At 43.5% G+C, this 124,342-nt stretch overlaps 4 protein-coding genes, 1 long non-coding RNA gene and 1 pseudogene across 9 annotated transcripts; 3 read left to right on the forward strand and 3 right to left on the reverse strand.

Moving 5' to 3' along the window:
• Window positions 1–2,730: 2,730 nt before the first annotated feature.
• Window positions 2,731–14,623, reverse strand: os9 (OS9 endoplasmic reticulum lectin). Of its 3 annotated transcripts, none has more exons than XM_036983662.1 (15): window positions 14,372–14,623; window positions 13,766–13,948; window positions 13,185–13,248; window positions 12,844–12,920; window positions 9,136–9,234; window positions 8,757–8,958; window positions 7,128–7,265; window positions 6,904–6,998; window positions 6,768–6,822; window positions 6,567–6,658; window positions 6,248–6,448; window positions 5,840–6,047; window positions 5,299–5,466; window positions 4,533–4,642; window positions 2,731–4,278 (listed from the first exon to the last, which is right to left on the reverse strand). In XM_036983662.1, exons 1-15 carry the CDS (start codon window positions 14,519–14,521, stop codon window positions 4,138–4,140), a joined length of 1,983 nt encoding a protein of 660 aa, XP_036839557.1. In that variant the 5' UTR covers window positions 14,522–14,623; the 3' UTR covers window positions 2,731–4,137. The 3 variants fall into 3 exon arrangements, with proteins under 3 accessions (XP_036839557.1, XP_021465607.2, XP_021465608.2); XM_021609932.2 differs by having other exon boundaries at window positions 6,904–7,004; XM_021609933.2 differs by lacking the exon at window positions 5,299–5,466 and having other exon boundaries at window positions 6,904–7,004.
• Window positions 14,624–24,201: 9,578 nt separating this feature from the next.
• Window positions 24,202–43,794, forward strand: b4galnt1b (beta-1,4-N-acetyl-galactosaminyl transferase 1b). Of its 3 annotated transcripts, none has more exons than XM_021609936.2 (12): window positions 24,202–24,412; window positions 33,621–33,713; window positions 33,950–34,222; window positions 34,368–34,544; window positions 34,859–34,965; window positions 37,049–37,086; window positions 37,194–37,374; window positions 37,513–37,605; window positions 37,743–37,930; window positions 38,152–38,292; window positions 40,893–41,130; window positions 41,665–43,794. In XM_021609936.2, the coding sequence occupies exons 3-12, from the start codon at window positions 34,008–34,010 to the stop codon at window positions 41,880–41,882; spliced, it is 1,596 nt and encodes a 531-aa protein (XP_021465611.1). In that variant the 5' UTR covers window positions 24,202–24,412; window positions 33,621–33,713; window positions 33,950–34,007; the 3' UTR covers window positions 41,883–43,794. The 3 variants fall into 3 exon arrangements, with proteins under 3 accessions (XP_021465611.1, XP_021465610.1, XP_021465609.1); XM_021609935.2 differs by having other exon boundaries at window positions 33,953–34,222; XM_021609934.2 differs by having other exon boundaries at window positions 34,000–34,222.
• On the reverse strand, window positions 37,840–39,554 carry LOC110528115. Its single transcript, XR_002474194.2, has 3 exons — window positions 38,818–39,554; window positions 38,470–38,524; window positions 37,840–38,289 (listed from the first exon to the last, which is right to left on the reverse strand). It is a non-coding gene; the product is annotated as an uncharacterized LOC110528115 (long non-coding RNA).
• On the forward strand, window positions 43,492–51,921 carry LOC110527130 (annotated as a pseudogene).
• A 2,181-nt stretch (window positions 51,922–54,102) lies between these two features.
• On the reverse strand, window positions 54,103–97,668 carry LOC110528116 (rho guanine nucleotide exchange factor 25). Its single transcript, XM_021609937.2, has 16 exons — window positions 97,234–97,668; window positions 67,704–68,044; window positions 67,383–67,484; window positions 63,254–63,381; window positions 62,811–62,877; window positions 62,479–62,582; window positions 61,982–62,051; window positions 60,852–60,941; window positions 60,299–60,391; window positions 59,793–59,843; window positions 59,497–59,574; window positions 59,045–59,236; window positions 58,781–58,961; window positions 57,761–57,963; window positions 57,412–57,543; window positions 54,103–55,463 (listed from the first exon to the last, which is right to left on the reverse strand). The coding sequence occupies exons 1-16, from the start codon at window positions 97,325–97,327 to the stop codon at window positions 55,347–55,349; spliced, it is 2,043 nt and encodes a 680-aa protein (XP_021465612.1). The 5' UTR covers window positions 97,328–97,668; the 3' UTR covers window positions 54,103–55,346.
• A 14,825-nt stretch (window positions 97,669–112,493) lies between these two features.
• LOC110528984 (ankyrin repeat domain-containing protein 33B) lies at window positions 112,494–118,864 on the forward strand. The gene is made up of 4 exons (XM_036984437.1): window positions 112,494–112,772; window positions 113,075–113,132; window positions 116,924–117,064; window positions 118,041–118,864. Exons 1-4 carry the CDS (start codon window positions 112,494–112,496, stop codon window positions 118,862–118,864), a joined length of 1,302 nt encoding a protein of 433 aa, XP_036840332.1.
• Window positions 118,865–124,342: the final 5,478 nt, after the last annotated feature.

Here is a 124,342-nt window from a genome sequence, read left to right on the forward strand (position 1 = left end):
ATTTCGAAAACAAAACGTTTATTATTTCAGTGAAATACTGAACCATTCCGTATTTTATCGAATGGGTGGCAACCCTGAGTCTAAATATTGCTGTTACATTGCACAACTTTCTATGTTATGTCATAATTATGTAAAATTCTGGAAAATTAGTTCGCAACGAGCCAGGCAGCCCAAACTGTTGAATATACTGGAGCAATGTACACAAGAGAAGTGACACAATGTCCCTAGTTAATTTTGCCTGCTAACATGAATTTATTTTAATCAAACTTTGTAACACAATAAAATGTGATGATATCCAAGGAATACTTTTGAATACTTTTGCAAGGCACTGTAGCTAAACACATACAGTACATGGCTGAACTAACGTTAACGAAGTGTGGCAGGGTCAGACTGTTGGCTGGAAACAAATTACATTGTAGGCCCTGAAAAACCACCAAAATCTCTGGTGGAGATATCAAAAGGGAACTGGGTGGGCAGGCTAGCTCGCACTTACCATTACTTGAATTCCATTGCGGAAAAATCACTCTTTGATCCAACTGTGGCGCGTGTTGGACTAAGATTAACTATAATTTAAACATTTGCTCACGAGTTAAACACAATTTCGTCAAAACAAATACGAAATTCCACTTGGCGTTAAACTAGTGAGAGAAGTGAAGTATTTTATTCTCTTTCCTTTGAGCATTCTTCAGTTTACTGAATAGCTATGTTGTCGCTAGCCGCCTCATCTCACATTATCAATTTTAGACAGCCAGCTGACGTTAGCATGGATGAGAAATGAGACATCAATTCCAATTGTCAGCCTAAAACAATACCGATTATCCGGTGTCTTTCACTGGTGCGTAAAGTCCGTTCATTTATTACTGTCAATAGGAAATTGAACTACTTTAGCCACAGGTTAAACGTTGATGTTAAAAGCCTCTTTATGGGTGGGTGGTCTGCACAATGAGGTACTGGAAACGTCAACATCAAGGGTGTATTCATTACGGAACCCGTTTAAGAACCAAACAGAAGCAAAGAGAGCAAAACTAGTTTCTATTGGACAAATTCGGGTAGCTCCCGCCCCCTTTCGTTTGCTTCCGTTTAAGAAACGTTTTGCAACAGAATAGGCGGAATAAATACACTCCAGTTTCTGATAATATAAATTATATTATAACGTACAGGCCCACAAAATGTATCGGAATCCCTTGATTGGTTAATCCTTTGCGGTTTCTTGCCTTTAGTCCCCGCCCTCTATTTCTATTCGACACGCAACAGGCACAACCATCATTGAGTGGCACCAGAGCATTGTACAGTCATTGACGTAAGGCAAACGTTTTAACCAAGTAGCTACTGTACTAGAAAATATGATCCTTATAAAAGCTTCATTACTTCAAAAAAATGTTGATGAAAGTGTGAGGGTGTTATGGGGTTGTTAACAGAAAAAGCAGTCGTTTCCTTCATATAGGCCAATCACCTAAAAATTGAAACCATGAATTCCTCAAAATATCAATAATCACTGTGGCATTTCTTGCCCATGTTATTTTAATGGTCTTATTTTAAATCAGCTAGGTATGAGTACGCAGATTTTGCAAGGCAGCTCAAAATTACTTTTAGGGAGGGTGTCCATCTAGTGTAGTGTAATAACTTACAATGTATCAACATTGGATCTATTTGACCTCTTCACCCTATAATATCTCTCAGGGAAGTGTGCTTATAATGGTTTTAACTTCATATAAAAATGATCCCCTCACATGTTCAAGCCAAACTATTTATATATTTTGATGAGCTACAATTACACGATCACGACATGCAGGTTAAAATATCAAAATAAACTCTGAACCAATTATATTAATTTGGGGACAGGTCGAAAAAGCATTAAACATGGCGATTTAGCTAGCAATTGCTAGCTAATTTGTCCTATTTAGCTAGCTTGCTGTTCCTAGCTAATTTGTCCTGGGATATAAACATTGAGTTGTTATTTTACCTGAAATGCACAAGATCCTCTACCTTGACAATTAATCCACTCATAAAACGATCAACCGAATCGTTTCTAGTCATCTCTCCACCTTCCAGGCCTTTTCCTTCTCTTGACTTTATGAGATTGGCAATTTTAATAAATTAGGTGCATTACCGCCACTGACCTCGTTCGTCTTTCAGTCCCTGCTGAGTACCTGCTTCTAACAACCAATGAGGAGATGGGAGAGGCAGGACTTGCAGCGTGATCTGCGTCAGAAATAGAACTGACTTCTATTTTAGCCCTTGGCAAAGCAGACGCGCGTTGGCACAATAATTGAATAACATAGATTTCTACATTTATTTTTGCAACGCACCCGCATCAGCCTGTGACACCTTCGACATCTCTGAAAAAAACTTTGCGCAAAACAATGCCGAGTTCAACTAGGAAACGCTGACATTTCCGAATCGCTAACTGGTTGTAGTTATACATGTACTGCATTCATTCTGTTAGCAAGTCAGAAACGTCTGTTTTCTAACCAGTTTCCTATGTTGTCCTATGCCAAGGTTGTAACTTTAAAATGGAGTTGTTGATAAGAACAGCTGCCCTATGAGCACAATGTTGAAAAGATAACCTTTTTGGCTGAACAAATTTTACAAGGCAGCTCAAAATTACTTTTAGGGAGGGTGTCCATTTCTCTCACTAGATGAGCTCCAATACTTATTTCAGAGAAATTACATTTGATTATCCTTTGGTTCTAAATGCCATTAGAGCTAAATATAATCTTGAACTTCAAATAACGGTTTTGAACATTCAAATTTTATAAATGTCAAGTTTCCAGAAACATTTCTCATCTTTTAAAACACTACAAAATCCATATGAAGTATGATTGCTTCAACAAGCATGTCAATTCCACAATGACGAAGTTAACTTGGTAATGTAATTAAAGAGGAAAAGCTATACTAAATGACACTCATTCTGATTTAAACTGTGGTTCAACCTCTAAACCACAACATTAGCTTAAGAGGCTGGTACTCAGACTAACATTCCACCCCTTGTCATTGCCAAAGAGACTGTTTAATATGTGCTGGATTTATAGCGGAGTTGCTCTGTGGCTGCCGGAATTAACATATTTACCTTGACAACATGTGGAACATCGGAAATAGAACGATAATTTATAACAAAGTTTTAAAAAACATTTAGCTGTTAGCAAGTTGAATTAAGACATTTTGTGGATGGAATTGCAGTATGTATTTAGTTTGAGAATTTAGACGTGTGCTACTGTAGAAACTTTCGACAGATTGGTTTCATCTGGACAAACAAAAAAAAGCAACCGGATACCAACATGCTCTGTGGAGAAAAAAAGTGACAAAAATTCCGATCGAATCAGGATCTGCTCGAGCTCATTAACAATAGAATGTTAATTGAAGATAGCAGAAAGGCCAGCCTCTTTGGCACATGACATGGTGTACAGAGAGTGGAGACACTGGTACCCAGCCTACAACAGCATATGTGTCTCAATCTTTTTCAGGATTCCAAACCTGCATTCTTTTTAAACATTGCAGAATAAAAAAATAAAAAATAAAAGATCAATTGAACAAAACACTCATTTTGCAAACATATTGTATTCATCCAGTTGTGAAGCCAAGCGTAAATAGCAGGTCAATTCCCCCAGTGCATCACTCATTGAGGTGATTTAATCAGTGTAGAGCAGCAAACAAATACAGAGGAGTAATTATAAGCACTGCTATGTGGATACAGGAGAGGGTATCATAGTTCTGTAGAAATGCAAAGTTCAACATCATATACAGTCCAAGAAAGAGACATTTTCACATGTGCAAATTGTCCAGTCCATGGTGTTTTTCACCCTCCTCTGATTCCAACTGATAGCAATCAACATTGAAATAATGCTTTTTCAGCCATCACATTGGCCTCTCACTAGAGAGAAAAAAAACCTGACACTATTACACTACCACAGCTGAGACAATTGGATTGGTTTGTGCAAGGTACATAAGTGCCTGATACGGACACAACATATTTCTGAGTGTGGAAACAGGTGTGTCTGTGGACACTGGTTTTACCAGTGGGGCCCCAGGGGAGGCTGAGACTTGACAGTGAGTTCAGAGCTCTGACAGGGGAGAGGGACACTCCTTGTCTCCACAGGTGCTTGGTTCCCACGATGCGAGGAAACGTCTCCCCAGAGCTCATATCTCCACATCATCCGAGTCCGGTGCAGTACTGGTGGACTGGGCCTCTTCCTGTCTCTCTCCCCATACAAATCTGTAGTTGTTTTCCAACTCCTGCTGTCTCTTTTGCTCCTTGTAAACCTCTTCTGTTCCCCCTGTCTGAGAGAAATACAGGGAAGAGCAAAAATAATAGCTCACACAATTACTCATATATTACTTAGACTTCTTCCAAAATGTTGAACTGCTTTCCTCTCCATCAATTGCTTATATTGGTTTTGAGAGCAGTCGTTGAACCAAATAGAGAAAATGTCCTTACAGATCTTTTTCAACACATATCAAAACCTTTTTCTAGACAGAAGAGGAAACTCTGTAGTGTTTTTTTAAAAGGTTGATTTAAAAAAAATTGTAATTACCAGTAGGTTGATGAGCAGCTCTCTGAAGGACTTGGTATCTTCTTCAGTCAACCACTGGTCCCCAGCCTCCTCAGCTGTCCTTCGTGTTATAATCTTCACCTCAATTTTACCTTAAAAAAATCATTATCAACATTACAATTACTAACAAGCGTTTCACATAGACCAAAGCGCGTGCGCACACACACACACACACACACACACACACACACACACACACACCAGAATATGGACAGCTTAAAATGTGCAACTCTGCACAAACATGAATGTCAGCCAGCAACCCTATTGAAAAGCTTCTGGCACAATACCACACAAAATGAGAATAGATCATAGAAACGAGACATGGAAAGCACACAAGAGACAGATGAAAATGGATGAGAGAGTGTGACTGTTGCATCTACACCTCTTAAAAATATATTTAATGCTATATACAAATCATTAAAATCCAGGTGGAAAATATTTACACAAGAAGCAACTCCAGCCTAAAATCAGAAATGTTAATGACAAGCACACCCAGAAGCTTCCTCAGATAATATGTTCACACATTAACTTTGCCACACACCAGAGATCTGAAGGGAATTTAAAAACCCATTTCAACAGTTACGAGATCATGCAAAGCATAGCTCTGTTTTGCCAGTGACCCCCTTCTATTTTTGGAACCTGACCTAAATAGCCCAAATTAGATGAGAAGAGTGACATGATCATACGCTAAAGATATCAAGAGGAAAAGAGAGACAGGCCGTGTGTTTTTGGGCACTCCCCTTCCTACCTTCGGCCTTCAGTCCCGCCTTCTCTAGCTGTTCTTTAACCACGTCCTTAATGTGCTGCCACTGGGGGTCACCTTCGCCCATCTCCTGAACTTTGACCTCCCCATCGGGACTGCTGCCTGTCTTATACTTAGTAACTCTGATCTTAACAAGGTCGTCAGCCGCTTGGTCTGGGGTGACGAGACAAAAGAGGGACAAACAACAGAGGTCACCTCCCAACAAGTAAAAGTAGGGCAACAGGATGTAGGAGTTAAAGCCAGCAATGTGGGTGGGATCGCTCAAGAGTTTTCAATTCACTACCGGTATTCTATGATTCCCTTTCTCTATATATGGGACTGTAAGTATACTGATATAGCCTACTCCCATTTTACTCTCTCCTGAGCATTGAACAGCAAATCTCCAAAAAGGTACTGAACATGAGATGGAACAAGAAATTATGACAGCGATCTACATAGAAATGAATATACACGGAATGTAGATGTATGATCTATGAACACAGAGCCAGGCCCAGAGGGTGGAGGTCCAGGCAGAGAGCCCAGTTACCTGGCTGTCGAGGGGCCAGGCTGGGACTACCCCTGGCTGGGTCGTTGGCCCTCTGGCCTCCCTCTGTCTGGGGCTCTGCCTCTGTGTCCCTGGCCTCTTTGTCCTCCAGGCGGTCCAGCAGCTTGTCCAGAGTAGCCTCCAGGGTCTGGGTTGCCTGAGTGCGGTCAAACTCCCCCTTCAGACCCTCGGTCTCCAGTTCTTGCTGAGCCTAGAACAAAAAGGAGAAACCCCACGAAGCAACATTATCAATCAAAATATTAACATGTTGACAAAATAATGGTCATTTAGATGTCCATCTACCTCAGATGTTTGGCCAATAATGTGGTTGAGCACTCAATAACCTGTTCTATTACAGAGACCCATTTCCAGCCTGTACACTTGTCTAGCATCTCTAGTGTCTGTTCGCACCTCGTCTATGATGTTGTCAAACTCCTTTTGCATTTCCCCTTTCATTTCCTCAATGTTGGCAGAAGGCACTGAGATGTCAGCTATCTCCTCCTCAAACTCCTGCAGCAAGAGATGCTCTTCTTCATCCCCCTCCTCATCCCTCTCCTTTTCCTTCTCGTTTTGGAGTTCCTCTCGTTCTTGTTTGGCTTCATTTTCTGCTTTCTGAGAACGAACTCAGAATTAACCATATTGAAATGAAATGCACAAAAATGTCACTGCATTATGAATACAATGTTATGGGTAAAAGTAAACTGTGCCATGGCCTAAAGGCAGCACTAACCTTTCTGTTGCTCTCTTTGAGATGCTGCACAAATTTCATCAGGTCTGCAGGGTCAGTGATGATCTTGAAGTTAAATTGTTCATCTCCAAAAGCTATGAGGAGTAAAAAAAACACCAGATGGATATTAACCAAAAGGAAAATACTTGAAAGCATCAGAAGTGATATTGCAGTGAAAAAATAAATTCCAGTTTAATATATTACCATCCTCTGTGACCTCATTGTCTGTGAGCTGATTATCATAGGCATCCTCTCCAGCCTGTGAAAACAAAACACTGTTGGTGCCATCTTGTGGAAGACTAAGGCATACGTTCAAAGATATGACGATCACCGACTGTACCTGATGCTCTGAAGTGGTGTCAGTTGCTGTGGTACTCCCTGGCTTTGTCACTCCCTCCCAGAAATCAGAATCCTCGGGCTCTTCAGAGGTCAGAACTGCATCTGGTCCAAGAGGAATGAACCAAGAGGACTGATTATTTCTCAATATGATGCTTTCATTATAAAATCCTGCAAGCAAGCTGTCCAATAAATTAAGTACTTTGATTAAGAAAAGGGGATTTGTACCTTTTGTGTCTGACCCCAGGACATCTGGGTCATCAGTTGGCGTCGCTGAGTCCTCGTCTGTCCCCTCGTCACCAGCCAACATCTCATCAAGAGTCTTCAGCTCCTCTGAGATCTGCTCCACTTTACGTTTCGTATCCGCTGAAAATGAAAGAGCGAGAAGCAGAGTTACATTATTCATTAGGACTTGTGAAATCAGGAAAGTACCAATTAAAATATTTAGCCTGGCTCCATATCACAGTACATAGTGGTTCCTCCTTTAAAAAGTTGCATCTTACTGCAGCACACCTTGTGGGCTGCTGCAGAATTCTATGGCACGTTATGTGATTGTCAGCCATTTTTACCATTAATGCTAGTTAGACCACCAGAGGGCATATTTGAGAAGCATTTGATAGTAATGCCAATATTGAAGACTAAAGAATTGTACAACTTTTTTTGTAAGAACATAGTATATGGGATTGATTTTAAGAAATGTAGCTTAATTAATTGAATATTATGGCGTTTCTATTGGAAGAAAAACGAAACCCTTAGGGTTTCCGTTAATGCCATATTTTCCGTTCCATCCTGTATGACGTGATGGTCGGGAAAAGGCTACAGTACTAAGAGCATAAGAGGATTGGAGGATTCTAAATGAATATCTAAGAGGCATTTTTCATTAAGGCAAATCTGATCTGTGAGAATATCTAATGGGCTTTCATATCATTCTAAACTAATTAATAATAAATTGCTTTGTTTAAAAATTAACAATATTTTAGAGATTATTTTGTTTTAATTTAACCTAGAGTGAGCGAGAAAAGGCCATTCTTAAACATGGGGTGAGACATTCTCACTAATTTGTAAATAAAGTTTGTTATTTAGAATGGTTTATTTCTGTTTTTAGAGGGAGAGAAACCAAAAGCCGCCTCATGGGTCTCCCGGTGGCGGCTGGCACAGGTATCAAAGCAGCATCTGTAGTAATGCAGTTCACTGCGATGCAGTGTCTTAGACCGCTGCGCCACTCGGGAGGCCCCATCCACAAAGTTTAACACTGATCAATTGCCATGCACAAAGTACCAAAATACAGAGGTGTTGGTAAAAGGTATATTGTCCTGCTAATAGCCCATAATGGGCTATTATAATACTGTACATGGTGTCTAGGTCAGGATAACCAAAACATTTCTTTATATTAAAGACTATCAGAAAGAATGTTGGTACTTATTTTGATCCAAAGCCATGAATGAGTGAGTCACTCAGCTTTATGTAGGTGCCGGAGATAAATTAGTGTTAGAAATGACTGCCTAGAAGGTCAGCATCCCGGAGTTGCCTCTTCACTGTTGACGTTGAGACTGGCGTTTTGTGGCTACTATTTAATGAAGCTGCCAGTTGAGGACATGTGAGGACTCAGTTTCTATTTGGTTTATGTCGCCCATTAATTGTCAGTTAGACACACAGTAGCGCCTTGGGACCCAAAAGGATCATCAGTGCTCCAACTCCCCATTGCGCTGGTCTAGAGCAATGAAGTAGTGACGCAGGGTACCGTATTAAACCACAAATTACCTCTAAGTCCCGCAGCATAATCGCAAAACATTTAGTTGAGCAACCACTGTATAGGCCAAGCACCCTCCCAAAGACCCCCAGGCCCTGTTGACTCACAGACTTGGGCCTTGACATAGTCCATGTACTGCTGGGTGCTGAGGGCTGGCTGGCACACAATGCCCTGGGGCTTGGCGGTGTAGGGCGGGCGCAGGAAGGGGTGCTGGCAGGTGCGGGTGGTGTGGACCGTCAGCACATAGCGGCACGACTGGGGCTCATCCACACGGGCCACGTAGTCCCCCGAGCCCTCCTCACACACAAACTGGACGACACAGACCAGAGCAGATCAGGGGCCAGAAGTCATGGATTGTCAAGGAGCCACACCAGTCATATCTAATGTGTTTGGAGTTTTACAAGATGTATTAAATACAATACAAAACACAGGTTGTCCTTACTGATGTCTATTGCAATATTAAGACCCCATCGCATAGGCTCTCACCCTGACTTCAGTCTCCCTGGGGTTCCCGTTCAGGTCACACTTGGAGCCATTGACATAGCTCTGACTGTGGTAGCGCTTCAGTCTGTGTTGCTTGGAGGCCTGGGCACCAGGGAGGAAGAGAAAGAGATTATTATCAACGCATACACCATGGATATTCTACTGCATCATCAAATTGCATAGACCATTACAAATTTAAACACTTGCCCCCAATGCCCCCCTTTCCTGATAGACGTGTAAATATTGCACCATAAATTGTGCCTTCCTGTATTATACTTAAAATGTTTATTATATTCTACTGAGCCATTTACTTTATGTTGGTAATCTAAACTTGTATTATTGTTGTTGAATTGTCCAGAAGGAACCTGCCAGTAAGAATTTTGTTGGACAGTGTATCCTGTACATACAACTTCAAACAGCGGGTGAGTCTCAGGGGAGGGAGTCACTTCTGCTGTAGCAATCAATTCAGCCTCACACGCGGTTCTTTTCCTCATCATATCATCAACCTGAACAAGGTACATGCTGTGTTCCAAAACCAACAAGCAGCCCCGTACCTGCCAAGCACTCATTCTAACCCTAATGCAACTATAGTAAAATGGGTGAAAAACAAAGTAGGATACAAATCTAAACAGCTTGAGATTTTCCTGTACATTCTCTCTCAATTGGCTTACACAACATGCTTTTTGCATGTTTTCCAGCAAGTATACATGAAAAACTCTTGGTTTTGTCCTTTGTATGAGCAGAGTTAAACACATACTGAATCAAATAAACTTTATTTGTTAAAATGCGCCGAATACAACGTGTAGACCTTACCGTGAAATGCTTATTACAAGTCCTTAACCAACAGTGCAGTTGAAGATAGAGTTACGAAAAAATAAAAGTCACACAAAATAACGAGGCTATATACAGTGAGTACCGGTATTGAATCAGTGTGGGGGTAGAGGTAATTTGTACATGTAGGTAGGGGTGAAGTGACTATGCATAGATAATAAACAGCGAGTAGCAACAGTGTAAAAAAGTTACCATACCAGGCAGTGATGCAACTGGGCAGGATGCTCTCGAAGGTGCAGCTGTAGAACTTTGAGGATCTGGGAACCCCTGCTAAATATTTTCAGTCTACTGAGGGGGAAAAGGTGTTGTGCCATCTTCATGACTGTCTTGGTGTGTTTGGACCATGATAGTTCGTTGGGGATGTGGACACTAAGGAACTTCAAACTCTCGACCCGCTCCACTATAGCCCCGTTGATGTTAATTGGGGCCTGTTCGGCCCGACTTTTCCCATAGTCCACGATCAGCTCCTTTGTCTTGCTCACATTGAGGGAGAGGTTGTTGTCCTGGTACCATACTGCCAGGTCTCTGACCTACTCCCTATAGGTGTCTCCTCATTGTCGGTGATCAGGCCTACCACTGTTGTGTCGTCAGCAAACTTGATGATGGTGTTGGAGTTGTGTTTGGCCTCGCAGTTGCGGGTGAAAAGAGTACATGAGGGGACTAAGCACACACCCTTGGGGCGCCCCAGTTTTGAGGATCTGCATAGCAGATGTAGTGTTGTTGCCTACCCTTCCCACCTGGGGGCGGCCCTTCAGGAAGTCCAGGATCCAATTGCAGAGTGAGGTGTTAAGTCCCAGGGTCTTTAGCTTAGTGGGCACTATGGTGTTGAACACATAACTGCAGTCAATGAACAGCATTCTCACATAGGTGTTCCCTTTTGTCCAGGTGGGAAAGGGTAGTGTGGAGTGCGATTGAGATTGCGTCGTCTGTGGATCTGTTGGAGCGGTATGCGAATTGGAGTGGGTCTAGGGTATCCAGGATGGATGCTGTTGTGAGCCATGACCAGCTTTTCAAAGCACTCCATGCCTACCGACGGGAGTGCTACGGGGCAGTAATCATTTAGGCTGGTTACCTTCACTTCCTTGGGCACAGGAACTATGGTGGTCTGCTTGAAACATGTAGATATTACAGACTCAGTCAGGAAGAGGTTGAAAATGTCCGTTTAGACACATTCCAGTTGGTCCGCGCATGCTTTGAGTACACGTCCTGGTAACCCTGTTCCCGCTGCATTGTGAATGTTGTCCTGTTTAAAAGTCTCACATCGGCTACCAAGAGCGTTCACACAGTTGTCCAGAACAGCTGGTGCTCTCGTGCATGCTTCAGTGTTGCTTGCCTCGAAACAAGCATAAAAGGCATTTAGCTCGTCTGGTCGGCTCGCGACACTGGGCAGCTCACGCCTGGGTTTCCCTTTGTAGTCCGTAATAGTTTAAGCCCTGCCACATCAGACAAGCTTCAGAACCGATGTAGTAGGATTCAATCTTAATCCTGTATTGACGCTTTGCTTGTTTGATGGTTCATCTGAGGGCATAGCGGGATTTCTTATAAGGGTCCAGATTAGTGTAACGCTCCTTGAAAGCGGCAGGTCTAGCCTTTAGCTCAATGTGGATGTTGCCTGTAATCCATGGCTTCTGGTTGGGATATCTACGTACAGTCACTGTGGGGACAACATCGTTGATGCACTTATTGATGAAGCCGATGACTGATGTGGTACACTCCTCAACGCCATTTGATGAATCACGGAACATATTCCAGTCTGTGCTAGCAAAACAGTCCGCGTCATCTGACCACTTCCATATTGAGCAAGTCACTAGTACTTCCTTCTTTCGTTTTTGCTTGTAAGCAGGAATCAGAAGCATAGAATTATGGTCAAATTTGCCAAATGGAGGGCAGGGGAAGAGCTTTATATGCATCTCTGTGTGTGGAGTAAAGGTGGTCTAGAGTTCTCTTTCCCTCTGGTTGCACATGTGAAATGTTGGTAGAAATGAGGTAAAACGGATTTAAGTTTGCCTGCAGCCACTAGGGGCACCACTTCTGGATGAGCATTTTTCTTGTTTGCTTATGGCCTTATACAGCTGGTTGAGTGCGGTCTTAGTGTCAGCATTGTGGTGGTAAATAGAAAGCTAAGAACAATATGGATGAGAACTCTGTAGATAGTGTGGTCTACAGCTTATCATAAGGTACTCTACCTCAGGCGAGCAATACCTAGAGACTTCTTTAATATTAGACATCGCTCACCAGCTGTTATTGACAAATAGACACACAACCCCGCCCCTCGTCTTACCAGACGTAGCTTCTCTGTCCTGCTGGTGCATGGAAAATAACGGCAGCTCTATATTATCCATGTCGTCATTCAGCCACGACTCGGTGAAACATAAGATATTACAGATAATGTCCCATTGGTTGTATAATCGTGATCGTAGGTCATCTATTTTATTTTCCAATGATTGCCATCTGTTCTATTGGCCAACGTGCAATGGGAGTTTACTCACTGGCCTACGAATTATGAGAAGGAAGCACAGCCTCCACCCTCTTTTTCACGCAAATGACGGGGATTTGAGCCCGTTCCCGAGAAAGCAGTATATCCTTCGCGTTTGACTTGTTAAAGAAAAATTATTCTTCCAGTTCGAGGTGAGTAATCGCTGTTCTGATGTCCAGAAGTTATTTTTGGTCATAAGAGACAGTAGCAGCTACATTATGTACAAAATAAGTTTAAAAAGTGAAATGCAAAAAAAAACTTTAAAAAATAGCAAAGTTGGTTAGGAGGACGTAAAACGTCAGTCATCCCCTCCAGCGCCACGAAGTAACACCACAAAGTATGACAAAATGCTTTAAGGGTAGAGAGGAGAGGGGCTGCATGCAACAGAGGATTAAACCAGTTACCTTGGCTGTTTCATTGTTCCAGTCAAACTCTGAATCATAGTACCCCAGGAAGAGAACATCCCCTTTGATGTCTGTGTCTGTGGAGAGATAAAAACAGACTATCATTAGAGGCCTAAATCTAAATAGACAAAGCACCATCAGGTAAACCATGTGATGCAGCAGCACTTGACAGACAGGTCAACACTAGACAGGTCAACACCAGAGAAGTAAATAATGACGTGTAACAAGGGGATCCAAAATAAACATGGTGAAAGTGTAAACAGTGAGTACAAACAAGATGATCCAGCTGTTGCTACTTGTGTTAACTTTTGGCAAACACCGTGGTTGAAAATAAATCTTACCCTCAAGGTGGTACTGTCTAATGTGTTGTCCATAACAGAACTCATATGTCCACCAGTCTTTTGTCTGCAGTTATAGAGAATGACAACGTTTCAGTTGCTATGACATTTCATATTCATGTTGACAGTGACCTTACAATACTAGAAGAATAGCAAATAGCCTAGGCTGCCTTATATGGAGAAGTTCTAATATGCATATGGAGTCTGTCCAACTCAAGGTCCGGTAGGTTACAAGTTCAATAATCCAAGTGACTTCGTCATCCATATACAGTAAGAGAGGTAGCTTATTGTAGAGACAATTTGGATGGTTAGGTTATGCAAACTGACCAAATCAGATAAGCACGAAAGGTATTTAACTGTCAATACAAGTTGCACAACTCATTGCAAGCATCCAACTTGGGCCAACTAAACGTATTCTCTTCCATTTAATTAAAAGCATCACTTTATAACTGTCTGCAATAGTTCTGGTGTAAAGTGGCCAGGGGAGAAAACTGTTTAGACATTGATGCAATATGAAGCACTGTTGTCTCTAGGCAGTGGTATAGTATTCCTCCCCTTAGTCTTCTTGTGTGTGTGTGTCTGACCTTCACTAGGCAGGGGGCAGTGTGCATGGGCTTGAGCAGGTCTGGGATGCCTGGTCCGGTGTAGCCTTGGGAGTCAGGCTCAGAGGCTCGGTCCTGGTGAAACCTCACTGCCTGGGCTGGAAGGCGACATTCATACATCTGCTTGTATTTGCTGGACACCAGCATGACTTCTTCTGTCTTAGCCTGCATTGTAGAAAACATGACATAACGCTAGATAAAACAGACTATTACATAGCTAGTTAACGAGATAGCGAACTAGGCAAGTATGCTATCTGACAGCTGCTGTCAACTTGAAACTGCGTTTTCTAAACGATAGCTACATATTAGTAGGTAGCAACAGTTAGCACAATGTATCGGACTGTGCATAACGGTAACGTCCGCATTGTTGACTGGTGCGCTAGCTAGCAGCACTATAACGTTACTTCATCTAATTAGATAGCTAGTGCATTATAATTTAATTCAAATATCACGACTAACGTTAGCAAGCCATTAGCCATCTGACTCCACTAGCGATCTACAGTGACGTTAGATAGCTAACTGGGCAGAATCGCTGAGACCATGCATGCTAGCTAACGTAAACTATAAATTCTTAATTTCACGTCTCACCTGCCCCATAATGACAGGATCGGGAAGAATCTGGATCCCATATTTCACCTCGTTTAATTCCTCTAGATTCAAGAAAGCCAAGACGGATAGCTGACATGTCAAAAAGAAAACGTACAATCCCCTCAACCACCTAACCACGGAAGCAGCCATGATAGCTAGTTTCTGCTTCTCTTTCTTCTATGGTATAAGCTAGCTAGCTACATCTGTCAAGTATTGTTGCTGTTTATTTGTGCTATGGAACGTCATGGATTGGACAACAGGGACATCAAATACCACATAATACGGTATTATACATGTCAATCAAAGCCACTACGTTGTCCTATTGGATAATTGTCAAACTTATCCAGAATCCCTCGTTTTGGACACGACTGTTTCGTCGATTGGTCGAATAAGTATGTATAGGCGTGGCTCATACATCATTGGGTGAGTTCCTTTTGCATGGCCCGGTTCCCCGGGTAAATTGAGATTTCATTTAACCCTTGTTAACCCTTGTGTGGTGTTTGGGTCTGTGGGACCAATTTTCAATGTTTACTCAAATAAAAACTATACAATTAATATTTTTTTCAACCTGAGACTCATTGGCCTTGGCTCATTTTCTGTGAAGAACATGTAAAATAACACATTTTCATTGAGTGCACACTGTGTACACCCCTACACATTTATAAAGCACATATTTGGTGTTCAGGTCCACTGGACCCGAGGGTAATAAAAGTGTGGAAAAGTGTATGTGTAGGTCAAAACAAGTAAAAATGAAACAAAAAGGTTTGCTGTGTGCCTTCACTGTGTCACCCTCCTCCCTGGGCCTGCTGTTTCAACATAACACCAATAACCTGTCTGTCTGTCTCCCTGCCTATCTGCATGTCTTCAGCTTTTCTCGCACTCTTTACCCTTTGTAGTGTGTGAAACTACACAATGTATTGCGGGAACCTGCACAATGTTATTACAATACATTATTTCGATACATTGTAAAAAATATACCCCAGCCAGGTGCAAATTTGGGGAGGGACACATAATAAATAGCTTGGCATATGTGACTCCTTACCATGGCATATGTGACTCCTTAAATTTCAGAATATGAGGATCATGTCTCTGTCAATTCAGAGTCTGACTGAGTTGGAAGAAGAGGATGAGATTGACCCTCAGCCATTCCCATGACCAGCCTGTCAGCAATCAGCTCATCAGCAGCCGGCAGGAGGAGAAATATGGATGTCAAAAAAGTGTGAACTTGAATGGTCTTCTTGTCCAAGGAATGAGCCACCCCACATGGCTGCCAATGTGATAAGGATGCAACCAGGGCATACGCGGATGGCGGTTACTCGTGTGCAGGACATAAAGTCTTATTTTGAACTGTTCATCCCAGACACCATCAGAAAATCATTCTGGACTGCACTAATTTGGAAGGAAGGTGTGTTTTTGGAGAGAGATGGAAGGAGATGGACCAAACTCATTCACATGCATACTTTGAAGTTCTTATCCTTGCTGGTATTTGTAGATCCAATCGGGAATCCACAGAATCCCTGTGGGATGCAGAAACTGCCAGATAACTTTTCTGTGCAACAATGTCTCTGGGAAAACTTCCACATTATTTCCAGGATTATCCGCTTCGATAACCGAGACACCAGACCAGCTCGGGGGCAGAGAGACAAGCTAACTGCAATCAGGTCAGTGTGGGACAAGTTGGTGGACTGCCTTCCCCTGTTTCACAACCCTGGGCCCAAAGTTATTGTTGATAAGAGCTTATGCCATTTAGGGGCTGCTGCCCCTTTAGGCAGTACATACCGTTGTCACGAACCGGCTCAAAGCCCGTAACAAAGGGAGACAACGTGGAGATAAGGAGTAACAAAATATATATTTATTAACTAAAGCAACTAAGGAAAATATACAATGATGTGTGTAATCAGTAATCAGTAGCGTAAGTGAGTGTTTTGTATGCAGGGTGTTGAAAAGTGCCAAAGCAAACAAACAAACAGGCCACCAAGAACCACAACACAATCTACAAATGTCTGCATGGAGAGAGTCTCCTCCATGAATGGGGAAGGGGTGTATTTATCCTGGGAAACACCTGGGCCCAGGTGTTTCCCATGTAGCTGACGACCCTCTCAACTCCGCCCACCGGCATCCTAATAAGGAAACAAGAACAAAGACAAAATACGGCAGACAGAGTGGGAGGGTCGTCACATTCCCCCCCATAAAACCGGGGACCAACAAGGACCCCGGAACAACATACCAGCTCCTGCAGTCCCAAATTGACACAGCCTCCTGCGTCCCAAGTTGGTGAGAGGTTATGTGTTGACACTTACAATTTGCCCCAGCCAACCTCCTCCCCAAACCTCAGCAACCTTCGCACAGGAAGCAACATTTAAGAGGAACGAAGAAAACAAGACCAGGAGGGAGCAGACAGGACAGAGAGAACATGACAATAGGAAGCAATGGTCAGTCCCGTAAACATTTAGGAGCAGGGTGCACGAGAGAGCGCATCAGCAATCACGTTTTCAGATCCCTTGATGTGCCGCACATCGAGATGGAATGATTGTAAAAATAAACACCATCGCATTATCCTCTGGTTTGGACACATCATGGACCTCAAAAAAGTGAGGGGGTTATGGTCGGTGTAGACCACAATAGGTACTACCCCCGACCCGACATACACTTCGAAGTGTTGTAGCGCCCAAATGAGTGCTAGCGCTTCCTTTTCAATAACCGAATAGTTCAACTGATAATCGTTAAACTTTTTGGAAAAGAAACTAACAGGCCTCTCAACCCCAGACACATCTGCTTGCAGCAAAACTGCACCTGCCCCCACATGACTAGCATCCACCTGCAAGGTAAATGACAAATCCATGCGAGGAGCAGCCAGCACCGGAGTTGAGGTAAGCAACCTCTTTGCATCTTCAAAAGCGTGTTGACAACGAGTAGACCAAACGTAAACAGCCTTAGCTTTCAGCATATCGGTCAAGGGAGCGACCACAGTAGAGAAGTTACTACAAAAACTACGGTAATAACCAATCATGCCCAAGAAACGCATCAGTTCCTTTTTAGTAGTTGGTGATGGAAAAGCATCAATAGCCACCACTTTAGCCCGAACAGGACGCACTTCACCCTGCCCAACCACTTTTCCAAGGTATGTAACGGTTGCCTGAGCAAACTCACATTTAGCCAGATTGATTGTGAGGCGAGCCGCAGCCAGACGCTCGAACAAGGCTTGAATACGGGACAGATGTTCTTCCCAAGTATCTGCATATATCATTACATCATCCAAATAAACAGCGCACCCGGTCAGACCGGCGACAACCCTGTTCATAAGTCGCAGGTGCATTACGCAGACCGAAACTCATAACCGAATATGAGTACAGACCAAAGGGTGTAATAAAGGCAGAGATTTCACGTGCCCTATTCGTCAGTGGCACCTGCCAATAGCCTTTTAACAGGTCAAATTTGCTCACAAACTTAGCTGCACCGACTTGATCAACACAGTCCTCCATCCTAGGAAGAGGAAATGAATCTGGCTTTGTGACACTGTTTACCTTATGGTAGTCCGTACAAAATCGGTTTGTTCCATCCGGTTTACTGACCAAGATACAGGGAGAAGCCCAACTGGAGAAAGAAGGCTCTGCTATCTTATTCTCCAGCATGTACTTGACCTCAGCATCCAGACTACGTAGTTTCTCTGAAGAAACTCTATAGAACCGCTGACGAATGGGGTCAGCATCTCCAATGTCAATATCATGTTCCATTAAGTTTGTACGTGTAGGTGTATCAGAAAACAAACCTGGAAATCTCTGAATCAGACCAACCATCTCTTTCCGCCCATCAACAGGTAGGTGAGTGAGAAGACTGTCTAAGATATCCAGTGTTTCTGAATTTTTCAATCTACCCTGCAATATACAATCGTCAGGACCAGGAACATCTTCCTCCTCATGCACAGATCTAGCACGACAAGAACCCAAGGAAACAACGGTATCAGCCAAAAGAACAGGTTTAGCGTCCTCTGCAGAATCCCACTGTTCAGTCTCAGAGGAACGTGCATAATAGGGTTTTAACAGATTTACATGGCACAGCTGGTGTGCTTTCCTTCGTTCTGGAGTGGCCACTAGATAATTTTGCTCAGTGTACTGGCGCAACACTGTATATGGACCTTGAAACTTGGCTTGAAAAGGAGAACCAACAATTGGCAGCAGAGCAAGAACCTGGTCACCCGGACTAAATTGACGAGGCTCAGCTCGGCGATCAAATATGCCCTTCATCCTCTCCTGTGAAGATGATAACTTCTCTTTAGCCATTTCACCAGCGGCATACAGCCGCCTCCGGAAATCACACACATACGATAACAGAGACTGAGGAGGCTCGGGAGACTTCCAGTCATCCTGGAGAACAGATAAAAGTCCACGCACCCTATGTCCAAACACAAGGTCATTTGGACTGAAACCTGTGCTCTCCTGTGAAACCTCCCTAGCGGCTAACAGTAACCAAGGCAACCCCTCCTCCCAATCCTTATCCATCTCAGTACAATAAGCTCTCAACAAAGACTTAAGAGTTTGATGGAAACGTTCTAGTGCTCCTTGACTTTGCGCGTGATAGGCGTTAGACAAATTGTGTTTAATATGGAGCCGTTGAAGAACCTGACTAAACAGATTAGAGGTGAAATTAGATCCTTGATCACTCTGAATGACCTTAGGGATTCCAAACAATGAGAGAAACTGAGTCAAAGCTTTTAACACAGATTTAGTTGTGATAGATCGGAGAGGATAGGCAGCAGGAAACCTAGTGGTCTGACACATCACAGTGAACAGGTAACTGCTACCCTTTTTAGAACGAGGCAGGGGACCCACACAGTCAATAATCAGATACTCAAAAGGTTGGCTGAGTACAGGAATAGGAAACAATGGTACCGGTTTAATAGCTTGATTAGGCTTACCAGTTAATTGACAGGTGTGACAAGTTTTTATAAAATCAGAAACATCCCTCTTTAATCTAGGCCAAAAGAAATGTCTTAAAATGCGATTGTAGGTTTTCCTCACCCCCATATGTCCAGCAACGTCGCTGTGGGAAGTTTCCAACACCAACTCACGAAGCTTAACTGGTACAACAACCTGACTAATTGCCTCCCCCAGAAAACAACTATCATGAGACACCCACTTTCTCATCAGGACATCCTTTTGGAGAAAATAGCCATGGGCAACATCTCCCAACTGTTCTACACGCACAATTTGGTCACGCAACTCTTCTAACGTGGGGTCATCCCGTTGCGCATTAATTAGATCTGAGCGGGTTACAGATAACGGAATAACAGGGAAAACAGTGGCATACTTCTTTGTATTATTATCATCATTAGTCGGCGCAGTGACCAATTCGCCACGGCTCATAGAACGTGTCACTGCACACGCAGAGAACACCTCTGGGAAACTCTGTACACTCTCATCAGGAATCCCAACAAATGACGGCTTAGTGGAAACCACTAGAGATGGAAACACGGCAGGCCATACACGCTCACCAGCCAAGTTATTCCCAAGGATAACGTCGATACCCTCAATAGGCAATGAAGGCCGCACCCCCACAACAACTTCACCTTTCACCAGTCCACAATCCAACATCAGTTTATGCAATGGAACTGACAGAGTGTTCAAACCTATTCCCCTAATTAGAACACTATTCCCCGAATCAGTCTTAGCAGAAAAGGGTAACACAGATTCCAACACAAATGATTCAGAGGCACCTGTGTCTCTCAGGATCTTCACTGGCACTAGGTCTTTACTTCCTAACATAGACACAAAACCTTCCGTAATGAAAGGTAAATAGTCTGGATCAATATGGACTTTCACATTCTCCTGGGCCTGAGGAAATGAGTCATAAGTGAACTGATGTGGAACAGGTGCAGCTAACGCGGTAGGCTTGGATTTAGCGTAAGCACCCTTTGACCTGAGAAGTGGACTTTCGTTTTTCCAATGACCTGAACCTTGACAGTAGTGACACTCCTGCCCAAGGTCAGCTTTACCATGGGAGTCAGGCTCAACCCTAGTTGAATAGAACTCTGCCCGTGAACCAAAGTATCTCGGTGAGCGAAGCCCAAATCTATCCGAACGCCCCCACTCTTTCCGAATACGGGGCTCTGCAAAGACACTTTTGTGAGTCAACACATACTCGTCCGCCAAAACCGCAGCTTCAGCAACATTCTTTACTTTCTGTTCGTTAATATACGTGGCAATACGATCAGGAATTGTGTCCTTAAATTGTTCTAACATAATCAGATCACACAGCCCTTGGAAAGTCACAACTGCAGAGGCGGAACACCAGCGATTAAACTGTAAAGATAATTATCGCGCAAATTCAACATGAGATTGCTTATCATCCCTTTTTAATGTTCTAAATCGTTGGCGGTAAGCCTCAGGGACCAATTCATAAATCTGTAACACAGCTTTTTTAACTTTATCATAATTGGCACAGTCGTGTACACTAAGAGCTGAATATGCTTCCTGCGCTTTACCAGTCAGCACACACTGCAACATTAAAGTGCGGTCAGAATCAGGCCAACTCCTAGCGTCAGCAACACGCTCAAACAACGAAAAGAATGTCTCGGGATCCCTTTCATTAAACTGAGGCAATAACCGTAAGTTCCCAACAATATCAAATGTCTCTGGGGCACGACCAAAAGAGGAACTACCCCTAGGTAAATCTGGATCACCTTCCCAAAACAAACTCTCCCCTGAGATCTTTCCTTCCCTAACCAACTCTATACGTTCTTGTTGCAACTTGATTTTAGCACGCTCCATATCTTGTTTAAATGCCAATTCCTTTTCATACGTTACACGATCATGCTCTAGCTTCTCACGATCATGCTCCAGCTGTAACAAAAGCAGTTCTTTCTGCTGTTCAAAAAGAAGGCTACTTGGACTAACCGATGGAATGGCCATTGTAACGTTATGGGGAGACGACAAACTCTCAGCAGAGGCTGGCCCAGTGGTAACTTCAAGAATACCACTCCATCAGATTGGCCTTCAATATCAACCTAATAGAATTCTTTAGACGTTTATCACTAATCTCAACGTTGTAGTGTTCAGCGACCTTCAACAGCTGTTCTTTAGTACCTAAATCTAACAATTTCTCCGATGGAAAGCGAATGAATTCATCTATATAAGATGCCATAGTTACAAAAAAAAAAAAAAAATCTTGCTCTTCCCCTCTGCTGAGCACACCAGACCACAACCCGAGCACCACAGAAGAGAGATGAGATACGGAGCTTCCCCAAAACCTACAATAACTCAACCCTAGTCTTCGTGCAGATTTGCAGTGGGAATTCACGCACTGTAGCCCGCTGGCAAGGAAAAACTCCCCAGCATGCTGGTAAATTCCACCAAGCCACGGATGTGCCCCCGAGACAACTGCTCAATCCGCAGACACCACACAAAAATAACAAACATTAACCATGCCCAACATATTCCAAAAAAAAATGAAACATGTCGCTAAGCCTATCAGGGGAAAAAAGCTATAGCTCCAGGTAGCAAGTTCCACTACCCTACCCAAATCTCCCACTGAGGTACACAGCCGATTATTCACCTCAGGCTGATGTCCCAACAGAAAGTAGAACAAACCTTTCCAGGCTAGGCAGGGCCTGGAAACTAACCATTATACTCTCTCCAACGCAGCACACAACCCAAACAACAAAGGCAACCAATACTGGGCCTATTAAACTCAAACACAATAAACAAACAAACACGTACTTCCACAGTCTCCCAAACCAATAGTTCAAATATCCCAGATGAGCCCCCACTTGTCACGAACCGGCTCAAAGCCCGTAACAAAGGGAGACAACGTGGAGATAAGGAGTAACAAAATATATATTTATTAACTAAAGCAACTAAGGAAAATATACAATGATGTGTGTAATCAGTAATCAGTAGCGTAAGTGAGTGTTTTGTATGCATGAATGTGATAATGCAGGGTGTTGAAAAGTGCCAAAGCAAACAAACAAACAAACAAACAAACAAACAAACAAACAAACAAACAAACAAACAAACAAACAAACAAAAAGGCCACCAAGAACCACAACACAATCTACAAATGTCTGCATGGAGAGAGTCTCCTCCCTGAATGGGGAAGGGGTGTATTTATCCTGGGAAACACCTGGGCCCAGGTGTTTCCCATGTAGCTGACGACCCTCTCAACTCCGCCCACCGGCATCCTAATAAGGAAACAAGAACAAAGACAAAATACGGCAGACAGAGTGGGAGGGTCGTCACACCGTCTAAACCTGCAAAATATGGAATCAAGTTCTGGGCTGCCTGTGATGCTGCTTTATCATATGTGTGGAACTTGCAAGTGTATACGGAGAAGCCAGATTGAGGAGCCCCTGAGAAGAACCAAGGGATGCGGGTTGTCCTGGACGTGACACAGGGCCACAACATCACATACGATAACTTTTTCACTTCGCACAAGCTGGGACAGGAGCTCCTCAAGAGGAACCTGACGATGGTAGGAACAGTACGAAAAAACAAGCCAGAGCTCCCTCCTCAGCTGTTGAATACATGGAACAGGCCTATCAATTCCTCCAAGTTTGTGTTCACAGCTGACACGTCCCTAGTGTCCAACGTGCCAAAGAAAGGCAAAAATGAAGCTGCATAGGGATGGGAGAATCTATGGCCAGGAACCTCAAAAAACAGAGATCATAATGGATTGCAATGCCAAAAAAGGAGGGGTGGACAATTTAGACAAGCTGGGGTCTGGCTACAGCTGCAAAATAAGAACTCTATGCTGGTTCCCCATCCGCACAACCCACATAACCAACAACTCCAATACAGGAAGTAAGTGTGAGTGAGGTTGTTGCATGTGTGTGTGTCGGACTCTCCTACCTTTGTCACGTTCTGACCTTAGTTCTTTTGTTATGTCTTTGTTTTAGGTTGGTCAGGGCGAGAGTTGGGGAGGGTTGTCTTTGTTCGTTTTTCTATGTTGTGTTTTGCATTTGGCCTGGTATGGTTCTCAATCAGAGAAAGGTGTCGTTAGTTGTCTCTGATTGAGAATCATACTTAGGTAGCCTTTTCCCACCTGTGTTTCGTGGGTGATTGTTTTCTGTCTTTGTGTATGTCACCAGACAACACAACTGATGCGAGGTACCAACATTCAAAATCCATGCTAGAAAGTGTGTAAATAAACCATTTGGGAAAGGGTGCGGAATTGGGCTTCTCTCTCTCTCTCTCGCTCTCAATTCCTCTTGTTGCTGCCAGTTGTACAATTTATTGTCAAAGTACAAAAAAAACATGATCCATTTCTCTGTTTGTCTGTCTCTCTCTCGTTTTTTTCTCTCTCGCTGCATGAATACACCTTTGTGGCATGAGAGACCACTGGAATTATTCTACCGCTGCCATAAATGTAGCAATAACTGTAGTGGAGCTGGGCAGAGACCCTGCAGTCACAGCTTGAGTGTACTGCACCATCACCTGTGCAATAAAGGTCCAGATCTCTTGGCAGATGATGTAGGTTAGTGCGCCACACCTCGATCAGATGACAGTGCCGTTGCGTCAATGCTGTGTAATAAACTCTGCAGTCAAACTTTTTTACTGAATATGTATGCAACAAAAGTTCAACATTCATTTTTTCCTACTATGCATACAATTTGATGCATATTGTTGCAAAATTGAAAATGAATGTACTTCTGGTCCAAAACGCAATGATGCTGGTCTGATCGAGACTAGTCTATTGCTTTGCAGTACATTTTATAATGATAGTCTTCCGTTGGATATGCCTTTGCATGAACCTTCATGCAATTCAATTCGATGCATGCATTCTGCTGCGATTCCAACGACTGGCCGCTCGTGGCATCGCTCTTGCGTCTGTTTTACGAGTCTTGGCGGAACAGCCTGGCGTGGGCGCACAGCACTGTGCTGAATGCAGGGGGATGAAGCATATCATCTATCGGAATTAAAACAGTACTACTGCCGGATTCACATAAATGGAATGTAACCAGATTTTTAACAACATTATTTTACGCATGCATTATAAGTATATTGGTGGCAATTTCAAAAGGACAATCTGATTGGTGGAGACGTTAAGGTACGATTTATTTTGAGGTTATAATATTCATGAAAGGCCTATGATTTTCTTATGATGGATTATTATTGAGGATTTTATCAGTTGCATTCCCATTTAACTTGAAACAGTCATGCAAATAGATAATTGTTTCAAAGCATTTATGCACATTACATGCGAATTAGAGGCTTTGATTCAGAATAAGATATATCCTAATTATATCTTGTGAAATATCATTAGAGGCGTTGGTGACCTTTTACGAGTGTATTGCTGCCATATTTAATTTGTATTGAGAAAATATACATTATAATAAACAATTATACCTGTATCATTTGTCTACGTGCACCAACCGCACCCGGTCAATTCAGAGGCCTCTGAGAAAGGCTGAATCATATATCTCAATTCTGTCCATCGACGTGCTTTGACCTGAAATTGGTCCAGATTTCATTAGATCTGAATGACAACATAGTGCGTTTTTCCTAGTTTGTGCAATGGATTGCATCAAAGGAAATATAACGGAGCGCAAGGATGAGATGTTCACACATAAGCCTGTCGATGACTGCAGTAAATAAATTCAAAATTGTTACGGGTCCTGGAAAGGCAAAATAAGCATTACACACATTAGTCGGGAGGGACACAGACAGCGCTACTAGACATGGCGCTGGCAAGGATACAGGCTACAGCCAACTCACATTTTTTCATCCAACTCTTTGATTCTGTATATTCCATCGACTATTATAGCCGACCTGTTCTTGCGTTTGCATGTAAACGTTTTTTTTTATTTTTTAGACAGCAGTGGCTTCTTCCGTGGTGTCCTCCCAAGAACACCATTCTTGTTTAGTGTTTTACTTATCGCAAACTCGTCAACAGAGATGTTAGCATGTTCCAGAGATTTCTGTGAATCCTTAGCTGACACTCTAGGACTTCTTAATGAGCATTCTGCACTGTGCTCTTGCAGTCATCTTTGCAGTACACTGTGAATGCTTAAATTATGTATTCAATATAGACAAGAAAAAATACAATACTTTGTGTGTTATTAGTGTAAGCAACCTGTGTTTGTCTATTGTTGTGACTTAGGTGAAGATCAGATCAAATTTTATGACCAATTTATGCAGATATCTAGGTAATTCCAAAGGGTTCACATACTTTTTCTTGCCACTGTATGTACATGAAGGAAGGGTGAAGTGACTAGGCATCAGGATAGATAATAATAAGAGTAGAATAAAGTACAGACTAGCAGCAACAAATTATGAGTGTAAAAGTGTCAGAAATAGATGTGACCGATGTGAAATGGCTAGCTAGTTAGCGGTTTCAATCGGGTGAGGTAACTCTCTCTGCGACTTGAAGTAGTTGTTCCCCTTGCTCAGCAAGGGCCATGGCTTTTGTGGCGCGATGGGTAACGATGCTTCGTGGGTGACTGTTGTCTGTGTGCAGAGGGTCCCTGGTTTGAGCCCGGCGAGGGGACGGATAAAAGCTATACTGTTACATAGAGGTGCTGGATGTCTGGGAGCTCGGCCCCAGTGATGTACTGGGCTGTCTGCACCACCCTCTGTAGCACTTTGCGGTCAAGGGTGGTGCATTTGCCATACCAAGCGGTGATGCAGCCAGTCAATATGCTCTCGATGGTGCAGCTGTAGAACTTTAGAGGATCCGAGGGCCAATGCCAAATCTTTTTGAGGGGAAAGAGGTTCTGCCGTGCCCTCTTCAAAACTGTGCTGGTGTGTGTGGATCATGTTCCGTCCTTAGTGATGTGGATGGGAGCAAAGAGCTTCCTTCAGGCGCTTGAACCCCTCTTCGGTCTTGTCCCCGTCCATTTCACTGTTTTCGGGAGGCAGGCCCTGGTTAAAACGGTAAGGGGGGGATACTATAGCCACAAAGTTGGGGATAAACCGGCTGTAGTATCCTGCCAATCCCCGGAAGGACTGTTGCGTGTAATGGGCCAGTCACGTACCGCATGGACCTTCCTCTCCTGGGGCTTGACGTTCCCCCGTCCGAACAAATACTCCAGGTGCTCCACCTTTTGAGCACTAGCTTGCATTTCTTGGGGTTTGAGGTCAACCCAGCTTGCCTGAGCGAGTCCAGCACCGCCAGTTTTGGCACCAACACCATGCGCTGTGGGACTCTTCAATGACCCCCATCCTCAGCATAGCCTTCACTTCCTGCTTCACGGCCTTCATTCGGGCCTCTGGGATCAAGTTTGGCCTCTTTTGTACCGTATCCCCGGGCCGGGTGCGAACATGGTGTTCAATGATGGTCGTGCGGCACGGCTTTTCGGCGAAAACCTGCTGTATTCCGAGCAAATGGCGCCAACAGAGATGGTTGCCTCACTTCAAGTCCTTAGGAAACTATGCAGTATTTTGTTTTTTTATGTATTATTTCTTACATTGTTACCCCAGGAAAACTGAAGTCTTATTACATACAGCCGGGAATAACTATTGGATATAAGAGCAATGTCAACTTACCAACATTAGGACCAGGAATATGACTTTCCCGAAGCGGATCCCCTGTTTGGACCACCATCCAGGACAATGGATCAAATCCCAGAAGCCGACCCAAAACAACGGCGCCGCAGAAGGGACAGACGGAGCGGCCTCCTGGTCAGGATTCATAGACGTGCACATTCCCCACCGCCCCTGAGTATACTACTCGCCAATGTCCAGTCTCTTAACAACAAGGTAGATGAAATTAGAGCAAGGGTTGCCTTCCAGAGAGACAACAGAGATTGTAACATTCTCTGTTTCACGGAAACATGGCTCTCTCGGGATATGTTGTCAGAATCGGTTCAGCCACCGGGCTTCTCCATGCATCGCGCCAACAGAGATAAGCACCTCTCTGGGAAGAGGAAGGGCGGGTGTATGCTTCATGATTAACGACTCATGGTGTAATCATAACAACATGCAGGAACTCAAGTCCTTCTACTCACCTGTCCTAGAATTACTTACAATCAAATGCCGGCCATATTACCTCCCATGAGAATTATCGTCAGCTATTGTTATGGCTGTGTGCATTCTCCTCAAGCAGACACAACGACGGCCCTCAAGGAACTTCACTGGACTCAATGTAAACTGGAAACCATATATCCTGAGGCCACATTTATTGTAGTTGGGGATTTTAACGAAGCAAATTTAAGAACAAGGCTACCTAAATTCTATCAGCATATTGATTGCAGTGCTCTCAGAGGTAATAGACTCAATCACTGCTACTCTAACTTCCGCGATGCATACAAAGCCCTCTCCCACCCTCCCTTCAGCAAATCCGACCATGACGCCATCTTGCTTGACTGTCTTATAGGCAGAAACTCAAACAGGATGAACCAGTGACTAGAACCATGCAACGCTGGTCTGACAAATCGGAATCCACGCTTCAAGATTGTTCACGCGGATTGGGATATGTTCCGGTCAGCCTCAGAGAACAACATTGATCTATACGCTGACTCTGTGAGTGAGTTTATAAGGAAGTGCATTGGAGATGTTGTACCCACTGTGAATATTAAAACCTACCCTAACCAGAAACCGTGGATGGATGGTGGCATTCGCGCAAAATTGAAAGTGCGAACCACTGTATTTAACCATGGAAAAAGGTCTGGGAATATGGCTGAATATAAACAGTATAGTTATTCGCTCCGAAATCAAAGAAGAGAAATGCCGGTACAGGGACAAAGTGGAGTCGCAATTCAACGGCTCAGACACGAGACTATGTGGCAGGGTCTACAGGAAATCACAGACTGCAAAAAGAAAACCAGCCATGTCACGGACACCGACGTCACGCTTCCAGCCAAACTAAACACCTTTGCCCGCTTTGAGGATAATACAGTGCCACCGTTGCGGCCCACTAACAAGTACTGCACACCCCCCCTCTCCTTCTCCATGGCCGACTAGAGTTTTAAAAAAATCATAAATAATGTGTTAACCCTCGCAAGGCTGCTGGCCCAGAGCATGCGCAGACCAGCTGGCTGGTGTGTTTACGGACATATTTTTTTATTTGTTTTATTTCACCTTTATTTAACCAGGTAGGCTAGTTGAGAACAAGTTATCATTTACAACTGCGACCTGGCCAATATAAAGCAAAGCAGTGTGAACAGACAGCAACACAGAGTTACATATTCAATCGCTCCCTATACCAGTCTATTGTCCCCACATGCTTCAAGATGGCCACCATTGTTCCTGTACCCAAGAAGGCAAAGATAACTGAACTAAATGACTAAATGACAGCACTCAGTTCTGTCATCATGAACTGCTTTGACAAACTAGTCAAGGATCACCTCCACCTTACCTGCCACCCTAGACCCACTTCAGTTTGCATACTGCCCCAACAAGTCCACAGATGATGCAATCGCCATCACACTGCACACTATCCCATCTGGACAAGAGGAATACCTATGCTATTCATTGACTACAGCTCAGCATTCAACACCATAGAACCCTCCAAGCTCATCATTAAGCTTGAGGCCCAGGGTCTCAACGCCGCCCTGTGCAATTGGGTCCTGGACTTCCTGATGGGCTGCCCCCAGGTGGTGAAGGTAGGAAACAACATCTCCACTTCACTGATCCTCAACACTGGGGCCCCACAAGGGTGCGTGCTCAGCCCCCTCCTGTACTCCCTGTTCACCCATGACTGCATGGCCATGCACGCCTCCAACTCAATCATCAAGTTTGCAGACGACACTACATTAGTGGGCTTGATTAACAACAATGACAAGACAGCCTACATGGAGGAGGTGAGGGCACTTATGTACATAAGGTATTTATGCTTTATATTGTTAATAAATTAGCAAACATTTCTAAAAACCTGTTTTCGCTTTGTCATTATGGGGTATTGTGTGTAGATTAATCAGGAAAAAATGTAATTTAATAAATATTTAGAATAACGCTGTAATGTAATAAAATGTGGAAAAAGTCAAGGGGTCCGAATACTTTCTGAATACACTGTATCTGTAAGTTTGTTTGATGCAGGCTATCTAATATAGATAGATATATGTTTGAAAAATGTTAGAGAAATAATTAGTACCCAACCCAAGTGACATGCATGAATGTTTAGGGCACTAATACCTTTGTATTTTACCCCAATTTCGATATTGTCTCATCGCTGTAACTCCCCAATGGGCTTGGGAGGCGGAGGTCAAGTTATGCGTCCCCTCGAAACATGATCCGCCAAAACACACTTCTTAACACTCGCCCGCGTAACCCGGTAGCCAGCCGCACCAATGTGTCGGAGGAAACACCGTTCAACTGACGACCGTTCAACTGATGCCTTCAGGTGCCCGACGCTGGGCCAATTGTGTGCCGCCCTATGGGACTCCGGATCACGGCTGGTTGTGATACAGCCCGGGATCAAACCCGGATCTGTAGTGACACCATTAGCACTGCGATGCAGCGCCTTAGACCGCTGTGCCACTCCAGAGGCCACTAAAACCTTTAATAGTCTTAATTCAAATATCCATCCCTTATGAAAACGGGAGTTGCTTGGACACAAGCATTAGGTTCTACACAGTGGGAACTCTTCCAGGGCGCACCCTCTCCCTACCCCAGGTCGCACCCTCTCCCTACCCCAGGTCGCACCCTCTCCCTACCCCAGGTCGCACCCTCTCCCTACTCATATACACACTCTCCCTACCCCATATACACACTCTCCCTACCCCAGGTCGCACCCTCTCCCTACTCATATACACACTCTCCCTACCCCATATACACATTCTTCCTACCCCCTACACATACTCTCCCTACCCCATATACACACTCTCGTACCCCATATACACACTCTTCCTGTCCCCTACACATACTCTCCCTACCCCCTATACACACTCTCCTTACCCCCTATACACACTCTTCCTGTCCCCTACACATACTCTCCCTACCCCCTATACACACTCTCCTTACCCCCTATACACACTCTTCCTACCCCCTTACACATACTCTCCCTACCCCATATACACACTCTCCCTACCCTATACACACTCTCCCTACCCCACTCCAACCAAATTAATCAGTACAGCTATAATCTGAAGGGAAATCAGTGTCCTTGTCACGCCCTTTTTATTCTCTATTTTGGTTTGACTAGGGTGGGCGTTAGATGTTATTTTTTTCTATGTTTTTGTATTTTTTGGGCCGGGTATGGTTCTCAATCAGGGACAGCTGTCTGTCATTGTCTCTGATTGAGAACTATACTTAGGCAGCCTGTTTTCCCACTATGGGTTGTGGGGTAGTTGTTTTCTTTGTCTGTGTTTCACCATACAGAACTGTTTCGATTTTCATTGTTTCACTTTGGTTATTTTGTATTCAGTGTTCAGTTATATTTTATCAAAATGGACACTTACCACGCTGCGTTTTGGTCCGATCTTTCATACTCCTCATCAGATGAAGAAGATCGTTACAGTCCTCTGTGATAATGATCACATAAATAAATGACCAGTAGGTGGCTGGTTACTGTATATGACATCATTGGTCTCCATGTAAAAACATTGTTGTGGCTTTCATAAAGTAAAAATCTTGAACTAATATCTGACAAATGTAATTGTCAATGAAATGCACCTGACTTATTTATCTGCATTGAACGTGCACAAATAGGTTTGAACTGTTTTTAATTTGATAGACTATATCTATTTTGGGGATTGTACTATGCTTAATGCAAGGGGTCAGGCTAATTACTTTACAGTCCTTACGTATATAATAAGTAAGACGGTACCACAAAGTAGGAATATTTGCATGTCCTTTGTTTGTATGTGAACGGTGCAACGTTGTACTATTGTTTAAAGCTACACTCTGTAAGATGTGGATATCCTCAAAGAGTGGGTCACCAACTAAGACATAAACAATGGTGCAAATGTATTCCGACTTCAACTGTACCTGCATTTACACAGGCAGCCGAATTCTGATATTTTTTCACTAATTGGTCTTTTAATCAATCACATCAGATCTTTTCACGTCAGATCTTTTTCAGAACTGATCTGATTGGTCAAAAGACCAATTAGTGGCAAAAAGCTCAGAATTGGGCTGCCTGTGTAAACACAGCCTAATTTGCAAAAGATCTGAATTGGGCTGCCTGTGTAAATGCAGCCTACAGTGGGGCAAAAAAGTATTTAGTCAGCCACCAATTGTGCAAGTTCTCCCACTTAAAAATATGAGAGAGGGTTGTAATTTTCATCATAGGTACACTTCAACTATGACAGACAAAATGAGATTTTTTTTCTCCAGAAAATCACATTGTAGGATTTTTAATGAATTTATTTGCGAATTATGGTGGAAAATAAGTATTTGCTCAATAACAAAAGTTTATCTCAATACTTTGTTATATACCCTTTGTTGGCAATGACAGAGGTCAAACGTTTTCTGTAAGTCTTCACAAGGTTTTCACACACTGATGCTGGTATTTTGGCCCATTCCTCCATGCAGATCTCCTCTAGAGCAGTGATGTTTTGGGGCTGTTGCTGGGCAACACGGACTTTCAACTCCCTCCAAAGATTTTCTATGGGGTTGAGATTTGGAGACTGGCTAGGCCACTCCAGGACCTTGAAATGCTTCTTACTAAGACACTCCTTCGTTGCCCGGGCAGTGTGTTTGGGATCATTGTCATGCTGAAAGACCCAGCCACGTTTCATCTTCAATGCCCTTGCTGATGGAAGGAGGTTTTCACTCAAAATCTCACGATACATGGCCCCATTCATTCTTTCCTTTACACAGATCAGTCATCCTGGTCCCTTTGCAGAAAAACAGCACAGTAGGTATGGTGTTCTTTGGATGCAACTCAGCATTCTTTGTCCTCCAAACACGACAAGTTGAGTTTTTACCAAAAAGTTATATTTTGGTTTCATCTGACCATATGACATTCTCCCAATCTTCTTCTGGATCATCCAAATGCTCTCTAGCAAACTTCAGACGGGCCTGGACATGTACTGGCTTAAGCAAGGGGACACGTCTGGCACTGCAGGATTTGAGTCCCTGGCGGCGTAGTGTGTTACTGATGGTAGGCTTTGTTACTTTGGTCCCAGCTCTCTGCAGGTCATTCACTAGGTCCCCCTGTGTGGTTCTGGGATTTTTGCTCACCGTTCTTGTGATCATTTTGACCCCACGGGGTGAGATCTTGCGTGGAGCCCCAGATCGAGGGAGATTATCAGTGGTCTTGTATGTCTTCCATTTCCTAATAATTGCTCCCACAGTTGATTTCTTCAAACCAAGCTGCTTACCTATTGCAGATTCAGTCTTCTCAGCCTGGTGCAGGTCTACAATTTTGTTTCTGGTGTCCTTTGACAGCTCTTTGGTCTTGGCCATAGTGGAGTTTGGAGTGTGACTGTTTGAGGTTGTGGACAGGCGTCTTTTATACTGATAACAAGTTCAAACAGGTGCCATTAATACAGGTAACGAGTGGAGGACAGAGGAGCCTCTTAAAGAAGAAGTTGCAGGTCTGTGAGAGCCAGAAATCTTGCTTGTTTGTAGGTGACCAAATACTTATTTTCCACCATAATTTGCAAATAAATTCATTAAAAATCCTACAATGTGATTTTCTGGATTTTTTTTCTCATTTTGTCCATCATAGTTGAAGTGTACCTATGGTGAAAATTACAGGCCTCTCTCATCTTTTTAAGTGGGAGAACTTGAACATTTGGTGTCTGACTAAATACTTTTTTGCCCCACTGTATATATCATAATCAGTTGGTGAACTATTGTGGGTGTGTCTGTAGCTGTAAACTATGATTTCTGCTTCAGTGATAGTCATTGAGACCCCTGAATTCACTGCAATTGTGTCAGAAGTGGAATGTCGCTACAGTAGATGCATATTCCAAAGGAAGGGGATAGATTACTGAACTTGCTACAACTTTGAGCGATCTCTCGTGCCTGCTATAAAGTCAATAGAGTCAATAGAATTGTTTGATTATCTTAACACTGGCAATTATCATGAAACAAATCACCAACCAGACAAGTTTGTTATTTCCCTTGGCTCTCATTGTTGTACTTAAATAGAGCCTTCTTTCCCGCTAGACTTTGCTCAGCATTTATCTGCTGTTAACACAACCGTCATCACTACAATTCAACAGCTCCATCATAAAAGGCCATCATATCTGCTAAAAATCATTACCTTTGCTGTACCTGCATGTCGCAGTTTCCTCCCCTCTAGATCTATTATTTTTTTTACAAACATTCATATTTTTCACTTGTCCGTTAATACCTTGCTCTTGGAAATGAGAAGTTACTTCAGGTATCCTACTGAATAAACATAACGTATGTGTTATTATTTACAGATGGGGAAAGTCCTTAGCTGTTCATTATGGGATTTTGGGGGATCCAATGGCCGACAGGAGATGCCTTCTCTCTGAGTGGATACAGGCATTAGGGTATGATTCCAGCTGTCTTTTACTGTAATGGATGCCAGACAAGTTTTTTCTGTTGCATAACAAATTCAAGTTGTTTAGAAAGTGTTAAATCAGATTTCATGTGATACTGTAAGCTGCCATTTACTGTAGCTGACGATAACCGAATCATGGCAGTGTTCAATTCATCCAGCAATTGGGCTAATCTTGTCACCTCAGATATGGTCACATAATGTTGGACTTTTTCTTCGCCTCCCAAGCAGGTGGTGACCGCAGCACCTCTCCTGTTTGTCCTTGTGTGCTGTGACAGTTTTTAGGATGCGTTCCTTAAGGAAGACAGTGTTGTTGGCCATCGTGGCGTCTGTGGTGTTGGTGATGGCCCTCCTCCATTCTTGGCCCACCCGGGCCTACACCACCGTGGATGTCTGGCAGAGACCAGGGCCTGCAGTAGAGAGGCACCTGGAGGAGAGGTTCCCAGAACCAGACCACAGATCTGCCAACATCCCCTATCGTGTGAAGGAGAGTGTTGCAGGGTCAGTATTTGATATAAGACCTTTGAAATTATTCATTTTTTTCTCTCTTTGATATTCTGATTCAATAAGCTGATGATGTGGTGGAAATCATGTTTTATTGTCATTTGATTGATGAAGTCTTATCATCCCTTTCGTCTGTCTCCAGTCTGTTGGCACGTAACGGGTGTGCGTGTGAAGGTGAGAGTGGGGGCATGAACCTGCCCTTTGCCCAGCTGCTGTTCCCCCGGGTGTCGGCCCACCCCATGCACACTGCATTTGAGGCTTCTGAGCTGGAAGAGATGAAGAAACGAAGGGCCAAGGAGTACCAGGGCTTCCAGATGAGGTGAGAGCAAAGGACTGTACACCAGCACAAAACTGAAAGGGAATGACTTCCCATATATCATCGTAGGTAGTCCTTACCCTAGGGGAAGTTGCTGTGTTTGTCATTTCATGTGACTAAATACCAAGTTTTGAAATTCTTGGGTTTAGGTTAAACTTGCTGTAGGTCTTTTGAACAAATTAGATGATGTCATTGGGTTAGGCTCAACATTACCCAATTTTTTAAACATATAGGCCAAATAGGGTTCACAAGGCTTTAGTCTAGCTGTAATAGCTTTGAGTACTGATTATTAAACTGGTGTGTATCTGCCCCTACAGGTCTCAGACTCCTGCAGATATGCTCATCGTGGCCGAGGCCAACAATCCTCTGCAGTACCCAACACAGGGGATGGAAGTACGGCCACTCAAAACCATCCTCATCCCAGGTCTGACCCATAACAGAGATTAGTTTAATTGTACCTTGACATACATTGCATTCGGAAAGTATTCAGACCCCTTGACCTTTTCCACATTTTGTTACGTTACAGCCTTATTCTAAATTGGATTAAATAAATACAAATCTAATCAATCTACACACAATACCCCATAATGACAAAGCAAAAACAGGTTTTTAGAAATGTAAAAAAAACTGAATGCTCTGTCAGGTTGGATGGGGAGCGTCGCTGCACAGCTATTTTCAGGTCTCTCCAGAGATGTTTGATTGGGTTCAAGTACAGGTTCTGGCTAGGCCACTCAAGGACATTCAGAGACTTGTCCCGAAGCCACTCCTGCGTTGTCTTGGCTCTGTGCTTATGGTCATTGTTCTGTTGGAAAGTGAATCGTCACCCCAGTCTGAGATCCTGAGCACTCTGGAGCAGGTTTTCATCAAGGATCTCTCTGTGCTTTGCTCTGTTCATCTTTCCCTCAATCCTGACTAGTCTCCCAGTCCCTGCTGCTGAAAAACATCCCCACAGCATGATGCTGCCACCACCAGGATGGTGACAGGTTTCCTCCAGATTTAACACTTGGAATTCAAGCCAAATAATTCAATCTTCGTTTCATCTGACCAGAGAATCTTGTTTCTCATGGTCTGAGAGTCTTTAGGTTTCTTTTGGCAAACTCCATGCGGGCTGTCATGTGCGTTATACTGAGGAGTGGCTTCCGTTTGGCCACTACCATAAGACCTGATTGGTGGAGTGCTGCAGAGATGGTTGTCCTTCTGGAAGGTTCTCCCATCTCTGGGGCTCTGTCAGAGTGACCATCGGGTTCTTGGTCACGTCCCGATGCTCAGATTGACCGGGCGGCCAACTCTAGGAAGAGTCTTGGTGGTTCCAAACCTATTCCATTTAAGAATGAGGGAGCCCACTGTGTTCTTGGGGACCTTAAATGCTGCAGAAATGTTTTGGTACCCTTCCCCAGATCTGTGCCTCGACACAATCCTGTCTAGGACCTCTACGAACATTTCCTTCGACCTCATGGCTTGGTCTTTGCTCTGACATGAACGGTCAACTGTGGGACCTTATATAGACAAGTGTGTGTCTTTCCAAATCATGTCCAATTGATTGGAGTCCACCTGTGGTGAATTCAGTTAAGTTGTAGAAAGATCTCAAGGATGATCAATGGAAACAGGATGCATCTGAGCTCAATTTCAAGTCTCATAGCAAAGGGTCTGAATACATGGTATTTTTTATTTTTTATAAATTAGCAAGAATTTCTACAAACCTGTTTTCACTTTGTCGTTATGGGATATTGTGTGTAGATTGATAATCCATTTTAGAATAAAGCTGTAACGTAACAAAATGTGGAAAAAGAGAAGGGGTCTGAATCGTTTCTGAATGGACTGTAGATTCCTTGATATTTAAAACCTAATTTGTAATGGAAACCTGGCGATAACAGGCTAAATCTACTGCTCACCCAGAGCTGATTAGTGAAGGTGCTGGAGCCAAAAGGCAAAACTGGAGAAACAGGAACAAGTCTCTGCACACTTCTAGTCAGATGCACATTTCTTTAATTGTGGCTGAGCTTTCAGTCAGCCGACCTTCATCAGGAAACCTGGCAAAATGGGGCAAGCATACAAAGACAAGTGTAATTTTATCAAGTTACCAATTCAGGGAGACTGTCCTATTACAACAATGTTAAAAAGATAAACCCCAGCACACCGGTAATCTTGATGCTGATCTTATTCACCAACGTTCTGGTCTCAATCAATCTTCATCAGGGTATTTGGAGGTAAAACTCATTGTCTTTTAGCGTGACAGACAATAGGTGTTCAAACAATCTAACACTAGTATTACTACTGTTAGTACTATTATTGCAACCACTGACATCTACTTTCTATACCATGACCACTATTACTACCATGATAATCTACTGCACTGTATGGCTGTTTTAGAGCAGAGAATAGCGTTTTGTTGCACAACAGAGAAATAGTGTTTACTCCAGCTGACAATTGATGAAGTGAATTTGGATTGGATAAACATCCAACACCTTCATCAAATATGCCAGTGAATTGATGTCATATGTTTTCAGGACTTGCAGTACAAGACCATCCCAGAGAGCTGTACACAGTAAGTAGACCAATAACATTTGGTTTGAGTTATTATTTCCAATACTATTCCATTTGTCTGGTCCTTGTCTTCTTTGTTTTCTGTCTCCCTCTTCATTTCTTTCTCAGGTCAACTTCACCTCCACCCTGGGAACGTTAAACGTGGCAGCAGAGGTTGAGGGGGTAAAGGTCAAAGGTGACGGGGAGATGCACATGACCCTGACCAGCAGCCTGCTGTCCAATTTGAACCGGCAGCTACAGTTTGTCACCTATACCAACACACTGTTCCACCCTAGTACAGCAGACACAGGTGAGGCCAGACACACCTGTCCTTCTGCTGTGTACTACTTATTTCTGTGTTGTGTCCATTATCAAAGTCCTATGCCAAATAACATCTGTAAAATATTTGTGGTAATGAGGTTGGAAATACTCTTGCTGTGTCTTTCAGTGCAGTTTGAGACAGAGGGTCACCAAGCCATGTTTACTATCAAGGTCCGTCATGGTGTAACTCCAAAACTCTACAACACGGGACCCAAAGGGGGTATGTCGACAAATACAACGGCTGACTGTATCTGTCACAATTGCACAACACTTACAAAACAATAAATAATAATTCCATCTGAGATCAATGTAATGTCAAATACCCTAACTTTTTGTCTCTCTCTGTTCCCCTTCTAGAATACAACATCAGTGCCCTTGTTACCATAGCAACCAAAACCTTCCTGCGCTATGACAAGCTCCAAGATCTCATCGACAGTGTGCGAAAATACTATTCCACTGTCACCATAGTAATAGCTGATGACAGTGAAAACCCAAAGATGGTCTCTGGCCCTTACATCGAACATTACATCATGCCATTTGGAAAGGTTTTTTTTTAATCACTACTGCCTCTATTTGCAAGTAAGGGATGGGATACAGTGTACGTGTACCTGTCAGGTCAAAAATGTGTCTAACACTACCATTGTTTGCTTAAATGATCCTTGACAGATGACCTTAAGTGAAAAAGTACTTCCTGTGATTTTCTTAGTTGTCCTTTCGCTTCTGCTTCCTCTTTCCCACATCCTGTTCTCTGTGTCACAACAACTAGGGCTGGTTTGCAGGACGGAACCTAGCCGTTTCCCAGGTGACTACCAAGTATCTGCTGTGGGTGGACGATGACTTCATCTTCACGGCCAACACCAAGTTGGAGAAACTGGTGGACGTTCTGGAGAAGACCACCCTGGACCTGGTGAGGGGGCACAGGCATTGCCATACTGTATTGTAGACCTGGGTTCAAATATCACATGAAATCGTTCAAATACTTTGATAGTTAGTTCCAATAATTCAACGATGGTCCACTTTCTATGCAACAGTCGAATCCAGTCCAGAAGCTTTTCTCTGGACTCTGAACACATTGGTTACTCACTGGGATTTACTCTGCAAAGCCAAAAACAGCACCTACACGATTCACCACATTCCATCTTGGGTAGCATGAGGAAACATAATCAACATTTCAGTCATTTTGCCCAACAGACACAACTTATTATGAGTTATTAAATGAAAGTTTAAAAATAATTTTGAATTACAGCACATCATGAAAAGACTATTGAAATAAATTATGTTAGCTGTCTTCTGAAGATGACAAATGAGGAGGAGGCATTCCTTGCTAGCCACATCCAGTCTATCATCTCACAAATGCGATAACATTGCCTTTAAAAGCTGCATTGTCTACAAGCGTGATAATATTGAATCCCAGGCCTTGTTTACTACTTACAGAAGAAAACAATCTCTCAACAGACTCCTGTTCTCTCATCCTCTTTTCTTCACTGAACCGTACAGGCATATTCTTGCTCTGTAATACATGAACACCACAGCAATATTAGTCATGCGCGTGTGCACAAACTCACACAAACACGCACACACGCAGGCATGGATGCATGCACGCACACACACACGTCATACATGCACACAATCCTAGCACAAAAGCCACAAAAGCTGACACCCACACATAAGGCTTGTAATGAATGATCTGTGTGTTTCTGTTTGAGGGTGAAGGGTGTTTTGGCTGGAGCCTGAATCCCACTCAGAGACTTACTGTGTGCTCTGGGAATAGAATAGACCTTTTGTATACCATAGACTGGGACTCCTACTCTTGAGAGGGGAGTCTATGGGTTACACATGTCAGCAGCTGGTCTGCTGGACACTTTGAATCCCTTCTTTCTTCGGACCCCAAAAGCACAGACAGACAAACATGGAACGGAGATACTTCTCAGTTTTCTGGTTCTTATTTTAGTTTTGTCTGTTTATTGTGTCCTTTGGAAAGATGACGTGATCAAGGATCCAACTGTTTCCATCGGTTTCCCTCTGATTTCGTGTATCAAATCACTACAGCATGCACTCATTATCAACTTCAGTCAGACAATTGGAAGTACCCTTAATGTTTGTTTTGTACACAGTATACAGTGCATTCGGAAAGTATTCAGACCCCTAAACTTTCCACATTTTGTTACGTTACAGCCTTTTTCTAAAATTGATTAAATAAAAAATTGCAAATTTAAAAAAAATAAACAGAAATCCCCTATTTACATAAGTTTTCAGACCCTTTGCTATGAGACTCGAAATTGAGCTCAGGTGCATCCTGTTTCCATTGTCCATCCTTGAGATGTTTCTACAACTTGATTGGAGTCCACCTGTGGTAAAATTCAATTAATTGGACATGATTTGGAAAGGCACACACCTGTCTATATAAGGTCCCACAGTTGACAGTGCATGTCAGAGCAAAAGCCAAGCCATGAGGTTGAAGGAATTGTCCGTAGAACTCCGAGACAGGATTGTGTCGAGGCACAGAGCTGGGGAAAGGTACCAAAAAATGTCTGCAGCATTGAAGGTCACAGTGGCCTCCTTGGAATTCCGCTTGGAATTCTCCAAAAGGACTCTGACAATGAGAAGCAAGATTCTCTGCTTCTTCTGATGAAACCAAGATTGAACTCTTTGACCTGAATGCCAAGCGTCACGTCTGGAAGCATCATGCTGTGGGAATGTTTTTCAGGGGCAGGGACTGTGAGACTAGTCAGGATCGAAGGAAAGATGTACGGAACAAAGTATAGAGAGATCTTTGATGTAAACCTGCTCCAGAGTGCTCAGGACCTCACACAGGGGTGAAGGTTCACCTTCCAACAGGACAACGACCCTAAGCACACAGCAGGAGTGGCTTCGGGACAAGTCTCTGAGATGTCCTTGAGTGGCCCAGCCAGAGCCCGGACTTGAACCTGATCGAACATCTCTGGAGAGACATGAAAGTAGCTGTGCAGCAACGAACCCATCCAACCTGACAGAGCTTGAGAATAAGAGGATCTGCAGAGTAAAATGGGAGAAACTCCCCAACTACAGGTATGCCAAGCTTGTAGAGTCGTACCCAAGAAGACTCAAGGCGACCCAAGAAGACTCACTGCCAAAGGTGCTTCAACAAAGTGCTGAGTAGAGGGTCTGAATACTTATGTATTTTTTTATTTGTAATAAATTAGCAAAATAGTCGAAAAACCTGTTTTTGCTTTGTCAGTATACGTTATTGTATATAGATTGATGACAGGAAAAAAACGATTTAAACAATTTTAGAATAAGGCTGTAACGTAACAAAATGTGGAAAAAGTCAAGGGATCTGAATACTTTCCAAATGCACTGTATGTTCTTTGTGTGTATGTGTGTCAGAATCAGTTAATGCATTCTTTATATGCACATTTGTATCTGTGTTTTATGCACTGTGTGTGTGTGTGTGTGTGTGTGTGTGTGTGTGTGTGTGTGTGTGTGTGTGTGTGTGTGTGTGTGTGTGTGTGTGTGTGTGTAATTTAGGTGGGTGGTGCAGTGCGGGAGGCCACTGGCTATACTGCCACCTACAGGCAGACCATGTCCATTGAGCCAGGGGAGGAGGAGGGTGACTGCTTGCATATGCGGAGGGGCTTCCACCATATCATCCAGGGCTTTCCAAACTGCGTAGTCACGGACGGGGTCATCAACTTCTTCCTGGCCCGCACAGACAAAGTCCAGCAAGTGGGCTTTGACCCCCGTCTGGCCAGAGTGGCCCACCTGGGTGAGTACAGACCCAAACCCCAGCACCACACAGAGTGTGCCTGTCCATAACATCAGCTGTACCAGTAGTCAAATGTAGTCGGTGCTACGCGGAGCCTGCACCTGCACCTTATGAGTCCAAAGAGGAGTAGGATAGAAAGTAGGATAAGAGTACCCTAACCCTAGCTTTGTGTCCATATCCCAATTCAATCCTAACCCTAACCCTAAACCCTAATCTTGACATAACTTGTGTTCAACCCTGGCTCAACCCTGATCCAAAACCCTCCAAATAGGGCTCCTCCGAATTCACAATTTAACCCCTGAGCTGCACCATCTACATTTGGAAGAAAGTGATATAGGTAACAGATCTTCAAAACCAGTCTGAATAGTCATTCATTAATTATGTATCAAAAAGCTCAAGAAGGGAACAAAATAGCTTCTTCTCAAATGTTTGTTAGTTGCTTTTGTACATATAAATTGTGTGATACTTTAAGTTCCCTTAGCATAAAAACGAACCTCTTTTCTTTTGCTCTTGACCCCTTGGTTCTTGTCACAGAGTTTTTCATCGATGGCCTCGGCTCGCTTCACGTGGGATCCTGTGATGATGTCATCGTCAACCATGCCACCAAGATCAAGCTTCCCTGGGTCAGCCAATCAGAGAGTGACAAGACGTATGCCAAGTTCCGCTACCCACCAGCCTCTTCGGATGCCACACACACCAAAAACGGCCTCCTCTATTTCAAGAACCGCTTCCAGTGTTTGACTCACAATTAAATGACCTGTTTTGTTAACCTGTCGTTTCTCCTCTCGTTCAAGATTCATGCTCTTTCTGAGTTGCCAAAGAAGCTCTCGCCCGACGTGTCCAATCGGATAAGATTTTAAACAACCACATTACACACATCCCCTTGAATATCGACCTTGCTTGTTTCACTCTAGAGGGATTGCCATTCAAACAGAGAAAAGCTGTCATTTCTATTAACTTAATCATCATTTCTCTTCAGTTGTGTACTCTTGATTGTAAACTCAAGGTTGAGATCATATTAAGGGATATATGTGCGTTTTGTGCCTCAAATCTTATCTGACGAGTCGCCACCGAGTCCTTTTGTTGAGGAAAGAGAACAAAGACTTGCTGAATTAGCCTTCTGCCCTCACAGAACTAAATGAGGGGAACGAGTTTCCATATTGTTATGAAGAGATCAGAGGTATGTGTACTCTGTCCTTCCCTTTGCACTATACAGTTTGAGCTGGACTGAGCTCTATGGGTCAGACAAATGAGGATTGTGGGGACCAAGGGGGACTGAGGATGGGGATTGACAGTCATTCAGTAGAGAGGACACTTCTCAGCATGTGACAACCCCTTCAGAGACACAACGCATGGGTGCTCCCTTTCCAACCCCAGACAATGAACGCATACAAGACTCTAAATGTGTGGCTAATTCTCCCTGGGTGTCTGTGCCAATGGTTTCCCAGGTGGTTTGGTGTTGAATGATATATTTTGTTTGAAACCTCTGTGTTGCCCTTGACTGGCCCATGCTTGAGGAGAATGATGCTCATCCATCTGGTCTGGGATCTAACCCAGGAATAATATCCCTGTTTCACCTGGTCTAGTGCATTCTGTCTATCTAGGGTCGATTCCACTCTGTTTTATACTCCAAGCATCATAATAGGGAATGCTTCTATCCATGCACGCATTTGAATTGGAGGGGAGATTAATTGCATTTTCATATGCTACCTCGAACAGAAAGGTTAGTTTGACCAAAGTGCATGTCTCTCTATTTCTTTATCAATTCTACATGGAAATAAACACACACTAATAGAATAATGGCAATAATGGCACAGTTTGAGTTTAGAGAGTTGAAACGCTGTAAGAATGAGTAGAACACCAAAGGAAATGGTTGGAGAGACACAATGTTAGGATAACACATCACAGAGAGATGATATGAATGATAAAGTAAGGGTCACAGTCACACCGAAGTACCAAGGCAGCAAAACATTTTATACTTACAGTTCCTCTGCCATGCAACCTGACAGCAGGATCACATACTGTTATTGTGTGTCATGACCACTAGATAGCACCCTTGCATCAGAATAGTGTTTTCTAAAATCAAACAACAAATAGTTTTTTTGAATTTGTTATGAAATACGCCAAGGTGCCAGTGATACATTAGATACCTTTTTATTTTTTCCTTTTTGAATAGAGGAATATTTTAAAACAGATACAATTTTGGGTGATGCCAGATTTAGATTTGTCTTTCCTGAAAGGGGATATTTAACACTTAAGTGAGATCTCAGTTCAATTGAACCTTGATTGCAGTAGCTCTTCCATGGAAATCTATGACTAATACCAGCTAGACTCCCCAAGCAGATGCTTCCCGTTTTCAGAATGAGAAGTGTTCTGCATGTGAGTAGGGGCAGTAGTTTGTCAACAAAGACACTGCTTAATGATAGGTTTGATTGAATTCCATTCTCTGAAGAGATTAGTTGAAGGGATTTGGACAGTGATTTCCATTGTTCAACTGATGTTGATGATGATGATGGCGGTTGTATTTTTTCTGCTAGCTTCACCTTAGAACCACGGGTCTGAGTCTTTCCAACCTGACGACTATCATCACAACAACCTTCTGCATTATCAGACTGTTTTCGTTTAAACATGATTATAAAGTCTCTGATAAAAAAATACAGCTGATTTATGGTACTGTGATTTTTTTAGGCAACATTTAACAGGGTGTTTTGGTGCAGTGGTTCCCACTTATGGGTCACTGCATGAGTCCAGGTGGGTTGCAGGATGCAATTTTTTGGTGCATTGTTACATTTCTTAAAATTGGTCACATCCCACTGCACACACACTGGTTGAATCAACGTTGTTTCCACGCAATTTCAATAAAATTACATTGAACCAAAGTGGAATGAATGTTGAATTGACGTCTGTGCCCACTTAAAGGCTTTGGAAAATAGTTTTTTATTCATGCATTTTGTACTCTTCTTTGAAGTGGGTATGTTTTTTCATCGCTCAGACCTTATGGTGGGTCGCAACTTTTTTTGCCGTTACTACTATTAGCCCAAATAAACGCATTTAATAACAGATTCAGTACATGGAACAACAGATAGTCCCCCCAAAAAGTGTCTGTCCTATATCTGAGTCTCACGCCCTGACCTGAGTATTCTTTGTTTTCTTTATTGTTTTGGTTAGGTCAGGGTGTGACATGGGTGATGTATGTGTTTTTGGACTGTCTAGGGTTTTTTGTAGGTTTATGGGGTTGTTTATCATCTAGGTGTTTATATATGTCTGTGGTTGCCTAGATTGGTTCTCAATTAGAGGCAGGTGTTTACCGTTGTCTCTGATTTGGAACCATATTTAGGCAGCCATCTTCTTCGGGTATTTCGTGGGCTATTGGCTATGTGTAGTTGCCTGTGTCTGCACTCGTTGTCATAGTGTCGCGTTAGTTTTGTTGTTTTTGTTTAAGTGTTCTTCGTGTTCTTCATTCATTAAAAGAAGATGTATTCACATCACGCTGCGCTTTGGTCTCCTCACTACGATGATCGTGACACTGAGAGATACACTATATTTACAAAAGTCCACTTCAAACTAGTGGATTCGGCTATTTCAGTCACACCCATTGCTGACAGGTGTATAAATGGAGCACAGCCATGCAATCTCCATAGAGAAACATTGGCAGTAGAATGGCCTTACTGAAGAGCTCAGTGACTTTCAACGTGGCACCGTCATAGGATGCCACCTTTCCAACAAGTCAGTTGGTCAAAGTTCTGCCTGCTAGAGCTGCCCCGGCATAGCAACAACGGCTCAGCCACAAAGTGCTAGGCCACACAAGCTCACAGAACTGGACCGCCGAGTGCTGAAGCGCGTAAACAGTCTGTCCTCGGTTGCCATACTCACTACTGAGTTCCAAACTGCTTCTGGAAGCAACGTCAGCACAATAACAGAAATGGGTTTCCATGGCCGAGCAGCTGCATATGCTGCATATGGGGCGTTGTGCCAGTAACCGAAAGGTTGCGGAATCGAATCCCCAGCTGACAAGGTAAAAATCTGTTGTCTGCCCTCGAACAAGGCAGTTAACCCACTGTTCCCCATTTAACTAGGCAAGTCAGTTAAGAACAAGTTCTTATTTACAATGACGGCCAAACCCGGACGAAGTTGGGCCAATTGTGCGTTGCCCTATGGGACTCCCAATCAAGGCCGGTTGTGATACAGCCTGGATTCTAACCAGAGTGTCTGTAGTAACACCTCTAGCACTGAGATGCAGTACCTTAGACCAGGGCTCTCCAACCCTGCTCCTGGAAAGCTACCGTCCTTCTCCAGGAACAGGAATGGAGACCCCTGCCGTAGACCGTTGCACCACTCGAGAGCCCATGTAATTGATGTAATGTAATTGAGATAGATATGTACATATGCTGTAGGTAGGGGTAAAGTCACTGGGCAACAGGATAGATAATATGCAGTAGCAGCAGCGTATGTGATGAGTCAAAAGGAGAAGGCGCATGCCAGCTGATTGGTGAGTAAAATATTGACGTGGCAAATCAAAGAGTGAAGCATTACTCCCATGTTTGTTCAGAGAAGACAGCGTGAATCAGGCCTCCATGGTCGAATTGCTGCAAAGAAACCACTACTAAAGGACACCAATAAGAAGAAGAGACTTGCTTGGGCCAAGAAACACGAGCAATGGACTTTAGACCGGTGGAAATCTGTCCTTTGGTCTGATGAGTCTAAATTTTAGAATGTATTTTTTTGTTATTTTTTTGTTGTTGTTAATGTTTACCCCTTTTTCTCCCCAATTTCGTGGTATCCAATTGTTTAGTAGCTACTATCTTGTCTCATCGCTACAACTCCCGTACGGGTTCAGGAGAGACGAAGGTTGAAAGTCATGCATCCTCCGATACACAACCCAACCAAGCTGCACTGCTTCTTAACACAGCGTGCATCCAACCCGGAAGCCAGCCGCACCAATGTGTCGGAGGAAACACTGTGCACCTGGCGACCTTGGTTGGCGTGCACTGAACCCGGCCCGCCACAGGAGTCGCTGGTGCGCGATGAGACAAGGATATCCCTACCGGCCAAGCCCTCCCTAACCCTAACCCTAGGCCAATTGTGCATCGCCCCACATACCTCCCGATCGCTGCTGGTTGCGACAGAGCCTGGGCGCGAGCCCAGTCTCTGGTGGCACAGCTAGCACCTCAGTGCAGTGCCCTTAACCACTGCGCCACCCGGGAGGCCCCCATTGCGAGAATCTTGACTGGCTGCATCAGCGCTTGCTATGGCAACTGCTTGGCATCCTGTCGCAGGGCGCTACAGAAGGTAGTGCGTACGGCCCAGTACATCACTGGGGCCGAGCTCCCTGCCATCCAGGACCTCTATACAAGGCGGTGCCAGAGGAAGGCCCTAAAAATTGTCAAAGACTCCAGCCACCTAAGTAATTGACTGTTCTCTCTGCTACTGCACGGCAAGCGGTACCAATGTACCAAGTCTAGAACCAACAGGACCCTGAACCGCTTCTACCCTCAAGCTATTAGTCAGCTAAATAGTTAGTCCAGGTAGCTATTTGGTTAACTATTTAACTATCTGAATTGACCCTTTCTGCACTAACTTTTTTGACTCATCACTTATGGTGTTGCTACTGTTTATTATCTGTCCTGTTGACTAGTTACTGTATTCCTAGTTATATGTACGTATATACCTCAATTACCCCGTACCCCTGCACATCGACTCAGTATCGGTACCCCATGTTTGGCCTCCTGAGTGGCGCAACGGTCAAAGTCACTGCATTGCAGTGGTAGAGGTGTCAATACAGACCCAGGTTCGATCCTGGTCTGTATCACAACCGGCCACGATCAGGAATCACATAGGGTGGCGCACAATTGTCCAGGCATTGTCCAGGTCAGGGGAGGGTTTGGCCGGGGGGGCTTTACAAGTAGGCTGTCATTGTGAATAATAATTTGTTCTTAACTGACTTGCCTAGTTTAATAAAAAAAATTAAAACATGTATACAGCCAAGTTATCATGACTCATTGCATATTTATTAAGTGTTATTACTTTTCTATTATTTCTCTATTTTCTTTCTCTCTGCATTGTTGGGAATGTGCCCATAAGTAAGCATTTCAATGTTAGTCTACACATGTTGTTTAAAAAGAATGTGACAAATAAAAATGTGATTTGGACAGTGGGCAGTGCTAGAGGGTTTCCAACACAAACCACGACCTTGAGCTCTAGCAGATGAAACCACAAAACCGCATGCTCCTTCACTCATTCACTCACTACATTAATCAAATGATCACGTTGCAGGTGCCAACTGAGGGAGCGTCAATTTTTCAGTTAAGGCCTCTCTCTCATTAATGCCAGAGAGAAAGGTATGAAAGTCTGTTTGTTGATGTGATGCACTACCTCTCCACCTAGCCTGTTCTAGTCATCCCTGGGATCTCTCCCTGCCCGTGCCTCTGGAACCAACCAGGGAGATTCAGGGGGTGATTCATCCATAGCTTCAGATGTGAAAAAAATACTTACATTGTACCTCTTAACAGAATTTACAGAATTTACAACATTTTCTATTAAATTTCATTTCTATATTTCAATGTGAAAAATTCCTGACAAACGTAATCTGCCAAAATATTTTCAACTCCATTTTTGGTGTGTTACAGGTTTCCTCCAGCAACCTTTCATAACAAAAACAACTTTAGGATCAAAACAATCATGTTTCCAACAGCAGTTATGGGCATATAAGACATATAACACTTAACATATAACATCATGGCCTCTTAACTGACCCTCATTTGTCTTTAACAGGTAATAGCCTAAATGCTCTAGGTTTGTTGGCCTGTCCCTCACATCTGTTATGACCATTTTGTCATAACAAATGTCACAGTCCTTGGTGCAAATATAGATGTATGATGGGATGTCATGGAGACATGACTGAAATATGAAGCAAACCTTATACCTTATATATCCATTAAAATGAAATGTCCATTGTTCATTTAATTTCTATGGATACATTTTTAAACTGAAATGCAGGGGAAAAGCGATATGGATGAATACAATTGACAAATAACTTCACAATGGTTATTGACTCCTGAGTGAAATATGGTGTCATAGTTAACTAGTAAGGAAAGAAAATGTATAAAAATGCCAGAATAAAGACACAATCAAAATAAACAAAAGTCCATCATTGATTTAAAGCAACAGTGAACAACATCATCAGTTTGAAATTGAATGCAAAAGAGAAATGTCCTGTTGGTTGTCATTGAGATTAGGATGGGACGGGATTGTTATTTGCTGCTATGCAAATATCACTTGACACCTCTTGGAGGGCTCTTTGAAGAGACAAAATGGTCACCGTTGCAAACTGTTGTGTCTGCATTTGCAATAAGATTAGATATGGCCTTCACTTGAACCCGGGGAGGGAGATCTTCGAAAACCATTAGTTTGATTGATTTTCAGACGGTATTGATTCTGTATTATTATACAGAATCAAGAAAGAAACAAAAAAAGAAAGAAACAAAACAATTTCCAAATACTTGCAATGAAATAGTAGTAGACCACCTATTATAAAAAGATAAATTGTGGATATTTCTCTCTCTCTCTCGCTCTGTTTATTTCACTTTGTATATTCACTTTATATATTATCTACCTCACTTGCTTTGGCAATGTTAACACATGTTTCCCATGCCAATAAAGCCCGTGAATTGACTTGAATTGAATATTTGTCCATTAGTGAAATCAGGCTAATTCGGCATAAAGAAAAAACATTATCCCAGATGTTCATATAGCCTACACTACTGTAGCCTTTATGTAACCGATGTGAAATGGCTAGCTAGTTCGCGGTGGTGCGCGCTAATAGCTTTTCAATCGGTAGACGTCATTTGCTCTGAGACCTTGAAATAGTTGTTCCCCTTGCTCTGCAAGGGCCGCGGCTTTTGTGGCGCAATGGGTAACGATGCTTCGATAGTGGCTGTTGTCGATGTGTGCCGAGCTCAGGTAGGGGCGAGTGACTGAAGCTATACTGTTACATATATACTATATGCTGCAAATACTGCATCCAAAATTACACCGTTTTTTTTTTTACTGTAGTAATTTTGCAGTGTAGCTGCAGTTAGTGGGCAGTATAACTGCAGTATGCTGCAGTTATTCAGTTTCAAAACTGCAGTAAAAGTAAGGGTAAATTATTCAGGTAAACCATATAGTGAATGTCTATGTCCCTCGCCCCTCCTCTCTTTCTCGCTCGGATTCGATTATGCTGAGCTGCAGGGGACCAAGTAATCGGGAGAAATGAGCACCATTCTCAAATCAAATAGTAATCGAACATTTTGTCAACAGGGCAGCATGGTGCATCGCCCAGCTCTTTTCCATAAAATAAATGTTATAATTTTTCTATTAAAAAAAATTGGCAAGGAAGATAAAGCGTTTAGGCCTAATATCAAAACCAATCACCTTTGGATGAGAAAACACAAAATCCTAATAGTTATGCTACTACATGTGCTTAATTACATCACATTTGTTTTGAGCAGATTTAACCGTGGGTTTTAACAGGGCGCTTGGCTCAAGCCCGGGAGGCAGCCCGGTTTAAAATCGAATGCAATCGATTTAACTTTCAGCCAATGCAAAACACGCCAACACTGGCACCCGGGCGAGATTAATCTAACCCTCTCAAGACAAGGATGCAGAAGGGATACCGCCGGAGCACGTATTTTGGAATTAATAATTCCTTACAATCCATTTTTTTGAATCCACTTTTATTTCTTCACAACAATATAAAACACGTTATGAGGTTTATTTTTTTGTCTTCAGAAAATTAGACTGACTTTGGATGAGAATTGAGACACAGCAAAATCCAGTTTTCTAGATTTTGTTCCGGTGCTGCACTTGTGCTGAGACCAGTTAAAAAACTACGTTGGCCGCAGAAGCGCGCAAAAGTCATGGCCGCATTTCCGGGGACCGACCACTTTCTAAACCATTTCTTACAGACGAGGAAAATGTTTTTAGTGGAATTTGGTATGGGAGAGTCATTTCACAGTTAGCCTTCTTCAGAGTACATTTTGAAATTGTCAAGTGCAATTATTGATACATTTTCTCCTAATATATTTATAGGAATTCGTCTGGATTCATTTGTTAGCAGCAGTATTTTACCTTAAAATATTTACTCTATTTTAGTTAATAAAATACATTGACTACATCAATAAAATTATAACATATATTTTAGAAATAGAGATGTAGAGGTCACAGTAAAAGGTCACCACTGTTCTATAGTTTCTCTATATTATCACATTAGAAAGAAGTCTAAGTTCTGTGTTATCACTATAATATCTTGATTTTGTATGTGGCTTTTGCTCAGGAATATCTAATTCAATAGTGTACAGCATGTCTAACATCCATTCTTTCTATACCCCATAGGACCGCACACCCAGCTCCTCTCCTGAGAACGGACCCCATCCCATCTCCTCCTTCCTGGCCAGACCCTGTGGCCAAGCCCGGCTGGGGGGCAGTGGACTGCGGCAGGAACGGCCACACTCATCCTATGAAGGGATCATGAGTTCCATGACTGGGATGCTTCAGCTATTGGGCAGTGAAGTGTCCCAGAGCTCCAGTCTAAGGGTCCAACAGGTGGCAACTCTGACAGTGCCAAAACTTAATTTTCCTGGACACGTCTAGAGCGGACTGGACCTTCACCCCCATCCCCACCAGCACCACCACCTCCATGAGCTGCCTCTCACCCCTCCTGCTGAGCCCTCCTCCACCCCGGCTGCCTACACCGTTGAGCTCCCTCCAGTGAAGATGCTCGCTCCTCAGGTCCAGGTTAGCTCTCATACTCCATACTTCCACCCCCAGCACAATGGTATGGGGGAGAACTTCCTCCAAGGTTCCACAGAAAGACGCCCCCACCACCCTGGTCGGCATACAGAGGAAGGTCAGCAGTGGTGGATATTACCCCAGACCACCAGCAGCCCCCATGGTCATCAGCAACCTCATGGCCAGACCCACCATCACCACTCTCACCCCTTTGCCCTGGGCAGACAGCTGGTGTTGGGGAACCAGCCTCAGATTGCAGCCCTCCTCCAAGGCTTCTCCAAGTGCCTGCTGGGCTCCACATGCTGCTGCAGGCACCGCAAGTGCCCCAACTGCCAGGCCTCACACATCTGCCACTTGCCCGAGTGTGGCAAGGTGTACAAGAAGACTTCCCACCTGAAGGCCCACCTGCGATGGCATGCCGGGGCGCGACCTTTCGTCTGCAGCTGGCTCTTCTGCGGGAAGAACTGCACACGCTCAGACGAGCTGCAGAGGCACCTGCGCACACATACTGGGGAAAAGCGCTTTGGCTGGCAGACGTGTGGGAAGAGGTTCATGCGGAGCGACCACCTGGCAAAACACGAGAAGACCCACCAGGGGGGAGGGGCCACGACAACCAGGGCCCCCAACAGGAGGCTCCACAGCCACAGGGTGGCACCAGAGGACCAGCCAGGAACATCAAGAAGGAGTAGAGAAAATACAAAAAGCCAAGTGAATCGCGGTCAGTGTGTGTTTTATGGTGTGTTTTATTGAGAACCCCAGCTCCTGTCTCTGTGTGTGTGGAGTTCAGGCCATGAGACCCGCAGAAAGACAGAAGGGCCAGTGTGGAGACAGAGTCGAGGGCAGACCAATGGCCTTTCTCTGGAGAAAGAGACTTCTTACACAAACTTTTACACCATCAAACCATTGTCATGACAACATGTTTGTCATGGTCATTGTAGCCAGCATTGTGGCCTGTGATCTTCAGAGGCTGTTCTGTTCAGCATGACTGCCTGTGTGGAGATTGGCAATAAAAGCAGAAGAGTTGTGGTGGTTGAATATTCCTTTCTCATGGACCTCTAATGGAGATAACTGGTCTCAGAGACCAAAGACATCAGGGAGGAAGTCAGAATACAAATCATTTTGGAAATAATGCTGTAATGCTGTTTACAATGGCTATTTTCATTCAGTCTGCCAGTAGAGAATATCTGAATGCGGTGTTATGGTTTTCAATAACACCACACTAGAATATATTGTACTAATTCATCCTTAGAGGAAGGACCACATTCTCTTTTGGATAAGTACAACGTAGCGGTTTATTGGGCTTATTTCTTAAGTGTGTATTTTTGGGACATTTGTATTGATATCATACAATGTATTGTAAATTAATTGCATATATTAGTCGATTTAGCATGATGCACAGGATAACTGACATTAATTGTAATTTGGTTGTCAGAAAGCCAAAATAATAGTGACTCAATTAACACTGATCTACATTACATGAGTATAAAATCAGAAAGAATCAAAACTATGTTTGAGTAAAACAAACTGTTTGAGCTTGGTTTCATTCAAATAAAACAATAAAAGACTGAACACTTTCAGTAATGTCACGGATTCCCCCGGTACTGCTGCTCATTCCGTGCACCAGCTGCTGAGGTCTACGTCACCGGACTCTAGGCGTCAATGAACTGCTTCATTACGCACACCTGGTTCCCATTCCCCCTGATTAGCAATTGTATATGTGCCCTCTGTTCACCATTGTTTTGTTTGGTTGTTGTTCCCAGGTCCGTTGGTCTTGTGAGTACCTGTACTTTGTTTCGGCTTTTGCCCTGCGTGTTTTGTGTTCTCATTATTACGGGTCTCGTCCTGTGCATTGTTGTTATGGGACTCGTCCTGTGCATTCTTACGGGTCTCGTCCTGTGCATTGTTGTTATGGGACTCGTCCTGTGCATTCTTACGGGTCTCGTCCTGTGCATTGTTATTATGGGTCTCATCCTGTGCATTGTTATTACGGGTCTCGTCCTGTGCATTGTTATTACGGGTCTCGTCCTGTGCATTGTTATGGGACTCGTCCTGTGCATTATTACGGGTCTCGTCCTGTGCATTATTACGGGTCTCGTCCTGTGCATTATTACGGGTCTCGTCCTGTGCATTATTACGGGTCTCATCCTGTGCATTATTACGGGTCTCGTCCTGTGCATTATTACGGGTCTCGTCATGTGCATTATTACGGGTCTCGTCCTGTGCATTATTACGGGTCTCGTCCTGTGCATTGTTATTACGGGTCTCGTCCTGTGCATTGTTATTACGGGTCTCGTCCTGTGCATTGTTATTACGGGTCTCGTCCTGTGCATTGTTATTACGGGTCTCGTCCTGTGCATTGTTATTACGGGTCTCGTCCTGTGCATTGTTATTACGGGTCTCATCTCATCTTGTGTATTTATTAGAGGTTGTACCTCGCTCTTTTGTTTGGGTTACATCCCTGTGTTTTTGTATGTTTGTTTTGGGATTCGTCCCTGTGCCTTTTCATGGCATGTTGTATTTTTGGGTCGAGTATTGAAGCCCCCTTTTCAAATCAAATCACATTTATTTATATAGCCCTTCGTACATCAGCTGATATCTCAAAGTGCTGTACAGAAACCCAGCCTAAAACCCCAAACAGCAAGCAATGCAGGTGTAGAAGCACTTTTACATATTCCTGCGCCTGTCTCCAATCACTTCTACAACGTGACAAGTAATGATAACTCAAGTGATTGTTTGGCCATTTTGTCAACTGTTGTCAATTACTGTTGACAATATATTTGAACATGTGCGTGAGCATCTTCTATCAGGTAGCCATCTATCACCAAGTGCCCTATTTTGAGCATTTAAAGTTGTCCCTCAACTCACCATTTTGAGGAAGCTAAATACCTGTAGTATTTTTCCAATACCCTCCCAAAGCCTGTTAGGTAGGCAAAATGAACCACATGGACACTAAACAAATCACCAATGGATGTGAAACGTTATTGTTTAGTTTTATACAGAATAAATTGAATTACTCTTGCTTAGTGGTGCTATTGTTCACTTTTGTATTGTTCCTGTGTGGTGGAAGTATTCATCTCAAAGGCAACAGCTAGTGTTGACTACGTGAAGGAAATGGTCATTCTGGGAATTTCCAGGATATTCAAGTCATCTCACTATCAGTTCCTTTTCGGCAGTCTTATAACATAACCAAGACCAGAAGTATGATGGGGGGAGAAACAGCAGCAGTGTTTCATAAACGTTGTTTATTGATATGATCTCACAGCAGATTATTTACATTCATGATAACACTGACAGATGAGCACGCCCTCTATCGGTGTCCCCTTTTCCTCTCTCCTTCAGAGTTTGGAGTGGGCTTTGTATGAGTTTACGTGTGTTTTCTTCAGATAACGTTGGAACAATGGCAGGGTTAAAGTGGCCCCTTAAATGAAGGGAAAAGTATGCAAACCGAGCAACACAGTAATAATGGATAGAGTAGACAATCATGACTGCTCAAGCCCTGGACAAATTCAGTCCAAATCAAGCTCAAATAGTTCTCCAGCCCACAATGTCAACACTCTTGGCCCAAAGGCTGCTTTATGAAATGGTGGTGAGGATGAATTCAGAATAGGAGGATAGCTATTTAGGAAGAGGGACAGAGAATAGATATGGCATTACCTCCCCACTGCTGTTTTACTTTCCTTGTTGTGCAAAGTGATCAAATCTGTCACATGTAGCAGTAGCATAATGTTAATATGGTCCCCGTGTTTAAGAAAAAGCAACATGAAAGGGCTGGCGGCTTAAGTGGTAGTTCCCAAATGTCTATTTCTATACGAAAACAAATGGTGTTAAGCGTGTCACCATATGAGTGGTACTGTACTGTAGAAACGGTTTGCAGTGTGAATAGCAACCGTTGCGCACACACACACACACACACACACACACACACACACACACACACACACACACACACACACACACACACACACACACACACACACAGAGAGAGAGAGAGAGACACCATTGGCTACTTTTCCTTTTCTCTCACAAACACCAGAGGGCTGCATTCCTGCTTCACTTCTCGCATCACAATAGTAAGTACAGGTTTCAAAATAGTAGAAAATGTAATATGACAGAAATACCAACAAAAAAATCATAATTAGAAGCTAGAGATACCATAGTAATTATAATATAATGTTATTAGGGCAATCACAAGAGTTGTGATAGTGAAACTGTCTGAACTAACCCCGCCCCAGGCCCCCTGCCTGTCCTGAGTGGAACCAGGTTAACCAGGGCTCTATCAGCCTGCCCCTCATTCGCTAGAGAGTGAAGGTTACACTAGGTACAGATCTAGGATCAGCTTCCTCATCCCCCAAACCTAACCTGGGGGAAATTCTAAACTGACCTAAGATCAGCGTCTAGGGGCAACTTCACCCTACACCCCTTCATTCAGGCTGTGAAGTCAAAGGTTATCAGCACTCATGCTCATGCAGAGAGAGTTCAGTTAGCTGATCCAGGTTGCCTGAGCGATGCGATGCGTAAGTCCCTCCCTCCCCCGGCATGGCTCCATGGTAACAGACAGTACCACCCTGAGAAGACCAGAGTAGACAGAGGGAGCGTGTTCAGTTACATACACATAGTGGAGTCATACCTGGGGCAAGAGGCCTAATATGTCAACTTTTATATCAAAGCCTTTATTACATATTCCGTTTGGACATCTGTGCAGTCTCTGAGTCATATTCCGAATGAAAGTCTGTGTCTGCTCCTGAGTGGTACAAGGCACTGTATCTCAGTGCAAGAGCTGTCACTGCAGTCCCTGGTTCGTATCCAGGCTGTATCATGTCGGGCTGGGATTGGGAGTCCCATAGGGCGGTGCACAATTGGCCCAGCGTCATCCGGGTTTGGCTGGGCTAGGCCGTCATTGTAAATAAGAATTTGTTCTTAACTGACTAGCCTAGTTAAATAAAAAAAATCTGTTACAAGAAGACCTGTATATTGTGTATAGGAGGAAGTTGGTAATTGCCTTCCTTACTGTCGCTGAGGGGTTATTGGAATATACTTTAAAGTTACATTATTTCTAGTGGATTCGGAGTTCCTTTGTTTCCTGGACCACATGCATATCCCCACAGTGAACTGAGCTCTTAATCTCAGAGAGATGGAGAGACAAACACACAAAGAGAAATTGAAACCCTACCTAGCCTTGCAAAGAGGAAAGACAAAGATGATGGTATGTTGAATGGTTATAAAGCAAGATCCTATCCTTACATCAACCCTGGATGGAGACAGGAAGGGAGAGTGACACAACAGTTTGAACTCACTCAGCCTTCACACAATGCTATCAGTCCTCTCACCTTCTCTATATCTATTGTAGCATACATCTCTTTCCAAACACAAAGAACAGTTTCAAATAGCCCTCAACCCACTGACAGGACTACACTTTTTTCCAAAGGCCCCAAAAGTTCCCTATCCCCCTGTCTGCATCTACCAGAGAGAGAGGAGGAACTAAATGAAGTGTGGAAACAGGCAAGACAAGCCTCTGATAAGAGCCCTGAAATCAAACCCATTTCCTCCTTTTAATGGGGAGAGTCTGGCTAAATAAGATAAACCACCAGTCAGGGCACTGGGCTAGTTAACCCTGGGAACTGACTGGAGAACATTGGGACAAAGGAATGTTTTTAACCCCTGAGCCTATCCAAAACTGACTAGGGATCAGATTGTCTGCTGAAGATGACATCCTCAGAGTATTCTGACTTGGGATCAGTGGGACTCGACAGCAATCTATATGGTTTCTATAGTATTTCTAGGAACTGACCACAGATCAATATGACAGCCAGCCAGGGTGCCATTAGTAGTGTAACCCCAGCTGGGAACAACAACAGGATATCTCCATTCGGACAGAGGATAGGACTGGCCCAGTCATTTCCCTCTAGCACTGGCAACCACGACAACCCGGGCCAATGGCCAGGGGAATAATATGATAAAACAGTAAAGAACCTGGGAAAGTGCTGAGTTATTCCCCTCATCCTAACCGTAGAAGAGCTATTTATAAACTAAACTATTCACTGATCTGTAGTGATGAGAGAGTTCATGGGAGGTTAATGACAGATATCCGGCACATTTTTTATTTAATTAGGCAAGTCAGTTCAGAACAAATTCTTATTTACAATGAAGGCAACACTGGGCCAATTGTGCGCCGCTCTATGGGACTCCCAATCACAGCCAGTCGTGATACAACCTGGAATCGAACCAGGGTTTTTAGTGACACCTCTAGCACTGAGATGCAGTGCCTTAGACCACTGCACCACTCAGGAGCCCAAATGGCAGTGAGTCCTAAGTTAACTCAGACTTTCCCGTACTGTAAATCATGCTTTGATTATATTTCTGTAGAAATGTGTGGTTGCTCTCAAAATAGGATTTGGTCAATGTGGATAGCAGTTGTGAATTGTCAGAATCTTGCAAGATACTATATCACTGCTATACTGCGAGTGTTGGAGTTAGTGGGTTCTCATTGTATTTCTCTGCAGTGTGGTTGAATACCTGTAAGCTGTGCTGGGTAGGGGGGCACAGGCCGTTGGACACCCCCTGGCAGTGCCTGACCTCTTGGGACAAGGTGAGCTTCAGAGGGAGGTGAGAGGGACGGGGTGTTGCAGGGCTAAGGTACAGTGGGGACTAAAAGAGGAAAAAGGAGGGGTGAATAAGAGAAAGACAGACAGAGAGAGAAATAGAGAGAGATAAATAATTAGGTAATTAGATTAAATGTATTCTTACAATAGTTTTAGCAGCTACTGGTATCTTCACTTTCTGTGGTCAGCATCCCAAATGGCACCCTATTCAATAGGGCTCCAGTTCCCTACTATGTAGGGAATGGGGTGTTATTAGTGCCTACCTGTGTGTCTGCAGTGGGTCCCTGGCTGGGCAGGTGCAGGGAGGGCAGAGAGGTGTTGTAGGAGTGCAGGTAAGGTAGCCGGTGGCGGTCAATGGAGGCCGAGGAGTGGGGTCGCAGGCCAGAGGTCGTTGCCACGGGTGCCCTCATGGCTCGTCCCAGGCTGTTGGACTCCCTTCGCTGGTACTCTATGGGAGACTGGAGAGCTATGGACCACAGGAGATGGGGAAGGACAAGATGTTAGTTGTAGGGAGAATAAGTGAGACACAATCATGCAGTTGATGCTTAACCAATGGTACTATTTATTTGTTTATTGAGCATCTATAAATGTATCCATCAATTTACAGTGTTGCTCCCGTATTGTAAATACTTAATTAACACAGCTTAAAAATATCCTGAAATGTTTCATCATATTTTCAAACATACACTGAGTTTACAAAACAGTAGGAACACCTTCCTAATATTGAGCTGCACCCCTTTTGCCCTCAGAACAACCTCAATTCATTAGGACATGGACTCCACAAGGTGTCGAAAGGGTTCCACAGGGATGCTGGCCTGTGTTGACTCCAATGCTACCCACAGTTGTGTCAAGTTTGCTTGATGTACTTTGGGTGGTGGACCATTATTGATGCACACGGGAAACTTGACACAAACCAGTGCGCCTGGCACCTACTACCAGACCTCGTTCAAAGGCACTTCAATCGTTTTTCTTTCCCATTCACTCTGAATAGCACAAATACACAATCCATGTCTCACTTGTCTCTAGGCTTAAAAATCCTTCTTTAACCCGTCTCCTCCCCTTCATCTACACTGATTGACGTGGATTTAACATTTAACAGATCATAGCTTTTTTTCATTCTCCAGTCACTCACCTGTATTCACCTGGTCAGTCTGTCATGGAAATGTTTTGTATACTTGTGTGTGTAAACATCAGATAAAAAAAGTGGTACACTAAATAGGGAATAGGATGTCATTTGGAACACATGATGTATGTGGCCCTGGTCCAGCTGTCAGCAGCAGTACCGTTGAGGAAGTTCCTCTGTGTCTCCAGGATCTGGACCACGTCGTTGACCCAGGCCCTTCGCGTCTCAGGGGACGATGCCTGTAGGACGAAGCGTGTCACGCTCCCATCAGGCCCGCGGGACGTCAGGACCAGACGACATGGGTCCTCTTCAGAGTGGTCCTCCACACCCAGACAACTGAGCTGCAGTAGAGAGAGAGGCACAAGGGTCACACACACACACGCGCACAGAAACACAAACACACACAGTACTCCACCATTCTCACCTTGATGCTGTTTTTAAAGGTGTACCCTGGCAGAGAGAAGCCCTTTTTCCTGTCGATTGGCTCACTGATAATGACCAGCTGTTCAAACAGGAAGACACGCCTCTCCTTGGCGCGGGACAGGAAGCTGCTGTCCTGCTCACTGACTGTAAAGGTGTCCTGCTGGAGCAGCTTCCCCTGGGCTGTGATCTTCCCCTGAGAGAGAGACCCCCATAAGATAGAAAGAAAAACACTCATTTGAGTCATTTAGCGGACACTCTTATCCAGAGCAACTTAAAGTAGTGAGTGAATACATTTACATACTTTTTGTACTCATCATGTATAATGTTTTTGTTTGACAAGTGATATAATCAAAATGGTTTCCACCTGTTTTCAGTAATCTCATACATGCTTGCCAACTGTGCTAGAAAACACAACATCACATGGAGAACAGCGTCTGGTGTCTGATATCTCACCTCAAAGCCCTGCAGCCTGCCCACATTCATCATATCATTACAGCGCTTGGGCACGAAACACGTCACCTCCACCGCTCTCTGTGGGTGAGAGAAGAGGGGTGGAGATGGAGAGAAAGAGATGGTGTGGGATAGACAATTATGGTTTGCAACTTAATACAGTATTTTTTTTTTCTCGTTCTCCAACAGAGCTGTGTACATGAGAGAACTCTCTGTGCAGTTCACAGTAATATCACAAGAAAGTATTGGAAATGTTTTGACCATGACTGTTTGTACCATGGTTTTGGGAGAACTCTCACCTCCAGCTCTGAGGTATCCCTTCCTGCTTTGGTGTAGTACTTCAGGAAGTCCTGAGGGAGCCAATCAGAGAATAGTTACTGAACGTTTCGGAGTGATTTCTGAACAAAATGGGACTGTACTGTATCTTGTGTTTCATCATGTAAGAGCGACATATTATCCACTGTGAGATTAGTGAGCTGATAAGAGGACTTGGGGACTCTTGGGACAAAAGCTTTCAACATTCATCTCTAAATCACAGTAAAAGCTCCCACAATGCTGGGGGGCAGAATGCTTATTCTCCAGTCACTCACAATTTGTCTTTCTTCCTGCCTTTCTCTCCATCTCTTCCAGTGACAAGTCATTCAATACAGCTCCATTTCACGATGACTCAAATCAGCTAGGGCTAGATGACATCATGCTAATTATACCAGTTATTTTCCATATTCCAGAGGGAATTCAAACACACGTATACGCACACAGGCAGACGCACTTAGACAAGTACACATGCAGATGCAAACACACACACCTTGAGCAGTAGTTGATATTTCATGATCCTCTGTACTGGTTTGATGAGCAGGTCGTTGAGTTGTAGTCTGTGGCCCAGCTGCTGCCTCAGCTCCTACAGAACCAGACAGGTTAGCTCCTCATAGGACACACACATAACTAAGGGCATCTTTGGGTCAGACAGACAGAACCCACTGAACAAAAATGGATTGAATCAACGTTGTTTCAATGCCATTTAAACGAAAAAAAATGTATGTGATGTTGAATCAACATGGAAAACTGATTGGATTTTCAGAAAACATTTTTTTCACATTGAATTCAAGTTAGTTGACAACTCAACCAAATGTAAATCAAAACTAGACGTTGAAATGATGTCTGTGCCCAGTTGGAAGACATACAGAACAAAGGGCAGGTTCGGGTCAGTCAGACATAAAGAGACATAGAATTAGCACTTAAGATACAAACAACCCAAACCAGAGTTAGAGAAATAAGAGGAATTAGGCTAGAATGATGCCTGAGTGTGATTCAACTGCTCTTAAACTGTCCTTGTCGTTGTGCTGTGAAGAGTCACTCACCTCGAAGTAGGTCTCCATATACTCTGAGACAATGTGCTCTGACTTGGGCTTGTTCTGACAGTACACTACGTACATGTGGAGACGCCGCTCCTAGAGGTCCAAAAACAAACACAGAGATGATGAGAGCTTTACCAGATGGTGGCGCCTGTGGTCCCTGTGTGTGAGAGAGCTAGTGTGAGCAGGTCTGTGTGTGTGTGTGTGTGTGTGTGTGTGTGTGTAGGCTAAATGTCTCCGCCGTTGTGGACGCTTTAACCCTCTTATTCCTCTAAGTTTGACTCCGTTCTCCTTCCCCTCCAGGCCCTTTTGAAGTCTGTTAAATAAGAGCAGGAACTTTGCCTTATTAAATGGTTCCGGCAGCTTGGGAAGAATCCTTTAATTCACTCGTGCTTAATTAAACTTGCTGGACTAATGAAGGAACAGAGAGGGAGCGAAAGAGAGACAGGGAAGTGGGAGAGTGAAAGAGAGAGTATGTGCATGTGTCTATAGAAGATAATGTAAGAATGTGTGTATGTGTGCATGGACGATTTCCTGCCATGGTTTTGCTTTTCTCACTCGGCCGAATTTTTTCTGTGAGATCCTGACCTTCACACACAAACCCAGCTGTTTGTGTGTGTGCGCGCACGTTTGTGTGTGTGCGTGTGTGCACGCACGTTTGTGTGTGTCCACTAAGTACAAACACAGCTGTTTATTTGCTTTGAATGTCATTTATCTGTCATTATGGCTCATTTGTTTCTGGAGTTTCACAAACAGCCTGGCGTTTGAACACTGGCTCTTTGTAACTGGACCTGTTAGCTGACCGTAGCACAGTACAAAGCCCTGTAGGACAATTATGCCTGCACTTATTATTATTCTACTGGCTTTCGCCTCTCCTCTCCTCCAGGCAGCCTGAACGATCAAGACACATCTGGATGGCAGTGAGCCAGAGACAGGGACAGTAAACAGTCAGTACTCTGAAGAGACCAGGACTTCTTACCAGACACACAGAGGGACACCCTGGAACTTCATTCCAAATACAAGAAAACAGAATCAAAGACCATGTAAGGGGCTAGGTTGTCATGGTGTGTCCGCAAACAAAGAGTTACACTTATGCAAACACAAACACTCATTTGCACACACACACACAGACTCACATGCTTGATGAAGAGTTGGGCCAGTCTGTCGGGCTCTGACACACACTTCTCCAGCTCCCCCAGGAGATAGCTGTGACACACAGAGCAGAGGGGAGGGTTGAACACCAATATACACTTGTCTACACACACACAGGCAGAGGGTAAGAGACACACAGATACACACACAACTATACACATGGAAACAGATACACACACAACTACACACATGGAAACAGATACACACAGAAACACAGAAAGATCGAGAGAAACAGATCCGACAGGTTTTCCCGAGACCACACACACACACACACACACACACACACACACACACACACACACACACACACACACAGGAAATATCTGACAGCCATGTGGATTCAGTGTGAGAGCATCAGACTTATATGATACGTGCTGATGAACATGCTCCAGTCTCAGTGAGCTCTCACACATACACTCTTCACATAAACAGCGCTCAGTATTCACATTCACACACGTTTAGCCAAGAGCGTGAGACTTACTCTTTATGCCAGTCATAGATCTGGTGGATGTTCCCGAACACTATCTTGTCTTTGCCCTTCAAGTCCTCTGGAATCCCTTGAGTGGCCATGCTGGCCATGTAGCCCTGGGCAAAGTAGAAGACACACACATCCTACCTCAGGACAGGAAATACTGCTACTTCACAGGAGGGCATCTGGCTATAGTCATCATTGTGTAATATGGTAGAGACAATAACATAACTTCTATGGCATAACAGAAAAAATAGTATTTTTTCAGACTAGGTTCTTTATATCAAAAATAGCTGATAGGGGGGTCAGCATAAAAAATGTCACATGATCGATTTGTCACACACCTCTACTATGAGGCCCAGGTCGTCCACATACAACTTCTCTGTCTCTATCAGCTCTGTCAGCACATATCTGAGAGCGAGAGAGAGAGATGAGTTGGCTGTAGTAATAGAGGGCAGCCATTAAACAGTGTCTTCTCTCATCACAGTGAGGGATGGGGTTCTCCCAGAGTGGAGCCAGCACTTCCACCACACCGTTAGCTCTCATCAGGACACAGCATACAGAATTACATCCCAACTGGAACCATATTCCCTATATAGTACACTACTTTTGACCAGGGCCCTTAGGGAACAGACTGCCATTTGGGACAATGGGACTTAATGACTGCAGCACCAGGAGCACTTAGATGCTGCATTATACTGTGGTGGAAAACTGACAGTCCATTAATGGGATAGGGACCATAAGACTGGACACATTGTGGGTTCACGTGGAGGTCACAACCACCTACATGCTCTTCTCTAAGGCACTCCTCCTGTCCTCCTCACTGTCCATGGTGGCTGACCATTGGCTGGTCGAGTCATCAATCAGGGAGGAGCCATCTTCTTCTTCTGGGAGAATAGTGGAATAATGATGGTTCTGAAAGAAGAGGGTGGAGAGGTGAGTTCATACATGTATTCACTCCAGGTCTGTTGACTGTAAGCATATGTCTGCTATACAAAGAGAGCATAGAGTCCAGGCCCGACAGACAGTTCATGAATTGGACCTATGGCTGGTAGCTCCTAATCCAGGAAGCAGACGTCCATGGGAAGGGGAGGGAGGAAGTAGGGAGACTCCTCAGGACAAGGCCAGCACCCTGTAGGCTGTTCCAAGAGGGAGACTACTCAGGACAACTCCAGCACCGTTTTGGTTGTTCCAGGAGGGAGACTCCTCAGGACAACTCCAGCATCCTGTTGGCTGTTCCAGGAGGGCGACTCCTCACAACTTATCCCCTCTGAAAAAAACTGCCTGCTGTGACATTTAGTCCACACCCTCTGTACTCTGATAGCAATAAGCACTTTTCCATCTCTTTTCCTTTCTCTCTTTCTTGCCTAGGTGATAGCAGGCTGAAATGGCAAGAGAGTAATATTTCAAAGAATAAATAAGTCTTCATCTCTTAATAGGAATAAGAATGTAATCTTCTCTTTCTAAGACTTCAGCCACCCTTGTATTTATCTGTACCACCGCTCAACCCACCGCTCAAATGGGTGCTGATAGCCACAGCACGTCTGCCTCATGCTTCCTCGTATCCTAATGTTACCACCCCCAGGCAGCCCACAGACAGTATGTCTATTCACCAGTACCTAAGCTATGCTAAAGGGATGGCAGAGCTCCTGGTGGAACTAGTGAGGTAGCCTATTCATGGCAGCTTAGCTCAGGGTCATCTCTTCTGACCGTGGAGGGGAGGTAAAGGCAACGGGCAGAGCTTTGATGAGTCCAAAAGATTTACATATTTATTGACCCTCATGGAGAGCTTCAGTGGTTAGAATGTGTCATGGGGTGTAAAGGCTGGAGTTTCAGTAAGAGTTAGGAGGGGGGAGGGAGTGAGAACATTTCCAGCCTGGCCATTCCCTCTAGCACTTCCTCAAGCCCCCCCCCCCCCCCCCCCCTCCATTTCCTCTGCTTCCTTCCCGTAAATTATCCAGTCTCTCTAAGCCTGACCGAGACTCACCCAAGACCCTGTTCTGAACTCCAGTCCCCCTCTACCTCCCTATTCCCTCCCCTTGACAGCCTCCCCTGGTTTCTCTTCTTTCCCCCATTACCCACGTCTCCCTCAACCCCTCTCTACCCCTACCTCTGCTCCCTAACCATGTTATATCCAGCATCCCTGTAGCTCTTTCTCTAACACCCACATCTTAGTCTTCCCCGGACCTCTACTCTACTAACCCCCCTCCACCCACCCCTCCAGCCCTCCACCCCCAGCCCTGACCCTGTTTTCAACTCCCCAGTGAGTCTGTGGACGCAGTAGGCTGTCCGGGGCTGATCTGCTGCCTCGGTGCTTGATCACATCCAGATGCAGCCTGGAAAATCCCACAGGATTGATCCCACTGAGCAGGGCTTTCTTAAAGGTTCTTTAGATTTAAAGTGGTGAGAGTTTTTCCTGATTGTTTGAGGGCGAGAGCGTGTGTGTGTGTGTGTGTGTGTGTGTGTGTGTGTGTGCATATAATAACTGATAAGGCAAAGTTGTTCTTTGAAGGTAATGTTTGGGTGAATTGGAGTTACTGCCAGATACTGTACACTGAATATACTGTACAGCATTCCCAGTGACTATGTATTTGCGGGGGAAACTGTTATGTTTTATAAACATTAGCTATACTAATTTAGCATACTCCTCTGGTTTGTTTGATGACTCTAGCATTGCTTATGTGCTCTGTTTGAATGTTAATGCTCTAATTTCCAGGATTTTTGCATTAACCAATAGGCGGTTGCCCAGCAACAGTGGTATCTCAGGTTACATGAGGAGAGACTTGATGTTTTCTGACCTTACATCTATTTATGGTTAATTCTCCTCTGCTTTCTCTGTTGTTCAGAATTCTATTTCTCTCTCTCTCTCTCTCTCTCTCTCTCTTTCTCTCTTACTTTCTTTTGTTATCTCTCTCTCTCTCTCTCTCTCTCGCTCTCTCTCTCTCTCTTACTTTCTTTTGTTATCTCTCTCTCTCTCTCTCTCTCTCTCTCTTTCTCTCTCTTTCGCCACCTCCCCCCACTCTCTCCTTATTGAATATTGATGGGGGTTTTAAAGGGAGTTGTTTCAGGCTCAGTGCCAGTGTTTGACTAACAGGGAAACGAATGCTCTGACAGCTGTAATATCTCTTTGTTCTCTAAATCTCCACAGAATCTGCCTTTGTGTACAGAACTCTAACAATCAAATTGTATTTGTCACGTGCTTAAAACAACAAGTGTAGACCTTCCCGTGAAATGCTTATTTACAAGCCCTTAACCAAGAATGGAGTTTTATGAAGAGTTAAGAAAATATTTAATAAATAAACTAAAATGAAAAAATATTTTTTTTAAAGGAATGCAATAACAGTGCCTTCGGAAAGAATTCAGACCCATTGACCTTTTCCACATTTTGTTACGTCACAGCCTTATTCTAAAATATATATATTTTTAAAGAATCATCAGCAATCTACACACAATACCCCATAAATGTATACAAAAATAGAAAACACATACCTAATTTACATAAGTATTCAGACCGTTTGCTATGAGACTCTAAATTGAGCTCAGGTGCATCCTGTTTCCATTGATCATCCTTGAGATGTTTCTACAACTTGATTGGACATGATTTGGAAAGAAACACACCTGCCTATAAAAGGTCCCACAGTTGACGGTGCATGTCAGAGCAAAAACCAAGCCACGAGGTTGAAGGAATTGTCCGTAGAGCTCCGAGACAGGATTGCGTCGTGGCACAGAGCTGGGGAATTGTACCAAAACATTTCTGCAGCATTGAAGGTCCCCAAGAGCACAGTGGCCTCCATCATTCTTAAATGGAAGAAGTTTGGAACCACCAAGACTCTTCCTAGAGCTGGCCTCCGAGCCATACTGAACAATTGGGGGAGAAGGGCCTTGGTCAGGGAGGTGATCAAGAACCCGATGGTCACTCTGACAGAGCTCCAGAGTTCCTCTGTGGAGATGGGAGAACCTTCCAGAAGGACAACTATCTCTGCAGCACTCCACCAATCAGGCCTTTATGGTTTAGTGGCCAGACGGAAGCCACTCTTCAGTAAAGGACACATGACAGCCAGCTTGGAGTTTGCCAAAAGGCACCTAAAGACTCTCAGACCATGAGAAACAAGATTCTCTGGTCTGATTAAACAAAGATTGAACTTTTTGGCCTGAATACCAAGCGCCATGTCTGGAGGAAACCTGGCACCATCGCTATGGTGAAGCATAGTGGTGGCAGCATCATGCTGTGGGGATGTTTTTTAGCGACTGGATTGAGGGCTCCAGAGCGCTCAGGACCTCAGACTGGGGCGAAGGTTCACCTTCCAACAGGACAGCGACCCTAAGCTCACAGCCAAGACGACACAGGAGTGGCTTCGGGACAAATCTCTGAATGTCCTTGAGTGGCCCAGTCAGAGCCTGGACTTAAACCCAATCGAACATCTCTGGAGAATCCTGAAAATAGCTGTGCAGCGACGCTCCCCATCCAACCTGACAGAGCTTGAGAGGATCTGCAGAGAAGAATAGGAGAAACTCCCCAAATACAGTTGTGCCAAGCTTGTAGCGTCATATCCAAGAAGACTCAAGGCTGTAATCGCTGCCAAAGGTGCTTCAACAAAGTACTGAGTAAAGGGTCTGAATACTTATGTAAATGTGATATTTCAGTTTTTTATTTGTAATAAATTAGCAAACATTTCTAGAAACCTGTTTCTGCTTTGTCATTATGCAGTATTGTTTGTAGATTGATAAGAAAGAAAAGAAATTGGGGTAAGGCTGTAACGTACAGTAACAAAATATGGAAAAAGTCAAGGTGTCTGAATACTTTCCGAAGGCACCGTGTACAGGGGTTACCGGTACCGAATCAATGTGGGGGGTACAAAAGGCTGCAGTGTCCACTGTCTGCTCTGTTTGTGTGTGTGTATGTGTGTAATCCTTACCAGACTGTGTGTATCCCTGTCCTGTAGTAGGTCAGATAGGTAGCTGTGACAGAGAGGGTGTGTTGGAGAGTACGTCGCTGGACTCACCAGGCCATCATTCCCCTGCACAACACACAACATACACAATATGACACACATACACGCACTCGCACACGCACACATACACACATACACACACATACACACGTAATCTATTCACATTACTTGGGCATTCATATTAAGTCATTGGAGTCAGGGGTTTGTCCTGAAGTGATGTTATCACAATCTTTTATAAAAACCTCTGTGTGGATTCCAAGGCTATAGTAGAGAGTAATGCCTCACCAAGTCCACATCAGTGCAGGGGAGGATTGTGTAGTTCTCCCCCTGCTCCAGAGGCCTTCCAAGGGCTTGGCCGTTAGGGAGGAGGGGAGAGGGATGCTTCCCATCCAGCCTGTGGACCTGCCTGTCCTCCTTGTATCCCCCTCCTCCTTTCACTCCTCCTCCTCCCCCCACGCTCAGCTTGCGGACAGGGTTGGTGAGCCACTTCTTCAGGGCACTGACGGAGTGCCGTGACTCCCCAGGGGAGGAGGCCGAGCAGGGGCTGGAGATGCCAGAGGCCTGGTTGGCCACAGAGCCTACGGATGGAGTGATGCTGCCCTCACTGCCGGCCACAGAGTACGACTCTACAGGGGAGACAGAGAGAGAGAGGTTTTGGTTATTCAGTTATTGAGGTAATTTAGTCCAACTTGATTTAAGCACAGGTTTTTCTATTGGTTACTTCCTTAGAATACCTTGAATTTATAGACTAATGTATTAACAGTACTCAATTTCCCAGTACCAGCTTTAATACCACAGCAACCAGGCCATTTACTGCTTTCTAACCCACACAGAGCTCTCATGTGGATATTGCCTTACCACCTCACAAAAATGTGCTTAAATGATCTGTTTTAAGCCAATAAAGTATTTATACCAATGTAGCATAGGGAGTCAACTGCCGGGCCGAAATAAACCACATTTAATCAACAAATCCACAGGTGGAAACTCGCTTCACAGTACAAAGAAAGAAACAGAAAGAACAAGATACATTGGCTCGGACACTGTTTATCTACAGCGGTGCTGTGTGTGTGTCTGTGTGTCTGTGTGTCTGTGTCTGTGTCTGTGTCTCTGTGTGTCTGTGTCTGTGTCTGTGTCTTTGTGTCTGTGTCTGTGTCTTTGTGTCTGTGTGTCTGTGTCTCTGTGTGTGTCTGTGTGTGTGTGTGTGTGTGTGTGTGCGTGTGTGTGTGTGGTGGGGGGATGGGGTGGGGGGGGGGTAGGAGGCATTCTTAACTAAGCTATGGAGAGAGCTGTTGATTAGACGTCCTAAAATAGTTCACACGCGACAGATGACACAGCCATCGAGTCAGCCTGCCGATGTGATATCATCACTGAGAGAGAGGCAGGAAGAGGAGGAACAAGAGTGTGGAGTGGGTCTGCAGGGAGAAAGGGGTAAACATATTGGAGGAGGTTTATGTTAACACATACTGTATATGTCCTCAAAGAGAGTGTGGATATGAGTTTTAAACTCATGCCGTGCTGGGTTGAGCCCGGCCCACCCTGTCTTCTCTCTCAGGGGGTAAGGAGTTGGTGTTTACAGAATGGTATACACTGGCTGACCCCACTGTATATTTGGATTCCAGTGAGACATTGTAATGACAGTGAAAACGAGGAAAGGAAGAGGTACTAAGGGGAAAAGGAGTGAGAAAGAGTGAGAGGAATTGAGAGGCAGGAGGTGGAGGGACGAACACACAGTAAAATAGTTTGAGAGGAGAGTTTTCTTGGGAGACTAATGAGGCCTTGAGAAAACACATCGTCAGCAAGAGCAAGCTGACTGAGACACTCTGTCTGTAAGTCTGTCTTGTAGTGATGGAAAAGCAGCTGATGTAAATCATGACAGCCAAAGCCAGCCCCGATCACTCATTCTATCCTAACCATTGTTTCCTGTACTCCTAACTTAGCATTAGTGGGCTAATACAAGTGCTGTCACTCACTCACACCACAGAATGAATTCCATTAACGAAGCCTTTAGACTATGGAAAAGAGTATGATCTCAAACACACGGCTCTGATTAGGAAGCCCCAACATTAACGTTTGATTTTGTTCTGCTGATCTTAGCAGTGGTTTAAGCTCTTTGTGGCTCTTTGCTGCCACTTTGGCCACCTCCCAGACTCCTAACTATGTACCGCCAGCATATTGATTTAAGCTGTAATCATAGAAATGGGGTATCAGTGGCCCAGAGAAAAGCTGAGACAGATCTTCTGTAGAAGTCTGACATAGCCATTTTTAGGAGACACCGCATTGGCGGTTACACTGTTAATAACATGGCCATTTCTCTGGTACTGGTCACTTTTAATTTATACCCAGCTAGCACATTTGGTTTCTTGGAAGTTGTGGAAATGTATGTTTTGGTTTCACATTGGTTGTGGGAATGAAGCCATACGTTTCCTGACCGTTAAAACTGAACGTTTTTTTAAAGTGGAGATTTCATCTGTTCAGGGATCTTTTATTTTTAGGTTGCAGGGAGGTTCTGAGAACGTTTTACTCTGGTTCCTTGAAAGTTTTCCTGGGAAGTTTTATTAATGCTCTGAGAACAGAAACTGTAGGTTATTTTGAGTTTCTTTTAAACTTCCTTTTACTAAATATTTCAATACGAGTTTTAATAACACTGCTATCTTATTTTCGGTTAACTTTTTTTTACTCCAATCAGAGATAGGACACATGGAAATTAATTTCCTTGGGCTTTAATCATGCAAACACATTTATTTTTTATTGTGACACGACAGCAGTGAGATTCAAACCTACAATCTTCTGTTTTCTATCCATGAAATTAGTCCACTGCATCATCATGATGGAGCTAGAATACAATGTTTCTTTACACATACATTCATTTTGGTCTATTCAAACAGACTCCATTTCAAAGGAAACAAGCACACATTAAGATGTGTGGCCAATTAGAGGGCAACACACCTGAACACACTTAACAAGATTGAGGATCGAGAGAGTTTTGTTGATGCTGAGAACGGAATGTATTGTAAATGTTTTTACAGTGCATTCAGAAAGTATTCAGACATTACATTACAGCCTTATTCTAAAATTAATTAAATTAATTGTTTTCCTGATCAATCTACACACAATAGCCCATAATGACACAGCAAAAAAAGGTTTTATAATTTTTTGAAAATGTATTTAAAATAAAATGCATAAATACCTTATTAACATAAGTACTCAGACCCCTTGGTATAAGACTCAAAATTGAGCTCAGGTGCATCCGGTTTCCATTGATCATCTTTGAGATGTTTCTACAACTTGATTGGAGTCCAAGGCACACACCTGTCTATAAAAGGTCCCACAGTTGACAGTGAATGTCAGAGCAAATCCTAAGCCACGAGGTCGAAGGAATTGTATGTAGAACTCCAAGACAGGATTGTGATGAGCAACAGATCTGGGGAAGGGTACCAAACATTTCTGCAACATTGAAAGGCCCCCAAGAACTCAGTGACCTCCATCATTCTTAAATAAAAGAAGTTTGGAACCACCAAGACTCTTCCTAGAGCTGGCTGCCCGGCCAAACTGAGCATTCGGAAAAGGGCCTTGGTCAGGGAGGTGACCAAGAACCCGATGGTCACTCTGACAGAGCTCCAGAGTTCCTCTGTGAAGATGGGAGAACCTTCCAGAAGTACAACCATCTCTGCAGGACTCCAACAATCAGGCCTTCATGGTAGAATGGCCAGACAGATGCCACTCTTCAGTAAAATGCGCATGACAGCCTGCTTAGAGTTTGCCAAAAGGCACCTAAAGGACTCTCAGAACATGAGAAACAAGATTCTCTGGTCTGCTGAAACCAATATTGAACTCTTTGGCCTGAATTTCAAGTGTCATGTCTGGAGGAAACCTGGCACCATCGCTACGTTGAAGGATGGTGGTGGCAACATGTTGTGGTGACATTTTTTCAGCGGCAGGGACAGGGAGACTAGTGAGAATCGAGGGAAAGATGAACGGAGCAAAGTATAGAGAGATCCTTGATGAAAAGCTGCTCCAGAGTGCACAGGACCACAGACTGGGGCGAAGGTCCACCTTTGCACAGGAAAACGACCCTAAGCACACAGTCAAGACAACGCAGGAGTGGCCTCGGGACAAGTCTCTGAATGTCCTTGAGTGACTCAGCCAGACCCTAGACTTGAACCAAATCAAACAGCTCTGGACAGACCTGAAAACAGCTGTGCAACAACGCTCCCCATCCAACCTGACCAAAGATTGGTTCACATCCATAGATCTGAAGGATGTGCTTTTTCATTTAGTCATCTTCAGGATTGGTGGGTCCCCTGAGGGACAGTTGAGCTAATGTTGGCTAATGTGAATAGCACAAGGTTGCAAGTAACAAGAAATTCCCTGGACATATCTGATATTGGCAGAAAGCTTAAATTCTTGTTAATCCAACTGCACTGTCCAATTTACAGTAGCTATTACAGTGAAAGAATACCATGTTATTGTCTGAGGAGAGTCCACAGTCTTGCAACATTTTGAACAGAAATACAATGGTTCATTGGATCAGTCTAAAACGTTGCACATACACTGCTGTCATCTAGTGGCCAAAATCTAAATTGCACCTGGGCTGGCATAATACATTATGGCCTTTCTCTTGCATTTTAAAGATGATGGCACAAAAAAAGTTTTTTTTTCCTTGTATTATCTTTTACTAGATCTAATTGTTTATATTCTCCTACATTCCTTTAACATTTCCACAAACTTCAAAGTGTTTCCTTTCAAATGGTACCAAGAATATGCATATCCTTGCTTCAGGTCCTGAGCTACAGGCAGTTAGATTTGGGTATGTCATTTTAGGCACAATTTTTTTTAAAAGGGGCGGATCCTTAAGAGGATCATTTATACAGCCTCCCCACAGACAAGGTTTCATTTTGAGGGTGTGGCCTACAAGTTTCTGGTCCTGCCTTTCGAGCTGTCCCTAATCCTTGCACCTTTTCTACAGTTATGTTACGTTTGATGCTGGAGCGCCGAGATACGTGTCAAAATCGCTAAGCAGTGTACTTCGAAGCAGTGTGCCGATGACTGTATCATTTTATCGGAAGCACGTGATCAATGACGTCCAAAGCTTAATTTCCTTGAACAACCACCTGATTGGTTTGGTATCAGTGGGACAGCATCTATAATCATGTGGCTGCTCTAAATACTTTTGACCAGCAGGTGCCACTAGTGTACACTGTGCTGATCAAAGCCTGGAGTAATTAACCTATTTCAACGCAATTGTCTGAAAAACCCCAATGCTTCAGGAAGCTTAGTTTCCCTGTCATTACTTTTCTATGGTGGTGGAAGCGGATTTTGCACCGGTGGGGCTTATCTGGACGATTGGCTGTAATTGAGGGAACAGGTGGAACTCCACACTGCCACACTAGTTTTCCGTATTCAGCCTCTGGGGTTCACAATGAATCACAAGAAAAGCTGTTTTGACTCTAGCTCAGCATCTGGGACTTGTTCTGAACTTGGTTCTGAAGCATGCATTTTTGTCGCAACAAAGAGGGTCGCATTCCAGCTCTGTCTGGCACAGTTTCAGCTGGGGAACTCGGTGCCTTTTCGTTTGTGGCTGCAGTTATTTGGTCTGATGGCCTTTATGACAGCTGTGGTGCATCTGGGACTGCTGTGTATGCATCTGTTTCAGAGCTGAGTGATTGCTTCAAGTCTGGACGCATCTCGCCACTGACATCGGTTGCTCATGGTATCCCTGTCGTGCCTAAGGGCGTTGGCTCCTTGTAAGGTCAGATAACAGGACAGTGGTGGTGCACATAAACAGGCAGTAGGGATGGGGTTTCTCTCTTTGCTGAACCTGGCCCATTATCTGCTCTTATGGAGCGGGGGGGGTCGTATCTCTACGGAGTGGAGACTGGTGGTTGTCTAGATATGGGACCAGTTAGCCAGGGCTGACATAGATATTCACTCATTGCGAGAAAATGTGCATTGTTGTCTGTTCTTCTCAATGGGGGAACTGGGCACTCCGTTGGGAACGGATGCTTTGGCATGTCAGTGGCCTCGGACCCTGCTCTATGTGTTTCCTCCGGTGGACTTGATTCAGGCCACCGTAGATAGTGTCCGTCAGGAGGGTCTGTTGTTGAATCTGGTGACTCAGACCAGTGTCTAAGCCTATGTCACCAACCTGGGACCTGGCTTTGGTCCTGGATGTTCTGTGTAAGCCTTCGTTTGAACCACTGGAGTCTGTGGTGCTGAAGGTCCTTTCCTACAATAATGCCCTGCTCATGGCCTTGGCATCGGCCAAGCGCGTTGGAGATCTCCACACACTATCAGTACAGCATTCCTGTTTGGAGTTTGTTATGTCCGAATGCAGCTTTTGCTCCCAAGGTTATGCCTATTTCTTACAGGTCCCTGGCTTTTGAGACAGAGCACCTCCTCCGTTTGCTTCCTGTGAGCAATGGAGGTTGAAATAAGTGCATGGAACTATGAGATAGCCTAGCCCTAGGCCAATGTAGCAGTAGGCCTATAACTTCCTTGACAACTAAGTAAAAATACATAAAGCCAACAAATAAAAATAGATGATGAAAATGCAGGTTCTTTCAATCACATTCACCTCTTTACTCTGCCTGTCTGCCTCCCTTTGTATCTGTCTTGACTTGAACTATCGCTAGTGAAGTGCAACACCGTATTAAATCAATCAACTGAGTGAGCGTCCAGCCCAATGTCTGTAGCCTATACATGAGAGTCTGGCCCGAAGCTGTCCCTAGCGAACTTGTAACATTGTAGCAGCTAGCCTATTCCAGTGAGCTCGGGACATACACATCTGTTTTTGCCCAAAGGAAAATATGTTCAGGTGTTTTATGACGTTTCCACTGAATATATGGGATCCTCAGAGCATGGCATTTTGCTATTTTATACTAAGGCCTGGTGATTATCAAGGGGGAGAGTGTTGGAAATATTTTTCAAATAGCCTAGCCTACTGTGAGGAATGGATTTTATTTGAAAAAACTGACTTCGTTGACTTACATGCTGACCAGACCGGATACGTCACTTGTGTGAGCGTCGCAAAATAAATTTAGAAATCCATGTTATTCAATTATTGCACCTGCACTGCTCTCGCCCGCCAACTAGCGTCTGCAATGCCAAGGGCTGAAATAGAAATCCTTTCTCTTTCTGACGCAGATCACGCTGCAAGTTCTTCCTCTCCCATCTCCTCATTGGTTTATAGAAGCAGGTACCCATGTGCCATCTCCTCATTGGTTATACCCACGTGGGTGATTGAAAGGCTAAATGTTTTGCCGGTTGTCGTGGTAATACTATGAAAGTGTAGATGCCAATCACCATATAAGTTCCAAGATGAAATAGCCTGTAAGGAGGAGAGATGACAAGAAATGATTTGGTTGGCCGTTTTATGTGTGGATTAATTGTTGGAGTAGAGGACCTTGTGCATTTCAGGTAAAATAACAAATTAGCTAGCAAGTACAAGCTAAATTGCCAGACATGTTTAATGCTTTTCGACCTCTCCCCAAATTAATGTAATTGGTTCAGAGTTTGTTTTGATATTTTGACCTGCGTGTCGTGATCGAGTTTGGTGTAGGGGGACAAAATAAATTTATGCACAATAGCGCACAATGGAGCATGCGCAGCAGGTTTGGGTTCCGTGTTACTGTGTGAGATGAAGAAAAAATGACTGAGAATCTCAGCTTATTAGTGGTGGTGAGTTAAGTCAATAAGAAATCAGACAACGCCAAATGGGTTCTTTCATACATTTGTTCGCAGCAGGCTAGTTAGCCTACTTCTGTGCATGCTCAGGTGCGCACGCTGAATCAACATTAAGAGGACAGAGAAAACAGACACATCCTCATTGCTCACAAGAAGCGCTCCAAACAAAAGACAATGACAAAATTCGGGGAAAAACATTGTAAATGACAGTATGAAATAAACCAAAACGTGTTACTCACAAGTGTAGCAGGTATTGGGACAAATACACTTATATGTGTATTAAAGAAGTACAAAGTTAAATATTTGGTCCCATATTCTTAGCAGGCAATGACTACATCACGCTTGTGACTCTACAAATTGTTGGATGCATTTGCTGTTTGTTTTGGTTGTGTTTCAAATTATAATGTGCCCAATAGAAATTCATGGTAAATAATGTATTGAGTCATTTGGAGTCTCCAGCCGAAAAATGCTAACCTCCCCTGTTATTGTAATGGTGAGAGGTTAGCATGTCTTGGGGGTATGATATTTGTGTGTGTGTAACTTTCTTACTCATCATTATTCACGATTCATTAAGGATAATCTGTTATCATAGTAGCATCCACAAATGTCCCAAGCATGATGTAGTCATTGTGTGCTATGAATATGGGACCCAATACTTTACTTTTTTCTACTTTAATGCACATAAGTGAATTTGACGCAATAATATGCTTGCAGGAGTGCAGAGCCAAAACAACCAAACGTGTCACTGTCCCAATACTTTGGAGCTCACTGTATCTTTAGGAAGCCCTTTAATTCAAATAGATGAAACAAAAATAGAACTGTTTGGCCATAATGACCATCATTATGTTTGGAGGAAAAAAAGGGGAGGCTTGCAAGCTGAAGAACACCGTCCCAACCGTGAAGCACGGGGGTGGCAGAATCATGTTGTGGTGGTGCTTTGCTGCAGGAGGGACTGGCGCACTTCACAAAATAGATGGCAGGAAAATTAGGTGGATATATGGAAGCAACATCTCAAGACATCAGTCAGGAAGTTAAAGCTTGGTTGCTAATGGGACTTCCAAATGAACAATGCCCCAAATTGTATGTAAACTTCCAACTTCAACTGTACACACACACAGACACACACACAGAAAGATGGGATCCACTTTTGTGACCTACTTAAGGTAGGGCCCTGCTCTCAGACAACCATGGTAAAAGGGGTCTTCCCAGTCTAAAGAGAAAGAGGACAGGACTACTATTACCCATATAAAGCCCTGTGTTACTCAGCATACAGTTACACATGGTTATGTTCACTTATAGCCAGGCAAAACCCTTATCTAAAACCCTTAGATGCCCTCAATCTCACTCAAATCATCAAGGAACCCACCAGGTACAACCCTAACTCTGTAAACAAGGGCACCCTCATTGACGTCATCCTGACCAACTGGCCCTCCAAATACACCTCCGCTGTCTACAACCAGGATCTCAGCGATCACTGCCTCATTGCCTGTATCCGCTACGGCGCCGCAGTCAAACGACCACCCCTCATCACAGTCAAACGCTCCCTAAAACACTTCTGTGAGCAGGCCTTTCTAATCGACCTGGCCCGGGTATCCTGGAAGGACATTGACCTCATCCCGTCAGTTGAGGATGCCTGGTCTTTCTTTAAAAGTAACTTCCTCACCATTTTAGATAAGCATGCTCCGTTCAAAAAATGCAGAACTAAGAACAGATATAGCCCCTGGTTCACTCCAGACCTGACTGCCCTCGACCAGCACAAAAACATCCTGTGGCGGACTGCGCTAACATCGAATAGTCCCCGCGATATGCAACTGTTCAGGGAAGTCAGGAACCAATACACACAGTCAGTCAGGAAAGCTAAAGCCAACTTCTTCAGGCAGAAGTTTGCATCCTGTAGCTCCAACTCCAAAAAGTTCTGGGACACTGTGAAGTCCATGGAGAACAAGAGCACCTCCTCCCAGCTGCCCACTGCACTGAGACTAGGTAACATGGTCACCACCGATAAATCCATGATTATCGAAAACTTCAACAAGCATTTCTCAACGGCTGGCCATGCCTTCCGCCTGGCTACTCCAACCTCGGACAACAGCTCCCCCCCCCCCGCAGCTACTCGCCCAAGCCTCTCCAGGTTCTCCTTTACCCAAATCCAGATAGCAGATGTCCTGAAAGAGCTGCAAAACCTGGACCCGTACAAATCAGCTGGGCTGGACAATCTGGACCCTCTATTCCTGAAACTATCCGCCGCCATTGTCGCAACCCCTATTACCAGCCTGTTCAACCTCTCTTTCATATCGTCTGAGATCCCCAAGGATTGGAAAGCTGCCGCAGTCATCCCCCTCTTCAAAGGGGGCGACACCCTGGACCCAAACTGTTACAGACCTATATCCATCCTGCCCTGCCTATCTAAGGTCTTCGAAAGCCAAGTCAACAAACAGGTCACTGACCATCTTGAATCCCACCGTACCTTCTCCGCTGTGCAATCTGGTTTCCGAGCCGGTCACGGGTGTACCTCAGCCACGCTCAAGGTACTAAACGATATCATAACCGCCATCGATAAAAGACAGTACTGTGCAGCCGTCTTCATAGACCTTGCCAAGGCTTTCGACTCTGTCAATCACCGTATTCTTATCGGCAGACTCAGTAGCCTCGGTTTTTCGGATGACTGCCTTGCCTGGTTCACCAATTACTTTGCAGACAGAGTTCAGTGTGTCAAATCGGAGGGCATGCTGTCCGGTCCTCTGGCAGTCTCTATGGGGGTGCCACAGGGTTCAATTCTCGGGCCGACTCTTTTCTCTGTATATATCAATGATGTTTCTCATGCTGCGGGCGATTCCCTGATCCACCTCTACGCAGACGACACCATTCTATATACTTCCGGCCCGTCCTTGGACACTGTGCTATCTAACCTCCAAACGAGCTTCAATGCCATACAGCACTCCTTCCGTGGCCTCCAACTGCTCTTAAACGCTAGTAAAACCAAATGCATGCTTTTCAACCGTTCGCTGCCTGCACCCGCACGCCTGACCAGCATCACCACCCTGGATGGTTCCGACCTTGAATATGTGGACATCTATAAGTACCTAGGTGTCTGGCTAGACTCTAAACTCTCCTTCCAGACCCATATCAAACATCTCCAATCGAAAATCAAATCAAGAGTCGGCTTTCTATTCCGCAACAAAGCCTCCTTCACTCACGCCGCCAAACTTACCCTAGTAAAACTGACTATCCTACCGATCCTCGACTTCGGCGACGTCATCTACAAAATTGCTTCCAACACTCTACTCAGCAAACTGGATGCAGTTTATCACAGTGCCATCCGTTTTGTCACTAAAGCACCTTATACCACCCACCACTGCGACTTGTATGCTCTAGTCGGCTGGCCCTCGCTACATATTCGTCGCCAGACCCACTGGCTCCAGGTCATCTACAAGTCCATGCTAGGTAAAGCTCCGCCTTATCTCAGTTCACTGGTTACGATGGCAACACCCATCCGTAGCACGCGCTCCAGCAGGTGTATCTCACTGATCATCCCTAAAGCCAACACCTCATTTGGCCGCCTTTCGTTCCAGTTCTCTGCTGCCTGTGACTGGAACGAATTGCAAAAATCGCTGAAGTTGGAGACTTTTATCTCCCTCACCAACTTCAAACATCTGCTATCTGAGCAGCTAACCGATCGCTGCAGCTGTACATAGTCTATTGGTAAATAGCCCACCCATTTTCACCTACCTCATCCCCATACTGTTTTTATTTATTTATTTTTATTTTTCTGCTCTTTTGCACACCAATCTCTACCTGTACATAACCATCTGATCATTTATCACTCCAGTGTTAATCTGCATAATTGTAATTATTTGCCTACCTTCTCATGCCTTTTGCACACAATGTATATATAGACTCCCCTTTTTTCTACTGTGTTATTGACTTGTTAATTGTTTACTCCATGTGTAACTCTGTGTTGTCTGTTCACACTGCTATGCCTTATCTTGGCCAGGTCGCAGTTGCAAATGAGAACTTGTTCTCAACTAGCCTACCTGGTTAAATAAAGGTGAAATAAAAAAATAAAATAAATCTACAGTTCACCTACTTACTCGACAGCATAACACTACACATGGATCCTCACAAATGGAGAAATGTAGTCCTAAAGTTTACCTACTACAGACAGTAGCCATGGAAATATGTGACAAATTTACCTTTTTCACAGGGCTGTTTAGATCAGCCATACTGGTTAGAGTTGAATTGGCTCCAAAGTCAAACCAAATCTCTTTGGAAATATGTGGGGTGTGATAACAGGGTCAGAGACCAATGACTTACAAAGTATGTCAGGATGGCTGTGGGGTCGTCAATTTTTTTTTCCTGCAATCTAGAGCCATAAACATTATGCTTAATTCTATATAAAAAATATTTGTAATTTTCTGCATGTCTAAGCATACCTCTTGAGCTGTCTGTATCCTCCTGACCTGTGTTTTTTGCTTAAATCTGGGTAAAGGTTGAACCAGTACATTTAGTAATTGCTTGCTTTTCTTAAGTCTACTAACCTTGCCAGTAGGCATGCCAGCTAATAAAGTTAGGCAAGCTAGCTACTCAAACTTGATTGATGGCCTTAAATGTCTTCTTGGTAGCTAGTTATGAAGTTTAGAGATTGGAAAAGTATCTGGGCTGGTTAAAACCAAATTGCTCTGTGGCTAGTAGTATTACAGATAAGAAGAAAAATCTTAAACAAATGATCATATATACATTTACAAAAATGACTAATCTGAGGTGGCACATGATTGTATGTAGTTTCTTGCAAAAGCCCTCTGTGACTTTAAAGAATAATTGTAGAAATGAAATGCCTTTTATTGTGTGACGGAGTTGACATAAATTCAGTTATTGTAATTGCATTATATGAAGAAAAAAATATATAATTAGGAGGTTGGTTTGATAGTAAATGCTTTGGTCTATCAAAATATATGTTTCAAATGTTGTTAATATTAACACAATATTTGATATTGTCCCATCTTTCAAGAATCCTTGAGCTGTAAAACCGCAACATTGTCTCTCAGCTTCATGGCAAAACGTGTGAAATAGCATGAGATTAGCTATAAAACTGCACATTTTTCATGGGCAGTACACAATTTCCTATACAGTGAATTTCAATCATAGAAGACAGTAGGTAACTTAAGACCGAAACAATAGGAGGGAGGTTGGTCTGGGAGGATGGGTAGGCTTTCAACACGAATGTCTAGCAACCGGAAGGTTGTGTGTTCGAATCATGGAAAACGTTAGCATTTTAGCTAATTAGCAACTTTGCCACTGCTTACTACTTGTTAGCTACTGTGCAACTACTTAGCATGTTACCTAACCCTTCCCCATAATCCTAACCTTAACCCTTTAACCTAACTCCTAACCTTAAACTTAACCCTTTAACTACTTAGCTAGCATGTTACCTAACCATAACCTTAACCCCTAAACCTTACCCTAACCTTAATCTTAACCCCTAGCCTAGTTAACGTTAGCCACCTAGCTAGCCTAACTAATGTTAGCCACCTAGCTAATGTTAGCAACAACAAATTGGAACTTGTGTAATGTACCCGAACAAATGCATTATAAAGAAAGAAAGTTGTGTAATACACACAAAATACATTGTGATGAAAATAGTGTAATACAAAATAGTGTAATGGCAAAGTGGGTGGGGTTATATCCTTCCTGTTTGGCCTGTTATGAATTTCGATTAAATAATTTGTGTCTATTTTAAAAGAAAACTGTGCCTTTAGATGAGGTCATCCCCACTGCAGTAAACTGTGGACTGTTGGGCTGTGATGGCTCCTATGGCTAGCTGCTCTGAACTTCCTGTCGGAAAGCTGCCAAGGCAAATACCCCTCAGTGCACACTGCTCTCATCAGCAAACTATGAATCTGTTATAGAACAATTTAACCCTTTCCTATCCTCTCCCATCCGATTAGTATTAACTCTGCTCATAGGCCAAAAAGGGTACAGAACTGTCACTGTACATCCCTAGAAAGCGAGGGATTATACTGTGTTTTATACACCGAACATAATCATTCTGGTTTCACATGAGCCTGAGTAATTTAATCTGATAATGATCCTTAATCTGGTTCCCCCAAATAAAACAGGACTGTTTGTTTTTGTGACCTGGTTCAATCCACATTGTTTCCATGTCATTTCAATCTCAAAATTCTATGTGATGACGTTGAATCATCATGGGAAACTGATTGGATTTGAAAAGAGTAATCAGTTTAAGGGAATTTAATATTTTTTCACCCAACTTTTAGCCTAACCTTTTTGTTGATTTCACAATGAATTCATGTTAGTTGACAACTCAACCAAATGTAAATCAAAACTAGACGTTGAAATGACGTCTGTGCCCAGTGGGTTGTTGTTCAAGAAAAGGAAAAACTCCAGGCCCTTATCATAAACAGTTAGTGTGCATTAGGAAAGTCTGAAAGCCACACTTCACCACCATCATTTCCTTTTTAGTTACTTTGTATCAGGTTTATTTTTACACTTACCGGCAGTGATGACCTCATATACACACACACACACACACACACACACACATACATAGACTGGGTAATTAGTCAGAGTTTATGTGCTGCAGTAGTTTAGGAGTCAGAGATGCTAAATTCTCTTTGAGGGCTGAGTCACTGATGTGATCTTCCTGTCTGGGTTGGCGTCCCCCCTTGGGTTGTGCCGTGGCGGAGATCTTTGTGGGCTATACTCAGCCTTGTCTCAGGATGGTAAGTTGGTGGTTGAAGATATCCCTCTAGTCGTGTGGGGGCTGTGCTTTGGCAAAGTGGGTGGGGTTATATCCTTCCTGTTTGGCCCTGTCTGGGGGTATCATCAGATGGGGCCACAGTGCCTCCTGACCCCTCCTGTCTCAGCCTCCAGTATTTATGCTGCAGTAGTTTGTGTCGGGGGCTAGGGTCAGTTTGTTATATCTGGAGTACTTCTCCTGTCTTATCCGGTGTCCTGTGTGAATTTAAGTATGCTCTCTCTAATTCTCTCTTTCTCTCTTTCCTTCTCTCTCTCGGAGGACCTGAGCCCTAGGACCATGCCTCACGACTACCTGGCATGATGACTCCTTGCTATCCCCAGTCCGCCTGGCCGTGCTGCTGCTCCAGTTTCAACTGTTCTGCCTGCGGCTATGGAATCCTGAGCTGTTCACCGGACGTGCTACCTGTCCCAGACCTGCTGTTTTCAACTCTCTAGAGATAGCAGGAGTGGTAGAGATACTCTTAATGATCGGCTATGAAAAGCCAACTGACATTTACTCCTGAGGTGCTGACTTGCTGCACCTTCAACAACTTCTGTGATTATTATTATTTGACCATGCTGGCCATTTATGAACATTTGAACATCTTGGCCATGTTCTGTTATAATCTCCACCCGGCACAGCCAGAAGAGGACTGGCCACCCCTCATAGCCTGGTTCCTCTCTAGGTTTCTTCCTAGGTTTTGGCCTTTCTAGGGAGTTTTTCCTAGCCACCGTGCTTCTACACCTGCATTGCTTGCTGTTTGGGGTTTTAGGCTGGGTTTCTGTACAGCACTTTGAGATACCAGCTGATGTACGAATACATTTGATTTGATTTGAGTGTGTTTCCGATCACATTTTCCCAAACATTTTCATAACATATAGTCTTTCTCACTTTGTGTTTGTATACAGTTCACTGAATTCTGAGCCTAATGAAAAGTGGGAAGAGAGGATGAGGGAGAGAAAGAAAATAAAAGTTTGTGTGAGTGGCAAATTTTGTGAGCAAATTCGAGGAAAAGACAGTGGCCTTGATAAGTACAGTATAAAAATATCACCAGCCTCCGAATTCAGTTGAATTTGCTTGAATTGCTTTCAATTGTGAGCTATTAAAACTACTAATATAGATTTTTCCATCATGAAAGGAGGGGTCTTGATTCTGCCTTATAAGATGATGACAAAGAGAGAACACAGCTAGCACATAAAGTTCTGAAAACTGTTTTTCTTAGAGATTGGTAAGAGCTTGATTGTCCTATGGTTATTTTGCATACAACCTTCCCACAACTTTCTGGGAATGTTGCAGGATATTGCTTGGCTTTGGAACATTCTCAGCACATTTAAGGAACATGACAAAATAAGGCTATTTTCTTGGCATTTCATTACTTTAACAGAACATTTCCTAAACGTTCAAACATGGTTACATTTAATTATATTTTTGGTCATGTTCTAGGAATGTTCTCCAACTGGTTTGACATTGGGAATGTTGTCAAACAGTCCAGAGAATGTTAAGAAACAACGTTCTTCTGTGGGAATTTCAATACTTCAGCATAACGTTTCCTACAGGTTTCCTCGTGGTTCTGTTTAAAGTCATGATCTTGAACGTTCAGAGAATGTTAAGAAACAACGTTCTTCTGTGGGAATTTCAATACTTCAGCATAACGTTTCCTACAGGTTTCCTCGTGGTTCTGTTTAAAGTCATGATCTTGAACGTTCAGAGAATGTTAAGAAACAACGTTCTTCTGTGGGAATTTCAATACTTCAGCATAACGTTTCCTACAGGTTTCCTCGTGGTTCTGTTTAAAGTCATGATCTTGAACGTTCAGAGAATGTTAAGAAACAACGTTCTTCTGTGGGAATTTCAATACTTCAGCATAACGTTTCCTACAGGTTTCCTCGTGGTTCTGTTTAAAGTCATGATCTTGAACGTTCAGAGAATGTTAAGAAACAATGTTCTTCTGTGGGAATTTCAGTACTTCTGCATAACATTTTCTGCAGGTTTTCTCATTGTTCTATTTAAAGTGATGTTCTCAGAACATTAAGACAACATTCCATAAAAACACACAAGAAAACATTAGTAACGTTCAAAGATCTTGATGAGTGCTTGTTTTCTTTGAAATTGGGTCCGTTTGAATAGGCTAAAATGAACAGCTTTGTATGAGTTGAAAAAAAAACATGGTAGCTACATCCTGGTAGCGCAGAACAGAATATAGAGAACAGAAGATCATAGGTTTGAATCTCACTGACGACCATGCCATAATAAAAAATTAATGTGTTTGCATGATTAATGACAAAGCAAATTCATTTCCATGTGTCCTATCTGTCCTTGGTGTTCAAAACAGTTAACCCAAACTAAGTTAGCAGTGTAATTGAAAGTCTTGTTGAAACATTCAGTGAAAGTTTTTTTCACTAGCTTTATAAAATGTTCTCAGAATGTTTTATAATCATGTTCAAATAACTTATCTCCATTCTCAGAACGGTAATAAAACCATTCAGGGAACCATAGAGAACCATAGTAGAACATTCTCAGAACCTCCCTGCAACCTAAACATGTACATTACCAGAAGAGGCAAAATTGTCCCTTCCATTCTCAGAAAGTAAAAAAAAACATTCAGTTTTAATGGTCAGGAAATGTATGGCTTTGTTCCCAGAACCTATGGGAAACCTAAAATGTACGTTCCCACAACATCCAAGGACCAGATGCACTAGCTGGGAATGCACTAACATCACCAGGCATTCCTGCCTATTTATCCCCCAAAAATGATGGCGTCTCTGACCCTGACATCACTGATAGACAACAGCTGCTGAACAATGTTCACATCAACATATAGAAAGTCACATTACATCTTCTTAGATAAACTGGGAGAAGAGGGGAGATAAAGAGAGAGTAAGAGAGACAGAGAGAAAGCTAGAGAGACAGAGAGAGAAAGTGAGGGATTGAGATGTAAGGAAGAGAGAATATGGTTCTGTTTTGACTCTCTGTCTCAGGTTAATAAACAAGGGAGACGGAGGAGGAACAGAACAGGTTGGGTCACTGAGGTGTTGGGGTAGAGGTAATGGTTAACACAGAGAGAGGAGAGAGAGGGGAGGTAGAGGGTAGAGAGATAAGATAAGATGGCGCCGGAGAACAAGGCTGACGTTTTACGTATTCCTAACCAATTGTGTTTTTTATTTGTTTCTTTGCGTTGTTTGTAACTTATTTGTTTACTTATTTTGTACATAATGTTGCTTCTACTGTCTCTTATGTCCGAAAATAACTTCTGGGCATTAGAACTGCAATTATTCACCACGGACTAGCAGAATCCTTTTTTTCTTTAATGAGTCCGACGAGCCCCCGGGAACAGGCCCAGATCCCTTCATTTGTGTGAATAGAAGGCGGAGAAAAAGGAGCCAGAGGGCAGGCTGCCTTCTGAGAACTTGTAGGCGATCCAATGAACCCCACTTCCTTCCATTCTGCTAGCAAACGTGCAATCTTTATGAAAATAAAATCAATGACCTGTGCGGAAGATTAAACTACCAACGGGACATTCAAAACAGTAATATCTTATGCTTCGCGGAGTCGTGGCTGAACGACAACATTATCAACATACAGCTGGCTGGTTATACGCTGTATTAGCAGGACAGAACAGCAGCATCTGGTAAGACAAGGGGCTGCGCACTATGTGTATTTGTAAATAACAGCTGGTGCATGATATCTAAGGAAGTCTTGAGGTTTTGCTCACCTCAGGTAGAGTATCTCATGATAAGCTGTAGACCACACTATCTACCTAGAGAGTTTTCATCTGTATTTTTCATAACTGTCTACATACCACCACAGACTGATGCTGGCACTAAGACCGCACTGAATGAGCTGTATTTCGCCATAAGCAAACAGGAAAACGTTCACCCAGAGGCGGCGCTCCTAGTAGCCGGAGACTTTAATGCAGGGAAACTTAAATCCGTCTTACCAAATTTCTATCAGCATGTTAAATGTGCAACCAGAGGGAAAAAACTCTAGACCACCTTTACTCCACACACAGAGATGCGTACAAAGCTCTCCCTCGCCCTCCATTTGGCAACTCTGACCATAATTCTATCCTCCTGATTCCTGCTTACAAACAAAAATTTAACTCGATCAATAAAAAAGTGGTCAGAGGAAGCAGATGCTAAGCTACAGGACTGTTTTGGTAGCACAGACTGGAATATGTTCTGGGATTCCTCCGATGGCATTGAGGAGTACACCACATCAGGCAATGGTATCATCAATAAATGCATCGATGATGAAATTCCCACAGTGACCCCAACCAGAAGCCATGGATTACAGGCAACATCAGCATTGAGCTAAAGGCTAGAGCTGTCGCTTTCAAGGAGCGGGGCACTAACTCGGAAGCTTATAAGAAATCCTGCCATGCCCTCCGACGAACCATCAAACAGGCAAAGTGTCAAAACAGGACTAGGATCGAATCATACTCCTAACTCTAACTCTGTAAACAAGGGCACCCTCATTGACGTCATCCTGACCAACTGGCCCTCCAAATACACTTCCGCTGTCTACAACCAGGATCTCAGCGATCACTGCCTCATTGCCTGTGTCCGCTACGGAGCCGCAGTCAAACGACCACCCCTCATCACTGTCAAACGCTCCCTAAAACACTTCTGTGAGCAGGCCTTTCTAATCGACCTGGCCCGGGTATCCTGGAAGGACATTGACCTCATCCCGTCAGTTGAGGATGCCTGGTCTTTCTTTAAAAGTAACTTCCTCACCATTTTAGATAAGCATGCTCCGTTCAAAAAATGCAGAACTAAGAACAGATATAGCCCCTGGTTCACTCCAGACCTGACTGCCCTCGACCAGCACAAAAACATCCTGTGGCGGACTGCACTAACATCGAATAGTCCCCGCGATATGCAACTGTTCAGGGAAGTCAGGAACCAATACACACAGTCAGTCAGGAAAGCTAAAGCCAACTTCTTCAGGCAGAAGTTTGCATCCTGTAGCTCCAACTCCAAAAAGTTCTGGGACACTGTGAAGTCCATGGAGAACAAGAGCACCTCCTCCCAGCTGCCCACTGCACTGAGGCTAGGTAACACGGTCACCACCGATAAATCCATGATTATCGAAAACTTCAACAAGCATTTCTCAACGGCTGGCCATGCCTTCCGCCTGGCTACTCCAACCTCGGCCAACAGCTCCCCCCCCCCCCCCCCCCCCCCGCAGCTACTCGCCCAAGCCTCTCCAGGTTCTCCTTTACCCAAATCCAGATAGCAGATGTTGTGGCCTCCAACTGCTCTTAAACGCTAGTAAAACCAAATGCATGCTTTTCAACCGTTCGCTGCCTGCACCCGCACGCCTGACCAGCATCACCACCCTGGATGGTTCCGACCTTGAATATGTGGACATCTATAAGTACCTAGGTGTCTGGCTAGACTCTAAACTCTCCTTCCAGACCCATATCAAACATCTCCAATCGAAAATCAAATCAAGAGTCGGCTTTCTATTCCGCAACAAAGCCTCCTTCACTCACGCCGCCAAACTTACCCTAGTAAAACTGACTATCCTACCGATCCTCGACTTCGGCGATGTCATCTACAAAATTGCTTCCAACACTCTACTCAGCAAACTGGATGCAGTTTATCACAGTGCCATCCGTTTTGTCAGTAAAGCACCTTATACCACCCACCACTGCGACTTGTATGCTCTAGTCGGCTGGCCCTCGCTACATATTCGTCGCCAGACCCACTGGCTCCAGGTCATCTACAAGTCCATGCTAGGTAAAGCTCCGCCTTATCTCAGTTCACTGGTTACGATGGCAACACCCATCCGTAGCACGCGCTCCAGCAGGTGTATCTCACTGATCATCCCTAAAGCCAACACCTCATTTGGCCGCCTTTCGTTCCAGTTCTCTGCTGCCTGTGACTGGAACGAATTGCAAAAATCGCTGAAGTTGGAGACTTTTATCTCCCTCACCAACTTCAAACATCTGCTATCTGAGCAGCTAACCGATCGCTGCAGCTGTACATAGTCTATTGGTAAATAGCCCACCCATTTTCACCTACCTCATCCCCATACTGTTTTTATTTATTTATTTTTCTGCTCTTTTGCACACCAATATCTCTACCTGTACATAACCATCTGATCATTTATCACTCCAGTGTTAATCTGCATAATTGTAATTATTTGCCTACCTTCTCATGCCTTTTGCACACAATGTATATATAGACTCCCCTTTTTTCTACTGTGTTTTTGACTTGTTAATTGTTTACTCCATGTGTAACTCTGTGTTGTCTGTTCACACTGCAATGCCTTATCTTGGCCAGGTCGCAGTTGCAAATGAGAACTTGTTCTCAACTAGCCTACCTGGTTAAATAAAGGTGAAATAAAAAATAAAAAAAATAAAAAAAAATACCACACCGGCTCTGATGCTCGTCGGATGTGGCAATGCTTGCAAACCATTACAGACTATAAAGGGAAGCACAGCCTAGAGCTGCCCAGTGACACGAGCCTATCATTGGGGCGGCAGGGTAGCCTAGTGGTTAGAGCGTTGGACTAGTAACCGGAAGGTTGCGAGTTCAAACCCCCGAGCTGACAAGGTACAAATCTGTCGTTCTGCCCCTGAACAGGCAGTTAACCCACTGTTCCCAGGCCGTCATTGAAAATAAGAATTTGTTCTTAACTGACTTGCCTGGTTAAATAAAGGTAAAATAAAAAAAAATAAAAAATATCAGACGAGCTAAACTACTTCTATGCTCGCTTCGAGGCAAATAACACTGAAACATCCATGAGAGCACCAGCAGTTCCGGAAGACTGTGACCACGCTCTCCACAGCCAATGTGAGTAAGACCTTTAAACAGGTCAACATTCACAAAGTCGCAGGGCCAAATGGATTACTAGGACGTGTACTGAGAGCATGCGCTGAACAACTGGCAAGTGTCTTCACTGACATTTTCAACCTCTCCCTGTCCGAGTCTGTTATACCAACATGTTTTAAGCAGACCACCATAGTCCCTGTGCACAAGAACACTAAGGTAACCTGCCTAAATGACTACTGACCCATAGCACTCATGTCTGTAGCCAGGAAGTGCTGGTCAGAAAACCCTACTCCAATCAATAAGCTAAGGACCCTGGGACTAAACACCTCCCTCTGCAACTGGATCCTGGACTTCTTGACGGGCCGCCCCCAGGTGTTAAGGGTAGGTAACAACACATCCTCAACACAGGGGCCCCTCAGGGGTGCGTGCTCAGTCCCCTCCTGTACTCCCTGTTCACTCATGACTGCACAACCAGGGAAGACTCCAACACCATCATTAAGTTTACCGATGACACAACAGTGGTAGGCCTGATCACCGACAAAGACGAGACAGCCTATAGGGAAGAGGTCAGAGACCTGGCCGTGTGGTGCCAGGACAACAACCTCTCCCTCAACGTGAGCAAGACTAAGGAGATGATTGTGTATTACAGGAAAAAGAGGACCGGGCACGCCCCCATTCTCATCGACGGCGCTGTAGCGGAGCAGCTTGAGAGCTTCATGTTCCTTGGTGTCCACATCACCAACAAACTAACATGGTCCAACACACCAAGACAGTCATGAAGAGGGCACGACAAAACCAATTCCCCTTCAGGAAACTAAAAATATTTGTCATGGGTCCTCAGATCCTAAAAAGGTTCTACAGCTGCACCATCGAGAGCATCCTGACTGGTTGCATCACTGCCTGGTATGGCAACTGCTCGGCCTCCGACCGCAAGGCACTACAGAGGGTAGTGCGTACGGCCCAGTACATCACTGGGGCCAAGCTTCCCGTCATCCAGGACCTCTATACCAGGCGGTGTCAGAGGAAGGCTCTTAAAATGTTCAAATGCTATAGCCACCCTAGCCATAGACTGTTCTCTGCTACCGCACGACAAGCGTTACCGGAGCGCCAAGACTAGGTCCAAGAGGTTTCTAAACAGCTTCTAGCCCAGATTCTTCCTTCACTGTTGTATTCAGCGCATGTGACTAATACAATTTGATTAGATTTGATTTTGATAATGAGAGGGAGAGAGAGGGATAGGGAGTTGTGGGGACAAACACGCACCGGGGGTTGTGAAGGGAATCAAGGTCTAGAAACAACAGAAACACACAGAGAAAGAGAAAAGTAGGAGGTGGAAAGAAATGAAAAGTAGAAGGCCTAACTGGCTCTAACCACTTTTCTCCCCTCATGTATCCGAAGAGTGGAGGATGGAAAGCCAGATGAGAGAGTGGAAAGACAGAGGAGAGCGAGAGAGTAAAGACAGAGGAGAGCGAGAGAGTAAAGACAGAGGAGAGAGTGAGGAAAGACAGAGAGAGAGAGAGAGGAATTACACTCACAAACATTACACTCACAAAAGTTCCAAAAGAATACATTTCAAATGTCATATTATGTCTATATACAGTGTTGTAGCGATCTCTCTCTCTCTCTCTCTCTCTCTCTCTCTCTCTCTCTCTCTCTCTCTCTCTGTCTCTCTCTCTCTCTCTCTCTCTCTCTCTCTCTCTCTCTCTCTCTCTCTCTCTCTCTCTCTCTGTCTCTCTCTCTCTCTCTCTCTCTCTCTCTCTCTCTCTCTCTCTCAGTATAACAGAGCATCAAACCACCATGGTGACCTCACTCAGTTTCTTTTAAAACACCAATTATCACTGTCACATTAACAGGAACACTTTGTCACTGTCTGACAGGCCACATGACAATTACTGTAGAGAAAGATAGATCTTCCAAGAGGAATGATGGTTGAAAATACACTGAGATCATCATCATGGCTTAGTCTATGCTGTGTGCATGTGCATGCGTGTGTGTGTGTGTGCGTGTGCGTGTGTGCGTGCGTGTGCGTGTGTGTGTGTGTGTATATATGGTGCAGTGGCCAGGACCAAAGAGACACTGGGTGTAAGAGATATGCTGTCACTTGCTTTGAAAGACAACAAGGTGGAATGAGTGAGAGAAAGGCAGCATAGTAAGAGTGCCATCCTAACATAATGCTTTCCTAGTTTACCCATTTCACACATCTACTTTGTCTCTGCAGCATGGATAGAACTGCACTTTAATCACTGCCTGAGCAACTGGAACAACAGAGGATTTAAGAGGGGGGGAGAGAGAAACAGGGACAGACAGAGGGAGAGAGTGGTAATCTGTCCCGGCACAGTACTGACTCCCCCGCGCGCACACACCACTCTGTGCAAACCAAACACTGTCACAGAAAAAGAGGAAAGGCAGACAGACACTTGCAAATATACTTACAACCACACTGGGAGATGTGACACACACAGGCACACCCACGAACACACACACACACACACACACACACACACACACACACACACACACACACACACACACACACACACACACACACACACTCACACACTCACACACACACACACAGACAGACACACAGACACACAACCAGTGGGCATTAAGCTCTCTGGTTGATCAGTATTATCTTGTTGATGTGGATGGTCCCAGTCAGAAGTCAGATTATAACAGCATGATATTCTGGAGTCTCCATCTTCTCCTGGTATATCAGCTCTACTGCACTACGGCACAGAGCAGTTATTGCTATGGTACATCACTGCACTTTGATGAATAAAACTAGGTCCATGTCCCAAAAGCAACCCTATTCCTATGGGCCCTGGTCAAATATAGTGCACTATATAGTTTGTCTGTTTGGCTGTTGATAAGGTACGTAGGATCTACACTGACATGCTAAAAGGTTAACATGCTCCACAAATAGGTTGTTCGGTTGACAATCTGCGTGAAGATTCGTATGTGTGTTTGTGTGTGCGTTGGCTCGCATTTGAGGATATGTGCAGGATGGATAGAGGATGTAATCCTCAGTCAGCCAGGCAGCAGATCTGTCATTCAAACATGCCTCAAGCCTCAGTATCGTTATATTTAGCCTTTGGTAAATTAGGAAATGAATCAAAACAGGGTCGGCAGAAAGAGAGAGGAGATTATCTCTGCACTGTACAAACACACTTCAACATGTACACACACTTAAACAAACCCACGCACACATACACACAGTCGTGATTACAAGAGTACAAATATTTTGGCAGGGAGGGAGCTCTCTGACATCCCTAACTCATGGAGAGGAGAGCTCTCCTGTACAGTTTCTGTGCCAGGGCAGGCTCACAGCACTGCTAAATTGTGCCAAAGACAGAGCTTTGAGGAACTGAGAGGACCTCTAGTCAAAAAGAGGAGAGAGTACAGGCCTCCCGGGTGGTGCAGTGGTCTAAGGCCACCAGAAACTCTGGGTTCGAGCCCAGGCTCTGTTGCAGCCGGCCGTGACCGGGAGGGGTTTGGCCGGTAGGGATATCCTTGTCACTAGCGACTCCTGTGGTGGGCCAGGTACAGTGCCTGTCATTTCTCTCTGTCTTTCCTCTCTCTCTCTCTCCTCTGTCTTTACTCTCTCGCTCCTCTGTCTTTCCTCTCTCTCTCCTCTGTCTTTCCACTCTCTCATCTGGTTTTCCATCCTCCACTCTTAGGACACATGAGGGGAGAAAAGTGGTTAGAGCCAGTTAGGCCTTCTACTTTTCCTTTCTTTCCACCTCCTACTTTTCTCTTTCTCTGTGTGTTTCTGTTGTTTCTAGACCTTGATTCCCTTCATAACCCCCCGGTGTGTGTTTGTCCCCTCAACTCCCTATCTCTCTCTCTCGCTCTCTCGCTCTCCCTCTCAAATCTAATTAAATTGTATTAGTCTTGTATTAGTCACATGTGCCGAATACAACAGGTGTATTTTACAGTGAAGGAAGAAGCTGGGGTAGAAGCTGTTTAGAAGCCTCTTGGACCTAGCCTTGGCGCTCCGGTAACGCTTGTTGTGCGGAAACAGAGAACAGTCTATGGCTAGGGTGGCTGGAGTATTTGACCATTTTTAGGTCGCTAGGTGTACGGTGTTTCCTCCGACACATTGATGCGGCTGGCTTCCGGGTTGGATGCGCGCTGTGTTAAGAAGCAGTGCGGCTTGGTTGGGTTGTGTTTCAGAGGACGCATGGCTCTCGACCTTCGTATCTCCCGAGCCCGTACAGGACTTGTAGCGATGAGACTAGACAGTAACTACCAACAATTGGATACCACGAAATTGGGGAGAAAGAAAGAGGAGAGAGTATCACAATGGTCAAATACCACAATGTTTAGACAATGGTCTATGTAGACAATATGTTCTACATAAACCATACTAATAGACCACAGTGGTCAGCAATCAATTATGTTATCTGCACCCATCAACCAACTCTCTGATGTGAAGACGTATTTATTTATTTTACCAGGCAAGTCAGTTAAGAACAAATTCTTATTTTTCAATGGTGGCCTAGGAACAGTGGGTTAACTGCCTGGTCAGGAACGACAGATTTGTGCTTTGTCAGCTCGGGGTTTGAACTTGCAACCTTCCAGTTACTAGTCCAACGCTCTAACCACTAGGCTACCCTGCACCCCATATGTGCCACAGAACTGGACAGTTACCATACAGCACCTGTAGCCCCAAGTTAGAGTACAGCAGCACTTTTCTATCCAGCAGTCATCAGCTCTGTGCTTCTGTGAACAGACGATAATGAACATAACATTTCTTCACCACAGCGCTCCATAATCCCCTTTCAGTTGTCGGAAACAGTTTTTTTGGGGGGGGGGTGGGGGATAGCTGTTCAGAGTTTGTGTGTGTATTGGGGGGGTCAGGGGGTTGCTTAAGCCTAGCTTTTTGGGGGAAAGGAATGTTCGGCAGAGTGACTCAGTGACTCCAGCGTTTCCATGATCCAATGATCCGAAAGCAGCACATTCCGAGACACTGCACATTTCCAGATGTGAGCGTATCGCTGACTCTCTCGGGATATCTGTAAACCCTGCATCACTGAGCAAAGGGTCACAGTGTCTATGTAAACCCTGCATCACTGAGCAAAGGGTCACAGTGTCTATGTAAACCCTGCATCACTGAGCAAAGGGTCACAGTGTCTATGTAAACCCTACATCACTGAGCAAAGAGTCACAGTGTCTATGTAAACCCTACATCACTGAGCAAAGGGTCACAGTGTCTATGTCAACCCTACATCACTGAGCAAAGAGTCACAGTGTCTATGTCAACCCTACATCACTGAGCAAAGAGTCACAGTGTCTATGTCAACCCTACATCACTGAGCAAAGAGTCACAGTGTCTATGTCAACCCTACATCACTGAGCAAAGGGTCACAGTGTCTATGTAAACCCTACATCACTGAGCAAAGGGTCACAGTGTCTATGTCAACCCTACATCACTGAGCAAAGGGTCACAGTGTCTATGTCAACCCTACATCACTGAGCAAAGAGTCACAGTGTCTATGTCAAACCTACTTCACTGAGCAGAGAGTCACAGTGTCTATGTCAACGCTACATCACTGAGCAGAGAGTCACAGTGTCTATGTACATTTTGCAACCTTAGTTTAAACCCAATAGTACTGTATACAGTGCCTTCAGAAAGTATTCAGACTCCTTGACTTTTTTCACTTTTCATTACGTTACATCCTTATTCTAAAATATATTTTTTTTAAATAAAAAAAAATCTTGAGCAATCTACACACAATACCCCAAAATGACAAAGCGAAAACAGCTTTCTAGAAATGTTTTCAAATGTATTAAATGTAATAAACAGAAATACTTGATTTACTTAATTATTCAGACCCTTGCTATGAATTGATCTCAGGTGCATCCTGTTTCTGTTGATTATCCTTGAGATGTTTCTACAACTTGATTGGAGTCACCTGTGGTAAATTCAATTGATTGGACATCATTTGGAAAGGCACACACCTGTCTATATAAGGTCTCACAGTTGACAGTGCATGTCAGAGCAAAAACCAAGCCATGAGGTTGAAGGAATTGTTCGTAGAGCGCCGAGACATGATTGTGTCGAGGCACAGATCTGGGGAAGGGTACCAAAACATTTCTACAGAATTGAAGATCCCCAAGAACATAGTGGCCTCCATCATTCTTAAATGGAAGAAATTTGGAAACACCAAAACTCTTCCTAGAGCTGGCCTCCCAGCCAAACTGAGCAATCGGGGGAGAAGGGCCTTGGTCAGGGAGGTGACCAAGAACTCGGTCATCACTCTGACAGAGCTCCAGAGTTCCTCTGTAGAGATGGGAGAAACTTCCAGAAGGACAACAATCTCTGCAGCACTCCACCAATCAGGCCTTTATGACAGACAGAAGCCATTCCTCAGTAAAAGGCACATGACAGCCAGCTTGTTGTTTGCCAAAAGACACCTAAAGACTCTCAGACCATGAGAGACAATATTGTCTGGTCTGAACTCTTTGGCCTGAATGCCAAGCATAACTTCTGAATGCCAAGTGTCACGTCTGGAGGAAACCTGGCACCATGGCAGCATCGTGCTGTGGGAGGTTTTTCAGTGGCAGGGACTGGGAGAGTAGTCAGGATCGAGGCAAAGATTAATGGAGAAAAGTATAGAGAGGTCCTTGATGAAAACGTGCTCCAGAGCGCTCAGGACCTCAGACTAGGGTGAAGGTTCACCTTTCAACAGCACAACGACCCTAAGCACACAGCCAATACAACGCAGGAGTGGCTTCAGGACAAGTCTGTGAATGTCCTTGAGTGGCCCAGCCAGAGCCCGGACTTGAACCCAATCGATCATCTCTGGAGAGATATGAAAATATCTGTGCAGCGACGCACCCATCTAACCTGACAGAACTAGAGAATCTGCAGAGAAGAATGGGAGAAACTCCCCAAATACAGGTGTGCTAAGCTTGTAGCGTCATACCCAAGAAGACTCGATGCTGTAATCACTGCCGTATGTGCTTCAACAAAGTACTGCGTAAAGGTTCTGAATACTGTTGCAAATGCGATATTTCACGTTTTTCATTTGTAATAAATTAGAAAAAAAATCTACAAATCTGTTTGGGGTATTGTGTGTAGATTGATGAGATGTTTGAATAAGGCTGTAATGTAAATGTGGAAAAAGTCAAGGGGTCTGAAGAGTTTCCGAAGGCGCTGTATGGTTACTGTTTTTGTTTGAACTCTATATTACTGAGAATACAACAATTATGTCACTGTTCTAACTTTATTTAACTGATAGTCTCTCTAACTAGATGTGTAGCGTGATGCATTTTCACATTCTGCACAGCTTCCCGTGTCCGCATGAGACTAGCAATGTGTCTGCTGCAAACCCCAGAGCAGAGTGAACACAACCAGGGCCCAAAGACATTTCATTTCATTTCCTCTGGAGGAGTTGGAGTCTCAGCAAAACATCACCATCAATTATCGTCAGCTGTCTCTCCCCCGAGAGAACAAGAGAGAAGAGTGGAAAGGAATGAGGAGGTAAGAGGGAGAAGGACAGACAGACTGACAAAAAAAAGAAAATGAAAGAGTGAGAGAAAGATAGAGACACTGACGTACCACACACCTCCTAGAGGTCGCCCCCATAGAATTAGGACTTAGAATGCGAGAATTGGGTGAACCTTCTTATGATGGAATAAAGGTCAGCCATTTTGGTCAGGGAGTTGGTCAACCATCGTTGCCATTTCTGTGGTAAGATATTGTGTAAAATAAAGAATTTGAAGAATTTATCAGCACTATATGTTTGTTAGCTAGCTAGTCAGACAGTTTTAGAGGAAGGATTCCATAAATGTTTCAAATGAATTGCCAATATGTCAACATTCCATTCAAACAATGCAGTGAATCCACAGCCATACACTGGCGGAAATCAGTAGATGTTAGAACAAGTTGTAAATACAACAAGTACTGATATTGTATCATATAACAGCACTCTCAGCTTTTCAAGAAAACAAAAATGTAGACATTTATGGTCAGTTTACATATATTTTAGAAGCTATTTATATGGAACATTTGTATAAAATGCATATAAACTGTATTTATGATTATATGACAATATTGTAGGTTGACAAAAATGTTCTATTACACAATTTCTGATATATCACACGCCTTTGTTTTATTTTCCTGCATAAGTAAAATCAGGATTATACCTCTACTGCCATTCATTCCAATAGAGTACAATAGTATGAGTCATAATACCCCAATAAAAAGGATCAATTCTCTCAGCCTATAGCTGTAGCAGTGTCTCAGTCTCAATATCTGATCACAGAACAACAGATTTGGACAGTGAAGAAGAGTATAGGCTATACTTAATGGTGCCCATTTGCTAGTATTATCTGACCTAAAAACAGATTGAATATCAACCAACAATCGATGGAGCACTGCTGATTCTATCTCATCATCTGATCTCAAACCATCTCGGACAAACATGTGTAAGTTTACAGAAACAAAAAACACAGACTTCACAACTGCACAGACCATCTGACCTACAGTATAACTGAGAAAGCAAACTAAACTCCCATCTCATCTGAGACCATTAAAGCGAAGAGAGGTAGCTGGGTGAAAATGACGGACATAAGGCAGAGATGTACCAACCTCGAACTCGGGCGTAGCAGCAGCCACACTTAGCCAGTACTTTTCGGAACAGGTGTTGACACCCGCACCCCCGCTGATGGTGACCCCCCTTCATGCTGATCCACTGCCGTTAGTCCCAAAACGACCAGGGGTGGGCATGGCACAGGGCACACACACTCACACACACTCACGCTCAAACGCACACAGGAGGTATTTCTGTGGTAATCCCCAGAAGATAAAACATTTCAGGAAAGAAAAAGAAAGAAAGCTTGCTCTACTCTCAGTTAAATCCCAAAGCAGGAGGAGGATATCCAAAGAAGAAATAGTCCAGTCTTTTAGGATCCCCTGTGGAAGAGTGAAAGAGAGAGGGAGAGATGTGGAGAAACAATATGCTTTCCACAATTCACTGAGCTCACTCTGTGGTCAGATAGTGGGCTAGCATTATGTGTGTGTGGAACAGAGAGAGAGATAGAAATAGAGAGATAGAGGGAGGCAGGGAGGGGGGGGGTGGAGTCTACAGCTCTGCTCGCTGGCTATTCCAGCATGTAGTTCCCTCCTCTTCGTATTTTTTTCTACCTTTTTTCTCCTTCCTATTTTCCCTCACCACACCAGCCTGAGCTTTCATTCTCATTTACTCATGGTGCTTTTCCAATAACACTTACCCCCACACCAGTCTGTCACCAATGTTTATGTTAATGTCAGCTCCAGTGTAGTTGTGTTTCCATCAGGAGTGTGACACTAAGACTTGGGGCGAGCAGAATCAACACCTCATTCAAGACAGTTGCTTTTCAAGAAGGTGTTAAAGTTCAGAGTTAGCCATTGTTGGTAAATTGAGGCTGAAAAGTACCCAGGGCCTGGGCTTGGCCCCTTGTCAGGGCAGGTTCACCCGGAGCCATGCCCCAGTGAGACATGGCTGCAGGTCTGAGTAGATGGAAACAGAAAAGATTGAGTCTTTTGGGTAAAACACCATGGCAAATCCTCAACTGAAATGCACCCATGGTGTCTGCATCTCTCACCCGGACATTATCCTGGCAACCCTGCCTCTCTTTTTCTTCCTATGGATTTTTTTGTGGGAAAGTGAATGTTTATAATACTCACTGTTAACTGACCTTATGGTATACCTGTTTGCTGTATACGTTCTGTTCTCCTTTATTCCTGGTAGTGTCATTAATGTCTCCATGTAAGTGCATATATCTTTGCCTAAATGTTTGATTGGAGTATAAGGAATGAAACTGGTCAATACAGAACTGGGTGTATACCAAATGTTTACGATATCTTTGAGGCTCATTTGTCTATGTAAACACGTGCATATCAACAGCGTTCAGCAACACACATTCAAAATGCACGCGCACACACCTGTAATTCTTACAGAAACCCCTTCATGTCCCAAATTTGTTTTTCAACACTTTCCCTGGATGCCACTAGTCTTGCTCAACGCAAAATGTCACCTGTCAAAAAATATTGAGGTACATGGATCTAATATTTTGTCATTTCTAAATGTGGTTGTTTACCACTAATGAAGCCTAAAGATAAATAATCAACTTGGTTAAAGAGAAAAAACTTTCGTTTTTAATAAAGTAGTTGTCACGATCGTCTAAGGTGGAAACAGTGGACCAAGGTGCAGCGTGGGGGAGCGTACATACTTCACCAACAAAACAATAAACATCAACCGAAACCGTGGCGCCAACGAAGTGCTCAGAGGCAACTATACATGGACAACTACCCACCAATACATGTGGGGAAAAAGGCTACCTAAGTATGGTTCTCAATTAGAGACAATGATAGACAGCTGCCTCTGATTGAGAACCACACCCGGCCAAACACACAGAAATACAAATCATAGAACAAGGAACATAGAATGCCCACCCAAATCACACCCTGACCAAACCAAAATAGAGACATATAAAGCTCTCTACGGTCAGGGCGTGACAGTAAATAACAAAGCATGCCTGAAGCCTGGAGTCTTGTTTTCTCTAATCTCAGATAAAATAATTATGACCAGATGATCTCAGCAGCACAGGTGCGTGTGGCCGTGGTAGCGTTTACTCCATGGAGAGCTACGTGTAAAATAATTTATATGAACCTAGAAATGGAGAACGACTGCAGCAGGCTTACTGGAGCAGAAATTATAGGAAGGTTGTGAAGAAGCAGCATATGTGTCTCTCATTCTCTCACCCTCTCTGTCTCATCATCCATCTCTCTCCATCCATCCTCTATCTCACGCCCTCTCTCTATCCACTCTCTCGATCATGGGTAGACCAGCACAACCCAGCAATCTGAATCTACCCAGGAGATTAAGGCTATAAAAATATCTAAATGCGCTTGGTCCCTTGGCCATCTACTTAAGCCTCTTTAAAACCCCTGCTTAAATGACGAACCCAGTGAGCTGAAAAGCGTTGATCTTTCTCCAATGTGTGTGTGTGTTGCATACGTGTGTATGTTGAAGGGTTGGATCACTGTGCTGCTGGTAGTATGGAATTGTTGCTCAGAAGGTGAGGGTAGAGTAGACATAACTATGCTTCTAGAACCAAAACACCTTCAGATCAGCCTTTCCTTCCCAATCCAAACTGTGTAAACATCTGCACCCTGACCCAATCCCAGCCCCGGTACCACTTCTTCCTTTCTGCACTCTCCTGAAACCATTTCCAACTCCTGCTCAAGGAAATGTGGCTTGATTTCTCTCCCTACCAAATCTAATTTGCCTTCCTCCTTCCTTTCCTTCCCTACCCTCTGCTCTGGTTGGGGCTAAGGAGCCGTCAGACGTTTGTCCCAAATTGCACCTTGTTTCCTGTATAGCGTACTACTTTTGACCAAGGCCTATAGGGCTCTGGTTAAAAGTTGTGCACTATGTAGGAAATAGGGTATCATTTGGGATATAGTTAGACAGTTCCTCTGCTGGAGACGGGGAGAAGAGGGAGGGGGACTTGGGACAGACTGCAGAACTCTGGCCTGGAGCCCTCCAGCTGCAGACAGATAGGCAGGCCTTGCTGTGTTTACCTGCCCTGTCTGCAGCGAGGAGGGATACAGCCCAAGGCACAAAGACTTGGTCTGATACTGCCACCTAGTGGTGAAGCAAAGCACTGCATCATATTATCAATTTGGATCCTTTAAATACTTTTGTGTGACCCCCTAGAGTTGATGGTTGTTTTGATTCTGATTGACAGGTCAAACTGACCCTTAATAGAATGCTGCTATATTTGACAGCACACTTCCCCTTACCATCCACCCCCATCACCCCCCACCACCCCTTCCTTATCTTTTTTCTTTTTTTCCCCAGTCCCAGGATCTCACTAGGTCTCAGTCTCCATCTGAAACCCCTCACTGCTCTCCACTTCTGCTAACCAAGCAGCAGCCGGTCCTCCTTTGTCTCGGAAATCTTCAACATGAGATAGATTTAGGACAGAGTAAAACCTTTCAGAATGAATTAAACCAAACACACTGGATAATTCACGCAATGAAATTACAAAATTAATAAATCTTACATTTCATTTGACTAAATGAAATTAGACTGGACCCATTGCATCTGGTCATTGGTAATAATTCTGGAAAGATTACATTTAACTGAGGGAATGTTAAAGCCACCAGCCACCCTCTCTCACTATCTCAGCCCCAGAATAGTTGTCTCTTATATCTTCCAGGGGTGCAACTTTCACTGGTGATAGGGACATGTCCCCCCCACATTCTGAAATTGCATTTTTGTCCCCCCAGTTTTATCATTGGAATGTGATACAAAAAGAGGAAACGGTGTGCTTTAGGACCATGCGGATGCTGTTTGGAGTGTTTATCCGACTGGATAAAAAATCTATAATAATAATTGTGTCCCCCCCACTTCTAAAACCAAAGTTGCGCCCATGATATCATCTGTGGGAAATACACTATCTGGATCTTATGTAAAGTATATGGAGCCATACAGTCCTCCAAAGAGACATGTAGCACTCTGCATTTCTACTTTTACCAGTAGTCCTACAAATACCGTGCATTCAGAAAGTATTCAGACCCCCCCTTGACATTTCCCACATTTTGTTACGTTACAGCCTTATTCTAAAATTGATTCAATTGTTTTTTCCCTCCTCAATCTACACATAATACCCCATAACGACAAAGCAAAAACAGTGTTTTAGATTTTTTTTGCAAATGCATTACAAATAAAAAACTGAAATGTTACATTTACATAAGAATATATATTTATATTTTTTATTTGACCTTTATTTAACTCGGCAAGTCAGTTAAGAACAAATTCTTATTTACAATGACGGCCTACCAGAAGGCTAAAGGCCTCCTGTGGGGACTGGGGCTGGGATTAAACATTTAAAATAAATTACAAATATAGGACAAAACACACATCATGACAAGAGAGACACCCTAACGTTACATAAAGAGACCTAAGACAACAACATAGCATGGCAGCAACACATGAAAATACAGCATGGTAGCAACTCAACATGACAACAACATGGTAGCAACACAACATGGCAGCAGCACAACATAGTAGCAGCACAAAACATAGTGCAAACATTATTGGGCACAGACACCCTATACTCAGTACTTTGTTGAAGCACTATTGGCAGCGATTACAGCCTTGAGTCTTCTTGGGTATGACGCTACAAGCTTGGCACACCTGTATTTGGGGAGTTTTTGCCATTCTTCTCTGCAGATCCTCTCAAGCTCTATCAGGTTGGATGGGGAGCGTCGCTGTACATCTATTTTCAGGTCTCTCCAGAAATGTTTGATCAGGTTCAAGTCCGGGCTCTGGCTGGGCCACTCAAGGACATTCAGAGACTTGTCCCGAAGCCACTCCTATGTTGTCTTAGCTGTGTGCTTAGGGTCGCTGTCCTGTTGGAAGGTGAACCTTGGCCCCAGTCTGAGGTCCTGAGCGCTCTAGAGCAGGTTTTCATCAAGCATCTTTCTGTACTTTTCTCCGTTAATCTTTCTTTCAATCTTGACTAGTTTCCCAGTCCTTGTCCCTGAAAAACATCCACACAGCATGATGCTGTCACCACCATGCATCACCATATGGATGGTGCCAGGTTTCCTCCAGATGTGACGCTTGGCATTCAGCCAAAGAGTTCAATCTTTCTTTAATCAGACAATATTGTTTCTCATGGTCTGAGAGTCCTTTAGGTGCCTTTTGGCAAACTCCAAGTGGGCTGTCATGTGCCTTTTACTGAGGAGTGACCACTCTACCACAAAGGCCTGATTGGTGGTGCTACAGAGATGGTTGTCCTTCTGGAAGGTTCTCCCAGCTCCACAGAGGAACTCTGGAGCTCTGTCAGAGTGACCATCGGGTCCTTGGTCACCTCCCTGACCAAGGCCCTTCTACCCGATTGCTCAGTTTGGCCGGGCAGCCAGCTCTAGGACGAGTCTTGGTTGGCTCTGGTTGGCTCTGACATGCACTGTCAACTGTGTGACCTAATATAGACAGGTGCAGGTGCCTTTCCAAATCCTGTACAATCAATTGAATTTGCCAAAGATGGACCCCAATCGAGTTGTAGAAAAATCTCAAGGATGATCAATGGAAACAGGATGTACCTTCTCTCAATTTCGTGTCTCATAGCAAAGGGTCTGAATACTTATGTAAATATGGTATTTCTGTTTTATATATTTTTTTTTATGCATTTGCAAAAAAATCTAACAATCTGTTTTCAATTCATTGGTTATTGTTATTGTTTATTGTTTGTAAAAAAATATTTTATCAATTTTAGAATAAGGCTGTAGCATTACAAAATGTGGAAAAAGTCAAGGGGTCTGAATATTTTCTGGATGCACTGTGTGTTTACCTGTTATCTTACAGTGATATGATGTGGCTCGTAGCCCTTTCCTGCAGACAAATGACCAAATGGCCCTTCAGTGGCCTCATGGGTGGAATGTGATTAATACTTTTCATAATTAATAACATTGTTTTTTTACACAGAAAATCAGGTGTTTCTAAGTTAAACGCTTTTCCTATACTTCAGTCTTCTGTGATGTATATTGTGTAAACTACCTTACTGCAGCTTACATGGAAGAAGATACATGTCATTCTATGCTTTCTGTGTATCTTCTCTTCAAACCCTTAGATTCTTTTCCTCCCTTTTCCCAGTAGTCTCGTGCTCTCAGAGCAGCTTCTGAACCTTCAGAACCTTCAGCACAAGCTAAAAATGTCCATCTAACCAAATCTATCCTATAAAACCCCTTCAAACTCTATGAAAAAACAGAACAAATTCCTCTATCATGTCGAAGTTCTGTAACAGATTTCCATTTGCTCCTTACCCACCCCAACTGCCTTCTTTGGTATTGGGTATCAGATGTACCCAACCATTTCACCCTTTTCCTCATCCTTCCCCTAGCAACCTCCCTCTTCTTATCGCTTTCTCTCATGTCGTGCGTACAGCCCAGAACATCACTGGGGCCGAGCTCCCTGCCATCCAGGACCTCTATACCAGGCGGTGTCAGAGGAATGCCCTAAAATTGTTAAAGACTCCAGCCATCCAAGTCATAGACTGCTCTTTCTGCTACCGCACAGGTAGTGGTACCGGAGCGCCAAGTCTGGAACCAAAAGGCACCTGAACAGCTTCTACCCAAAGCCATAAGACTGCTGATCAGTTAATCTAATGGCTTCCTGGAATGTTTACATTGACCCCCTTTATTATTTAATTATTTATCTGAATGTTTTGCACTAACTTCCTTGCACTGGTTCTATGTACTCTCACCTCTACCCACACACTCACACATATTACACTGACACTCCCAACACACGTATGCTCACAAACACAAAACACACACACCCACACATAGACACACTTCCACATTTAAAATACGCTGCTACTCTGTTTATTATATACCATGATTGCCTAGTCACTTTTACCCCTACCTACATGTAAATACTTTATTACCTCAACTACCTCAACTACCTCGTACCCCTGTACATTGACTCGGTACTGGTACTCCTTGTATATAGCCTCATTATTGTTTTTGTGTTACAATGTGCTTTTTATCTCTGCATTGTTGGGAATGTGCTTGTAAGTAAGCATTTCACTGTAAAGTCTACACTTGTTGTATTCGGTGCATGTGACCAATAACATTACATTATATACTGTATCTCTTTTCCTACACTTTCTTCTCTTTTCCCCGCATTGGAATGAAAGACAGAGATAGAGAGAGAGGGAGTGAGAGAGAGAGAGAGGGAGTGAGAGAGAAAGAGAGAGAGAGAGAGAGAGAGAGAGGGAGAGAGAGAAAGAAAGAACAAACCATTGGCACACCTTGCACTTCTGTGTCTCCACCAAATGTTCTCTGTTGTCTGGCTGTATGTCTATGGACACACAGTACCAGTCAAATATTTGGACCCGCCTACTCATTCAAGGGTTTTTCTTAATTTTGACTATTTTCTACATTGTATAGTAATAGTGAGGACATCAAAACTATGAAATAACACATATGAAATCGTGTAGTAACCAAAAAAGTGTTAAACAAATCAAAATAGATTTTAGATTTTAGATTCTTCAAAGTTGCCACCCTTTGCCTTGATGACAGCTTTGCACACTCTTGGCATTCTCTCAACCAGCTTCATGAGGTAGTCACCTGGAATGCATTTCAATGAACAGGTGTGCCTTATTAAAAGTTAACTTCTTAATGCGTTTGAGCCAATCAGTTGAGTTGTGACAAGGTAGGGGTGGTATACAGAAGATAGCCCTATTTGGTAAAAGACCAAGTCCATATTATGGCAAGAACAGCTGAAATAAGCAAATAAAAATGACAGTCCATCATTACTTTAAGACATGAACAGCAGTCAATGCAGAACATTTCAAGAACTTTGAAAGTTTCTTCAAGTGCAGTCGCAAAAACAATCAAGCGCTATGATGAAACTCGCTCTCATAAGGACTGCCACAGGAAAGGAAGACCCAGAATTACCTCTGCTGCAGAGGATAAGTTCATTAGAGTAAGCAGCCTCGGAAATTGCAGCCCAAATACTGTGAGGCAAAAAAGTATTTAGTCAGCCACCAATTGTGCAAGTTCTCCCACTTACAAAGATGAGAGAGGCCTGTAATTTTCATCATAGGTACACTTCAACTATGACAGACAAATGAGAAGAAAAAAAATCCAGATAATCACATTGTAGGATTTTAATGAATTTATTTGCAAATTATGGTGGAAAATAAGTATTTGGTCAATAACAAAAGTTTATCTCAATACTTTGTTATATACCCTTTGTTGGCAATGACAGAGGTCAAATGTTTTCTGTAAGTCTTCACAAGGTTTTCACACACTGTTGCTGGTATTTTGGCCCATTCCTCCATGCAGATCTCCTCTAGAGCAGTGATGTTTTGGGGCTGAACAGACCTGAGCACTGGAGCTTCCTGTTTTAGTCTCTGGTTTCTTTGCAGCAATTCAACCATGAAGAACTGATTCTCGCCTCCTCTGAATAGTTGATGTTGAGATGTGTCTGTTACTTGAACGCTGTGAAGCATTTACAGTGGCCCGACAAATCTGATTCCACGCTTCAAGACTGCTTCGATCACGTGGATTGGGATATGTTCCGCATTGCGTCAAACAACGACATTGACGAATACGCTGATTCGGTGAGCGAGTTTATTAACAAGTACATCAGTGATGTCTATTAAAGCATTCCCAAACCAGAAACCGTGGATTGATAGCAGCATTCGCACGAAACTGAAAGCGCAAACCATTGCTTTTAACCAGGGCAAGGTGACCGGAAACATGACTGAATACAAACAGTGTAGCTATTCCCTCCGCAAGGCAATCAAACAAGCTATTAGAGAGACTGAAAAACAGCTTCTATCTCAAGGCCATCAGACTGTTAAAAAGCCATCACTAACATTGAGTGGCTGCTGCCAACATACTGACTCAACTCCAGCCACTTTAATAATGGAAATTGATGTAAAAAATGTATCACTAGCCACTTTTAACAATGCCACTTAATATAATGTTTACATACTCTACATTGCTCATCTCATATGTATATACTGTACTCGATACCATCTACTGCATCTTGCCTATGCCGTTCTGTACCATCACTCATTCATATATCTTTATGTACATATTCTTCATCCCTTTACACTTCTGTGTATAAGGTAGTTGTTGTGAAATTGTTAGGTTAGATTACTCGTTGGTTATTATTGCATTGTCGGAACTAGAAGCACAAGCATTTCACTACACTTGCATTAACATCTGCTAACCATGTGTATGTGACAAATAAAATTAAATTAGATTTTGATTTGATTTGAAACCACTACTAAAGGACATCAATAATAAGAAGAGACTTGCTTAGGCCAAGAAACATGAGCAATGGACATTAGACCAGTGGAAATTTGTCCTTTGGTCTGATGAGTCCAAATTTGAGATTTTTGGTTCCAATCGCCATGTCTTTGTGAAACGCAGAGTAGGTTAATGGATGATCTACGCATGTCTGGTTCCCTCCATGAAGCATGGAGGAGGAGGTGTGATGGTGTGGGGGTGCTTTGCTAGTGACACTGTCTGTGATTTATTTTGAATTCAAGGCACACTTAACCAGCATGACTACCACAGCATTCTGCGGCGATATGCCATCCCATCTGGTTTGAGCTTAGTGAGACTATAATTTGTTTTTCAACAGGACAATGACCCAACACACCTCCAAGCTCTGTAAAGACTATTTGACCAAGAATGAGAGTGATGGAGTGTTGCATGAGATGACCTGGCCTCCACAATCACCCGACCTCAACCCAATTCAGATAGTTTGGGATGAGTTGGACCGCAGAGGGAAGGAAAAGCAGCCAACAAGTGCTCAGCATATGTGGAAACTCCTTTTATAGACTATTGGAAAATCATTCCAGGTTAAGCTGGTTGAGAGAATTCCAAGAGTGTTCAAAGCTGTCATTAAGGCAAAGGGTGGCTACTTTGAAAAATATAAAGTATATTTTGATTTGTTTAACACTTTTTTGGTTACTACATGATTCAATATGGGTTATATCAAAGTTTTGATTTCTTCAGTATTATTCTATAATGTAGAAAATGGTCAAAATAAACAAAAATCGTTGAATGAGTTGGTGCGTCCAAACTTTTGACTTGTACTGTATGTGTATACGCTTGTCTGTGTTTATATATTTGCTTATACTGTGTGTGTGTGTGTGTGTGTGTGTGTGTGTGTGTGTGTGTGTGTGTGTGTGTGTGTGTGTGTGTGTGTGTGTGTGTGCGTGTGTGTGTGTGTGTGTGTGTGTGTGTGTGTGTGTGTGTGTGTGTGTGTGTGTGTGTGTGTGTGTGTGTGTGTGTGTGTGTGTGTGTAAGTTTGCTTTGTAATGCTTGTTTCTGTGAGAGCCACACATTATGTTTCCAAGAATCCTAGTATCATCACTAACAGAGGCATTGTTTGTCCTCTGTATAAAACACAAAGTTATAACACTCTCAAAACACCCACTCACCATTTGCCCTAGTGGCCTGTACCTCTGAGACAACACAAAAACAGTTTTCAGACAGTTGCAGCATTGCACTGTTGTCCTCCTCCAGATACCATTTGTACATGTGATGTAGGCTTCGTGTGTATGTGTTTGATACACTGAAAGTAAGTTAGAATGGGAAAATTTGATTCAGTGTGTGTGAGCGTATGTAGGGGAGAGCGGGGTAAGCTGAGCCATTTTTTACATTCAGCATCACTCCGTCAAGGGAAATATAGTTTTCTTTTTAGCAAAGATACCTATATATATTTCGGGATGTTGTGCATTCCTGGAAATAATCAGAATTCATGAAACTTTACAGTTTAGAAAAAACACTGTAGTTTGCCCCAAAAAAGTGGTCTCTTGGCACAACTTATCCCAGGTATGGGGCACAACTTATCCCAGGTATGGGGCACAACTTATCCCAGGTATGGGGCACAACTTATCTCAGGTATGGGGCACAACTTATCCCAGGTATGGGGCACAACTTATCCCAGGTATGGGGCACAACTTATCCCAGGTATGGGGCACAACTTATCCCAGGTATGGGGCACAACTTATCCCAGGTATGGGGCACAACTTATCCCAGGTATGGGGCACAACTTATCCCAGGTATGGGGCACAACTTATCCCAGGTATGGGGCACAACTTATCCCAGGTATGGGGCACAACTTATCCCAGGTATGGGGCACAACTTATCCCAGGTATGGGGCACAACTTATCCCAGGTATGGGGCACAACTTATCCCAGGTATGGGGCACAACTTATCCCAGGTATGGGGCACAACTTATCCCAGGTATGGGGCACAACTTATCTCAGGTATGGGGCACAACTTATCCCAGGTATGGGGCACAACTTATCCCAGGTATGGGGCACAACTTATCCCAGGTATGGGGCACAACTTATCTCAGGTATGGGGCACAACTTATCCCAGGTATGGAGTAAGTTAAGCCGTCTACAAATTTCTGTATTGAATGAAATTACCACAACATTTTAAAATCCACATCTATATTTTTTTCCCAAAGATGATTCAACACACACACAATTTATTTTTGTATTTGAATAATTTTAAGCATCTTTTAACACAGGCTTAACACCTAACACAGACATTGTACTTTTTTAAACACTTACAACATAGGCCCTGTTGATACCTCATATCCTAATGATAATGCCTTGCATTTGCCTGGGAAGAAAACACTTGAGTTTGCTCAAATATTTGCTCAATTTACCCCATGGTCATTGGCTCAACTTACCCCAAGGCAAATATTTTTACTATATTAGCCCACAGCTACAAGGATGCACCTTCATCATGTTAGGTGTAGGAGCTCATATTGAAGCTTATGGAGACACTAACTGATGTATAGAACAATCTTAAAATGATTTACTTTGGTTTAGATACAAACATCATGTAACCTTTAACACAATAAATTCATTTGACTTGGTGAAAATCTATTTGGACGTAAGTTGCTTACCACTTTTTCCATGTGGTTTCTTCCTTCACAGACTCCATGAAATGATGACTTCCTAATTATTTGGTGAAATTATTAATTTTGTATATGGTTTCTGAGAAACAAGGTAGCTCAACTTACCCCTTTTGCTCAACTTCCCTACTCTCCCCAACAGAATGTTTTTATATATGTTTATGACTGAGTTACTGAGTGAATAAAAAACAGAAAATGATTAGTAATAACCAGCAGGGAATATGTCTATTTAAATCCTTTTTCAAAGCCATAACCATTGGAGATTCATTAGTGATCAACTGCCAACAATCCAATATTAGCCAGACCCATGACTTTGGTTAAAACATAGATTTGGTTTTAGACATGGCCCCAGTTCCTTTCCCTGAAAGATATTGTAGCTTCTTTCCAGTCCCATATCAGGAGATAGGACGAATGAGTGTGTCCATGAAAAAACGTATGAGGTAAAACCCAAGAACTGAATCAGAAAAAAGCAGCTAAATCTCTCTTTCTAGTTCTGTACTGTAAAAGGACAGGAGTTCTGTTTAGTTTTTAGCTCAGCAGCAGCGCCACTCTGTGGTAAATCTAAGCTGTTCCACTAGTCTGCGAAATCAAACCAACAGATCTGAAGATCTTAGTGGGAATGAAATGACCATGAGAAAAGTGATAGATTTGATAGATTTGAAGTCCTAGAAAACATTTAGACTCCGCTGGCATAAGCTGCTTTCATTAAAGCACCAGATCATTGCTCTCTGTCTGGCTCTGGTATGTTGAACAACAAACAACACTATTTAAAAGATGAGAAGAAGTTGGCTGTTTTTAGTGTATTATCGAATCATAATCTCAATAGAAAGAGCAAGATTGAGAGAAAGAGGTGGTGGGAGTGAACTGGAAGGTTTAAAAACTATTTTGTTTAAGAGTGTCACCTCTCGTTTTGTATCCATGTCATGTGTCGTTATACGAGTACTTATACTACTTAATTCCAGCCTTATCCCAGTCTAGGCCACCCCATTGGTGGGGCTTGACAAGCAGCAGTGTATTTGGTAACAAAGCTGTGTCCCACAGTAAACTCTGATCAGGCAGGACTATGTGTATTTGGATGGAATGAGAAGCTTGAGGGAGTCACCCTGCCAGACAGGTGGAATATCAGAGAAAATAAAGAACAGATAAAATAAGATTATGACAGAGGCATCATGGGAAAGGTCTGTTGGGCAGACTTTGCTGAGTCATCTCTTTGCCTCCTTCTTCCTTGTTTCCCCTGCAGTTCTGTCTTCAACACCACTGGACTGTTTACTCTGTTCTGACTGCAACTCTCACGTAGACCTTTGTAATGGGTCATAAACACATCTGTGTTGTTTTTAAGCCACAAATCACATCATTTGTAAAAATACAAGACCGGTCTTCACAAACCATGAATGACACATTAGAACAGTGTTCAAACTGGGGAGCCACAAGATGGTGAGGTAAGTATGACTGTAAGAGAAATACCTCTCATTGGTCAGGAGGACAACACAAGGGGGAAGTTTGTTGGCTTGAGGGGGACTTTGGCACAACAGTCATACCTGTCTGCTTCAAAAAGATGTCCAATAAGGGAATGGATTAACTGAATGAAATTGGGGGAAAACCTTGCATGACACTCGTGATTACACGACATAATTTCCTAACACTGTGTTACAGTGGCTCAGAGAGGACAATATAAGAGGGAAAGGGACAGTCGGTTTGTTTCAGACTTAAGGTGGCATAGGTCTCAATGTATTTGTGGTTTGGAGAGAGAGATGGAAATGGCCAGTCAATAATCCCCTCTTGAAATCCTCAGTAATTGGGATGAGGTGAGAGAGCATGCTGGCTGACTTGAGACACCTGGTGTCTACGTTAAGACTCCTCCTCTGACTCCTCCTCTGATCCTCACGTCGTCCGGCAGACTATGGGATGGAGAAGGGAAATGCACCGGCGGAAATGGGCATGTGTGGGAAACCTGCATTCACCTGTCACTCACTGGAAGGACACAGGAGAAGAGGTGGATTAGGAAGTGACTTCTGTACCGTTACACGGTTGTTGGGTGGTGTACCATATCTATAGAGAATACTTTTTTTGGCAATTTGAACAATATCTTCTCAAGAGGCAGAGTGAGTAGAAACCAGTCAGATTTTTGAGGTAAGTGCATTCTTCAGGGATGGGTTTTAAAATATGTTCTGCCAGAGACTTTCTAATAGAGACAGTTTTGAAGATTTAATTATAGATTGTGTTCTTTATAATGATCTTCTAGAAATGTGCATGCTCAGGTGAACAATAATTGAACAGAGCACAACAGTTGTTGACTGTTTGCTGCCGTTAAGAGGCAATGGTTCAGGACGCTCAACTGCATTTCAGTCTGTGCTCTGGACATCAAAGACAATGTAGAACAAATTCTCAAGCTTATATTATAGATGGTTCCATGTTTTGCAAATAGAGTGCCTTTAATCTTGCATAAGAGGCTTTGTAACCCCAGGGACTCTGTTGATGTGTTTTACATCAGCATCTCTGAAAAACCTGTCTCCCTGGGTGACACTCTATCCTCAGTGGTCCTCTGTCTATCTATTGGTTTCTCAACCCTCCATTTGTTCTTTAACAGTGTGGCACCCTGATGTGGGGTCGCTGGGGTCGTTGAAACACTTGTGAGAAATTGGCACAACTGTACAATTAGTGTGAGGATACATGTATCTGTGATGCATTATGCATCAGTAATAAGTATATCCAACATCTCAACATCTCTGAGGCTTATCCTCGTAAGCGAAAAACAACCAGAGACATTTCAATGGCCAAGATGCGAGGATGTCCTGGTACAGGTGTGGCTGGATTTAAAGCCCAAACACGAGCCGCTGAAGTCCCACGTGTGACTCTTTTTCTTCTTAGTGTGAATTTAGCATTGTGTTCAGAAGGGCTTTCAGATGCTAATCCAGTTATTCAACACTGAAGGCACGTTGAGTTCGCTCAGCCACAACCGTTCTGTTGCCATACACAGAGATTAAATGGGCAATCTAGGACAACAACAAACCGGTCATCCCCCCACTTATTTGGTAAACAGCTGAGGGATAGGGCTGGAGAAGTGTAACCACTCTCAAAGAGATAAACCATCATTATCCCTGATGGAGAATTATGTTGCGTTTCCTCCAGTCAAACTGTCAATCATATCAGAGAAATGTGTGGCTGATCTATAGATCATTCTAATGGCCCATTGAATGGCTCTGTGGTTTTGCCTCAACTTCAATGCTAACACAATCAACAGACTGGTCTGACCCCTGGTTTATTTCCCTAGAGGTCTCTAGGTGTGTGCCCATGCCAGACTGCGTTTTAGTCTCTGACGTTTGACCCCTCTTGTTCTGTTTCTCAAAGCTCCAGTTGTGATGTAGGCTGAGGGTCCAGTTCCATCTCTTCCAAGATGGCTGCTGTGAAGAACTCTGTGTCTGAGGACCCCCTCCTGGGCAAAGGCCCTGACAAGGACGCCTCAGGGGTGTCTTTGTCAGGGAGTGTGTTAGACTCTGGGAGTGTCCTCTCAGATGACTCAGTGCTTCCAGACAACGAGCAGGAAGGTGATTCACAGGGTACTGCCAACACGCTGTATGATGTGTGCACTCGGAATGACCCCCTGGCACTCCGAAAGGTTCTGGAGAGAGGGGTTACAAAAGAGGAGGTCATGGCAGTAGACCACAACGGCTGGGTATGGGTCTCTCTTGCTATTTCACATTTGGGATAGCTTTTGGGGGTGTATGATCCAGTGAGTCCTAAGGGTTACTAGTTCAAATACCAGGAGCATCATGCCCCCTGTATGAAGACACAGAATGCTTCAATCAAGTCATGTAAAATTGTTGTTGGACTTAATTGCAGCCTTCACTCTGACGCAGTCAGATTTTTTCTTCATCAGTCTAATCCACATTTTTTACCCAACAGACTGGACTGATGGTGGCGTGCTATAAGTTTTTTTTGGACATTGTGCAATCTCTTTACCATTGTCCCTACCAGGACATAAATCACCAGGACAACGATGGCAACACAGCACTGATGATCGCTGCACAAGCAGGTGAGCCACTCTCACCAGACCTATTACTAAATACTACACAGTGAAACCTCATTAGCACATCTCTAGGTTGCATCCCAAATGGAACGTATTACCTTTATAGAGTACAACCAAAGATTTTTATAACTAATCCAGGGTATACCAGAGCCTGTCGTTTCCAATGGGAGAAAATGAATCATAGTGGGCAGAACAAGCAAGGTGGTGGGCAGAGCCAAGCACCAGATAGTGAGATCCTATTGGCACGTTCTAGTATTTATTTGAATATTTCCCTTGGGGAACGTTTACCCTGTGAAGTATGCGTGTGCAATAACTCATTTTGCCCTTGCACTCCTTTTAAACAACTACATTTTTAAAAAACTTTGACAAAGTGTAAAGTCTACAAAACACAGTCCACTCTGTGAGTCTGTTTGTTTATTTATTTATTTTTATTTCACCTTTATTTCACCAGGTAGGCTAGTGGAGAACAAGTTCTCATTTACAACTGCGACCTGGCCAAGATAAAGCAAAGAAGTCCGACACATACAACAACACAGAGTTACACATGGAGTAAAACAAAAATACAGTCAATAATACAATAGAAAATAAGTCTATATACAATGTGAGCAAATGAGGTGAGATAAGGGAGGTAAAGGCAAAAAAAAGGCCATGGTGGCAAAGTAAATACAATATAGCAAGTAAAACACTGGAATGGTTGATTTGCATTGGAAGAATGTGCAAAGTAGAAATAAAAATAATGGGGTGCAAAGGAGCAAAATAAATAAATAAACACAGTAGGGGAAGGGGTAGTTGTTTGGGCTAAATTATAGATGGGCTATGTATAGGTGCAGTAATCTGTGAGCTGCTCTGACAGCTGGTGCTTAAAGCTAGTGAGGGAGATAAGTGTTTCCAGTTTCAGAGATTTTTGTAGTTTGTTCCAGTCATTGGCAGCAGAGAACTGGAAGGAGAGGCGGTCAAAGGAAGAATTGGTTTTGGGCGTGACCAGAGAGATGTACCTGCTGGAGCGTGTGCTACAGGTGGGTGCTGCTATGGTGACCAGCGAGCTGAGATAAGGGGGACTTTACCTAGCAGGGTCTTGTAGATGACCTGGAGCCAGTGGGTTTGGCGACGAGAGTGAAGCGAGGGCCAGACAACGAGAGCGTACAGGTCGCAGTTGTGGGTAGTATATGGGGCTTTGGTGACAAAATGGATGGCACTGTGATAGACTGCATCCAATTTATTGAGTAGGGTATTGGAGGCTATTTTGTAAATGACATCGCCGAAGTCGATGATCGGTAGGATGGTCAGTTTTACAAGGGTATGTTTGGCAGCATGAGCGAAGGATGCTTTTTTGCAAAATAGGAAGCCAATTCAAGATTTTACTTTGGATTGGAGATGCTTAATGTGAGTCTGGAAGGAGAGTTTACAGTCTAACCAGACACCTAGGTATTTGTAGTTGTCCACATATTCTAAGTCAGAACCGTCCAGAGTAGTGATGCTGGAAGGGTGGGCAGGTGCAGGCAGCGATCGGTTGAAAAGCATGCATTTAGTTTTACTTGTATTTAAGAGCAGTTGGACGCCACGAAAGGAGAGTTGTATGGCATTGAAGCTCGTCTGGAGGGTTGTTAACACAGTGTCCAAAGAAGGGCCAGAAGTATACAGAATGGCGTCATCTGCGTAGAAGTGGATCAGAGACTCACCAGCAGCAAGAGCAACATCATTGATGTATACAGAGAAGAGAGTCGGCCCAATAATTGAACCCTGTGCCACCCCCATAGAGATCGTCAGAGGCCCGGACAACAGGCCCTCCGATTTGACACAATGAACTCAATCAGAGAAGTAGTTGGTGAACCAGGCGAGGCAATCATTTGAGAAACCAAGGCTATCGAGTCTGCCGATGAGGATGTGGTGATTGACAGAGTCGAAAGCCTTGGCCAGGTCAATGAATACGGCTGCACAGTATTGTTTCTTATCGATGGCGGTTAAGATATCGTTTAGGACCTTGGGCGTAGCTGAGGTGCACCCATGACCAGCTCTGAAACCAGATTGCATAGCGGAGAAGGTGCGGTGGGATTCGAAATGGTCGGTAATCTGTTTGTTAACTTGGCTTTCGAAGACCTTAGAAGGCAGGGTAGGATAGATATAGGTCTGTAGCAGTTTGGGTCTAGAGTGTCCCCCCCTTTGAAGAGGGGGGTGACCGTAGCTGCTTTCCAATCTTTGGGAATCTCAGACGACACGAAAGAGAGGTTGAAAAGTCTGGTAATAGGGGTTGCAACAATTTCGGCAGATAGTTTTAGAAAGAAAGGGTCCAGATTGTCTAGCTCGGCTGATTTGTAGGGTCCAGATTTTGCAGCTCTTTCAGAACACCAGCAGACTAGAATTGAGAGAAGGAGAAATGGGGAAGGCTTGGGCGAGTTGCTGTGGGGGGTGCAGTGCTGTTGACCGGGGTATGGGTAGCCAATTGGAAAGCATGGCCAGCCGTCAAAAAATGCTTATTGAAATTCTCAATTATAGTGGATTTATCGGTGATGACAGAGTTTCCTATCCTCAGTGCAGTGGGCAGCTGGGAGGAGGTGTTCTTATTCTCCATGGACTTTACAGTGTCCCAGAACTTTTTTGAGTTTGTGTTGCAGGAAGCAAATTTCTGCTTGAAAAAGCTAGCCTTGGCTTTTCTAACTGCCTGTGTATATTGGTTTCTAACTTCCCTTAAAAGTTGCATATCACGAGGGCTGTTTGATGCTAATGCAGAACGCCACAGGATGATTTTGTGTTGGTTAAGGGCAGTCAGGTCTGGAGAGAACCAAGGGCTATATCTGTTCCTGGTTCTAAATTTATTGAATGGGGCATGCTTATTTAAGATGGTGAGGAAGGCATTTAAAAAAAATAACCAGGCATCCTCTACTGACGGGATGAGGTCAATATCTTTCCAGGATACCCGGGCCAGGTCGATTAGAAGGCCTGCTCGCTGAAGTGTTTCAGGGAGCGTTTGACAGTGATGAGTGGAGGTCGTTTGACCGCGGACCCATTACGGATGCAGGCAATGAGGCAGTGATCACTGAGATCTTGGTTGAAAACAGCAGAGGTGTATTTAGAGGGCAAGTTGGTTAGGATGATATCTATGAGGGTGCCCGTGTTTACGGATTTGGGGTGGTACCTGGTAGGTTCATTGATAATTTGTGTGAAATTGAGGGCATCAAGCTTAGATTGTAGGATGGCTGGGGTGTTAAGCATGTCCCTGTTTAGGTCACCTAGCAGCACGAGCTCTGAAGATAGATGGGGGGCAATCAGTTCACATATGGTGTCCAGAGCACAGCTGGGGGAAGAGGGTGGTCTATAGCAGGCGGCAACAGTGAGAGACTTGTTTTTAGAGAGGTGGATTTTTAAAAGTAGAAGTTCAAATTGTTTGGGTACAGACCTGGATAGTAGGACAGAACTCTGCAGGCTATCTCTGCAGTAGAGGCGGTACAGATTACAGATTATAGTTTTGGAAAGAGAAAATTGTATAGAGATCAAATGTTTAATTGATGAGAAAATTAGCAGAATGTTGGCCAAAACCCATATCACTCCATCTTCTCCCACTGCCGGCCACTGGGCTTCCTCTCCTCACCTTATTTGGTAGTGAGTGGAAACGCCCTCCAGATTTTTCACATTCAAACATCTAGTGAAATATCTGGCTCATTGTTCAATCTGTGGTACTTACTACTTCAAAAGTAGTGCACTATATAGGAAATAATGGTGACATTTGTGACAGGCCTTTAGTATTTTCGATGGCACCTCATGATACCCTGAACCCATTCTCACCCTGTATCCTTCTCCAGGTCACACCATTACAGTGACCTACATCCTAAACTACTACCCCGGGGCAGACACAGAGATCCGGGATTGCCGTGGCTTCACCACACTCATTAAAGCTGCCATGCAGGGCCGAGACGATGTGTTGTCTTCCCTCGTCATGGCCGGTGAGTGAGAGGCCTCCTCCACTTCAACGCTACCATACACACCATACTGTAGTCATGAGAAAACATCTTAGAAATGTTTAGATAACCTGACAAATTGATGTTACAAGTATAAAAACATAATTCTGACCCCAATTTACCTGGGTATAAGCCTTCATTGTATGTTTGTGCAGTTCACAGTTCACAGTTCACATAGCTCACATGTATTATCAGACACACAACAGTGTGTCCGCTGACATTAAATTAATTTAATTACTTTAGAGATTCCAAAGGGTATACTTCTAAACAGGAGTAAGGCCCAGAGAGGGAAAGGGGAGGAAGAAATAGTTATACACACAGAATTCTGGGATTAGCCTATGCTTTCTCCCAGGCAGCAATGTTGCTGACTCAGGCAATTGGCAATTGTAAAATCTCTGTTCTATTTGGGGTTGAGCATGAACCCACAAATTGAAGGGCTAAGGGTATAGGAAGTGTGTAGCAATGTGGTTGGGATGGATGTACCTGTGGTGTGTCTGCCAATGTTTGCAGTCAACTTTATCTGGTTGGGAGCATGTGTTAGTGACGGCTGCCAGGTTTAAGGGATCAATTTGGGGGCACACTCTGGTGTGATCTTTGTCTTGGCTGCCAGGAGATTAGCGAAGTTTCTTTACTCCAGATATGTTGTCCTCTTTTCACAAGATCAGTAGTATCCACTGGAGTCACAGTCACTCATTTGTCAATATGCTAAAAGAGTTGAGGAAAACATGCTCAGCTAACTGAAGCCTTTCCCCCATCACATTAAAGATAATTCATTTTCCCCTCTATCCATCATAAACCAAGAAGCATCTATGTTTTCTTCTCCATGTAGCACATGATTATCATTATGGTGCTATAATATAGATCTATATGCAATGGAATGTGAATGAAAGTGTTTCAATGGAGAAATAGTATGACCTGAAAGCTATTAAATGTTTTCCCTTCATTGCTATTTCTCTTCCAGGTGCAGACCTAAATGCAATAGACACCAGGAAGCAGAAGTGTGCGCGGGACTGGGCACTAAAGACGGGCCGCTACGAGACCTTGAGCCGCCTCCGCCGCCTCAACCTGCGGCCTAGAGCCGAGCAGTTTACTGAGAGCTACGTCCCCGAGTGGCCAGAACTGAAAGTGCTGGTGGCCAAAGCCACAGCCAACAAGAGCACTGGCCAGATGATTACCCAGCACATCAAGTCCATCTTCAGCTTCAATTTTCTCCAAGACCCCCAGGACAACGGGGTCTTTGACCATATGGTGCGTATCACCACCAGCATCCACAGCCCTTTGGTGGCCACCGCCTGCCAGCCGCTATGCCCCACCAGCCCCCCTGAGGTGGGAAAGAGGCGCTTGGCCGTGCCTGATCTCAGGAAGAAGCACTCAGAGAAGAAGCTGGAGGAGAGCTCTGTGTGCCACAGCAACGGCTCCGTCTCTTCCATCATTCCACACATCCACTCGGCCGAGACCATCGCCACGTCCTGCTGTGTGGACACAGAGCGCAGGGGCAGTATTATCTCTATAGCCTCCACCGGGGTGCGCACCTTCATGCCCAGGAACATGGCCCACAGGAATAGTGTGTTCCCTTCTGGCTGCATCCCCAAGATCCAGATAGTGAAGTCTGGAGAGCCCACGCCTAGGAAGGAAAAAAATAAGAAGAGGCACAAGGGTCACCTGGAGCTGCCCGTATGGAAGTACAAAGCAGAGAAGCAAGAGAAGAAGGAGAGGAAGAAGGCAGAGAAAGAAAAAGAGAAGGCCAAGAAGGAAAAGGAAAGGAAAAAGAAGAGAGAGAAGTAGTGAGATGTCTAAAGCTGCCAATTTATTTCGATGCCACACATTTCCAATAACTTCCAATATATTTTTCCTGGAGTTATACTCCAAACATCGGAATTATGAAGTACTGCTCAAATTACTCAAAGGTCTGGACTCGGTTTTATGGGCAATGCAGTAAAATTGATTTTTTAAAGGCCATCATATTCATACTGCTTTGTAAATATTATTATTTATTTATTTTTTACAGGACCAGTAAAGGCCCAGTGCACTACATTTGTGAAATTTGTATAACTACATGTATTCAAGTGTTTACCAGCATTTGCAACTTGAGTCTGATAATTATTTGTATAAAACAGTTAATCTGAAAATACTTCTGGAATACACAGGAAAGTATTCAGAATAATAATTCTGGAATATACAGGAAAGTATTCAGAATAATAATTCTGGAATATACAGGAAAGCATTCAGACCTCTTGACTTTTTGACATTTTGTTATGTTACAGCCTTCTTCTAAAATGTTTTTTGTTTTTTAAATTATCCTCAGCAATCTACACACAATAACCCATAATGACAAAGCGAAAACAGGCTTTTAGAAATGTTTGCACATTTATTAAATATAAAAAACAGAAATACCTTATTTACATAAGTATTCAGACCCTTTGCTATGAGACTCCATATTTAGCTCAGGTGCATCCTGTTTCCATTGTTTTTCCTTTATTTAACTAGGCAAGTCAGTTAAGAACATATTCTTATTTTCAATGACGGCCTAGGAACAGTGGGTTAACTGCCTTGTTCATCCTTGAGATGTTTCTTCAACTTAATTTGAGTCCACTTGTGGTAAATTGATGTAAAAGGCACACACCTGTCTTTAGAAGGTCCCACCAATTGCTTTGGCATTATGGGGTACTGTATGTAGATCGATGAGGATTTAAAAAAATACGTAACAAAATGTGGAATATGTTAAGGGGTTTGAATACTTTCCGAATGCATATATATATATATTCATCTATGTATGTATGTATATAAATGTATGTATGTACAGTGGGGCAAAAAAGTAGCCTCGGAAATTGCAGCCCAAATACTGTGGGCAAAAAAGTATTTAGTCAGCCACCAATTGTGCAAGTTCTCCCACTTACAAAGATGAGAGAGCCCTGTAATTTTCATCATAGGTACACTTCAACCATGACAGACAAATGAGAATAAAATAAATCCAGAAAATCACATTGTAGGATTTTTTATGAATTTATTTGCAAATTATGGTGGAAAACAAGTATTTGGTCACCTACAAACAAGCAAGATTTCTGGCTCTCACAGACCTGTAACTTTTTCTTTAAGAGGCTCCTCTGTCCTCCACTCGTTACCTGTATTAATGGCACCTGTTTGAACGTGTTATCAGTATAAAAGACACCTGTCCACATCCTCAAACAGTCACATTCCAAACTCCACTATGGCCAAGACCAAAGAGCTGTCAAAGGACACCAGAAACAAAATTGTAGACCTGCACCAGGCTGGGAAGACTGAATCTGCAATAGGTAAGCAGCTTGGTTTGAAGAAATCAATTGTGGGAGCAATTATTAGGAAATGGAAGACATACAAGACCACTGATAATCTCCCTCGATCTGGGGCTCCACGCAAGATCTCACCCCGTGGGGTCCAAATGATCACAAGAACGGTGAGCAAAACTCCCAGAACCACACGGGGGGACCTAGTGAATGACCTGCAGAGAGCTGGGACCAAAGTAACAAAGCCTACCATCAGTAACACACTACGCCGCCAGGGACTCAAATCCTGCAGTGCCAGACGTGTCCCCCTGCTTAAGCCAGTACATGTCCAGGCCCGTCTGAAGTTTGCTAGAGAGCATTTGGATGATCCAGAAGAAGATTGGGAGAATGTCATATGGTCAGATGAAACCAAAATAGAACTTTTTGGTAAAAACTCAACTCGTCGTGTTTGGAGGACAAAGAATGCTGAGTTGCATCCAAAGAACACCATACCTACTGTGAAGCATGGGGGTGGAAACATCATGCTTTGGGGCTGTTTTTCTGCAAAGGGACCAGGACGACTGATCTGTGTAAAAGAAAGAATGAATGGGGCCATGTATCGTGAGATTTTGAGTGAAAACCTCCTTCCATCAGCAAGGGCATTGAAGATTAAACGTGGCTGGGTCTTTCAGCATGACAATGATCCCAAACACACCGCCCGGGCAACGAAGGAGTGGCTTCGTAAGAAGCATTTCAAGGACCTGGAGTGGCTTAGCCAGTCTCCAGATCTCAACCCCATAAAAAATATTTGGAGGGAGTTGAAAGTCCGTGTTGACCAGCAACAGCCCCAAAACATCACTGCTCTAGAGGAGATCTGCATGGAGGAATGGGCCAAAATACCAGCAACAGTGTGTGAAAACCTTGTGAAGACTTACAGAAAACGTTTGACCTCTGTCATTGCCAACAAAGGGTATATAACAAAGTATTGAGATAAACTTTTGTTATTGACCAAATACTTATTTTCCACCATAATTTGCAAATAAATTCATTAAAATCCTACAATGTGAATTTTCTGGATTTTTTTTCTTTCTCATTTTGTCTGTCATAGTTGAAGTGTACCTATGATGAAAATTACAGGCCTCTCTCATCTTTTTAAGTGGGAGAACTTGCACAATTGGTGGCTGACTAAATACTTTTTTGCCCCACTGTATGTATGTATGTATGCATGTATATGTATATATACAGTGCCTTGCGAAAGTATTTGGCCCCCTTGTACTTTGCGACATTTCAGGCTTCAAACATAAAGATATAAAACTGTATTTTTTTGTGAAGAATCAACAACAAGTGGGACACAATCATGAAGTGGAACGACATTTATTGGATATTTCAAACTTCTTTAACAAATCAAAAACTGAAAAATTGGGCGTGCAAAATTATTCAGCCCCTTTACTTTCAGTGCAGCAAACTCTCTCCAGAAGTTCAGTGAGGATCTCTGAATGATCCAATGTTGATCTAAATGACTAATGATGATAAATACAATCCACCTGTGTGTAATCAAGTCTCTGTATAAATGCACCTGCACTGTGATAGTCTCAGAAGTCCGTCAAAAGCGCAGAGAGCATCATGAAGAACAAGGAACACACCAGGCAGGTCCGAGATACTGTTGTGAAAAAGTTTAAAGCCGGATTTGGATACAAAAAGATTTCCCAAGCTTTAAACATCCCAAGGAGCACTGTGCAAGCGATAATATTGAAATGGAAGGAGTATCAGACCACTGCAAATCTACCAAGACCTGGCCGTCCCTCTAAACTTTCAGCTCATACAAGGAGAAGACTGATCAGAGATGCAGCCAAGAGGCCCATGATCACTCTGGATGAACTGCAGAGATCTACAGCTGAGGTGGGAGACTCTGTCCATAGGACAACAATCAGTCGTATATTGCACAAATCTGGCCTTTATGGAAGAGCGGCAAGAAGAAAGCCATTTCTTAAAGATATCCATAAAAATGTTGTTTAAAGTTTGCCACAAGCCACCTGGGAGACACACCAAACATGTGGAAGAAGGTGCTCTGGTCAGATGAAACCAAAATTGAACTTTTTGGCAACAATGCAAAACGTTATGTTTGGCGTAAAAGCAACACAGCTCATCACCTTGACCACACCATCCCCACTGTCAAACATGGTGGTGGCAGCATCATGGTTTGGGCCTGCTTTTCTTCAGTAGGGACAGGGAAGATGGTTAAAACTGATGGGAAGATAGATGGAGCCAAATACAGGACCATTCTGGAAGAAAACCTGATGGAGTCTGCAAAAGACCTGAGACTGGGACGGAGATTTGTCTTCCAACAAGACAATGATCCAAAACATAAAGCAAAATCTACAATGGAATGGTAACATATCCAGGTGTTAGAATGGCCAAGTCAAAGTCCAGACCTGAATCCAATCGAGAATCTGTGGAAAGAACTGAAAACTGCTGTTCACAAATGCTCTCCATCCAACCTCACTGAGCTCGAGCTGTTTTGCAAGGAGGAATGGGAAAAAGTCAGTCTCTCGATGTGCAAAACTGATAGAGACATACCCCAAGCGACTTACAGCTGTAATCGCAGCAAAAGGTGGCGCTACAAAGTATTAACTTAAGGGGGCTGAATAATTTTGCACGCCCAATTTTCAGTTTTTGATTTGTTAAAAAAGTTTGAAATATCCAATAAATGTCGTTCCACTTCATGATTGTGTCCCACTTGTTGTTGATTCTTCACAAAAATATACAGTTTTATATCTTTATGTTTGAAGTCTGAAATGTGGCAAAAGGTCGCAAAGTTCAAGGGGGCCGAATACTTTCGCAAGGCACTGTATATAAATGTATATATATATATGTGTGTGTGTTGGTGACTTTATTTTGTAAATAAACCATTGTGAAAGATGCATGTTTATGATGTAATTTGATTCTGTGCTGTTTACCGTGGTCCTAAAATGGAGGGCTGAGGCTATTTTAAGATTTAGGAGTCAGGACTGGCTTGTGTAAATCAAGTCTTCAACGCTCTTAGTTGATGCGGAATTTGACCCACTATGCTGTTTACTTTCTCAATCTACGTCATATCGCTGAGTCTAATTTTAAAATAGTAATCCTCTGACATGAAGTCAAAGGTATAATGGTCCATGCCATCCTAGGTAAAAAAAAAATATATATACATTAAAAAAAAAACATTTGCATGATGTATGAGCTAGATACAAGCATGGAATAGTGCAAAGTTGGCACCTGCTATTTTCAGGTGTAAAAAGAATTTGACAGACTTCACTTGGGCTACACTTTATCTCAAATCTGCCACCAGAGGGCGACCTTGTTTCTCTTTTTTCATTCCTCACGGCTTTACTCAAGACTGTCGACGCAGTCTGACTGGAAATATTACAATCAAGGTAAAATGATCAATGTACAATAAGTGAATGCAACTACAAGACGGCATCGATTTAAAAATCCTACTTTTAAGATCAGAGTGTAATACGCAAAACTAATGAGCTCTAGCTAAGCTAATCAAAATGGACATGTATTTGACATGACTTATTGGTCACACTTACAAAAATTACACAACAAAAGAATACTAATGCAAAAAAAAGACATTGGTTCTTTGGATTATACTTCACCTTAATCCACATTTTGACCCCCCAGAAATAATGCATTTGTGTCCCACACTCCTATCCATCAGATAATGTGTCTTACAGTATGTCAGTATATGGTTGAAGACAGTGTTTCCTCTCTACACTTCTCTCTGTGTAAGCTATGTGTAGGCCTGTCGGAGTATGGTTGTAAATATCTGTATGTGTGGGAGTCAGTGAACTTCAGAGAGATAATACCCCTTCAAAGCCTCCGCCTGTCTGGTCAGTCTGGCAACCTAGGGCGTGGTGGGGGTTGACTGGGGTCCAAGGGCAGAGTATTTTTTTTAGATTTAGGGGGATTAGGCGTTGCCATAATGTACAGACCAATCCCCCTATAAAGGTAGAGGACACTAGATTATGGTCTGGAGCTA

Source organism: Oncorhynchus mykiss, chromosome 7 (assembly GCF_013265735.2).
Source record: "Oncorhynchus mykiss isolate Arlee chromosome 7, USDA_OmykA_1.1, whole genome shotgun sequence".
NCBI classification, from domain to species: Eukaryota; Metazoa; Chordata; class Actinopteri; order Salmoniformes; family Salmonidae; genus Oncorhynchus; species Oncorhynchus mykiss.

What these genes read in the sequence shown, in the direction of transcription:
- LOC110528116 (XM_021609937.2), bottom strand. Translation starts at nt 97,327, where the DNA reads ATGAAGGGGGGTCACCATCAGCGGGGGTGCGGGTGTCAACACCTGTTC. An exon ending in CCTTTAAAAACAGCATCAAG is followed by an intron (nt 58,962 to 59,044) that starts GTGAGAATGGTG and finishes TCTCTACTGCAG; the next exon opens with CTCAGTTGTCTGGGTGTGGA. An exon ending in ACAGAGGAACTTCCTCAACG is followed by an intron (nt 57,964 to 58,780) that starts GTACTGCTGCTG and finishes TGTGGTCCATAG; the next exon opens with CTCTCCAGTCTCCCATAGAG.
- LOC110528984 (XM_036984437.1), top strand. Translation starts at nt 112,494, where the DNA reads ATGGCTGCTGTGAAGAACTCTGTGTCTGAGGACCCCCTCCTGGGCAAA. An exon ending in CAGTAGACCACAACGGCTGG is followed by an intron (nt 112,773 to 113,074) that starts GTATGGGTCTCT and finishes TGTCCCTACCAG; the next exon opens with GACATAAATCACCAGGACAA. An exon ending in GATGATCGCTGCACAAGCAG is followed by an intron (nt 113,133 to 116,923) that starts GTGAGCCACTCT and finishes ATCCTTCTCCAG; the next exon opens with GTCACACCATTACAGTGACC.
- b4galnt1b (XM_021609936.2), top strand. Translation starts at nt 34,008, where the DNA reads ATGCGTTCCTTAAGGAAGACAGTGTTGTTGGCCATCGTGGCGTCTGTG. An exon ending in CAAAACCATCCTCATCCCAG is followed by an intron (nt 34,966 to 37,048) that starts GTCTGACCCATA and finishes ATATGTTTTCAG; the next exon opens with GACTTGCAGTACAAGACCAT. An exon ending in CAACACGGGACCCAAAGGGG is followed by an intron (nt 37,606 to 37,742) that starts GTATGTCGACAA and finishes TTCCCCTTCTAG; the next exon opens with AATACAACATCAGTGCCCTT.
- os9 (XM_021609932.2), bottom strand. Translation starts at nt 14,521, where the DNA reads ATGGCTGCTTCCGTGGTTAGGTGGTTGAGGGGATTGTACGTTTTCTTT. An exon ending in CTGCCCCCTGCCTAGTGAAG is followed by an intron (nt 13,249 to 13,765) that starts GTCAGACACACA and finishes CTATAACTGCAG; the next exon opens with ACAAAAGACTGGTGGACATA. An exon ending in CCAGGGAGACTGAAGTCAGG is followed by an intron (nt 8,959 to 9,135) that starts GTGAGAGCCTAT and finishes TGTGTCGTCCAG; the next exon opens with TTTGTGTGTGAGGAGGGCTC.